General features: G+C 36.3%; 3 protein-coding genes across 4 annotated transcripts; all 3 read right to left on the reverse strand.

Annotated features, from left to right (window-relative positions):
- Positions 1-9,772: 9,772 nt before the first annotated feature.
- Positions 9,773-105,634, reverse strand: efna2a (ephrin-A2a). The gene is made up of 4 exons (XM_073849229.1): positions 104,759-105,634; positions 20,952-21,244; positions 14,166-14,231; positions 9,773-11,168 (listed from the first exon to the last, which is right to left on the reverse strand). The coding sequence occupies exons 1-4, from the start codon at positions 104,866-104,868 to the stop codon at positions 11,047-11,049; spliced, it is 591 nt and encodes a 196-aa protein (XP_073705330.1). The 5' UTR covers positions 104,869-105,634; the 3' UTR covers positions 9,773-11,046.
- Positions 105,635-111,216: 5,582 nt separating this feature from the next.
- Positions 111,217-122,379, reverse strand: ptbp1a (polypyrimidine tract binding protein 1a). Of its 2 annotated transcripts, XM_073848437.1 has the most exons (16): positions 122,307-122,378; positions 121,268-121,321; positions 120,417-120,447; positions 118,585-118,651; positions 117,426-117,598; positions 117,182-117,328; positions 116,912-117,067; positions 116,669-116,779; positions 116,397-116,577; positions 116,234-116,314; positions 115,977-116,137; positions 115,004-115,037; positions 114,341-114,433; positions 114,053-114,269; positions 113,342-113,419; positions 111,217-113,264 (listed from the first exon to the last, which is right to left on the reverse strand). In XM_073848437.1, the coding sequence occupies exons 1-16, from the start codon at positions 122,312-122,314 to the stop codon at positions 113,132-113,134; spliced, it is 1,725 nt and encodes a 574-aa protein (XP_073704538.1). In that variant the 5' UTR covers positions 122,315-122,378; the 3' UTR covers positions 111,217-113,131. The 2 variants fall into 2 exon arrangements, with proteins under 2 accessions (XP_073704538.1, XP_073704537.1); XM_073848436.1 differs by having other exon boundaries at positions 115,977-116,314; positions 122,307-122,379.
- A 2,189-nt stretch (positions 122,380-124,568) lies between these two features.
- Positions 124,569-137,652, reverse strand: palm1b (paralemmin 1b). The gene is made up of 6 exons (XM_073849281.1): positions 137,608-137,652; positions 133,999-134,079; positions 129,084-129,205; positions 128,926-128,983; positions 128,780-128,801; positions 124,569-126,230 (listed from the first exon to the last, which is right to left on the reverse strand). The coding sequence occupies exons 1-6, from the start codon at positions 137,650-137,652 to the stop codon at positions 125,830-125,832; spliced, it is 729 nt and encodes a 242-aa protein (XP_073705382.1). The 3' UTR covers positions 124,569-125,829.
- Positions 137,653-144,179: the final 6,527 nt, after the last annotated feature.

Raw genomic sequence — 144,179 nt, forward strand, 5'->3', positions numbered from 1 at the left:
TTGTTTGTACTAATACACAACCAGTCAAACATTTTTGGGCATGTGCTGGCTGCTTTTCCTTCATTAGCAAGTCCAATTCATTCAAAATGTGTGATTAAAGTTATAGTTCACCCAAAAATGAAAATACTGTCATTAATTACTCACGCTCATGTTGTCCCGAACCCTTAAGATCTTCATTCATCTTCAGAACAGAATTTAAGATACTGTTGTTGAAATCCGAGAGCTTTCTGACTCTGCAAAGACAGCAACGCAGCTACCACTTTCAAGGTCCAGGAAAGTAAGGACATTGATAAAATAATCCATGTGACATCAGTGGTTCAACCGTAACTTTTTGAAGCTACGAGAATACGAGAACAAAAATACTTACTTTATTTCTGTGTCAGTCTCCGATGTACCAAGGAACATCTGCATCTTCCTCTTCTTGTAAACAAGGCACAGCGCATCCAGGTGTACTAACACACTAAGTTAGAATTTTTCATATGTATTTTTTTCCATAGACTGTAAAAAAAAAAACATGGACGTAGTGGCTGTGACGTCACCCGCGGGTTTCTGAAGAGCCTTTTTGAAGCCCAAAGTTATAAAATGAGTTATAAAAAAAATTCACCCCCCTCACAGTTCTCATTAAGGGCAAAATTAGCTATATAGACCAAAACCACTTTTTGTACCTGGTTGTAAAATTGCATTTTAACATGGGGTTGTCTATGGGATTGATCCCTTTTGCAGCCTGTCTCTAGCGGCCAGTCGATGAATTGCAGTTTAAGTCACTTTTAATACCATAAAATTGAACCCAATCCGTTTTTTTATGACAGACGAAAGGTTTGGATGCAGTGTGTAAACGTGATTGACACAACGTTGTCAGTATTTTGTCCTGTTCTGTTTTCCCAGTGTTTTTCCCCCTCTGTTTCTAGTTTATTTGGTTTAATCCTTGTTCTCCCACTTTTGGTTTAGTCTTATTTGGTTTAGTCTATGCCCATATTTGTATTTCCCCCTCGTCATCTTGTTATCTCGTTTGTTACCACGCCTTGTTGTCTGTGTCTCATCACTCCCAGCTGTCCGTCGTTAATGTTACTTATGTTTCATGTGCTCCTTCTTGCTCCCGGTTTTTGTTTGTTTGTATTCATTTGCAGTGTTTTATTTAATAAACTTCTATATATTTATTTACTCCGGTTCTCCTCCTCCATCTCCACTCCTCAATCCAGCCAGATTGTGACAAACGTGAGGTAAGGTCTTTGCACCCTGAGTCCAAAATTATCATCCATTTTAAAAAATAAATACGACCTCACGTTGTGTCAATCACGTTTGCAGATGATCTGGTTCTGCTGTCTCAGAACCTACACTGTAAAAAGTTTTCACCAGATTCAACTTAAAAACCTAAGTTCAGCTGCCAAGTTTTTAAGTTAAATCAGCTTAAAACTACAAGTCATTTTAACTTATTACAATGAAAATGAGTTGATATAACTTGTGAGTTTAAATGACTTAAGCTGATTTAACTTACAATCTTAAGGCAGCTGCTAAACTTAAATCTTTAAGTTGAAACTGGTGAAAACTTTTTACAGTGTAGACATTCTGAACAAGTTTTGTCAGACCTGGGCCCTGACTATTAATCCTAACAAAACTAAAGTACTAACATTCCAGAAAAGACCCACATGTCAGGGAAAGAGACACAATTTCACCCTTGGTATGACCAAAATTGAATATGCCACATACTACACATACCTCGGGCTGAAAATAAGTGCAACTGGTAAGCTTAATTTGGCTGTGAATGAAATGAAGGAGAAAGCAAGAAGGGCCTTTTATGCCATCAAAAAATCTATCCAAATTGAAATACCAGTTAAAATCCGGCTCAAAATATTCCAATCAGTCATAGAACCTATTGCATTGTATGGCAGTGAAGTATGGGGTCCTCTCCTAAATCACGAATTTGAAAAATGGGACAAATACTGAGTTCTGTAAGAGGATTCTCAGAGTACAGAGGAACACACCAAACAACGCATGCAGGGCAGAATTAGGCCAATACCCTCTACTAATGCGCATTGAAAAATGAGCCATCAAATTTTGGAAACACCTAAAAATGAGTGACCCCAACTCTTACCATTTTAAAGCCCATAAAAACCATGAAGTGAACCCTGAAAAAAAGCCCCCTGATTCAGATGCTCCTGAAGCTGCAAAAACAAACTAACATGACTTACAACATCCAGAATCAGGACAATGAAATATCCATTCACAAAATTCAGCCCAACCAAAATATAAAAGCACACAAAGAAAATTATCTATCCTATTGGAATGAAACGACAGAAAAACAAAGTAAACTTGAATGTTATTTGGCCCTACATTGAGATTACACAACTGCAGATTATCAGTGAAAAACTCTCAATTAAGAAGACAAATGACGAGGTACAGACTGAGCAATCATACTCTGACTATAGAGACGGGCAGATATCGACAGCACTGGCTGCCCAAAGAGAGCCGCATCTGCCCATACTGTAATCATGGGGAAGTGGAGACAGAGCAACACTTCCTCACCAGCTGTCCTAACTATCAAGAAATTAGAACAAAATTTTATCCAAAATTTGAAACACTTTGCCCTGACTTTAAAATGTAACTTCAATATTTATTAGGTGAAAAACAAGATTGTATCTTATCTGCAGCAAGATACATTGATGCCTGTCACAAAAAGAGGGAGGAGTCAAAAAATCAGTGATACGCCCACCCACATACACACACGCACACACACACACACACACACACACACACACACACACACACACATGTTGGGTTTACATGTTTTATGGGGACATTCCATAGGCATAATGGTTTTTATACTGTACAAACCGTATTTTCTATCGCCCTACACCTACCCTACACCTAAACCTAGCCCTCACAGGAGATTGTGCATACTTTTACTTCATCAAAAAAACTCATTGTGCATGATTTATAAGCCTGTTTCCTCATGGGGACCTGAGAAATGTCCCCACAAGGTCAAAATCTACTGGTATTCCTATCCTTGTGGGGACATTTGGTCCCCACAACGTGATGAATACCAGGTACACACACACACACACACACACACACACACACACACACACACACACCACATTGAATTCTAAAATGTTAATTATTTGTTCTGCTTTTTAAATGTATATACATGCATGTTTCTGTTGCATATATATCTGTTTTACACTCAATGTAAACACTCTGCTTTGGCAATACACTGTAACAATTGTCATGCCAATAAAGCACATATTGAATTGAATTGACTGCCTCCGAAACTTTTGTGCGTCATAAAAAAAATCAGGTCAGGTTCGATTTTCAGCGTTTTTGCATCCGTAGCAAGGATTTTGATAGGAAAAAAATGAAAAAAGAAAAAAACTCATGCAATGACCTATAGTAATAATTTTTTTAACGTGCAAAAATTTCAGACAAGAATTTCGAACTCTTCGAATTTTCGTGTGCAAGGACCTTGACTGAAATTGTTGAATAAAGTCATTATTTGTTTTCTTTGCACACAAAAAATATTCTCGTAGCTTCATAACATTATGGTTGAACCACTGATGTCACATGGACTATTTTACTATTGCTGCGTTCCAGGCAACCCGTGTTTTTCCAACCTTCTACCCGTGAAAATGCACCGGAAAGGCAGTCAAACCCATCACTTCCCATCCATGAACTCGTACTAGATCGATGTACTCCCAGTTCCGAGTACATAACATAGCCCGCAAAACAACGGCAGCCACTACGGGTGCGGTGTTGATGCAAGTGGGACACGGTGGAAAAATAGAGTTTAGGACAATATAACGTTGCAACCAAATTAATAATAATATAAAACTAATAAATGCGCTCAGGCAGTTTGGCGTGACTTGCCTGGAACGCTACAAAGTCGTGGTTTAAAGTTGTGATTTACGAGCTCAAAAACCTGCCTGGAACGCAGCATATTTCCTACGTTTCTGGGCCTTGAACTTGGTAGTTGCGTTGCTGTCTATGCAGGACCAGAACGCTTTCGGATTTCATCAAAAATATCTTCATTTGTGTTCTGAAGATGAACGAAGGTCTTACAGGTTTGGAACGACATGAGGGTGAGTAATGACAGAATTTTCATTTTTCGGTTAAATATCCCTTTAACATTTTTATTCTGTAGAGAAATTCATGAATAGGTACAATACACATTTGTCTGCAAATAATTTTTTAATCTGTTAGATTAAAGATTTAGAACAGTGGTTCTCAACCAGGGGGCAGGGGCCCACTAGGGGGCCTCAGCAAGCTTTTCTTATTTAAATTTAGTTATATTAACAATATACAACACAAGAATTTTTTTACATCCATAACCTTTCCATTCCAAAAAGGCTATTTATGAACACTGAAAAAAAAAAAAAAACCTTTTGGAGCCTTTATTTTTAAGTGTATAGTGGAATTTTTTTTTTTTTTTTAGGTAAAATTGTTTACTAAAAGGTTCTTCTGGGAACCAAAATGGTTAGTTTAGGACATCACTTAAAAAAATCATACTTTTTTTTGGAACTTTTGTTTTTAAAAGTGTAGGTTAAAAGGCATTTAAATATTGCCTTGGAGAAAGAGTCGAAAAGGTTGAGAATCACTGGCATGTGACAGGGATACAAAGACGTGTTTAAAAATGCATTAGCCGAGATTTCATCTGTTTGGTTTCTCCACTGAGGAAAGTTTGCACTGTACGTAATTCACAGCTAATGTTTACTCACCTGTAAAACGTTTAGCTTGCTTTATATCTATATGAGATTTAATTGGTTATGATAACAAATGAATAAGACATGGTGAAATCAGTACATAAGCTTTGTCTACACTAGATTTATTCTTATCTTCAAACATGCTTTTAAAGCCATTTTGTTAATCCACTGTAGAAACCATTACAAAATCCAAAAGCATCTTGTGTTTAAACGTCCACAACTACAAGTCTTGTGGAAAGACATCCCATTAGCAGCAGCCTCTCTCTGACAGACACCTTGTTTAAGTAGTAAAGCAAGTACATCTTTTCCATAAAGAGTGTCTGTGCTTTTTTTTACAAGCCTGGAAACATTGCAGAATGGTATTGATGCCTCTATTGATGAACTGAATGTAGGGCATTATGTCTAGCCGTGCAAGAACTGTGAATTAGAAAGGAATCGAATCCCTCAGAGGATGATGGGTTTTATAAAAGTATGGAAAGCTTTACAAATCAATTGCTTTTAAAATTCAAGACCCCATAGCCCATGAATCAAGCGATGGATCACTCTAATTTACTTTATCTGACATGTTATGATGTGCTAGTTCTGAAAATCCAAATATTAGATCAAATGCGTGATTATTTAAAGTACAAACAGAAGAACCAAACTATTAAACATCACACGTCACATCTGAACTCCGAAAGTGCTGATACAAAGTTAGACACCTTTTCATTCAAATCCCTCTGCTTGTTGTTATTCAAAACTTCAGCATTTTCAGAGCAATTGTATTCTTTGATGAGCAGCCCAAGGCTGTGTTTAATGGCTGCCTTCGATCTGTGACTTCTGCCATTGTTCATGCTTTCTTTATTTTGCAAGTATCTTGACAACGTCTTGCCGCCTTGGTCTTGCAGCTGTATAGCCATACCCTGCTCACGTATAGGGTTCCTCAGTACAGGAGGCATATGAAGAGCAACTTTTTGTCGTCTTTGATGTGCTTGTTTTGCTCTTCTGTGCAGGGTGAAATGTGTAGGAGGCGAGGAACTGTTCTTCAGATCTGTCTTAGCGATATGTGAAGGGCTCTTCTGAGGACATCCATCACTTTTATCCTCATCTTTTTCATGGCATTCACTTGAGGATAACTCAAAATGAGACAATGAGGCTTTGAAATCATCCTGACTGTTTTTTAAATCCTTGCGTGGTGAAACATAAGTATTAGCACTGCATGTTTTATAGGTTTCTACAGTCGGTATGTGTTGTTTGAGTTCTGACAGATCACTAGAGGTTTCATCAGCCAAACCATCATGCTTCTGGCCAAACATGCGGTTGGACTTCATTGAGTTACCACTTTTAACATTTACATCGATATTACCACATTTCTTTGCTTTCTTGGATTCTTTACAAGTTGAAAAGGCAGTACTCACTGATCTCAGATGAGCAGAGTAGGCTTCATGACAATATCCGCTTATCAGGTTTATGTCTATCAAGGTCTTTTGAAGCTCTTGTATTTCTTTGTTGATCAAAAACATTGATCTCCTGTGATCTCTGCACAGAATTTCCCGCTCTTCCACAAACCTTTTCATTTCATAATAGTTTTTGAAGTGAGCTCTCTGTAGATGTTCGACTCTTGATATGTTCGTTTTTCTCGCTTTCAAAGAGCTCATGTCTCCGACAGATTCAACATGTACTGACTGTTCGGGAGCCTTGAGACGTGTGTGTTTGTGTTGTACCTCAGGTTTACCTCAGGGAAATGTTATGTACCACAGAGATACAGGCGTAAGACAAACTATGGGAGAGAAGATATTGGTAAATGGGAAACGGTTCAGCCTGAATTTAAAATTCTCTCATTTTTTCACCCTTATGTGAATAAATGATGACAGATATTCCTTGAGGAAAGTTGATAACAGTTTCAGTTCCAATTACTTCCAGTGACTACAACTGACGTCAAAGGGAACTGAAACTGCTTGGTAACCAACATTGTTCAGAATATTTTCTTTTGCGTTCAGCAGAAAGAAAAAAATGCATACAGGTTTGGAATGAAATGACGTCGAGTAAATGACTGAATTTTTATTTTTGGGTTAACTGTCTCTTTAAAATATGAATCAAAAGTAAGATTCCATAAAATATTAGCTTTATGTGTGGCATAAATGATCTTTGACAATACAAGTAGTCCTATGGACAAAACACTCAACAGACCAAGGGTGCTAAAAGGTCTCATTCACAAGGGGGCAGCAAACATCTATTGTTCACTGGGAAATCAGCACGTAACACACATACTGTGTTACTTATATTGAGTCTAAAATTCCATTAAAATGATGTAAAATTATAATTGCAAATGGCAGCATAAGGCGCATCATGCTGTGATGCAGACTGAATGTAAGGCATAAATCTTTTACTCACCATACATCCGTTTTTATCATCTTTAATGATCATCCTCATTGCCACTAACATCTGCCTCTAAATGGCTGTTTGGTTTGCATCTGCAGTGCCATCTTCTAGTCTGCAGATCCTGCACTGATGCTTTTCTAGCGCATGTATTTTTTATCATAGTCTACATTGCATAAAATATTCAGATAGGACATTCACTTTTCTGAGCCCAGCCAGGCTACTGATCCCTCACCTAATAGTTGGATGAGCATCCAGGCCAAAGCCCAGAGCCGGTGTCAGCAGACATCAGCCTGAATGTCAAGTCATGTATGACCACAACTCATTCCAGCCGTCTCGCATCCGAAAATCCGATAATCATGTCGTAAATGTCGGTGTAAAAATAATCTGTGTAACTGCTGCTAAAGTATTAAACATGTTAGGTTTCATCACATTTTACGTGGTTTGGGTAGGGGTAAAAAATTCAAGATATGTGGTTGGGGATAAGAGGGCTATGGAAAAGTTTCTCAAAGAGCATGAAAAACAAAAACACTTTGAATACGGACGCAATGACCCTGCTAAAAAAAACAGCTAAAACCAGACTAGGCTGGTTGGCTGGTTTTAGCTGGTCACAGTGGGTCAGCAGGCTGGTTTTAGAGGGGTCTTAGCTGGTCACGGCTGGGAGACCACCAGCTAAAACCAGCCTGACCAGGCTGGGAGACCAGCTTAAACCAGCTAAGACCAGCCAACGAGCCTAGGCTGGTTTTAGCTGTTTTTTTCATCAGGGAAAATCTGTGTAAAAATGCAAAAAGGCACGTAAAATTATTAATGCGTTCTACGGAGCTAAGTTACTAAAGGGACGTGGTTAGCCACTTGCTAGCTGCAGCCTGCTACATTACAGTACATTCAATTCCTACTACATAAACAGAGTAAGGAGAGATGACTGATAGGACAATGGCAAATGATTTGCAGATCCTGAGCACACTGACAAACGTCTAATCTTGTAATGTGTGGTAAGTACTGCCTCTCCATAGTAACAACAGAATATGTGTGTGAGATTGCGAATCTCTAAAGTGAAAGTAAAAAGTGAACGCATTTTAATAGCAGCTCCCTAATGCCCGCGATTTATATACAGTATAATTACCCAACGATATAATTGCAAGAGAAAGGTTTGCACTAATAACCACAGTTTGGTCAGTTACCCGAATGCGCGGCCATAGTCTAGATATAAATGGATGTAAATAACAGCATGGATTGCACGTTAATGTACTACTGAATACGATGTTCTGCTCATGTATGCTGTCAGAGAGGATTGAGAGAATACCTTTTATGCTCACCTCCTTATTAATGAGCTGCAGGATTATCCTGGGTGATTCAAAGTTTACTTCAGAATGTCAGTAAACTTTGATGCTTTGCTAGCATTACTGAAACCACATAAAGAAGACCACTAATTCTGTGAACTCAGTGTACAAGAACCTTTACAGTGCTTTGTGCTGCGAGAAGAAGTGGATGAACTTGTCAGATGCAATTCTGGATTTTGGTCTTCACTTTTACGGTCCCTGTTGAAAAAAACTGCATATGCTGGTTAGGAAGGTTTTGATGCTGGGATGCTGTTTTTAGCTGGTTTATGCTGGTCCTTTGCAGGTGTATGCTGGTCCTTTGCTGATCTATGCTGGTCAAAGACCAGCATAAACAAGAATTTTTTCATCCTTTTTCCATCAAAATGCTGGTTACGGATGCAAAAACAGTAAATAAATAAACCTTGTTTATGCTGGTCTTTTGGAGGCAGTGCGCAAACATGATTGACATAACGTGAGGTCATATCATTGCACACTAAGTACAAATTTTTCGTCCAAAATTTTCGCACATTAAAAAATAAATACGACCTCACATTTTGTCAACTTGAGTTTACACACTGCCTCCAAAACTTTCGTCCATCATGAAAAATTCAGATCAGGATCGATTTTCTGCGTTTTCGCATCCGTAACAAGCATTTTGATAGGAAAGGATGGTGAATATGAAAAAACATACGCATACGGAAATTTCGGACTCAATGATCTTAAGCCATGGAAAAAAATGCATGGAAGCTGCTAAATCATATAGAGAAGGACTTAGTAAGCAGGAAAAGCGCAATAATTTGACAAACTAAATAAGTGGTAAAGATACGTACCAGCAGTTTTAATTAAGATACTAGCCTAATATTTCACCTTCCTGGCTGGAAATGATAAGAACAAACGCGAATGTTGTCAAGATTCTTGGCCAACCACAAACGCCTTTTCCTCCTCAGACAGTTTTTTGCACTTTTCTCCTTGATTTGTTATAACTTTAACTAGTACATGTAATTTCCTTTCCGAACACGGTATTAGGATTCGGGCACATCCCGGTTAATATCAGGTATTCTAATGTCATGACTGCATACTTTTCTAAAATTTTGCAGAATTAAATGAGATAAAATTACCTAAAAATCTACCTTTAGACATTGCACATAATGAACTTAACAGATCAGGAAGATTTAGTATTTTGTGCACAGCAAAATATAAAAAGTGTTCAGAAAAATGCTTAGGTTTTTGTTGCTGTTTAGTTTTTTGGGAAGGGGAAAAAAATAAAAGGGCTCTTCAGCACTGATGTCTGCATCCTATTCTAAATATTTAATATAATGGGTTTACATCTATGCTATACAAAGCTGAGCCTAAATGTCAGTTGTCAGCTTCAGACAATGCATGTTTTCCCACATCAGTGTATCTCGTAGACAAAAACGCTTTATTTTAGATTTTTCATTTCGGCATGTTTCTTCAGTTCGACAGAACATGTTGGCTGTACAAAACGTCACATGAAAAAGAGGACACAATCAAATCAGATGGAAAGAAATGCTTTCTGTCTCTTTAAATACTGAATACAGTTTGACAAGATCACAATAACAACAGTAAGAGTGAGAGAGTGGGCCCTTCTGAATATGTCCGACTGCTGACTCACACACTGTATCGCCACTCAAGACGCTAAAACCGTTCCTCATATCACATGAATAATTAATGTTGCTTTTAAATGCTACAAAAATAACATGAAATAGAATACAAAAAATCCATTTCCTTTTCGTCCATGCCCGCAGTGCGTGCGTCGGTGAATTAAAAGTGGCTAGATCCTCACAGATCTTTTTTTTTCTCCTTTTTAAAACACTCACTGCGTTCCATTGCTTGTTTGTCCCACAGAGCTGGAAAGAAAAACCAATGCAGAGTTTTTATTAAGCGGCATTTGGGTTTGCACCAAAGCGATCTCAGGGATTCCGAGTCCTCGTCCCGCCAGCAGACACACAGTTTTGAGGCGAGGGCCAGCAGTGAGCACTGACATTTGGCTGCGTCTGATCCAAACTCCACAAGCTGAGCCTTACACCAGTGGCTAGAAGGTCTACTTTTGTTTTGCTTTTGCTAATAAAAATATATTGTTACTATTGTAAGAAGATCAGTTTTTCTCTGTTTCACAGTGTTTCACATGCATGTGAATGTCTAACACTAAGTCCCTAGCTGCTGGCTACCACAAAACACATTTCTTCTCTCCCTTCGAACGGAAAACAAAACTAAAACTCTGAAGAGAGTCCTTTGGTGTCGTTTGTTATTAGAAGGATAAAATCCCCTTTATTTCTGGGCTGAGAATGGTGTAAAGACGACGTGGGGAGGGGGCATTATAGCTATCCAAATGAGTGTCTGAAATCTTTTGTAAACCGCGACGCCCTGAAACGTGACTAAATGGCACATGAATACAAGCCTCGATTACATGACAGCATATATAAAAGGTCACATTCCACGACAGACTCCAGGTGTTCAAGCTTTACATCAGCCGCTAAGCAGGGTGAACGTCTCTGTCCTCGGATCAGCCGTCGAGGAGCTCGTTCGGTAAAAAAGAAGATGTGTGAATCCGACTGCGCGTTAGCCTGTGAGCCGGGGGTCTGGATGAGAGGGCTTCCCTGAGGGAGTACGGATGGAGGGAGAGCGGTAGGCAGTCTGGGCAGCGGCGGAGCTTCTTAAACGCGGCCCAGCAGAAAGGCCAACAGCAACATCAGCACAGCTAGGCACGGGCCGTCTGCCCTGCAGCGCTGGCTCTGATCAGTCAGGAATGGCTCTGGAGACTCGTAGCCCGAACCATCTGAAACACACAAACACAGAGAGACAGCACGCGGAGAGGAAGCACTAGGAAATGCATACCTTTACTCAAAGCAGCAGGGGCCCACAGCACTGACCTAATTAGAGTTTAATTACTGAGGCGGAGGATCTGGTTCACATTTCACACACCGTTTTCATAGATTACACGGACCTGACGTATCTGTGCCAGTGAATTTAAAATAAACGCTGGATTTTCATTTGGAGGGTGAGCGCTGTGTTCTAAACAATTTGAAATGACAAAGCGACTAGAATACTATTTAAAAGATTGAGGATTTTTGTTCGTTTTTTTGTACGTTTCTTATGGGAAATATATATATATATTTTCACATTCTTTGAGTTAAAAAAGAACATTTATTTAAAAAATGGATTTTTTTTAAAAACTATTTAAAAGTTTTTACTGCCATTTGTGGTCAGTATAATGTGTCCTTGTCGAATATAAGTAATAATTCTTTTTAAATGAAGAAATAGTTCACCCAAAAATGAAAACCACTGTCATTAATTACTTACCCTCATGATGTTCGTTCATCTTCAGGACACAAATTAAGATATTTTGACCATGCATAGACAGCAACGCAGCTCATACATTATATTGCCAAAAGTATTGGAACACCCCGTTCTAATGAACAGGTTTTACTACTGTAGTATTTCCATTGTTACAAATCCTAATGTTTAAGCATATAATGATATTCTAGGGGATTGTGTTCTTCTAATTTAATAGCAACAGCTTTGCGGGACGCTTTTCTATTCGAACATGACAATGCCTCTGTGTATGAGGCAAGGTTCAAAAAGAAATGATTGATTCAGTCAGTGTGGAAGAACTTGACTGGTCTGCAGAAAGTAAACTCCTAATCCCAGCTGAACATCTCTGGTGTGACTTTAAATGCAGACCTTGAGCCAAAAACCCATCACCAAACACCAATGACTTGTAACTATCGGTACAGGCATTTTTGACACTTCCAAAACGGTTGCAACAGAGATGGAAATACAGTTTATAAATACATAAATTGTTTCCATCTTTGTTGCCACAGTTTTGGAAGTGCCTTGTTCTGTTCTAAAGAAAGGGTGTCCCAATACTGTTGTCCATATAGTGTATGTACAAGTCATTGGTGTTTGGTGATGAGTTTTTGGCTCAAGGTCTGCATTTAAAGATAGACCAGAGGTGTTCAGCTGAGATTAGGAGTTTACTTTCTGCAGACCAGTCAAGTTGTTCAACACTGACTGAATCAATAATTTCTTCTGCCTTACACACAAAGGCATTGTCCCAATAGGGGGTGTCCCAATACTTTTGGCAATACAGTGTATGTTCAAGGCCCAGAAAGGTAGAAAGGACATTAATATAGTTAATATAGTCCATGTGAAATCAGTGGTTCAACCGTAATTTTATGAAACTATTAGAATAGAATTTTCATGGTACTCTCGTGAATGCATGTAAAAGACTGACATGGAAGAAAAGAAATTGTTAAATAAAGTCATTATTTTTTTTATTCTCATAGCTTCATAAAATGAAGGTTGAACCACTGATGTTACATGGACTATTTGAACATGTCAGGCCCAGACATGTCAGGCGTTGCTGTCTATGCAGGGTCAAATGAAGCTTTTACAGGTTTGAAACGGCATGAAGGTGAGTAATTAATAACATAATTTTCATTGTTGGGTGAACTATTTCTTTAAAAAACTACAAACAGTAGTGTATGATTTGTAAATAAGGCAGCATTTCCATATCATGTGTTCAGAAGAAAAGAACATTCATACATGAGGAAATTGACACAACTGGTTTTATTTTCTTCTCTGTGCGAGGATTTTCTTCTCTGAGTGAGTTATTTTTAATATGAGAATGGAAGCAAAATTGTTTCTATTGCAATTTATTCACTTGTATTCACAAGATAAAACATTTATCAACAATACAACTGTACTCTGTACTGTAGGTGGGTAGAAATCCCTGTTAGCAAGCAACAATGCAGCAACTGAACACTAGCGATTACATCATTGGCAGAATAAATAACCTTGTGACAAGTAAAATGTTGTTTGAGCTGTTATTTCTAAAATGTGGAGAACAAGAACAGTTGTAACTATGAATGCAACTTATGATGGCATTATCTGACACTCTTTTCAAATTTGACTTGCATTTACCAACAATTAAAGGGATAGTTCACCCAAAAATAAAAATGCTCCCTTATCTCCCTTACGTTGTTCCAACTCTGTATGACTTTGTGGAACACAAAAGAAGACATTTTCTCTGTTTTGATGACCAAAAAAACAAACAAACCACTATCGACTGTTATTGTTACAGAAATTATATATTTGTGTCTCTGGACCACAAAACCAGTCATAAGGGTCAGTTTTTTGAAATTGAGATTTGATAGTAATAAATGAGCTTTCCATTAATGTATGGTTTGTTAGGACGGGACAATATTTGGCTGAGATACAACAGGAATCTGAGGGTGCAAAAAATTCGAAATATCGAGAAAATCACCTTTAAAGTTGTCCAAATGAAGTTCTTATCAAAGCAATTACTAATCAAAAATTAGGTTTTGATATGGCCGGAAATGTACAAAATATCTTCATGAAACATGATCTTTACTTAATATCCTAATGATTTTTTGGCATAAAAGTACATTTTTGACCCATACAATGTATTGTTGGCTATTGCTTTTGTGGTCCAGGGTCACATTTGGATGAACTATCCCTTTAATATTAGGTTTTTTAGTGGTGAGTGATGCAAGTAAATTTAAATAATCCACAATAGTTCTAATAGCTCCCATTAGACCTCAGCTGCTGTTTTGATGGATATAGACTGCATTTGAACACATTCTCGCAGCTTGAAAATAAATATGACATCTCATTAACAAAATTTTCCTGCGAAATGTGTCAAACACTGCTTATTTGCATTCCTGTTGTGTCTAACAGAAGGTTGGCATGTAGACATGAGGGGATATTACTTTCTACGCCGGCAGGGTGAAACAGTCAGAGCATGACTTACTTGTAGGCTTCACGTACACCTTCAACTTTAAACACGGCTTGCCAGCGTGGTTAGGATGAGGAGAGGCTGTTGAAAAGGAAGTTGAAGAGAAATAATGAGCTAAATGTGCTTGTGACAAACAGAATCATTCAACAAGTCAATAAATCAATCTGATTAAGATCCTCTTGGTGACACTTGAGAACGTCTCTCAAGCCTCTGAGTTAGTTTGACCCCTTGCCAACCAAATCAAGAACAAAGTCTGAGATTTTCTTCATGCAGAGGAAATTGCTCTGACCTTCACCAGCCTAGTGTCGTCACATACAATAGTCTGCGACACAGTGTTCCCGTAGCAAATTACCCCACATAGCACTCAGTGACCTGAGAGCAAAGAGTCACTATTGAGTCAGCCAGCAGTCAACCAACAGATCAGCTCCACCAGAACATCAGCAACACCGTTCATCTCACCTCTCCAGATGCAAGCTTTCTGACAGATTACTTCATTCATCTCTGCTCTACAGACACAACAAATCTACTGCTTGTTTCCTTATAAGGGTATTGAGAGAAAGAGAGGGAAGAGTGAAATCATTCATTTGAACTTGACCGCAGTCAAATGTCCACAAAGAAATCCCAGCCCATGAGGAAAACAGGCTATTTCAATGTCCTTCTCAAGCTTTTGTAGTACGATTCACAATGGGATTGCTCTAGAGCAGAGGGTTTTAAATTTTGATGGCAACAAATTAAACAATAAACCTTTTTTTTTCCACTCCCATCCCCTTCTGTCTTACTCTTTGCTTCCTTTTTCATCTCCATATTATCTTATTTGAATAAGATGGAAATGGTGAAATGGTAAAATTGATAACATTTATTAAACTCATATAAGTTTTATAAAAATATTAAAAATTACATCTGGGTCAGAAGGCCTTTTTCATTTAATACATTTAACAAAAGTGACAATAAAGTATATTGTCAAAAATATATAATAATAAGATAATAAGAAACATTTCTTGAGCACCAAATCAGCATATTAAAATGAATTATGTGACACTGAAAACTGGAGTAATAATGTTGAAAATTCAGCTCTGTCATCACAGGAATAAATTACATTTTAATATAAAATAACAGTTTTTTAAAACTGTATAATAGCATTTAATAGTATTACAGTTTTTGTTTCCTGTATTTTGATCTCATAAATGGAGCCTTGGTGATAGACTTTATTAAAAAATATTTAATAAACATTAAAAAAATCTTACTGACTCCAAACATTTGTTTATGTTTGTAAATTTGCAATTTGTTTATGTATGTATATAAAATAATTAAGCATGATAACTGTAATCCATTACAGTTGAGATTGAGATTCATACATCATCTGAAAGCTGAATAAATGAGCTTTTTTTATTGATGTATGGATATTTGCTAGGATAGGACATTATTTGGCCGAGATACAACTATTTGAAAATCTGGAATCTGAGGGTGCAAAAAAAAAAAAAAAAAAAAAAAAAAAAAAATCTAAATATTGAGAAATGAAGTTCAAAAAGTTTTTATGCATAATACTAATCAAAAATTAAGCTTTGATATATTTACAGTCGGAAATTTACAAAAAATCTTAATGGAACATGATATTTACTCAATATCCTAATGATTTTTGGCATAAAAGACAAATCATTTTTGACCCATATAATGTATTTTTAGCTATTGCTACAAATATACCTATGCTACACTGGTTTTGTGGTCCAGGGTCACAAATGTGACCCTGGACCACAAAACCAGTCTTAAGTCGCTGGGGTATATTTGTAGCAATAGCCAAAAATACATTGTATGGGTCAAAATTATAGATTTTTCTTTTATGCCAAAAATCATTAGGAAATTAAGTAAAGATCATGTTCCATGAAGATTAAATTGTTATGAACTGTCATTGTTATGAACTTAATTTGGACAACTTTAAAGGTGATTTTCTCAGTATTTTGATTTTTTGCACCCTCAGATTCCAGATTTTCAAATAGTTGTATCTCGGCCAAATATTGTCCTATCCTAACAAACCATATATCAATAGAAAGCTTATTTATTGAGCTTTCATATGATGTATACATCTCAGTTTTGTAAAATTTAACCTTATTACTGGTTTTGTGGTCCAGGATCACAAATGTGCAATTAAATTACAGTTACGTATGAAAATGGTAATGATTACAAAGTGTACATGTAACCCCATTTGAATATTTTCTCTCACACACACAGATTTAATTGATTTCTTTTCCAAATTGCATTCACTGCTCTAAAGGACACAGAATAGGACACATGCTTATTTGATAACTGTTTAATTTCTTATTTGGATTTATGTATATGCTTTTTCTGTTTTTTTTCAAGGCACTGTTAGATACCAGTGTTTCCTGTATTGACCATGCGAAGATTCGATTTCAAAAACACTATCATAGCTATTAAAGTATTTTTGTTATGATTTTACATCTGCATTTAAGCTCAAAATGATCTCAAAGTAAAAAGAGGTGCTAAAGTCTGATGTGGTGGCTATGCTTTAAAATTACAATAAAATGACAATTATTAAAATTCGGACAGTAACGAGTGTTGAGTACTAGTCTAACGTTAACCCTGCCTGCTTTGAATGTTTAAAAATGAGTAACAGTTAAAAACATTTATTGGAAATTTAGAAAAGTAATCAAAAAGTAGTCATATGTAATCAGTTACATTACTTTAATAAAGTACTTGAAATAGTGACACTACTTATAACATTTTAAATAGGGTAACTTGTAATCTGTAACCTATTACATTTCTAAAGTAACCCTCCCAACAGGGATTGCATGTTTTTTTCCAAAAATAAATGGTTTTAGCTCCATATTAAATCTAAAACTTCTATATTATTTTGAATTGAAATATTTGTTTTCTCTAACCATGTTTGATGATTTTAGGATTCATACTCAAGTTTTCAATAGATCCCTGGAAAAAATAAAAATCCAACTCTTGTCTAGAGTTTGTCATCTTCAACCTGAACAACCCTCCCCCAGCACCCCAACGCCCATCGCAGGTCATTGTGTATTCTTGTGGCATGTTCACCACACCGGATCCTAGGTTCATTGGAGAGCACCCAACCTCAACCGCCGGCAGCTGTGTAGAAGACGCCTGTCAAGATGTCATCACAGCCGATCAATACGGGCGGAGAGATGGAAGTCCGGGGGTTAAGTCTGAACAGGTCTGATGGACGTGTTCTTTTACCAGCAGACAATCGAGATCAGCCCCCACTTCCCAGTGATAACCTCTCAGATCCATCTCTCATCACTGACCCCGCCGACCCTGCCGCAAAGCATCAATCCCCTTGGGGAGCGTGACGCCCATAGAGCTGCCGGTATCCAAACAATCCTCTCAGGGGAGTGGCTGAATGGAATCGTGAGCGGGGGTGTCCGAAAGCCCTTTCCAGCCCTGAAACAAACACCTTCACAATGCAGGACCAAGGCTGGGAGCTTGCATTAAAAATCAGTTTGGGGGGACAGGGGCAGAAACACAGAGTGGAAGGGTATCTTTGAACTTTTTTGCCTGCTCTTTGTGGCATCTCCCCCGCTCTCTCTCTCTCGTGTGTGGAGACAACACTGCGGCGTGTATGATAAGCAGCGCTACGCCCTGCTGATTTAGGGGGGTTTGGGTGGAGGGGATGTTGACTCAGAACGACGCCCCCTCCGCGCCTGCTCCGCTCCTTTTCAGTCTGAGCTGTCAATCAGGGAATAATCAGCAGTCAAATGAAAAGCATGTAGGATCTGTGGCAATCTCCATGGGAGAGAGGAAGGCCCGTCCGGCCGCTCTGCAGATGGGGGATGGCTGCTGATGGACAGTGCGGCTCTGCGACACAAAGCCGGCGAGAGCTCAAAGTCGCCAGGCTCTCTGTACTGTACACAGATGGCTCCCGGCCCAGCCACATCTGCCCACGCCACAGCCTCCCATGTCAGGAATTGTAATTACCATATAAATTATTGATTTGCTTGCCTCTCCCTGTTTTCTCCCGGCATCTTCCCGATACAAGTCTTTCATGTTATCTTATTAAAACAGCTAGGCGGTTGACATGAAAAAAGATGTTTTTTGTTATCGTCTACGTTTAATTTGGTTTAACCACACCAAATTGTCTTCACCGGAGGACAGTGAGACAAACGGACGAAGGACAAGTTTCCCATTTGAACCCACTGGTTTAAAGCTTTGTGAGGTTAATGGGAAAGCTGCTGGATGTTTCTAATTTAGGAAATGCTAAGCTTTTGAGATTAAACCATCTTTATTTCTCTATTTCTCTCACAAACTATTTAAATGTCCTGTAAGGACACAAGAAAGAATTCAAACGATAGACCAGAAATAACAAAACAAATAGTATGAAACAGGAGCTCGAAGCACTCGTAAGGCACTCATTTTTCTCAGGTTTTCTCAAGTTTCAGAGTGAGGTAGCGTCTCTTTTGCTTCCCTGGAGCTCATTGTGTTCTCAGAGATCCTGAGAAGTCATAGAAAGTCCCTGTGATTGGCTGATTGACCCTGTCAGTGTGATAATGCCTGCCTGTCATGTTCACAGCCGGTCCGCAAATCCACATGAATGGGTCAATCTGGTGGAAATGAACTAATTACAAAGTAAACAATTCATGTGCTAATCAAAGTAAATCTGAAATTATCCATAGCAATCAGTCAGATTGATTTAATTAAAGATGTACCTCTGTTGTCTGTGACTGTCATTAATCCTGTTTACCAAGCATTTGCTGACTAATGGTCCAAAAAAGGTGACTATAAGTAATTAAGCTAGTTGTGGCCTATAATTACTACACAAATATGCTTATGTTTTATTGCAGTAATTGTTTTTCACTCATAAACTTCAATCAATATCAATCAAAAATTATAATGGCATCACACTAAATGTAAAAGGATGTTCCATATGCGTTTAACCTTGAAATTATGTAAACATCAAATGGAAATGGAGTTTGAATTTATTTTGGGCCCAGTAAACCTCCAAGCGCGCCAGAGAATTACGAAATTATTTAAAGCACAACAAAAACAAGCACTAAAATGATTTGATTCACCTTCTCAACAACTGTTTTTTCTTTAAAGAACCAGGGTTCCCACTGTTGTGAAAACCTGGAAATATGCAGGTTTTCATGACAGTTTTTAAACTATTTTTAAAATCAAAAATTGGTAACAGTTTAATGAATAAGGTTCATTAGTAAACTACATTGGTTAACATGAACTAAGAATGAACAATACTTCTACAGCATTTATTAATCTTAGTTAATGTTAATATTAATGCATTATTGAAATCACAAGTTGTGTTTGGTAATATTAGTTAATGCACTGTGAACTAACATGAACAAACAATGAATGACTGTATTTTTATTAACTAACATTAACAAAGATTAATAGTGTAATAAATGTATTCATGTAATGCGTTCATTGTTTATTCATGTTAGTTAATACATTAACTAATGTTAATAAATTACACCGTATTGTAAAGTGTTACCAATAAATTTAAGTTTAAAACTACTAATTGAACTAAAACTAAAACTGAAACAAAGTCAATTAAAAGTATTAAAAACAACTTTTAAAAATAAAAAACAAATAGAAATGACAAAGCTCATAAAAAGGTAACAAAAAAACAATTAAAATGAAAACTGAACATTTAAGACAAAATTGAAAAGTTAAAAATAATAATAAAAAATGGAAAAAATAAAAATGATGACAGTATATAATATTATAAATAAATAATTATATATATATATTAAAAAATATCCTGAATATCCAGAAATCCTGGACAAGTAAATAATAAAATGTTGAAACTCCATTAGCAGTTTCATAATGAATGTAGTTGAGTTAAAGTCAAAAGTTTCCATACACCTTGCAGAATATGCAAAATGTTAATTATTTTACCAAATTAAGAGGGATCATACAAAATGCATGTTATTTTTTATTTAGTACTGACCTGAATAAGATATTTCACATAAAAGACATTTACATATAGTCCACAAGATAAAATAATAGTTGAATTTATAAAAATTACTTCATTCAAAAGTGTTTTTTTAGTGATAACTGTTCATGTTGTTCATTGGTTTTTCATTCTGTTCAAAAGTTTACAACCCCAGCTCTTAATGCATCCTTTGTCCTTCTGGAGCATCAGTGAGCATTTGAACTTTCTGAAATAGCTGCATACGAGTCCCTCAGTTGTCCTTAATGTGAAAAGATGGATCTCAAAATCATACAGGAAAGGGTTCAAATACACAAAAATGCTGAAAAACCACATACATTTGTTTTTGGAGTATTGTAAACGTTTGAACATGGTCGTTTTTATAAAATAAACTACTATTTGTAAATGTCTTTTATGTGAAATATCTTATTCAGGGCAGTACTAATAAAAAAATAGCATGCATTTTGTATGATCCCTTTTATTTTGGCAAAGTAATTACCATTTTGCAGGTTCTGCAAGGTGTATGTAAACTTTTGACTTCTACTGTACATATAGTTATGCTAAGCTAAAAGTTATTTTATTAGATAGTAATTGAAAGTAAAAAAAAAACCTTATCCAGTAAATCACAAATGACCAAAAAAGTCACATATACTCATCTGTTTAAAAAAGTGGTTTACCTGAACAACATTCAGTTCTTCAAATTTCAACAATCCTGAAACTAGAAACTAGAACTAGAACCTGCAAACTAGAAATGTCAGGCCTTTGAATACTGTTGTGGACAATGTGGAGTCATAAAAACTGCGACAGAGTAGACTTTCACTTCTCTTTTTAAAAGCCCAACACATGCAACTGCTGAAACATCACTGAAAAGAAACACTTACATATATAATAGTACTCGTGTCCAGGTCGGAACTCAAAACCAAGCGAGAAGGGGGTGAAGAGCTGAAACTTCTCAGAGAAGCGCAGGGGTCCGTCAGGACTCTGGGGCCGGTTACACTCCCACCGCTTGAAGCCCCTCATGCGGTGCTCACAGGTGAGGTAACCATCATGGTTCACCATGAAAAGGATGTAGCGCTCCATGCGACTGTGAGGCTGGGGCGTCTCATAGTACGGACAGTACACGTCCAGGTAGTCGTTGATGCTCACAGCCACTGTATATTCACCCTGCCAGAACCTGCAAGGGATATTCAGAGCATTAGACCGCTAAAGCCAAACATTAGGATGACTGACATAACTCCTGTACACGGACAATTGAAATATTCTGTAGCTCAGCTTTTTATTTGGCCTCTATTCAAACCGTACAGCAGCAAAGAGCAAAGTTTTACACACAAAGGCTAAATCTGTTAGGCATAAAATCACAGAGAACACAACAGAATAAGCTGGAATGAATAACCACAATGCATATTTTCTATCTAGGTCACCATTATGCAGAGAGAGAATGGCAAACCAGAACACACACAGAAAACTAAACTCTCGCTGTAATACTGTAATGAGAAGGGGGATGTTTGAAAAAAAAAAAACTCTTTGACTAGGGCTTAAAATAGTCCTCTTTAAAAACAACTTAGTTTGCTTTTATTCATTTCTCTGGGTATAGTGCAGTAGCAACATTTATCAATGAAAATGTTGATTATGCTCACAAAAACCTCAAATTTAGTCAGCGACTTGATTCCATATAAATCATAAACTTCATATTAAATCGCACCCTTAATCCAAGCTTTGAACCACAGAGGCACCATAAAAGAATTTTTCATGCTTCGCATTCGATTTTCTCTCTACATAGTATGCGTTTCATGAGAATGCAGCTTTCAGAGCAGAAGAAAAATAAAGGGATAGAGTGAGGGGGAGAGAGAGAGAGGAGAGGCAAAGGATAGCATGAGTGAATCAGTTTGAAAGTCAGTGTGACCTACAGAAGCTGCGAATGTGTGACAGTATGTGATGTCAGGGTCCTGTGAGTATATGCCTTTGACTGCAAAACAAATGGCGGTTGACAAAATGAAAAAATTAAATAAATGCACTGAGGTTTTTACGCTTAACAAATGTGCCAATGAAACAACATGACACTTTTTAAAAAGATATAGTTTTCGTGTCTAACAGCAATTTTGTTTTGGCAAATTTATGGGTCAACCGAAGAAAGCCTGTCAACGATATGTCAAAGCTATCTTTCAATGAAGAAAAAAAAACAAGAAATCACATTTTGTGAAATAAAAATTAAACACCTTTTTGTACTATCAAGAATTATTGCATTATGACATTTTGTATTATTATAAAGCAAACGATCCTATTGTCACTAATGTAATTAAAGTACTATTTATTTTGTAGTGTTTAAATTATACAACATGCATTTTTGTACTGTACTGTACTCTAATGCTACAAATAAAATCATGATGAGACAAGAGCAAAAGTTGCAAACTAACTCAAATGTAAAACATCTAGACATATTACAAAAAAGTAATGCCATCATAATTGTAAAAAGGCTTAATTTTCTTTATTCAATATACAGTTGCAGAATCTGCAAAATGTAAATTATTTTACTAAAATAAGAGGGATCATACAAAATGCATGTTACTTTTTATTTACTACTGACCTGAATAAGACATTTCACATAAAAGAAGTTTAAATATAGTCCACAAATAACAGTTGAATATATAAAAATGACCCCGTTCAAAAGTTTACATACGCTTGATTCTCATGAGTTCATGAGTCCCTTGTTTGTCCTAAACAGTTAAACTGCCTGTTGTTCTTCAGGTCCCACAAATTTTTGTAAATTTGAACCCTTTCCAACAATGACTGTATGATTTTGAGATCCATCTTTTTACACTGAGGACAGCTGAGGGAGTCATATGTAACTATTACAGAAGATTCAAATGCTTACTGATGCTCCAGAAGGACAAAATATGCATTAAGAGCTGGGGTTGTAAACTTTTGAACAGAATGAAAAACCAAAGGATTTGTGGGGCCTGAATTTTATAAAACTATTATTTTATCTTGTGGACTATATGTAAATGTCTTTTATGTGAAAAATCTTATTCAGGTCAGTACTAAATAAAAAACAACATGCATTTTGTATGATCCTTCATAATTTGGTAAAATAAAGAGCTGGGGGGTGAAAACTTTTGAACAAAATGAAGATGTGCACATTTTTCTTATTTTTCATAAATATCTTTTTTTTTTTTCATTGAGTACTACCCATCAGAAGATACAGAAGATACTTACATGTTTCCCAGAAGACAAAATGCATAATTTTTCCTTCTGAAACTTCAGTGAACGTTTGAACCTTTTAATTTTTCTGGATTCGGTTTTCTTCTCCATTTTCATTGCTCTAGTGGTTAATGGTTAAATAAAAATATTTGATATTCATCAAAAAGCATGTCTACTTAATTGAAATCATGAAACTCACACAATTAAACAGCAATTAATTAAAAATTGAACAAAATTACATGTTTAAGGTCTTACAAAATGTTTTTTTCTCATATTCAGTTTTACGTTTTTACAAAATTTTGTTTTCATTAATTTTCTCATAACATTTCATAACATTTTAATAATTAATTGATTTTTTAAAATTATTTATTTATTTTTTAGTTAAAATTCCTTAATAAAATTATTAATAGTCCTAGTAGTAGTACTGTCATTACATTATGTAATATATTTCTGTCACAGTTTTTTCAAGTTAACCCGAACTTTTATTTTGACTGGTTTCTGTTTGTATATAATATGACGACAGTTTTTCTCAAAATAAATGGTAAAATGCTCATGAAGTGACTCTCACAGCAGTTCCAGAGATTAGTTTTTGTGTTTATGTACTCAGAGGCTAAAAACACCATAAGCATCATATGCTTCAGTATGTCTGTAGCAAACAAAACCCCATGTCTGTGCCTTTCATTCACATAGACACATACAGAACATACAGGATTCATATTTAAATAGTATTTTTGCAGCTTAACAGTCATAAACACAAATCCATATTGTTTTGATTTAAGTGTACTGCCAACTTCTGATTTATTCATCCAAAATTTGGCAAATTCCATGACATTATGTGTTAATACAGTAAATTACATTATTATGACCGGATTCCGTGATTCTGTCCGCATTTTCCACATCGGACCCTATATAATGTGTGAGTGTGTGCGTAGATAGACAGATAGCTAGCTAGATAGATACACTTAAAAGTTTTTTGGGGGGGCTTTTAAATGAAACATCAAAACATGCCATCCATTCATCCATTCAATAACTGAAATTTAACGAAGAGAATAATATTTTCTAAAAGTGTCCTTACATGTGAACTCATCATACAACTGAACAAATCTTCCTTTTTTTATAGAGCAGCATGTATCTGAGTGAAAACAGCAGAAAGCAGCACTCACACCCCTGTAAGCGAGGAAGCACCTTCAGGCACTGGTCCATTTGCCTTCAGTGCTCAGTATAAGGTCTTGTCCTCTCATCTAGACAAGCTGCCCTCTCCAGCACCTGCCTGTCTGTCCTTTAACTAGACAAACTATTGGCACGGTGATTTCCTCACAGCGCAACCCACATCAAGTGCTTTCTTAAAGGCTGCTTGTTTTGCCCTCGGTTAATGGCTCTTTCAGATGTTTGCGCTCACATTCGCACACACACAAACACTCGCGTACCATAAAACGTGCCGTAAATTACTTCCATGCGGCGGAACATCTCTGGATATGTTACTGTAATTCAGCTCTCACAGTCTAAATCAGCTCCACCTGTTGTAGATTAGCCACACTCCCAAACTGTTACCTCAGTTCCATCTCTCCACAGCCACGTTTACATTAAGCGGACAAATGTGTTTTAGGTCCTTTCAAACAAGTCCAAGTGACTTGTTTGTCTAATCACTTGTTTATACTATCAAAAGGAATAAATCTCCCGAAAGTTTGGAGCTCCTGACCTTCAACGTAAACGCTGCGGAGATATTTCTTTCTAATCAAGCATGAACAGATTAGCGAGGGGACATATATCAGTTTGAGCCGAACATCCCAGCATATGTTGAGGGATCACAACTGTGTGTGTGCGTGCGTGAAACACATCCTTCACTATCTTTCCAGGAACACATTTCTCCTGTTGCGTCTGACCTTCTCAAACTCTCCCATCGCCCATCAGGAACTTGTTTATGGTTCATGGTGAAATATCGATCTGTGAATTTACAGTGGCTTCCATAACCTCATTAAAAATAACCGCTGATTGGTTCCATCGCCAAACGCAATAAATGGATTTTTTTTGCGCCGCTGGTTCGGGCGGGTGGCGGTGCGAGCGTTAACAGACATGATGAGGAGACAGCTGAATCATAAACAGACTGACGCTCGTGCCCAGAAATATCAAAAAGATCTCGCTCATGTACATACGCGCACACACACACAAACACATATACACCTTCCTGCTTTCCCAAACAGGCGGAGCATCATGGAGAATTCTAAACAAACACACTTCAGTTCCTCACAGCATGCCGCTCCTCATTCACCTGCTGTCGTCTTCCCTTTGTCTCCTAAAACTTTGATATTCAGAAGATCTTGACGTTCAAATATCTGAAGCTGCTTTTAGGCAGAGACCTTGACAGATCTAAACTGGAGAAAATATGCAACAATACCGGAGCTGAACAGTGATATTCTGGTAAACATCATTTGAGAAAATTTGAAACGTTGCTCACACACTGAAGCTTTGTGAAGGACATAAATGCGCTTTTCATCTTTAACCCTCTGATGCATGCATAATTCAGTCCCAAAGGAGAAAACAGCTTCATGTTTCTTCTTTTTTTCAAAACAAGAAAATAATTATTCTCAATTTTCTTCTTCTTTTATCAAAGTAATGTGTTTTGAAAAAGTTCACTGCAGGTTTCAGAAAATATGAAAGCGGTAATTCACTACTTTTGACAATCATGTTGAATTTGTCGTAATGACAAATAACAAAGACAATGGCAATAAAGAAGAGCTGTAGGTAAGGGTCAAAATCACCTTTAAAGTTGTCCAAATTAAGTTCTTAGCAATGCATATTACTAATCAGAAATTAAGTTTTGATATATTTACGGTAGGGAATTTACCAAATATCTTTATGGAACATGATCTTTACTTAATATACTAATGATTTTTGGCATAAAAGAAAAATCGACCATTTTTACCCATGCATTGTATTTTTGGCTATTGCTACAAATATACTTAAGACTGGTTTTGTGGTCCAGGGTCACATATTAACATAAAAAAGGCAAAGAGAAAGAAAGTATATACCATTTCTGATATCAACATCACAAAATGCTTTAAATTACATTAAACCAAGGGTTTCCCAAACTGCAGTGGGTTTGTGAGTTGACAAAAGCGCATAATTAATTAAATCATAAAATGTAAAATAAACACTTGATAGAAATAATTTGTTTACCTGCATGTCAGTGTAACCATTAAGCGACACTGAACTGTAAACATGCAAATGCACTGCTAAAATATTTAAACATTAATTTCCTCAGAAATATTTCGAGTAAATATCTCATGTCAAAGGTATGAAAGCACGTTTCCACCAGTGAATCAAAAATATAAAAGGTTTTTGCGACTTGTTATCTGACAATTCTGACTTACTCAGAATTGTGAGATATAAACTTGCAATTCTGAGAAATGAAGTCAGAATTGTGAGATACAAACTCGCAATTCTGTCAACATATCAGTCTTTTTCTCTCCTAAGAGCTGGATTTTATATCTTAGAATTTTGAGGAAAAAAAGTCTGAATTGTGAGTTTATATCTCGCAATTTTGACTTTATTTCTAGCAATTGTGAGTTTATATCCCACAATTCTGACTTTATAACTCACAATTGCATTTATATCTCTAGCGTTTATATCTTTTGAGAAAAAAAAGACAGAATTGGGAGGTAAAAAAAATTTCTCCAGACTTCCAGAACCAACATTAAATGACGGTCACTCTAAACTGTAATGAAGACAAAGAAGAATTAGGGAGAATCAATAAATTATGAATGATTTACTGGCATTGTTTACATAATACAGTCATGGACAAAATTATTGGCACCCTTGGTAAATATGGGCAAAGAAGGCTGTAAAAGTAAATCTGTGTTGTTTCTCCTGTTGATCTTTAGTCCAAAAAATCTGCAAAATTCAAACATTTCATTAAAAATAAACAATTTTAAGTGGGGGGAATATAATATTATGAAATAAATGGTTTTCTCTAATACACCCTGGCCATAATTATTGGCACCCTTGTATTCAAAACTTTCTGCAACTTCCATTTGCATGAAAAACAGCTCTCATTTTTCCCCCTTCATGCCTGATGAGGTTTGAGAATATATGGCAAGTGTTTTTAGACTATTCCTCCATACAGAATTTCTCCAGATCCTTCAAATGTTGGTGCTCACTCTTCTTCAGTTTATCCCATTCATTTTCCATAGGATTCAGGTCAGGGAATTGGGATGGTTATGGCAGAATCTTGATTTTGTGTTCAGTGACTAGTTTTTGTGTTGATTTTGATGTTTGTTTTGAATCAGTGTGGTGTTGGAAGATCTAACCATGGCCCATTATAATATTTCTAACTGAGCAAGTCAGTTTTACCTTTTTTATCTGTTGGTATTTGATATAAAACATGATGGCATGTATCTGAACAAGATGTCTAGGACCTTTGGTGTAAAATTAGGTCCACAAAAAAGAACATCTGGTGATATATTTAAATGTGGACATGGGGCACTTTTTTTTATCCCTGTGTGCACCAAACCTTTAATGTGTTCTAGCTCAAAAAAAAAAAAAAAAAAAAAAACAATTCTCATTTCATATGGCAATAGAAGCCAGTCCTGTCTGAAGTTCCAGTATGGTAAATTAATATGGTGGAGTTTGTTTTTGCATGAGAGCAGATGATTTGTTTCTTGAACAGTGTCTGAAATTACTTGTTGTGATAGAGGTGCAGTTTTCCTTTATTTTTAATATTTTTTTCTGACACTAAAATTCAACTGATTTCTGCAATTTTCCATCTGTGATCTTTGACGAGTATTTGGCCACTTAAATTGTTCTCTTCGCTGCACATTAAGACATTATTGACACACATCATGTTTCAAGCAGATTTTTAACATCTCCAGTCCATTAAAACTTCTTAATTATTTCCCTGATGTTGGAAATGAGAATATTTAATGTTTTAAGTATTTTCTTAAAGCCACTTTGCATTGTGTAAAGATCAACAATCTTTTGCTGTACATCAGAAGTATATTCTTTGGTTTTACCCATTGTGATGAATGATTAGGTTGGTTTAGGCTTTGTGTTACTAATATTTATTCATCTGTGCAACAAGACGTCATGACTGGACAACATCATGTTTCCAGTCACCTTGGTGTGCTAAGAAGTTGGAAATTTCAATGGAAATATATTTAGGAGATAATTTACTCATAAGAATTTCTAAGGGTGCCAATAATTGTGGCCAGGGTGTATTAGAGAAAAACATTTTTTCATAAAGTTATATTCCACCTCACTTTAAATTGTTTAACTTTAATGAAATGTTTGAATTTTGCAGAATTTTTGACTAAAAGAGCTAAAGGAGAAACAATGCAGATCTATTTTTACAGCCTTCTTTGCCCATATTTACCAAGGGTGCCAATAATTTTGTCCATGACTGTATGTAATCATGTAATCCATAAAAGTAACTGTAATCTGATTATAAACATTACACAATGTAATATACTCTAATTACGAGTACTTAATTGTTTAAAACCAGATTATGTAATTAGTTACTACCCAGGTCTTTCTGCATGTAACTTCAGAACCTCATCCATGCATCAGCGGGTTAAACTAGTATATTTCTGTGTAAACTACTTTTGACGATTCAAAATGACTTGAAAAAAACAAAAAACCCAGAAAGAACGAATTTCTATAAACATTTCATACATGCATACAAACACACACACACACACACACACACACACACACACACACACACACACACACACACACACACACACACACACAAAGGTAAGTACATTTTTCCTGTGGCAGTTCAGTGAATTCGCAGATTTTGCTATTAATAGTCGAGATGGCAGCATGTGAGCATTTCTTTAAGCCTCACAGGAAGTCTTGCATACTTTTTTCCCTGAGTCTTTGTACCAAAGGATCACTTGAGGCACATGTACACACAACACACACACACTGCTGTAAATCCAAAGGTGGTGGATCCGAATCTCTGGCATTGCACACACTTGTGTTACACATTATGGCATTGCGGCTCGGTACGATGTGATTCTGGAGGCTTTCCAGCCCTACTTATTGTGTTCTTGCCACAAGCAGGCCTTTTGCCATCATGCCAGCCCTGCGAGACACTGGGGGCTTTTAATGATATGGAAAAGCAAAGGGCTGCCACAATGTTGTGAATGCAAAGCTCCAAGGCAAAGCTCTTCCATGCGAGATAAAAGAGAGGAGAAAAGCCACTTATCGCTGGGGCTATCTGCTGCCCGCATCTGATGTGGGGGCTTGGGAACCGGACCTTGTTATGTCAAGAGGAGCGAGGATGTACTGACGCTGCCAAAAGAGAAAGAGAAAGGGACAGCGAGAGAGAGAGAGAGAGAGAGAGAGAGAGAGAGAGAGAGAGAGAGAGAGAGAGAGAGAGAGAGAGAGAGAGAGAGAGAGAGAGAGTGCTGCCATTCTAAACAAGTTTCCCAAAATGACAGCCATGCTGGATGAGAGAGCCAAATCTAGCCTTTATGATGTCACTGCTGCTGCTGTTTCAAGGGCACTTCATAAGGATGATACATCGTTTTAAATCCGAAATTCACACATACACTGACTTGAATACACATCTGATATGATTAGAGTTAAAGTTCATTTATTGTATTATTTCTTTAAAAAAATTACAGAATTTTTAAAGATGAAAACCATGTGGTGCAGTCAACACAGAGGAACAAAAAGAAGAAGAAAGGAAGGACAAGGAAATCCTAGAGAGGACCCCTGCAGACCCTTATGACTGTGTGTCAAGGTTGATAACTGTCTTTAAATAGCAAACAATTTGACCTTTTTGAAAAGGCAAGGCTAGTTCAAGTTCAGCGAAAATGTCATGTGGTGCGACTTCCCAAACACTTAATGATGTTCATGAATAAATAATTAATTAAATTTGTATGAATAAATTAATTAATAAATTAAACAATTAATTAAAGGATTAGTTCACTTCCAGAATGATCCCAGCCGAGGAATAAGAGTCTTATCTAGCAAAACGATCTGTCATTTTATAAAAAAAATACAAATTTATATATTTTTTAACCACAAATGCTCATCCTGCACTAGCTCTGCGATGCATGTCCTTGAATTCACGATTTATGTAATTACGGTGGAAAGGTCACACGTGGTTAGTTGTTCATTTGTTTACTTTGTTTCAAAAATGTAGGGTACAGCGAAAAACTCATTTTATTTTCTCCTTAAAAAAATGTCTGAGACAGTTGTTTTCACATTTTTTTTGAAAAGGGTGTTTTTTTTCTTTGCACGTTCACTTTGTAAACACTGGGTCGGTACTTCTGTCTACGTCACGCGTGACCTTTCCAACGTGATTACGTAATTCGTGAAGTCAAGGTAGTGCGAGACAAGCATTTGTGATTAAAATCTATACAATCAAACCACAATTCATTCAGACACCTTTAACATTTCTCACATATTGACAGTTTATTCGCTATAGTTGGTAATTAAAATGGTAATTAAAATATGACAAGAACTCAAGAGTTAAACTGTGTCAGACCAGTGATGGGAATAACGGCGTTATAAATAAACGGCGTAATATAATTTTTTTTTTTACCATTACTGACAATAAAATGCTGCATTACTATAATTTTCGCGTTGCATTCTTCTTCTGAGGTAAATTCTGATTTATTTCTCTCAGCGCGTCTTCTTTTACAAACGAAAAGTAGCAGAGATGAACTTGATGAATATTCACGTTTTTTACAGATGTGATGTGGGCGTTTACCTACATTTCCGTGCATCTCACGTGGATGGACAGCTGCGCAGAATTTAAAAGGAGGTGCTTCATTAGAGATGAGTTTAGACGGGAAAAACTGGAGCTCATGTTGGAAACATACAGATTACTTTATCAGAGAATATTTGTTTTCGACATGACTCAATTTAAAAGTCTCTTTCAAGCTGTCTATACATATATTTCTTATGTCTTTGAGGTATGTATTCACGGAGATTCAGGTTGTTTTCTTTACAAGTCTGTGAAGAGAGGTGACGGTCACCGAGATTGCAGACAGTGCACCCTGTGGATTTTATTTATTTTACAAAAGCACATTGTTTTCTTGTTATTATGACTATACACAAATAATAGTAGACCCTTTCCACTTTCAAAATTGACAGTTTTTTTTTTTCCCGCAGTCATTAAGAATAAACGAGACAGACAGCACTAGTGTGACAAAAGTGTTGGCGTGGGATGTTTTTGTCCGTGGGCTGAAGCAACACCAATAATGTGATATTTAGCCCCTGGAAGGTGTCTTTCATATTGTCCCACAGCAACATTAAAATAGTGTAGATTAGTGTACAATGTTTTATTAATTTACCATATTTAATATTGGGGGGATATTTGACCAAATTATTTGACATATTTGAACATTTTTTTAAAAAGTAACACAAGTTACTTTCCCTGGTAATTAGTTATTTTTTTAATAATGAAACTCAGTTACTAGCTCAGTTACTATTTTTAGGATTTGTAGGAACTACAAGTACCCGTTAGTAAACAGATAAAAAATTATATCTGGTGTCTGAATAATTTTTCGTTTGACTGTACTTTTTTTTTGTTTTTTTTAGAAAGACCAATCGTTTTGCTAAATAAGATGTTTATTCCTTAGCTGGAATCAAGTAGAGTCTAATTAAATTAAAACGTTTCTTGAAAATGGTATAAAAGCTTTTCGAAAGCATAAGAAACCAACATGAATACAAAGAGTCCATTTCTAAGAACTTGGCAAGTGTGTATAAAGATTTTTCATTAAATTTATCGCGGACACTCTTAATATATCATTGACCCAATTACTGAAATCTTCGAGCAGGATTCTCCATGAGTTTGCATCACACATCACAGCGAGTGACTGAATTCAGGCGTGATGCAATCTAATCTATTATGTGGCATTGATGGAGGGCGTAAAAAAGAAAATAAAGCCCTAATATCCAGACTCAATCAGTCCTCCTATAGCAATGCTCAGCCGAGGTGATTAATCAGGCCCATTGACTGCTTTAGCAGGCTGCTGTATGATAGATGGCGTCTGGATCGTAACTCTGCCTCTGGTCACAATGGTAGAGATCTGCAGCCAGGCTCCTGGGCTCTGGAGGGAGCGACCCATCCTGATGATGAAGGCCGTCCACAACCTCCTCGCAGCATACAGCCTGCCTCATTATTCCCCTCTGCTCAGACAGAAACACAGCAGGGATACTGCAGCATCTCCATGGGAAGAAATAATACTTTTGGATACAATTACCGGATCGGGAGTGTGGCATCTTACCACAGGCAGCGGCGGCCCTAATATCTGACTCATTGTTAGGCAGCTCAGTTTGCACGGCCGGCTACTGCACCGAATAGGGAGCGACGTGCCTGCGGGGAGTCTGTGCAGCCTCGCAGGGGCCGTAATCATTTTAAACGTGAAATTATGAGCTTTCACGTACGGAAGTCACAACGAGGAGATTTGTCCGCTCTTTTGCATGATACTGGAGGCAGGACCCGAAGCTTTGGCTCCTGTGTGACTTATTAGAGAGGGCAGCACATGAAAAAGGCATCGTTTTCTTATTCTTTTCACATGGAATGAATCTTAGAGAGTCAAGTCACACAGAAAGTGTCTTATTGTTAGACTACAATATGGATTATGACATGAAGGGTGACAATTATAGTACTTTTTGTCTGTAAATTGTCAAGAGCCATGTGGGTCGCTGATAAATCCCTTAAGAGGGAACAGTGATAATGGATAAGAAAAAGAACAAAGCATAATACTGCTTTGGTAAAAACCTAAAGCTATGTCTGTTATGTACACTACCGTTCAAATGTTTGGGGTCAGAATTATTTTTTTGATTTGCTTTTTTCAGAAAGGATGCATTAAAATGATCAAAAGGGAGAGTAAAGGCATTGTTAACATTACAACAGTTTTCCATTTTTAAATAAATGCTGTTCTTTTAAAGCAGGGGTCACCACACTCGGTCCTGGAGGGCCGGTATCCTACAGAGTTTAGCTCCAACCCTAATCAAACACACCTGAACCAGCTAATCAAGGTCTTAATAGATATACTTAAAACCTCCAGGCAGGTGTGTTGAGGCAAGTTGGAGCTAAACTCTGCAGGACACCGGCCCTCCAGGATCACTATAAACTGACACTGAAAACTACAATAATGACTGATAAAAATGCAGGTTTGTCATCACAGGAAAAAACCATTTTAAAATACATACTAATAGAAATGTGTATCTCAAACTGTAACATTATTTCACAATATTACTGTTTTTAATGTATTTTGATCAAATAAATGCATCTTTGGTGAGCATAAAATACATTTTTCTTTTTAGGGCCATCTCGATTCCTCAATTCAATTCGAGTACTCGATTTAAAAAAAAATCCTTGACTGCAATTTGCACGTGTCAATTAAAAAAATGCATTATTATTCTGTTTTCCAAGGCTACGTGATATATTAAAAAGCATTATAAACCATAACACTATTGTGAATTTACAAACGCTATGATTAAATTAAATAAATATGTATGTGCGTGTCAGAGCGGCTCTGTTCACAGTAAATAAATGCTGCTCCACACAAACTATTATCATTCACATGCGTAGAACATCTCAAACTGCATCTCTGCATATAAAGGGTTTGCACTTGCATCATGATTTGGTCTGTCACCCGGATGCACGGCCATACTGATGACTACCGGACCGGAAATGAATGTTGTCACGATTGTTGTTCTAGAAATCCTGGTTCAGTTTTACCAAGCACAAACGCCTTTTGTTCCTTAGACAGTTCTTCCCGCTCTTCTCGATTTGTTATAACTTTGGCAGTCTATAGTACTCCAAATGGTCTTCTTGGTCCGACCAATTAGTACAGGCCAAAACATGACAATAAATGACCATTTTCAGCAGCGATAATTAGCAAAATATGCCAGTTTCGTTTGGTTTGGTTCAGTGACATTGTTAACGTTCAGTGCCGCCAATATGGCCGACTGCTGACGCTTCATTAAAACACTATTGCTGTGAGTTTGGGTTTGATATAACATTAATCTGGGAACACAATGTGTGCCATTTTATCAGATTTGTAAGGTAAACCAATTATAAACCTACGCAAACACAGGTGAATAGATGCTAATTGTTAATCGCGATTTCAAAATAAAAGTTTAAAACCTCACTGTGAGTGTACACTTTCTGATGTCCACATATTCAAGAAGTTACAGTGGCTATGGCATTTCTGTCATGAAGAAATGGCCAATCAATTACTAATAATTGTTAGTGACAGCCCAAAACTTTTGAACAGTGGTGTAAATTGCAATCTCCTAAAGTTAATGAAGCAATGGTAAAAACATCAAAAGAAAAATCAAGTCTCATTGACTTTGTTCAGATAGGCAGCAATACATTTATCATTCCTAATTTCATTATAACTAATAAAGTCATTCAGACTTTTGTAGTCTGCAATCCCAATTCTAAATCAATGTTTACAAACCTGATCCAATATGTGGTTTGAAATCTGATTTTTTATTTATTTTTTCAGTCTGATTCCAAATATCTCAGTCCCAATGGTCATCTCAAGTGTCAGTTAGTTTTTTCTTGATGTACATGTAACAAAATACAAAGTGCGTACTACTGGACTACTGGGGCTTGAACGCACTCCTTTTTGCTCACTATTTCATCATATATCGACTGTGTGACATTCATTATGCAGTGAATAGTGAATGAGCAATAGAGTCAGCAGTTTTGTCCACACTATATGCATAAAACACTTCTATCGCTTATGTTGTCTGATGTGCCTTGTGAGCTCAGCACCGCAGCGAGATATCATGATGGACATGAGCAGAGGTATAATTTCCAGTTTTATGTCCTCTCCTTTCACACTGACAGTTCCTCCCAGTTGTTTAAATGCTAGCCTCTTCGAATTTGTGCTGACGCTTACATACTGTAGCTACAGATATAGATACAGTGGTCTGAACAAACGGATCAGATTTTATCATACGCACAACGACGGTGCGGACGGATCAGCCCGGATTTGAAAACCAAATCGGATTTGCATTCAATGTGAACAAAGGCTTTCCCCTGAAGGGAACTGAGAGGTTTTGAGTCCTGTCCCACTTCACCTGCAGAGGTGAGACACAGTGGGCACGTGTCTCCCTGATGGAGGAAACCTAATGATGCTGGACAGCTGTCCGCAGAGGAGACACTCAGCCTCTGCGTGAGAGTCCTACAGATGAAGTCACCTAAGAAACAAGGCTCAGAGCTGTCGTGGAGTGGATTTTACACTCGTGTCTAGAACTAGACAAGACTCTTGAATTCCCACAGTGGATGGAAACTGAGTGAAAGGGCCTCTTCTCTCCACTGACAGGACTCCAATGAGGCCGTGCCCCCACACACGGCTCACCCGACAGCCATCATCACCCACTTTACAACACATGATTGTGACTTTGTGCAGAAGGAGAGAGAATGACTATCTTGATTGCCTCTACACTCAGAAGACTAGCACGGTGAAGGTGACTGCTGAGTAGTCTTCACAGGTCCACACAGATGAGCTGAAGCCTGAACATGGCCTATAAACGAGACCTTGTGACTCGACCCAACCGCTGCTGTCAAATTTTAAGATTGAATCTGAAATTGCTACATTTCTGAAGATAAACTCAGATGCAGAGATGCAGGGATGGGAAATGTAAAGGGATAAAAGGTAACACTTTAGTTTAGGCACCAATTCTCACTATTAACTAGTTGTTTTTTAGCATGCATATTACTAGCATATTGGCTGTTTAGTAGTACTTTTAAAGCACATATTAAGGCCTCATTCTGCATAGCCATATTTTAGATCATTTAAAGGGATACTTCATCCAAAAATGAAAATTACCCCATGATTTACTCACACTCAAGCCATCCTAGGTGTATTAGTTTCTTCTTTTAGACAAATCCAATTGGAGTTGTATTAAAAAATGTCCTGGCTCTTCCAAACTTTATAATGCCCGTGAGTGGATAAATTTGGATGGATGAAGTCCAATTAAACTGCATAAATCCATCATAAAAAGTGCAACACATGGCTCCAGGAATGTTAATAAAGGCCTTATGAAGTGAACTGAGGTATCTTTGTAAGAAAAATATCCATATTTACAACTTTAAATGTTTTATTGAAATGAGAATTGTTAAGAATAATAAAATTCAGTCACACTTTAGTTTGGCCAGAAATTCTCACTATTAACTAACTGTTAATTATAACTTTTGCCTCAGTAAACTCCTAGGACCGGTTTCATAGACAGGGCTTAGACTAAGCCAGGACTAGACCATATTAATTTTTATAAACATGCTTGGAAGAAAAACATTACTGGTGTGCATCTTGAGACAAAACAAAGGCACCGATATATCAGTCAGTGCAAGTTTCTTTTAGTTGAAACAGCTCAGACTTACATTTTAGTCTAGGACTAGGCTTAGGCCTTGTCTGTGAAACCGGGGGCTAATCTGTTGCTTTTTTAATAGATAGTAAGGTAGTTAAGTTTAGGTATGGGGTAGGATAGTAGAAGAAATAGTTCACCCAAAAATAAAAACTATGCAGTGTTTTGGATTTACTCTCCCCCTAAGACTTTCTTCTTTCAGATGAACAAAATAGAAAAAAAAAATGTCCTGGCTCTTTTGAGCTTTATAATGGCAGTGAATGGGGTATAAGATAGTTGGATTGAAGAGGTCCAATAAAAGTGTATAAATTTATCATAAAATGTACTCCACACAGCTCCAGGGGGTTAATAAAGCCCTACTGAAGTGAACTGATGTGTTTGTGTGAGAAAAATATTCATGCTTACAACTTTATTTGTTTTACAAACACCTCAAAATTAAAATGAGATTTGTTAAGAATCATTATATTCAGTCACACTTTAGTTTGGCAACCAATTCTCACTATTAACTAACTATTAACCAGGGGCGGACTGGGACAAAATTTCAGGCCGGGAAATCTCACACTCATCCAGGCCATCCCAAAAACCCACAACAAATTCTGAAACCATGGACAATATTTTATTTTTTTTGTAAAGCCATTATTATTATCACATCAAAAGTATAATCCATTGGCTGGTGCTACGCAAAATAATTAAAGATTATCTCTTGAACTTCCATTGACCTTTTTATAAAAATGTAAATATTAAATTAGGACCATGTGCTATTGTTTTATCTTGCCCAAATATCAAAACTGTTGGCCTACAATAATAGCTACATCTTGAATATATCTTTAGTAAAATCCTAATACTGAATTTTTTTTTGCATTATCATGGGTCATGTTTTGTCCTTAGGAAAATTAACCATGGTTTAATTAGGCCTATGGTGAAAGTATAGTAGTAACTGTGTTTTTTTTGTTTTGTTTGTTTGGCATTTTGATTACAATTTGTATAACCAGAGTTTTACTACAAATACCATAAAGTGTAGCAAAACCTTTGTTAATTTGTGGTTACCATAGTTTAACTATAGTAACAATGGTTTTTGGTTTTTAGTGAAAACTACAATAGTCTATTTACAGATGTATCTGACCTGTAAATGAAGTACTGAACAGGACAGTTTCGACTCTCTGCTCTACCTGGGCGCTCCATTCTCGAGTCTTGCATTCTTTTGGCGGATGCGCGGATGGCCGGAGCGTGCGCATGGCGAATTGGTTGTCAGTCAAGACAAACCGGATTACGATTTATTAGAGTATTATTATTGAATGGCGAATTTGGAAATAATCACTTTAGTACATTCGGCAGGCAACAGAAACAACAACAACAACAATATATATATGAAAATAAAATATAGATAAAAAAATGGCAGCCAGGCCACCGGGAATTGTCCCGGTTCTCCCGATGGCCAGTCCGCCCCTGCTATTAACTATGACTTTTAACTCAGTAAACTCCTAATCTGTTGCTTTTTTAGTAGTTTGTAAGGTAGTAGATAAAAGTAGGTATGGGGTAGGATTAAAGAAATAGTTCACCCAAAAATGAAAACTATGCCATGATTTACTCTCCCCCTTAAGCCATCCTAGGTGTATATGACTTTCTTCTTTCAGATGAATACAATCCGAGTTATATTAAAAAATGTCCTGGCTCTTTTGAGCTTTATAATGGGAGTGAATGGGGTTTAAGATAGTTGGATTGATGAAGTCCAATAAAAGTGCATAAATGTATCATAAAATGTACTCCACACAGCTCCAGGGGGTTAATAAAGCCCTACTGAAGTGAACTGATGTGTTTGTGTGAGAACAATATTCATATTTACAACTTTATTTGTTTCACAAACACCTCAAAATTAAAATTAAAATTGTTAAGAATCATTATATTCAGTCACACTTTAGTTTGGCATCCAAATCTCACTAGTAATTATTTTTGCCTCAGTAAACTTCTAATCTGTTGCTTTTTTAATAGATAGTAAGGTAGCAGTTAAGTTTAGGTTTGGGGTAGGATTAAAGAAATAGTTCACCCAAAAATGAAAACTTTGCCATGATTTACTCTCCCCCTTAAGCCATCCTAGGTGTATATGACTTTTCTTCTTTCAGATGAATACAATCCGAGTTATATTAAAAAAATGTCCTGGCTCTTTTGAGCTTTATAATGGGAGTGAATGGGGTTTAAGATAGTTGGATTGATGAAGTCCAATAAAAGTGCATAAATTTATCACAAAATGTACTCCACACAGCTCCAGGGGGTTAATAAAGCCCTTCTGAAGTGAACTGATGCATTTGTGTGAGATAAATATCCATATTTACAACTTTATTTGTTTTACAAACACCTCAAAATTAAAATGAGAATAGTTAAGAATCATTATATTCAGTCACACTTTAGTTTGGCATCCAATTCTCACTATTAACTAACTATTAACTATGACTTTTGCCTCAGTAAACTCCTAATCTGTTGCTTTTTTAGTAGTTTGTAATGTAGCAGTTAAGTTTAGGTATGGGGTAAGATTAAAGAAATAGTTCACCCAAAAATGAAAACTATGAAATGATTTACTCTCCCCCTTAAGCCAGGTGTATATGACTTTCTTCTTTCAGATGAATACAATCGGAGTTATATTAAAAAATGTCCTGGCTCTTTTGAGCTTCATAATGGGAGTGAATGGGGTTTAAGATAGTTGGATTGATGAAGTCCAATGAAAGTGCATACATTTATCATAAAATGTACTCCACACAGCTCCAGGGGGTTAATAAAGCCCTTCTGAAGTGAACTGATGTGTTTGTGTAAGAAAAATATCCATATTTACAACTTTATTTGTTTTACAAACACAAATGAGAATTGTTAAGAATCATTATATTCAGTCACACTTTAGTTAGTGGAAGCTAGAGATTACAGTTTATAAAGTTGTAAATATGGGTATTTTTCTTACACAAACGCATCGGTTCACTACAGAAGGGCTTTATTAACCCCCTGGAGCTGTGTGGAGTACATTTTATGATTGATTTTTGCACTTTGATTGGACTTCAACCATGTAACTTTATCTTAAACCCCATTCACTACCATTATAAAGATTGTAAGAACCAGGACATTTTTTTAATAAAACTGCAATCGTATTCATCTGAAAGAAGAAAGTCATATACACCTAGAATGCCTTAAGGGAGAGAGTAAATTATGTTATAGTTTTCATCTTTGCGTGAACTATTTCTTTAATCCTACCCCATACCTAAACTTAACTACTACCTTACTAACTATTAAAAAAAGCAACAGATTAGGAGTTTACTGAGGCAAAAGTCATAGTTAATAGTTAGTTAATAGTAAGAATTGGTCCCCAAAATAAAGTGTGACTGAATATAATGATTCTAAAGTCTCATTTAAATTCTGAAGTGTTTGTAAAACAATTCTCAAAATTATGAAACAAGTTTTAGACGATTTAAAATATATTTGAATATATTGTATCCAGCATTTCTTCTGGGAAATGAAACACCTGGAAAAAAAAAAAAACATTCTCGATATCCAACCCTGCTTACAGAAGTCTCACATTCTCATTTTCTCTTTAGTTTTGCTTGTACAGAGCCGTGACTGTAATACTTATCGGTTTTAATACCTCACAGTACCTGACTACCTTTGCAGTATTCTTCCATATTAACTAAGCAACCAAAGAAACACAGGTTTGTAAAAGCTTTGAGTGATGTAAAATTCACATGAATTCTGATATGTTGCAAAATAAAATAAAACCTGACCTGTATCTGATTTAATACCACATATGGAAGTGGCCCAAATTAGAATTGAAAAGATAAGATTCTATGTGGTTTGTGCTGTTCACACTGCCAAAAAAAAAACACTTTTGACTGCAGTTGGAAAGTGGCCATGTTGTGAATCAAAGACGAAGTGTGCATGTGCATTCAAATGAAAAGAAAACGAAATAAACACCATACAATGATTAATAACATTTTTTTTTAAATAATTACAAAGCAATACACACAAACTTTAAATTATAAATGAAAAGCTTCCAGAAACTGATCCATGCAGATGTAAGTACTGTGAGTCAGGAAGAAGTTTATGTGCAGGCTGAAAGTGTGATTGTATAAAGCAGCAATATATTCCAGATGATGTAGTAACTGCCTTGCACCCAAACTAGAAAACACCGAAAATTTATATGAACAAAAAAGCCTATTATAGTTGAGATAATATAATGAGATATGAAGTAAACTATGGTTCTATCTGCGACAATAGACCTTTATCACTCTCATGAGGTAAATAAACATACTTCAGTAAATATAACAAATTTTGATATGCAACCCGTATGCCACTGATGATAAATAAATTAGGACTATTTGATGTGAAGGTCGGGGTAGGTTGATTGATTTTGTAATTGCACTGACAGATGCAAAACACTACCATCTGTTGCCTTTTTCAAAGAATTAATCAACAAATACAGCATGTGTTCAGCAGTCCTGCCAGTTAGACGCAATTCACCGCTTTCCCCATTTTTCTTTTGTGTCCCATAAACATAGCTGAAAAATCGGTTTCAGACCAGAGCTCATGGGAGATCCATCTCTTGCGAGGCTAGTGACCCGGCCAGCCCCCCTTCTGCTGCAAATGAGAGTGTGCTGAACACGGGCCGGCGGCTGCACACATAAAAGAGCGACCATACGGCACGGTCCGAACAGCCTCAAAAAAATTCCAGATGAATGTGTGTTCGCTCTAAACAGTACTTTGCTCTGCTTTCACCCTCCATCGACTCTCCTTTGACTGGCTCTAATCAGGAGGGCTCCTGTGGAAAGCTGTCCTCACTACTGAAATGCATGACTGGTCTGAGACAGAACGGTCAATTTAACACAGAGGCACAAGGCTACAAACTTGAGAGGTGGTATAGAAAGTGATCGGAATACTGAGTGCTTTAAGGACCTAAACAGCTAAATTAAATCTATAGAGTCCTTCAATAGCTGCGGCAACAATAGATACAAAGCACACAAAAACATAGTATATATCACTGTTGACATACATAACAAGTTTATAACTTTATATATAATATAATGTACATTTTAGATTTGTTATTTAAATAAATGTTTTAATATATTTTTTATTTATACAACAGTTCTTTCTGGTCCTTGTATCTGATTGACTGAGAGGAGTGCGATATTCTAGTGATATTGTTTGTATCACTCTGCGGATGGTATTTCTCACAGCTAGTCTCATTGTAGATGCCCAAATCAACTAAAATTTTATAAATAATACTGTTTTTGTTTCACAGAATGTAGTTTTATACAAGAATGTACTTGTTTAGACTTCAAATATGTGGATTGTAGGGATGTAACAACATCAAAATCTCACAATACGATAATATCACAATTCACTTGAAAGAAATCATTTGAATTTGGACTGCAGTAACGTTACCCATTTAAACCAGTTGTCAGCAATTCATACTGCACTGTTAAGCTTTTATTTTGACAGAAATGGCAGTAGAGCTTTTATTTTGATGGACAACTCCAGCTTCAGTGAAAACAGGCTTACAAAAACACGTCTCACTACAAAACTAGTGAAATGCTGTAAACATCTGCTCAGAAAATAAAGCATAAGTGGTGGCCGTTGCATTTCCAAATGCGTGCTAAAACTCATAGCACATGCAATAAATGAGTTCACTGCATTCACTATGAACTGAGCCGTTTTGAGGTGCGGAAAACACCGGATCATGAGCTGATTGTCTGAATGAAGTGTGCGCTTTGTTTTGAAACACAAAGTGAAAACACTTGATGAAGGGATTAAGCCATAGTGGTTTTAGTTCATTTGACAGATACTGTGCCAAACCATAATGGCCCAAAACACCATTTTAAAGACCTTTTATGTTAGAATAAGAAGTTTAAATATATTTTTTAAACTACATTTTTTGCCCGGAAGACCTATTGTTTCATATCGTCATGTGACCACGATAATAGAGACAGTTTTACTATTGCAATACCATGATAATGATAATACCATTACATCCTTTTCGGATTGTTAAAAAAGATAATGTCTATTTTAAAATTAGCTTTAACATTTTCGGAGATGTGAGCTCTATAGTGTCAGCAGGTTCTCATGAACCTGTCAAGAGCAGCCTTACCTCAGCCAGATCTTCTGGAATTTGCTGTTGGCTCTAATGACTATATGTGATATAGTGATTTAACGTGAGATATAATTAGTTTTTGCAGCTATAATGCATGACTACTCGTGTGATATCGCTCATATTAGTTTTTTAATATACATTTTAATCACTGTTTCACTGTGGTGTTACACATAAACTCCATGGTGTAAATAAATACTGCACATATTGCCTGCAGTTAATATAAAGCCACAAACCAGCATAACTGGGGGAACAAAAATACTGTTTAAAATAGTTTCAGATGAAGTATAACATAACTGTAGGAATCTGCTGCAACGTGTCATGTCAAGCGCCCTAATAAAGCATGAATAATTTTGCTAGTTATCTCTGTTTATTGTAGATGGGGACTCTGTCTCTAGAGTGTTGGAGCTATAACTACAGCAGTTTGTGGGAGGTTTGGCTAATCTCTAAATTGCAAGTACAGGGCTCTAAAGTGGCAGTTGCTCTTGTTTAAACGAGGACGCTATTTTTCTCCTCCACTGACCAAACCTTGACCCTCGTAGAGCTCTTGAAATAGGTACACACTCCAGGGAAAAATGGCTCCTGCAACAGCCTAATTTTAAAGCAAATGAATAAATCGCTGCCTTGAGACTCTAGATGGCATTTTTTTTCTTTTGTACTCCTTATACAAGCAGAATACAAAAAAATGAACATTTCTGCATAACGTAAGGTAAAATAACAAGCAAAGCATCATTTTCCAAGCTGTTCCTGAACTGAAGTACTGAATTTAGGGTTATTGCTACGAAACACGTCATATACCACAACGTAACATAAAATGTATCAACATAAAATAATCTAAACTGAAAGGTGCTTTTGAGCTGAATTACTGAATTTATTTACATATAAAATAATCAAAAGGTTCAGAGCTGAAGTACTGAAATTAGGGTTATGTTCTGATATGTGTAATGTTATGTTGTCATAATATGTTAATCCGTTACTTAAAAGGAGTCCATTTTACAATATGTAATATAGGTCTCAGATGTCCCTAGAATATACCTGTGAAGTTTCCACTCAAAATACCCCACAGATAATTACATCATTCTGAAAATGCCCATTTTGAGCGTAAGCAAAAACATGCTGTTTTTGTGCTTTAAATGCAAATGAGCTGCTGCTCCCTGCCCCCTTTTCCAAAATAGGCTGTGCCTTTACAGCTCGTTCCTCAGACACTGATTATCAAGTCTATCACACTAAACTCACGCGTTTTCAATCCAAATCAGTTTAAACTTCTGATATATACAGAAACATTCAAAGCATGCGCACAGAAAGCGGCTGTAATGCGGTATGTGAGTACTAAACTAAGTTCTCTTTCAAGTCTTATTGCGCTTGAACTGTCAAAAGCACACAAGTTTATGTAAAAAAACACAGGAGTTACAAAAAAAGTCAGTTATGTCTCTGAAGGTAAATAGCTGGAAAAGAAATAGCATGTTTATATTAGATCTGTGTGACAGCAGTGTAATATACAGTAAATAAATCAAATCCACTGCTCTCTTGTGTCCCCTGAGGCTGGGAACCTAAATAGACAGAACAGTTAGCATGCTTAGCTTGAACTTTTGCCATGGCGTTAGAACTGGTACACCATTGTCGTTTGCGAAAACAAAATGGCGGCACCATGGGTAAAAATGTGCAGATTAAGGGGTGGTTATATTATAATAAAATCCCCTTACCACATCACCAGGGGACCAAAATCTGACGCGCTTGTTTTTTAAAATGCTTGCAGAAAAAAAGCTTACCAAAACAAAGTTACTGGGTTGTCCTTTTTAACAATTTCTGGGTTAACAGATGCACTGGGGAACCAATTATAGCACTTAAAGGAACACTCCACTTTTTTTGGAAATAGGCTCATTCTCCAACTCCCCCCGAGTTAATAAGTTGAGTTTTACTGTTTTGAAATCCATTCAGCCGTTCTCCTGTTCTGGCGATATCACTTTTAGCATAGCTTAGCATAGATCATTGAATTCTATTAGACCAATAGCATGTACAAAAATGACCAACGAGTTTCGATATTTGTCCTATTGAAAACTTGACTCTTCTGTAGTTATATCGTGTACTAATACCGGCGGAAAATGTAAAGCTGCGATTTTCTAGGCTGATAAGATTAAGAACTGCACTCTCATTCCGGCGTAATAGTCAAGGAAGTTTGCTGCCGTAATATGGACGCAGCAGGCGCAGTAATATCACGCTTCGGTCATGTTACGGCAGCAAACTTCCTTGACTATTACGCCGGAATGGGAGTGTAGTTCCTAATCTTATCAGCCTAGAAAATCGCAGCTTTACATTTTCCGCCGGTATTAGTACACGATATAACTACAGAAGAGTCAAGTTTTAAATAGGACAAATATCGAAACTCGTTGGTCATTTTTGTACGCGATGCTATTGGTCTAATAGGATTCAATGATCTATGCTAAGTTATGCTAAAAGCGATATTTCCACAAGTGGAGTGTTCCTTTAAACATGGAAAAAGTCCTTAACAAAATAATTTCAGTCACTTGCTTAGTTTCATTTAATAACTTCACCTCAGTCACCTTAACAGTGGCTCTACTTGCTTCGTCTTGACTTTTATTAAAGGGTCAATGCTTTGTTTCCTTTTGTTTGAATGAGAGGACTGCTTACTGAAATCCAGAAGTACAGAAAGAAGGGCTATGTCTTGGGGCATCAGCTTAAAATAAAAGAGTCCTTTTACAAACATCAATTTTTGATGTTTCCACGCAAGCGCAGGGGAATAGCTGTCAAAGAGGTGACTCAACAACAAAAGAAGCCGCTGACTTTTATATCTAGTTCTATCAAGGTCAACGAAAGACAGTCATTCAAATAAAAGCTTGACAAACATAATTTCATATTAGTTAGCACATAGTAGGTGACTTTCGAGCATTAGCTGGTGTGAATTTCAATTTCTCTCCCAACGGTTTTAGCCATCGGTCAGGGACTGTTGCGTGATGCTAGGCTAACTGTTGAATAGCTCAGCCCCTCGGGCTAAAACTGATGCTAACAACAATGCAGACACAAAGCCTAGTGGTGTTTTTTTTTTTTTTTACCTCTAAATAAAAATGTGGGCACCAGGGTAAGCACTTCTGCTAAATTATTCAATTAATCAAACTGTTGCTCCTGGTCTTACTCACTTTTTAATATTTTCTTTTGAAGTTCATTAATTAGCTCTGCTAGCTCGGCTGTTTTCCTCATCCTATTTTCCTTCCTTTAGCCCCTCGCTCCCTTGTTCTGTGCCATTAGCTAATTAGACTCAAAAAGGGCCGATCCTTCTCCTCTCGTTTAACAGCCCGTAAAGAGAAGCGTAAAAAGACTGGATGTCTGGCATGCGTTGACAGTACCGTCGCAACCGATTTGTGATATCCACATATCTGTGGGAGTAGCCCTGTTAGCCACTTCAGTGGATTAGTTGTAGCAAACATATGTAATGTTTGGCACTTTATGTGCAACTCTAAATGTAAACTGTCAGAGTCTTTGTTGTTTTTTAATTAACTGGTTGACTTGGTTTGTGAATGCGCCATTGTATCTAAAACTGCATATGTAATGGGCCCTCAGTAAACAAAGCGGGAATTATTTTCAAGCAACAAACATTTGACTCTGTCGGGATGAGCCGTGAGGGTGACATGTCAGGAATTATCTTCTTCAATGAAGCATTCAATCAGTTCGCAGCAATTCATGCCTGACTAACACTCTGCGGTACGAACCGAGTCCTTCCAGATCCTTTTCATGATCACAGCGAGGACAGTCAGGTGACAGACAGGCTTGCAAAGATACAGACACGGTTTTTCACTTACCACGAGACTAGATCGTAGGTGTGGAAGCTCTTTGATTGGCCTTTAATGAGTTTGCGGTGTCAGGGGACGGGATGGACCACCAGGGCCTGGCCTATAAATACCCCCGATAAAAGCAGCACTGTCATGTTGCATTGATCACAGCAAGATAACTGTGAGGGGAAACATCTGAATTAAGTGGTGTCCTGCTATCTTCTAACTCACACCTGTGAGGAAGAAGTGCTGCTGTGTGCTATTTGAAAACAGAAAAGTGACAGATAGGCATAAGAGCTCAGCAAAAGGAGAATAGCTAATACTGTATCACTGATACATGCTCAGGACTTCTCTGAGGCCTCTGAAGGATAACTGAATAGCATTAAATAACGCTGATTTAATTACGGCACACTCTGTTAATGCCCGCTGAGCTCGTTTCCTTTTCCTTCACTCTTCATTTCTTCTGTCAGTTAATGGATGGATGACTGAGAGGCACACTGTGGCTTTGGTTTGAAAGAATGACAGAACTTGAAAGTATGTCCCACCACATTAGAGGTGAGGAATGCAGAATAGTAGGGCTTTATTTAAAATACTGTGGCCGTATGATGTGCCATGGTAAAACATTATAATACCACAGTACTCTGCCCAAAATACCATGTTCAAAATACCACACAAATACTAGCCTGAAAAACACTCAAGATCACTGAAGACAAGTAAACAGTCAGAGATTAAATAAGAATAAGAAACTAATCACAAGCAATAGGATAAAAACTACAGTAGAACAAATAAATAAGAAATGCTACATACATTGTATAAAGTAATCAAATGTATACAAGAGAAGATAATAGTTACATTTATAAAATGACCCTGTTCAAAAGTTTACATACACTAGATTCTTAATACTGTGTTGTTACCTGAATGATCAACAGCTGTGTTTTTTTTGTTTAGTGATAGTTGTTCATGAGTCCCTTGTTTGTCCTGAACAGTTGAACTGCCCGCTGTTCTTCAGAAAAATCATTCAGGTCCCACAAATTTGTTGGTTTTCAGCTTTTTTTGTGTGTATTTGAATCCTTTCCAGCAATGACTGTGTGATTTTAAGATCCTTCTTTTCACATTGAAGACAACTGAGGGACTCCTATGCAAGTATTACAGAAGGTTCAAATGCTTACTGTTGCCTCAGAAGGTAAAACAATGCATTAAGAGCAGTGGGGAGAAAAGTTCTTGAATTCGAAGATCAGGGTAAATTTAACTTAATTAAATTTAAAGTAATGTCTTCTGGGAAACATGTGCGTATCTGTAGCTTCTGAAGGGCAGTACTACATAAAAAAATATGATATTTAGGCAAAATAAGAAAAATTTACTCTATACTTATTTATCTTCATTCTGTTCAAATGTTTTAACCCCCTCCCCCCCACTCTTAATGCAATATGTTTCCTTCGGAAGCATCAGTGAGCCTTTGAACCTTCTGTAATAGTTGCATATGAGTCCCTCAGTTGTCCTCAGTGTGAAAAGATGGATCTCAAAATCATACAGTCATTGTTGAAAAGGGGCCAAATACACAAAAATGAAGAGCTGAAAAACTAAAAAATGTGTGGGGTCTGAAGGATTGTACTGAAGAACAGCAGGCAGTTTAAGTTTACACACACCTTGCAAAATGTTAATTATTTTACCAAAATAAGAGGGATCATACAAAATGCATGTTTTTTTTTCTTAAGACTGACCTGAATAAGATAATTACATAAAAGATGTTTACATATAGTATAGAAAATAATAGTTGAATTTATAAAAATGACCCTGTTCAAAAGTGTACATATACTTCATTTTTAATACTGTGTTGTTGTTACCTGAATGATCCACATCTATGTTTTTTATTGCTTATTTGTTTAGTGATAGTTTTTCATGAGTCTCTTGTTTGTCCTGAACAGTTGACTTCAGTTAACTTCAACTTCCCGAATTGTAAGTCACTTTGGATAAAAGCGTCTGCTAAATGAATAAATGTAAATGTAAATGTAACTGTATATATTTCTTCTTAATAAAGTTACAAACGTGATTTAGTCAAGAGCAGAGATTTTTTTATCATGAATGACAGACAGCAGGAATAAGTAACTGCTGTCACTTTAAGAGCTGCCCGGATCCAATATACTGTGACATGTGTTTTCTTTCTCAGCTGTTTGCTTTTACTTCTCTTTCACTGCTGATTGTGTTTTAACGGCTTAAAATCACTTGTTTTTAAACCGAAATGCTAAATAACGCATGCTAATGATAGGTTTTCGTGACTACTCAGCACAGCAACTTCACGTAAGCCTGTAACCACGATAAAGACGATAGTCCAAAATCTCTACAAGTTAATCGTGTCAACCACTGAATCACCCAGCTCAAAAACTATGGTAATGGCATGGTACAGAGTGAATAAAATGGTAAAACTATGACAACATTTCACAATAATACAACAGTACCATATCCAAAATACCATGGTACCACACTTACAGAAAAGTATCAAAAAGACTATGTTTTTGGATAATACTAGAGCTTGGCATAGTTAAAAAATAACGTTAATGATATCTCGCCCAAGTCTCAGAGACCAATGTCTCTCGGCAGGTGGTTTCAAAGGAGGAAGACTCTCCTAAACAGATGGCAAGCAGTTTGTCACATTGATTGATTTTCTGGGTCCCTGGCGCTGTGCTGTGCTGTGTCTGAGGTTTGGTCTGTGTCCAGCAAATGATCGAGGTCTGGGATAAGTATTGCACTTTGAGCCACTTATTTTCATCCCACTACGGCACTTTCCAGAAATACTCGCCTCACTCCAGGATTTCTCTTTGTTTTATGTGATTTAGAAAACAATGAGAGTCACACCTGAGTACGTCAGTCTAATTCAGATCTGATATGTATTAAAAATAAGTGTTTGGCTGCCCACAGTCTAGTCTTTTCTCCACACATCTCTAAATATTTATTTAACTAAACTATTTTGAAAGAACACTTCTGGCTGCAAATAGCCTCCACTCAATAATTTCCTCAAGGTTTTCATAAAAGATGTATGATACAATTTCTACATCTATAAATACAGCCAGCAACTACCATATTAAAAATACAACATAAAATATTATTGCTGAAAACCTTGGTAACCAGCTTATATTGTGTTTGGACACTGTTCTCCAGCATGGGATGCTGGTTTATCCAGCTGGGTCTGTAATACCAAGAGAAAGCTATCTGTTAGCACTCCCATTCATCTTAATGGCAGTTTCTCGGCTGGTATCGTGCCCCCTGGAAGTATGTGATTTAAAATGTGCCGTTTTTGATCCTGCACCATACAAAAAAAACATACTATAAAGTAAAATATTTGTGGTTGGTTAAGGTTTGTTTGGTTAGAATATAGTTAGATCTGAAAACTACACCATCTGCATAAAATAAAATAAAATATAAAGTCAAAGTGCACTACCAATATTATATTTTATTTTATTATTATTTTTTATTATTTTATTTAGTTCTCGGATCTAACTGTGCAATTCTAACCAAACCCTGACCAACCATAAATGTGACCCTGGACCACAAAACCAGTCATAAGGTTAAATTTGACAAAACTGAGATTTATACATCATATGAAAGCTCAATAAATAAGCTTTCTATTGATGTATGGTTTGTTAGGATCGGACAATATTTGGCTGATATACATCTATTTGAAATCAGAAATCTAAGGATGCAAAAAAATCTAAAAGACTGAGAAAATCACCTTTAAAGTTGTCCAAATTAGGTTCTTAACAATGCATATTACAATTCAAAAATTACATTTTGATATATTTACAGTAGGAATTTTACAAAAAATCTTCATGGAACATGAACTTTACTTAATTTCCTATTTTGACCCATGCAATTTATTTTTGGCTATTGCTATAAACATACCCCAGCAACTTAAGACTGGTTTTGTGGTCCAGGGTCACAAATTGTCAAAGGCCTTCAGGAGAGAAAAAGACAAAAAAAGTGCAATAGCAAAAAACCCTAATATAATTTGAAATATTACCAAATAAAATAATACATTTGTAGTGTACTTTTTATTTTATTTTATTGTATTTAAAATAAATAAAATAAAACCCTGACCAACCACAAATTGTCAAAGGCCTTCATGGAGGGAAAAAGAACAAAAAAAGTGCACTGGCAACACACTAATAGAGCAGCAAATATATAATTTAAATGTTGCTATAAATAAAACAAAACAAAAAACAAAATAATGGTAGTGCACTTTTATTTTATTTTATTCAGATGTGTAATGTGTAAGATCTGAGGTGTAATTCTCAGATCTAATTGTTCTGTGCTAACCAAACAAACCCTGACCAACCACAAATCATCAAAGGCCTTCAGGAGAGAAAAAAAATGCACTGGCAAAAAAATTATATAACTAATATTAACAATTTAAATGTGGTTTGAAATAAAATAAAACAAAATAAAATATTGGTGGTGCACTTATATTTTATTTTATTTTTTATGCAGAAGGTGTAGTTCTTGGATCTAATTGTGCTATTCTAATCAAACAAACCCTGACCAACCACAAATTGTCAAAGGGCTTCAGGAGAGAAAAAGAAAAAAAGTCCACTGGCAACAAACTAATAGAACATAAAATATTTAAATGTTGTAAAAAAAAAAAAAAAAAAAAAAAAAAAAAAAAATAGCAATGCTTTTTTTGTCAACTACCAATGTCCACCACAAGTACAAACCAACTTGTAAAACGCTGCTCAGCGCTGGTCTTCCCAGTAGGGTAATCAATGAAGCTCAGGGCTGATTGCGCAAGTATCCGCCCGCACCAGTAATCAGACTATGTGTATGAAATATTTAAATCGAATTAATTAGATGCGGTGCTAAACTTCAATCAGCTGTGCGAGATGAGATTCCTCTCTAACTTTCCAAATCAGCATGCACAACTTGGTGCGCGCTTTAGTATTCCAGTCAGGCAAGAGAAACAAAGAGAATATTTACTAGGGGTTACGTAATGCAGATGGAGGTACTTAAGTGAGTTTGACCTTGAGCGGATAGAAGCTCCTGTTAAGAGTAAATAAATAAAGCAAAAGCAAACTGCGGAATGAGGACAAAAGTACAGTACATTAGCGAGCACTCGGATGGAGCGATTCATACAGTGAGAAAGTGAAAGGCGAAGAGAGAAAGAGAGCGCGAGGTGGTTGGGTGGGCGAATCCGGCCAAACGGTCTGTGGGAATCTTCCCTCTTCCTTCCCATCCCGAAAGCCCCCCTCCCCCATTTATCTCTCGCTCTCTCTTCCATCCTCCACCTTTCTCCCCCTCTTTAAAATTCCCTGAGTGGATAATGTATTCCCGGGTTCTCCCACCGCCTCTCAGTGCCCATGGCTAAGCGGAGATCAGACACTGAGATCTATCGGTCCTCTCCTGGCAGCACTGGCACGCTGCCTCTCATTGGCTCCCAGCGCTCTGCGTTATGTAAACACGCTCTGCGATGGGGAAGAAGGAAAAAAAAAGCAACGACCTCCGCTCATTTCCACATCAAAGCAGCCAGAGATGCTAGTCATCACAAGGAAAGTAGCATGTTAATTGTTGTGTAGGTTAAACTTGCTGATAAAAGAGATAGAAAGGGTTAGTCTCCTCAAAATGAGATGCCTGACTGCTCTGCGCTTTTTCAAGCACGTTAGGCTAACTGAAGCTGATGTTGAACCGAGCTTTGATTTTATTCCCCGGCGAGGCTTGTCAGATGATCTTAGCCAACCTTCAGGAAGTTCCTCCAGCTTGACAATATTGCTCATTTCCTCCTCCTCTCACGGCTTTTAACAACTTTACACTCCACCTCTGGCACATAAATGATGTTAAAAAAAGAAAAAAAGGCAAATTGATTTCGCTGACTATCTCTCCAAAATCGATGCCCAAGCGAGAAGCTCATTCTCTTCTTCTGTTAAAGCCTGTTTCACACCAACACACAAGCAGCGTTTATGCATTTTGGCACCCATATTAACAGGTCGCTGTCTTCACACTGTTCACGTAAGCAGCGCGACTCTGCATTGCTAAAAACCCTGAAGAAAACACACTGAAAATACACTAATCATGAACGCATAACAGACACTAAAATATTTATGAACACAAGCTTTTGCAGTTTTTTTTATGACGTGACATAAAATACCACAAACTGTACATTGTTTGGGTAAGCATTCAATTCAGTTAAATCCTACAACATTATAATGTATACTAAATACATAGGATGCACAAAATCTTAGGGTGTATGAGACTTTTTTAATGTTTTTGAAAATACTACAAACTGCTGATTGTTTGGGTAAGCAGTAGATGGCTTTAAATTAAATTAAATTAAATTAAATTACACAACATTATAATGTATACTAAATACATATAATACACAAAACTTTGGGGTCTGTCTGTAAGACTTTTCGTAATGTTTTTGAATATACCACGAACTCCTAATTTTTTGGGTAAGAATAAAATTTAATTAAATTATAATGTATAATAAATAGATAATGCAAGTTTGCAAGGCTCTGTAAGACTTTTTGTCTCATTGTTTGGGTAAGCAGTAAATGGCTTTAGATTAAATTGAATTCCACAAAATTATAATGTATACTAAATACATAATTTGGGTTATGTTAGACTTTTTTAAATGTTTTTGAAAAAACTCCAAACTACTTATTGTTTGGGTAAGCAGTAAATTGGTTTAAATTACATTACATTACATTACATTACCTTACATAAAATAAAATAATACTTTAAAAATAAAAATAAAATAAAATAAAATTCCACAACATTATAATATACTAAATACATATAATGAACAAATGCTTGGGGTCTGTAAGACTTTTATAAAACAAATGGGTAAACAATAAATAAAATTAAAAACTAAAATTAAATAAAATTAAATAACATTAAATTAAATAATTATAAGGTATACTAAATACATAAAAGTTTGGGGTCTGTAAGATTTTTATATGTTTTTGAAAATACTGCAAACTACTCATTGTTTAGGTAAACATAAAATAAAATAAAATTGTATACTAAATACATATAATACACGAAAGTTTGGGGTCTGTAAGACTTTTTTATTTTTGGAAATATCACAAACTACTCATTGTTTTTGTAAACATTAAATAAAATTAAAAACTAAAATAAAATTAAATTAAATAACATTAAATTAAATAATTATAAGGTATACTAAATAAAAAAAAAGTTTGGGGTCTGTAAGATTTTTATATGTTTTTGAAAATACTACAAACTACTCATTGTTTGGGTAAACATAAAATAAAATAACATTTGATACTAAATACATATAAATAGTTTGGAGTCTTGTTTAGACTTTTTAATGTTTTTGAATAAAGTTTCTCATACTCAGCAAGGCTTCATTTGTTTGACCTAAATTTCATTAAAAAAGTAAAAATGTGTAATATTTATGTAATTGTAAAATGTACTTTATTTCTGTGATTGCAAGGCTGAATTTTCATTTAGCCATTACTTCAGTCTTCAGTGTCACATGATCATAAAGATATTTAAAAAAATGTGGAACAGAACAGAACAGGGACCAGAAACTGTTTAGTCACCCCATTATTTATAAATATTTTCTTTTGTTATTAGCAGAAGAAAAGAAACTCACAAACAACTTGAGGGTGAACAAATGATAATACATTTTGAGGTGAACTAACCCTTTAAATTATGAAAGGTTTTGGATATTACCTGTAAGTGAACAATATCAACACTTAAAGGGATGGTTCACACCAAAAAATAAAAATTCTGTCATTAATTACTCACCTTCATGTCATTCCAAACCCATAAGACCTTTGTTTATCTTCAGAACACAAATTAAAATATTTTTGATGAAATCCGAGAGCTTTCTGACCCTGCATAGACAGCAACACAATATATCTATGTATCCTTACATTTCCATAATTTATGCCTGTTGTTTAAGGAATCTCTTTTCAGAAATCCTTTTCTTTTCTGCATAAACCCACAGCTCTGGCATGCCGCAGAGACGTTGTTAGTCAGGCTGCAGCTATGCTTATGCACTTGCGAAACAGGCCTCATTTGTGACAGCGCATGCTATTCATAACTCATACTCATCCCATCAAGTGGCATCATGATGAACTATGGCCAGTGACATCTCAAACTAATCAGCATAGCAAACAAAACTGGCTGTAGCCAAAAACTGCTCCACCTACGATCCGCCTCTCAGCCATCATAATAACATCACACACACACACACACACACACAGTCATTAACAAGCACTTGGGATATGAGTGAATCTGTAATCGTGATCGATCTTTCTCTCTCAATCTCACTGATCAGCACACAACTCTTCCATAAGGCCCTCTTCAGCTCCCACGCTCCTCCACTGCTGACACAACTATTCACCTGGGGCCAATTAGAGTTACCCAGGGTGTCTGCAATGTCCCTCAAGAGTTACCACCCTCCCACACCTGACCAGCCTGTCAACAACACAGAGGAGCACAACACAACCGCAGCATTTTTCTACCCAAAATTCAGCAAGTAACTGAACTCAGTTGTTACTGAGGCAGCGGAGAAAGGTGAAGTCGTCAGAGATAGCCTGTGGCTGAGTGAGCCAAGTCAGTTTGTGTTGAGGATATCAATGCCTGTCGGCCTTCCACCCTTTCCAGATGCTTTTTCTCTCCTATTGTTTGGGAAAAACAAAAGCTTGTTCTTGTGTTAATGGAGAATGAATGGATTCATTGTAGTAATTAGCCCTTGGGGTAGCGGCACATCAAATGGTGCTTGAAAATGAATGAACCAATATGAAATCAATATGCATCATGAACTTCACTGAATGAATTCTAATTTAAAAGGGAAGGCACATTTTCTATTCAATACATATATATCCAATAGACATGCATGTGTAATGTCAGAATGTCAGAATGTGTTTAGTGTGAGTTTCTTATGAAAATTTCAAAACAGGTTTGACCAGCAGAAAGCTGCTTGGTTTGACAGTGAAACTATGTGAGCTGTGCTTCAAACATCACTATATGATGAAAAATAGCACCTTTTTGTATGTAATATTTAGCCAAAAATTCACTACTGTGACAGCCCCTTTAATACAATATTTGAAGAGATTTGAATCTGGGATTCAAAATCTAATTTAAAGGAATAGTTCACCCAAAAATGAAAATTAGCCTATGATTTACTCACCCTCAAGCCATCCTAGGTGTAAATGACTTTCTTCATTTGGACGAATACAATTGAAGTTATATTAAAAAATGTCCTGGCTCTTCCAAGCTTTATAATGCCAGTGAAAAAAAAAGTGCATTCATTCATCCATCATAAAAAAGTACTTCACACAGGGATAATAAAGGCTTTCGGAAGCTAATCAATGCATTTGTACAAGAATAATATTCATATTTAAAACTTCATAAGACACAGTCTCTAGCTTCTGATAAAATTCGGAAGAGGCAGGACTTTTTTAATATAACGGCAAGTGTATTTGTCTGAAAGAAGATAATGCAGTTTGAGTGTTGCTGTCATTAAAGAAAAAAGTTACAATACTACATTATACCATACAAATTTTCAACTCAACTTTCCACTCAAATTATGCTGATAATATTTATATATATATTTAAAAAAAGATAATATATATAATAGATAATATTATGACAGCGTTTTAGTTCCATGTAAAAAAACTAAGATTACGAGATTAAAGTGTTTGAAGAATAAAGTTGAAATAGTTTGAGAATAAAGTTAAAATTATGAGATAAAGTTGAAACATTTTGAGAATAAAAGTCGAAGTGTTTCAAGAATAAAGTTGAATTGTTGGTAGAATAAAGTCAAAATTATGATCAAAATATTTCGAGAATAAAGTCAAAACATTCGCAAAACATTCTGACTTTATTCTCGTCATTTTAACTTTATTCTCAAAATATTTTGACTTTATTCTCGAAAAATTTTGACTTTATTCTTGAAACATTCAAAATTTTTTAAACATTCTGACTTTATTCTCAAAATATTTCGACTTTATTCTCAGAATTTCGACTTCATTCTCGAAACATTTCAACTTTTTTCTCGTAATTTCGACTTTATTCTCAAAACATTTCTACTTTATTCTCGAAACATTTCAATTTTTTCCCGTAATTTTGACTTTATTCTCGAAAAATGTTGACTTTATTCTTGAAACATTCAAAATTTTTTAAACATTCTGACATTATTCTCAAAATATTTCGACTTCATTCTCAAAACATTTCAACTTTTTTCTCGTAATTTCGACTTTATTCTCAAAACATTTCTACTTTATTCTCGAAACATTTCAATTTTTTCCCGTAATTTTGACTTTATTCTCGAAACATTTTTACTTTATTCTTGAAACAATTAAACTTTATTCTCAAAACATTCTGCCTTTATTCTCGTAATTTTGACTTTATTCTTGTAATTTCAACTTTAATCTCGAAACATTTAAACTTTTTTCTCGTAATTTCAACTTTATTTTCAAAACATTTTGACTTTATACTCATGATTTTGACTTTATTCTTGAAAAAATGTTGACTATTCTTGAAACATTTCAACTTTATTTTTGAAAAATTTTGACTTAATTCTCGAAATTTCAACTTTATTCTCATAACATTTTGACTTTATTCTTGCAATTCCGACTTTATTCTTGAAAATTTTTTACTTTATTCTTGAAACATTTCAACTTTATTCTCAAAACATTTTGACTTTATTCTCGTAATTTTGACTTTATTCTCAAAATTTCGACTTTAATGTAATTTTTCTTTTCTTGTAATTTTTTATAATTTTTTTTAATGTGGCACTAAAACGCCATTGTATGATATAGATACTAGATATTAAAATAAAATAAAAAATAGGATAAAATTGGAAAAATGTACAACAGCTGCATTTTTACTGGTTGTTTCTCACATTTATACCCCACTGCACTGCGTTGCTGTTTCTGCTTTATTGTGCTGTTCATCTACAACTGTAAATGATCATCATGGTTAGGCATAATCTGTCGAAATTAAGAAAATGAATCTTGTTTATTACCCTGCTGACAGTGTGAAGAATAACATTAATGTCAACTAATGATCATGGTATTTTCACGCAGTGCGTCGAGCACACATATCTGTAGTTGTTGGCATATGTGTCAAAGTTTCTCATGAGTGTGTCGCATAGCTCGGGGATCAGATGATGAAACTAATTGTTATTGAAAGTCCCTTTGGAGCTTATTAGCATTGATGAGACTTACTGTAATATATCTCTACCCCTACAGACCATTATGCTTGGGGGATCTGTCCCGTTACTGTTGTGTGAGTGTAGTGTTATTACTGGCAACAGCTGTCAAGAGTTCACATTCATGAAGCTAAGTGCTAGGGGCAAAGAGCTCCACATTAGCACATAGCACAAAATCTGTCATCCTGATCCAAGACACCATTTTGTGCCTCACCCTATAATGGTCTAATGGTTCTGCTGGGCAAAAGGTACATTGGCCCACCAGAATTTAAATTATAGACAAAATGTTAAACTATGCACGACTCAGTGCCCTTAAACTTTTACTTTTAAGAATGCAAATGAACACACTAATCCACAAGAGGCTATGCATTATAGTGATTTTACATTATAGGTAAGGTGAGAACATGAAAGCAACAGCATATGAGACCCCTGCTAATTTTGAGCTACAGGCAAAAGTAGCAAAAAAAATATCAGTTTTGGTTGAATTTGAGGTTTTCACAAAAATGAGTTCATAAAGCCCTCTTCTAGCAATCCCAATACTCCAAAAAGTAATTGAACATCTCAAATTATCTTTATTTGTACGTTTTCTAAGAGTTTTCACTTCTAGACAGCTGCTGCTGCTTCTCACCACAAGTTGTAGGTCTGTTGTTGCAAAGCACTGCATTCCAGCATTCTCGATGACATGAGTCCAAACCAATGAAATATGATTTTAAACCCATGCTGATGAATACAATATGATCGCGCTGACCGACATTTGCAAACACGTGCATTAGGCTCACCTCTCTTAGAGCTTGCAATCTCCCTATGTAAAATATGTCTTGGTTTCATAATAACGGAGATGGAATGTAAATGCACAATATACACGATTGAAAAAGCATGAAAATCTGACTAAATCTCTTATGACTTCCAGTCATATCATCAAGGCTGAATAAAGATCACAATGTTGCAGACAACCGGTATCTAAATGCCATTATCGCTGTTTTCGTAGAGTAAATAGTTTTACATGGCTTTTTAAAAATGCGGGGTAGCCGGTGTTTCAAATGCGTTTGGCCAATCAGCGGACACTTATGTCACTGGTAGAACTGTTTCTAAAGAACTGTTTTAGACCCTACTTTAAAGTAAAAAAAATAATACATTTACATGTTTACATCACAGAATCAGTTCCATATGTATAGCTTTTCTGATGGCGTAAACTTGCTTAGTAGCTCACCTGGTACACCTAGTACTTGCAGTGCAAAGCACTTGTGTATGAGTTCCATGAAACATGAGCCATGATAAGAGCTAAAAGAAATCTAAAATGTCATGTCTGCTTTAGCGAGTTTAGTTCAGGTCCAAATGCAATTAACATTAACCTTTTAGAACCAATCACTCGACATTTCACTACTGAACTGCTGCAATACATGCAACAACAACCAATGTAATAAAACTTTGCCAAATTAATGTTAATCTGTTTTGAATATACTGTAACCACTTATTAGACATTTCACTTTATTTCGTGAAATACATAAGAAGCAATGTAATATCACTTTGCATAAATGTGACCCTGGGCAACAAAACCAGTCAAAAGGATACTTTTTTTTGAAATTGAGGTTTATACATCATCTGCTAAATAAATAATCTTTCCATTGATGTATGGTTTGTTAGGATAGGACAATATTTGGCCAAAATACAACTAAACTGAAAACTGAAAATCTGGAATCTGAGGGTGCAAAAAAATCTAAATATTGAGAAATTCGCCTTTAAAGTTTTCCAAATGAAGTTCTTAGCAATGCATATTGCTAATCAAAAATTAAGTTTTGATACATTTACGATAGGAATTTTACAAAATATCTTCATGGAACATGATTTGTTCTTAATATCCTAATAATTTTTGGCATAAAAGAAAAATATAATAATTTTCACCCATACAATGTATTTTTGGCTATTGCTACAAATATACCTGTGCTACGTATGACTGGTTTTGTGGTCCAGAATCACAAATGTTGCCAAAGCCTAAGTTTGATGTCAAATAACCTATCAGCATAAAAGAGAGAAAAAAGCTAATCTTAACATAGCATTTGAATTTAAAGATGAAGAGTGTAATTTTTGCATTTCAAATTCTCCCCCAGTCCTTTACTGTTTTAACAAACAGGTAGTACAAACTTAAGCCATTAGTTGAGCCTATTAGTTGAAGGTGACATATCATGAAAATCTGATATTTTCCGTGTTTAAATGCTATAATCGTGTCCCAATTGCATCTACCAACCCAAAAAACTAGAAAAAGGAAAACCCAGTGAATTTTTTTGGAAGGCCTTTTTTCTGCAACCTTGTGAAAAAACAAGCTGCTTAGAATTTGCTCCTTCTTTGACGAAGAAAGGGGATATTATAATAATATTACCGCCCCTTAATCAGCACGTTTCCACCCAGCAAAGCATGCTAACTGTTCTGCCACTGGCTGCACAGACGAGCACAGAACACAATTTAGAGTCCAGAACTTAGTTTAGTACTCACATGCCATGTGGGTACTAAACTGTAAAGCATGATTTCAGTGCAATAGACATGATAATCAAAACCAAACAGATGTTTTTTTGGCAGAATATCTGAGGTACGAGCTGTAGAAACAGCCCTATTCTGGAAAAGGGGGTGAAGAGCAGCAGCTCATTTGCATTTAAAGACACATGCACTTTCTGCTTTCACTCAAAATAGGCATTTTAAAAATGATATAATAAATGATCTGTGGGATATTTTAAGGTGAAACTTCACAGACACATTCTGAGGATACCTGAGACTTACATTACATATTGTAAAAAGGGGCATAATAGGTCTCCTTTAAGTTATTATGTCTTGGCAAGTCAGGCCAGTGAAACAAATAAATTGCAATTCCATTTGTTGCCTCTAGTGCTGAAGAAATTTCACTTCACATTTCACCACTGAATAAATGCCTAGAGCAGGTGAAAACTTGAAGGAAATAGCTTTTAAATACGAAGTTAACTTTGCAGGCACTAATGCATGCTAGTACAAAATCTCCACCTGCGATTTCAGACTCATTTCACCTGCATGTGTCGTTGTGGCCTTAAACAAACATTTACCCACACAATGTAATGTGCAGTGACTCAGTGATTCTTACTGAGTCATTAGGGACTCAACTGTCTTACATAACCGCTGTAGGGCACCTTTAGTTACTCTGCTCGACTTTGTGTTAGCATTTATAGGATTCTTGCAAATGAAATTCTAGCTTTTTAAATGTCACTTGTAATAAACTGCATGAGAGAAGTCGCACTGAATTCCCCATTTGATCAAGTCAAACAGATGGACAATTACATTCCAGAACACAAGAGAGCATATGAGATGCACAGAAACAGGAAGAGAGTGAACAATTCAGAGGAAATGGCCAGGTGGGAAACACTCCCGTAAATGTCTCTCCCCCTTTTTCTTCTTTTTTTCAAAGAAGCTAGGGGCACACTGAGTTTGTCTACCTGGTAGATAAATGTCAACATAAAATTCATCCTCAATCTCTCTTCAGATCCTATAAAGATTAAATACGCTATGCGTGCAGTATTTGTGTTGTTTGCACATACAGTACTCACACTTGAAACACTGGTACAAATACCGCAGATATCAGATTTGTATTTTCACATCGATTCTATGCAAGAACCAGATGCATCAAAGCAGTCATTTGATGAAACTGGGATTGCGTAATGACGTTAACATAACCAGCTTTCCCATGAGCTCTCGCCTCTTCTTCATACGGAATTATCTCGGCCCTTTTATGTTTTTAGACCTTTACACTCTTAATGATGTCTAACAAGTTGCCTTTATGTCGAGGGAATTTGCCGGACGGTTTTCTCTCTTCTGCCTTTGTAGAGTAGTTTTATGCTCTTCCTAAGCGCTCTGCAAATGTAGTAGTTCTCAGCTCTCAAAAAGTAATCCACCGTGTTAAATGTGTGACGGCAGATTCTGAGTATTTTAGGTAATAAATGTTGTACTATGTCATATCACAAGACATGAATTTATGTTTAGCACAGTCTACGTCTTTGTGCATTCATGCTGCTCCCCTCTATTCGTCTCTATGCTGGCATCCACCTCCACCAGCTCTGTAATCCTGTGAGCTTCAGACTTAACTCACCTAGTCTGGTTGAAACACATAAACCGGTTCTTTTTATTAGGCCCCTATTATGCAAAACTCACTTTTACATGTTGTTTGAAGATAAATGTGTGTTGGCAGTGTGTGTACATAACCACCCTAAAATGATAAAAATCCACCACTTTTTTTTTGAATCCCCATAAATCATAAACCGTGTCTCAGAACAAACCGTTAGCAGAATCTATCAAATGTGACGTCACATTTTACAGGCCTCTCCTACAACTGTTGAAGGACACTGCCATATTAGCAAAGACACCGCCCTGAAATGTCTTCCTAAAATGCCATATTAAAAGCAAAGGCCGCAGTATAGATACTATATATTTCGCTACTGTCACTTAATACAACAATCTAATATAACATGCAATTTCTGTTTACCTTCACAGACTTAACCGACTATTTTTGTAACTCATGTGTGTTTTTAACAAAAACTTGTGCGTATTTGACAGTTTAAGTGCAATAAGACATGAAAGAGAATGTAGTTTAGTACTCACATGCCATGTGACAGCCGCTTTCTGTGCGTATGCTTCAGATGTGTGTGCTCAGAAAACCCTATATCAGAAGTTTAAACTGATATGGCTTTAAAAATACATGATTTCAGTGCGATAGACATGATAATCAAAACCAAACAGATTTTTGTTGGTAGAGTATCTGAGGTAGGAGCTATAAAGACACAGCCCTATTCTGGAAAAGGGGGCGGAGAGCATTAGCTCATTTTCATTTAAAGAGAAACGCACGAAAACAGCGTGTCTCTGCTTCCACTCAAAATAGGCATTTTTAAAATTATATTTTACAATCAAATCACTCTTTTGAATTGGTGTATTTAGAGTATCATTCAAAAGACTTACAAACCAAATTAATGAAACTGAACTAATTTAAAGTGTCAGTTATTGCATTATTATTTAAAGGGGTCATCAGATGCCCATTTTCCACAAGTTCATATGATTCTTTAGGGTCTTAATGAAAAGTCTGTAATATACTTTAGTTAAAAATTTTCAATGTAATAAAGTGTAATAAAACACCCTTTTACCTTGTCAAAATCAGCTCTGCAAAGCATCAACTCATTTTATTGCACGGTCCCTTTAAATGCAAATAAGCTCTGCTCGCCCCGCCCCTTTCTGATGTGGGATTATGAGCCGTAATGTTTACTTTAGCCGCATTTTGCCGCGTTTAGCTGCAATACTTGCCAACAAGCACATTATTAAGAAAGGCTGTTTGCAAAGATGCATAAAAAACTCTTATACTCACTTCTGCTGCGGGTGAAGCTGCATCAGGAACGATTCGCACAAACTAGACATACATGTAGAACGGGATCGGCGCTGTCCTTTTTAAAAATGAAAGTCACGTTATCCTCTGCATCTTCAGCAGCTCAGATGTCGGGAGTAAATGACTGCTATGTTCATTATTACATCCAACAACAGAACACCTCAATCTAGGGCTGTGCAATATATCGAACGATATTGTGAGGCGCGTTTAGTCAATGAAGCCGGTGCTTTGATTAGTAGTAAATCTCCATCACGTGCGTTCCGCTCAGGTTCCGCTGGAGCGGCAATTGATACACAGAGACGTAAATCTCTGACAAGCTACGCCATATCGAGCTTAATATCGCATTTCGATATTTAGCGCGATATGGCGTAGCTTGTCAGAGATTTACGTCTCTGTGTATCAATTGCCGCTCCAGCGGAACCTGAGCGGAACGCACGTGATGGAGATTTACTACTAATCAAAGCACCGGCTTCATTGACTAAACGCGCCTCACAATATCGTTCGATATATTGCACAGCCCTACCTCAATCGCTCAATCGGAGACATTCTTGTCTTCTCCTGCACCTGAGTCACACAATGGCGATCGGAGTCGGACTATTTCAGCTCTGTGAGGGCGGGTCTAAGGTAAGGCTCATGTCAATCAACTATCATGAGAGTGGCCTCTGACGGTGTGTTGTCACACTGACAAGAATGACCTGATTATAAAAAGGGGATATTGCTTTTAAAGATTAAAAAAATGCAACTGGGTGGATTTTTATAATTGTAGGGTGGTTGTATACACAAACTGCCAACACACATTAATGTTCAAACAACATGTAAAAGTGAGTTTTGCATCCGATGACCCCTTTAAGTCAATCCTATAAAACCCCCAAACTAAATATAAAAGCCTGATCAGTGGCATAAAAGTAATCAGAATGCAGCTACTTTTTCCTTTGTTACTTATTGATGCATGAACTTCCCCTTAAATAACGCAATGCTCTGCCCTCTATGTGTATGACGCTGCACCCTTTAAGCGAAGTGAATGAATCTGATCTAATGGCATACAGGCATCGTCAGATTGACAGTACTCTACCCAATGATACTGGGGGATCCAGTGGGGCGGCAATCATATTTCAGGGTGACAACAATCTTTCAGCTCTTTCATTGTGAGTCATGTTTTTCACAAGACTCAAGAACTCCACAACCTAAGTCCAATTCTGTGCCGGCTGAGTTACCGAGCAATCTTGTTACGCCTGGTGTTCTGACAATTTGTGCTACCCTGTTGTGGACACCTACCTCAACCCTAAACCTACCCTTACAGTAATAAAAATACAGTGTTGGTAGCATAATTTGATAGGTAGCATTATTTGTCAGAACACCAGAAAGCGAAACATATGGAGCAATCATAAATGTACACGAAAATGATTACAAGTACTTGCTGTTTTACCGCCTCCAGTGTTCATTTATGTTGGAAACTGCAGTGATATGTACTTATTGGTATGTATTTTGTGTCTTATGAAAAAGTTCCCACATGTATGTTATACTCATGAGATCAGGTTGCTTATTTACATTTAATGAAAGTGAATGAGAACTGCTCAGTAAGACTTCAAAGTAAAAACAAACACTGAAAGTATTACAAAACTTCAGATGAAAGATTAAAAAAGTCAGACTACTTTTTAAGGTGTATTTTGGAGTTTGACAGCCACAATCGCTATTTACTTTCATTATTTGAAAAGCAGCGTTAACATTTTTTATTCCATACTGGTTTGTACTATACTAAACTTGATGATTAAATGACTAGGAAAAAAATCATTTGTGGGTGATGCATTCCTTTAACAGTCATCATGAGAAAGCAGAACAAATCCATCACCTGCACAAACAATGATTTCCCACATGCACATGCACGGATCACACATTTACACATTAAAACTAAAGCACTGACAGCAGGATGCTACCGGTAACTGATGATTTACAAGCAGAGCTGTTTTGCGGTCTGGAGGGGTCCTGAAGAGCTCTTTGGGCAGCCTTCTGTATGCCTGTTCATTAATCATCTCTCAGATGAGAGACTCTCACCAGCTGGGGCTCCGAACACTCAAGGGAACACAACCACGCAGAGAGAGAAAGAGAGAAAGAGAGAGAGAGAGAGAGAGAGAGAGAAAAAAACTCCAAACAGGTGTCACTGTACCAACTGCACCTCATAAGTAGGATGCTGTCAACAGCAGAAGCTGAACGGGGGCTCTGATTGCTGCGCTACGGCATGCTGGAATAACATATTGAGCAATGACCTCTTTTCCATTACCAGATCAGTGTATGAGTTCCTGTGCTGTTTGTCTTTACACTTGGATGGATGAAATAATGGAATAGCAATAAAGTGACACCCCGCTCATTTAATGCACTAATGGTATTGGAATAAGTGTGACAAAACAGCATTGAGAGGGAGCTTGTGTTATTGACAGAAGTGTACAAATCCTACTGGCATTTTGTTCTTTATGTTTGAAAGGCCTCAGGAAAAGATTGCTGTTTGCTCCCGCCGAGCTTTACGGGGCTACTGCCAACTCCCTAACCTTCACAACAAAATGGATGAGAGTGTAATAGGGCTGCAACGATTCGTCGACGTTGTCGACAAAAATCGATAATAGAAATAGTCGACAATGAATTTCATTGTCGATGTTGTCGCCAGACAACCGAGTGAGGCATCTTTCTGCCGAGAGTCGCACATACGCAGCTTCTATGCTGAGCGATAACATACAGAAATGGCGGCGTCCAACGCAGCAGCTGCGCGTACCAAAACACGCCTGTTTCACACATACTCCGTCTGCAGTGCGTTTTTTTTTTCCACACCCATGTTAACGGATTAGAACGTTCACAATGTACGGACTGCAAACGCGTTCTGTGTGAAAGCAAAACGAGTCTGTGCTTCTTCTGCACCGCATACGTAACGCACACGGACTGTAGACGCACTGCAGACTGAGTATGTATGAAACAGGAGTAAAGTTTGGGAGCATTTTAGCCTGCTACGGCGAATTAAAATATTACCTGCATGGTTTGTAAAGCAGTCCTTGCGCATCACGGCAGCACCTCTGTGATGCACGAACATTTAAAGAGAAAGCACGTCGGACAGTTGAATGAAACGGAGTTTGGCTGGCCTCGGTAAGATTTAAATAACATGGAAGCCAATACGTTTTGTTTTGGATATACATTTTTGTTTACTGTTTTATTGCTGCTGATGGTTTACAGGAAGAAAATGTTTACTTGATTTTAATTTATTTTTTCTTATAAAACAAATGTGCCTGTCCATTAAAAAAATTATAGAGTTTCTTAATTTATGCATTTATGTCTGTACTGACCGAGCACTGTGCCTAATTGGTTTTAGACAGGGCATTTTTATTTACTTTTAGTATGAATTGGCCTATCAGCAGCAAAATATGCATTTTTTATTGAAGTACCCCCTTCTTTCTTGTGTTTACTATAATTTTCCACATAATTAAAGCAATCTCATGCTAAATTTGAGAAAAATTGAATAATTATCCGATTAGTCGACTAATCGTTTCAATAGTCGGTGACTAGTCGACTATTAAAATAGTCGTTAGTTGCAGCCCTAGAGTGTAATGGCGAGATAAAATCAGCGAGAGACACGGTAACTCATGTGAGGTATTCAGCAATCTGTCAGACTTCATGTCCTGATACAGAAGACCATCGCGCCAATGCCCTCGACAGAAACGTGAAATATTTGGTAGGAAGATTCTGACAGTCCCTCAAATAAATGCAGATGGAATCACACAAGAACTGATGTGCTGCACAGAACGGGCGCTGAATGCAAAAAAATCAATATGTCATTTCGGTTATCTGGTCAAACTTGTATTTTTTGGCAACCTTGACACCATTTTTTAAAGTGTAAAAGTCAAAAGATGATTGCAATAAAAAAAAAAAAGTCAAAAGATGATTGCAATAAAAAAAACACAAATCTTTGGTCGATAAACACATTGTAGCTGTAGCTCAACTGATGGGAACACTGTGTAAGAGACATGTCTTTGCCTGCAGGCTCACTGCAATATGAATTGAATATTTCTGCAACAGTCTTAAGGTTTGGGCTTGGCAAAATGTGTCAAAATGTTTACAAAAAACAGGCGGTGTCTATTTGCACCATGTTTACAGTCACTGACCTTGCTGCCAAAGACGATTTTGACCAACTTGCCTGACATCGCCCCTTAGTCAAAAGTATTATTTCTGTTTATTTATGTTCTGTTTAAACATATCGATTTTCAGACTTTTCAAAAAGGATATTCACCATCTCCATAAATAACTATATTTTCAAGTCTTGCTCCCCGAGGTTTTCCTTTTGATGCTTATATTTTGATGTTGAGTTTCTCCATAGTTTTATTTAATGCTGGAAGACATGTCATTTGATCGCTGAACAAATAGCTGTTATGTAAGGGATAATGTATAGCGAGCCGGTCATTATCGCGAAAACAAACCCTGACAGGGTGATCATGACCCTGACACAAAGCGGAGAATCTTGTATCATCCTGAAGTGGTTTATTTTGAGATCATGACAAGCTGAATGTACATTATCGCACTTATTACATGTCTGCTTACCAAATAAATAAATAAATGGACATATCGATTTGAGTTTCAATTACTTCATCATATGAGAAGAGGCAGTGGAGTGATACGAGAGACATGAAACTAGCACAGCGTAGGAGGTTTCATGGTCGCCAGTGAAAATGGTCAAATGTAAAATTCACCGGTCGTTATTTAATAACATTTGACCGCAGAATGCCATAAGTGACCAGAATAAAATATTCCATTATCATCATACTTTTAAAGTTGCATGTGAAATACTGTACATCTGTCAATATAATTAAGCCTGGCTCTCTAAAAAGTTTTTCCCACTTTGTTTCTCCATCTAATTTCATTTCATGCTAGACAATGTGCCATAAATAGCATCTTTTAATATTTATAGTGTCCAAACATCATTTTGATAATGGTATTCACAAAACAAAACAAACCTTATGGCTCAAAGAGTGCTGCACGTCAATGCCAAGGTCATTGGTTTGACTCCCAGGGAATGCATGAACTAAAATTTATACCTTTACCCTTATTTATGTCACTTTGGATAAAAGCATCTGCTAACTGCATTAAAAAAAATGAAAAAATATATATATATATATATATATATATATATATATATATATATATATATATTTTTGGTTACACTGCAAGATCAAGGCAACTGTAGGTCTTTCCAAACGTGTAAGACCTTTGTTCATCTTCAGAACACAAATTAAGATATTTTTGATATTTAAAGCTTTATGACCCTACATAGACAGAAAAGCAACTGACACTTTTAAGGCCTAGAAAGGTAGTAAGGACATTGATAAAATGCATCAGTGGTTTAACTGTAATTTTAAATGGGTCATGACATGGATTTTAAAATGATTTTAAAATGTTCCTTAAGGTTTACTTATAATATTAATAGGGCTGTCAAAATTAACGCGTTAATAACGCGTTAACGCAAATTCATTTTAACGGCACTAATTTTATTAACGCGCGATTAACGCAGCGCGCATTTTCTGTTTGACCCACTACCTAGCCCATAGTTAAAGAAATGAATGCACAGTGCTGCCAACCTAGCGAAAAGTGTCTAGCAACAATACATAAACACATAATTGGACAAACCTAATATAGTTTCTGAGGCTCTTCGGTTTTGCTGAACGTGCGTGAGGTCTCCCAATGCGCGCGCACCTCCCTCTCTTTATATCTGCGTCTGCTCTGTTCAGTGAGCGGCAGTGGAGCAGCGCTTTCAGTTAAAACTGATGTTATGTTCATTCCAGTGCTTGAAGTGGGCCGGTACGCAGGTACTTCTGTATTTTATCCTTTTGCGTACACCGGCACTTCTGGCATATTTAAATAAATGCAAGCGGAGTCGGGCTACGTTAGGATTGGTGCTGTGGTGTTGATGCGTAAAGCCACATACGAGTATGCACGCGAAAACGGCGTATTAAATGCACGTCAAACACATGCATAATTGCATATCATATGCACGCCAAAGTTAATTTCAGCTTATTAATAGCACGCCAAATAGAAACAGAAAGTCGTGCTAGTGCGCATTTTCATGAGACCAGGCTCTCCAATCAGTACATTATAACCAAAACAATACATTAAAACATAAAAGAAGCAGGTTTTTGGGATCAAATAACTTTAAATGGCTAAACTCCTAAAAAGTCAAAGGATCCTGAAGGCATTCAAACAGGAAGTTAAAAACAACGATAATAATGCAGGGAATAGTGACTTATGTCCAGATGCCGGTAAATGATTCTTTTCAGTGATTGAATCATGATCATAATTCAGGATTTTTTTCAGTTATTATTTCATATTACTTTGGTTGTCTGATAACAGACATATTAAATCAAAACATTGGAAACAGTTTGTTGAGAACTTGGCTGCATCAAATGACAGTATGTGGGCACAGAGAGGCAAACAAATGTAATAATAAATTTAGATTTTGCATGTTCAGAAGAAGTGAGCTGCCCTGTCCTGCAAATAATGTAAACAGGCTTGTGTAAGTAAATTGCTCAGTGCAAAGAAAGAGCAGTAATGGGAACCTGGTGTTTCTATGTTCTTTTTTTTCATGTGTCTAATAGACATGAACAAGTTATTTGAAAAACATCTATGACATTTGAAACAAGTTAGTCTAGTCAAGTATGGTTTCACTGATAATAAACACATATTTGCTTAAAGCAACCATATTTGTCCATGCCAATGTTGATTAGAGTATTAAAAACGTTAAAAGGTGTTAATTTAAGGTACATTTAGAACAGATAAACATGTGCGATTAATCGCGAGTTAACTCAAGACAACCATGCGATTAATCGCGATTAAAATTTTTAATCGATTGACAGCCCTAAATATTAATAAATTTTTTTGTCACCAAAAACACCAAAATATATTTTCAGCCCTCATTCTGACCTTCTGTCTAAAAAGACCTGTTTTTAAGGCTTCTTAGTAATCGGCCACTGTTATGATTTGCTAACGTCATTGAATAGGAAACAGTATCAATGTTTTGACTACATGATCAAAATAAACTTTCATTTCCAGAAAAAGCATTATGAAACCATTTACTTATAGTGTTGTGATGCAGCTGCAGTCAGATCTAATACCGCTTCATCTTTTAACAAATGTTTCTTTGTAAAATCTTCATGACACTGTCCCTTGTTTACAAAACAAAATTACTAAAAAACAACAAAAACCAAATGCGTCAAAACAAACTTTTACTTAATTTGTCTTATTCACGACAGACTCAAGGGCGTGGACTGTGTCAGAAAGTGAATACACAACTGTATATTGTATCCAGTGTAGATGGCAGTGATCATAAGTAGGGGTTCAAATGCGTAGTGCGTAGTAAGTTGTTAGAATGGTCATGGTCATCTCTACATAAAACTGATTGTGCAGACAAAACCGTAAGTCGTAGAGACTTGAAACTTGGAGAGAACGTGAACAAGGCTCACCCTAATCGGCCAATGGGGGAACTACAGTGAACAAAAGTACATGGTGGAAAAAATGAAAATCGATGTGAACGGTCTTGGTCCAAAGTGCCACAAGTGTCTAAAAGGACATTTGCTTATGTCAAAAAATACCACTGGTCGACTACGTTTGAGCACCTGTTAGACAAGGTTTACGGAGGGCGAACAGAAAGAAACTTGGCGGGCCTGTTCAACTCATGGCCCAAAAGGTCTGAGAGAAATTTTAAAAGAAATCGGCCATTGGGGGATGATATTGCATTTTTACGAAAGAACTCCTCATTCTGGACAACTTTGCTTCTAGAACCACTACTGTCAGTCAAACTGTTTGTTAAATGATTGAGAAGATGTCAAAAACCTACTTTTGCAAACTAGCCCTAGATTTTTTGCTCAATCTGAAAAAAAAAAAAAAAAAAAAAACACTGGAGTACAATTCTCTGGACTCTGTAGGTCAATAATTGAAATTTACCCTTTGGGAAGCTTTGACGTAGTTTAGAAAAAGGGTTAGTCCAAATGTACCCAAAATCAAAGCCTAAAGGAAAACTCAAAACTTCATGAAACCTGGTGAGAACATGGGACAGGTGATTCTAAACAAGCGTGCAAGGGGGAGGTTTTAAGGAGATCAGACCACAACTGGCACGATAACAGTTAAAAAGGATTTAAAAACACTATTTCTATAGTAAATGACCTGGATTTGCCAAACATGCCTTTTAAATCATTTATTTAGGTGGGTACAGCCTTGTTAAATAATATGTAATGTCTTTTTCCTTATATGCTTAAATGCCTTAATCGCTGTTTGCAGCCATATTTTCAATTTGTGTTTGACACGCCACGACACTCAGCGTATGCATTCAGCGTAATCAAGTGTCAGCCGTTAAGCAACTGAATGCCAGTGGGCGGGGCCTATGGTGAGAAGAAGACTATTGCTCTGGAGACAGTTTATGCAAATAAGTGCGCCCATAAGTGTTGGGCGATATGCACAATTTTCATATCGTCCTATCATCAGCCTGTGAGATCGCCGATACACGATACTATCGTGCTAATTTATTTAATGATATGTAAATATGTCAATATGTAATAAATTCCTTATTCGTTTTGTAAGGGTAGTGCATGTGACTAAGTAGTGCGTGTACAGAGCGCTGACGGTAGTTCTGTTGGATAGGTTTAAGTTTACTTTCGGTTTCATTCTCTGCTATCTTCAGGGAGCGGTAAATGTACGTGCGTGAATGTAAATGAATGTATCTTTCTTTATCCGTCATATTGTAATAATGTTACCGCTGTATATCTGATCTTTGTCATCAGTTCATGTTGTAGTTCAGTTCATACTGATTGTGGAGAAGCGATGTGCGTGTAATTCACGTGCATATGTTTAGCGCCATTTTATCGCATTGTAATTCTAGTTAACGCATTCAGATGTTACTGAGGTGAATGTTTCTGTTTACTATATACAGACGGATTCTCATATATCGTATTTAATTCAGCCTAAACCACATTTTACTACCTCTGTTATCGTAATGACTGTCTACACTTAATCAATGTACACTGTATGATGAATAAATCTCTTACCCATTTTCACTGCACGTTTATACCGCGGCAAGTTTCTGAGGCATCCTAGAACCGACTCTCCGCGCCGCATCGCTAAAGTTAGGTGCCTTTTTGACGCATAATAATAATAATAATAATAATAATAATAATAATCATCTTACTATCGTCAAAGGCATCAGCAACAGGCGATATCTTTGACTATCGTCGATACACGATACTATCGTCTATCGGCACCTCACACCTCGGATCCAAACGAACCATTTTCAGAGGGTTATTACATAAATACTTTGTTATTGATGAGGAGGAAATTTTAAGTTATAAAACTTGCAGAATGTATCAAGCATACGAAGACTTCTTCTATGTTAAAAGGCCATGGGAAATTTGGACTATCAAGGGAAAATGTTACATGGACTATTTTAACGATGTCCTTACTACCTTTCTGTGGTCCTGTCTATGCAGGGTCAGAAAGCTCTTGGATTTCATCAAAAATATCTTAATTTGTGTTTGGAAAATGAACGAAGGTTTTGGAAAGACATGAGGGTGAATAATTAAGGACAGAATTTTCATTTTTGGGTAAACAAACCTCACAAAGCTTCACAAAATATATCCATTGCATCATTTTGCACAAAGATTCATCACATTTGAAGCACCGTGTAAATGGTCACTGTTTTTGATGTGTGTTTGTGTGTGTGTTTAAAGCAGCACTGCATCGCTCTATCCAGGTTGAGCTCTCTGATCTATGGTTCAATAAGCAAAGAATGTCTACAGAGACAGCGTCTACAGAGAGAAGCTGGTGGGAAATCTACAAAAGCAGCTCATTTAACCCAAAGCAAGGACAATTATGGCCCAAACTTCTAGTAGTTTCTCCCCGCAGGCGTCACGCTTAATTTTTAAACCTCCTGGAGACATCAGCAGAACAATGAGATGAAATCTCCTAAATCATTTTCCCTGCTTTAACACAGACACCCACCATTTCTAGTTCGACAATCATCATTATTACTAGTATTGTTATTCACTGAGAATGATAGTTAAATAGTGTGGGAGGCCTGAAGGGACGCCGTTGTCATCTTTAGAGCAGAGTATGTCACTAAGCTGACAGTACAAGAAAACATCAACCAATTATTTTATTTTATTTTACACAGAATGACATGCAAAGGTCTCTAAAAGCTCATCATGTAAATTGAGTACACACCTCACGGGAGAGAAGTTCAGCGAAATGTTATCAGAGATTTACAAGCTCAACCCTCCCCCGGGAGGTCAAACAAAATGACAAAACAAACGCTCTTACAATAAATGTAAGTGATTCCAATAAGCAAACTGACATGCATTTTGCATTCATGTTTGTTTCTCATTCTCCAGAGAAACAAGTATAAACAGCAACACAAAATGGTGACTTTACGCCTCATGAATTATTCATGGTCACCTTCTATTGCTATTTTTTTCAATCTTTAGCATTAGCTTCTGTATTTCATCGCCTCGACGAAAGCAGAGACGGAGATTTGAGAGGATTTCATTTATTTGCACTTAATGAACACCCCTGCATGCTGCCGAATTCAAACGGAAAGGGCTCAAAGGGTGGATCATTTGTTATATCTGTTGTTTTGTTCTCAGACTGCATTAGCTCACGCTCACTTAACTTCAAAGTTTTCAAAGGAACTTTATATTGGAGCTCTGCAGTCTGCCATCGTTTCTCCATCACTCCTGTCTCGACTAATGCAAACTCCTCTAATAGCCAATAAAATCTTGTTCTGTGCCTATTTGTTTCTGTGTTAGCGAACGAGAGGCCTGAAATGAGTGAGAAGAGAACCGTCTCTCGCCCGCTTTCCTCACTACGGCTCTGAGAATTGGTGGAGGTCCATGCTCAGCGGGGAGCGAGAAGGCGGAAACAAAAAGCACAAATCGTGTACGTTTTCTCTCAGTGCTGCTCTAACGCACATTACAAGAGGAAGGAGCGAGAGAGGGAGGAATTGTCCAGTGTAATCCTAGATCCCCGTCTCATTCAGCATCTGACAGACAAGGGGAGAAATAAGCATCAGAACTGAACTCTAAAGCCTCTTTCCCCCAGCCCTTTGTGACCTCCTGGATTGTGATGTTGCCAGGGGAAACAAGGCCCACTCAAAGAGGAACACAGTCTCTGTTAGGATCTGACCCAACATTCGCCAGGAGGGGCCCTCGTTCCAGCTTTGGAGCCGTGAATATACTCTCCACACAATGCACCAATGGGCCATCAGCATGCTCTCTGATCCCCTACACGTGCCTGCGTCGAGGAGGTGTGTTTACTTATTGCCGCCCCCTGCTTTAAAAGGAAAAACATCTTTCTGCCCAAAAATAATGATATTTGTCTATCCACGGCTTAACTTTGGAAAACTCAAGTGGCAAGCAGGTCTTTATAGTCTCTAGGGCCACACTTGTCATTTTTATAGCAGTTCTTTTTTATTAATGAGGAGTGTAGACTATGTGTGGTATGCTACACCATTGTATGTCATTATATATTTTTGCTGCACAAAAATGTTGTTGTTATTTAACCATGAATTAATGGCTGTTTTCTGATTATCCAGTGAATTAAATAGTGTACAAAATGAAGGGCACTTAATCTCATTGGCTTTTTTTTTTACTTGATGGATGCAAACGAAGTCTAGCATCAAGGCAAAAACAGCTGCGCATTATGTAACACTTAAAATACTCCAAACCGTAATACATTACAAATTTGATTAAATGAGCCATGTTTGAAACTCTTTTAAAAAGCGTATATAAACACACCATTAAATACTTTAAGTTCTAACAATGCAAAAACACATTTGACACTACCAGTCAAAAGTTTTTGAACAGTAAGATTATTTACATTTTTGTTTTAGTCTCTTCTGGTTACCAAGTCTGCATTTATTTGATCCAAAATACAGCAAAATATGTATTTAAAAAAATATATTTTTACTATCTAAAATAACTTTTTTCTATTTAAATATATTATAAAACGTAATTTATTCCTGTGATTTCAAAGCTGAATTTTTAGTATCATTACTCCAGTCATTCTAATATTCTGATTTGCTGCTCAAAAAACATTTATTATTATTATGTTGAAAACAGTTGAGTAGAGTTTTAGACATTGTTAATGTCTTTATCATCGCTTTTGATCAATTTGAAGGATCTTTGCTAAATATATATATATATTTTTTTATTACACTGACTCCAAACTTTTGAATGGTATAGTGTACGTTACAAAAGCTTTTTATGTCAGACAAATGCTGAACTTTGAATCTTTCTATCCATCAAATAATCCTGAAAAATGTACTCAACTGTTTTAAATATTAATAATAATAAAAAATGCTTGTTGAACAGCAAATCAGCATATGAGTTGACTTCTGAAGGATCATGTGACTGGAGTAATAATGCTGAAAATGTAGCTTTGATCACAGGAATAAATTACATTTTAAAATATATTCAAATAGAAAGCTATTGTTTTAAATAGTACAAATATTATATATGACTGATTTTACTGTATTTTGGATCAAATATATGCAGGCTTGATGGGCAGAAGAGACTTCTTTAAAAAGTCAAAAGTTCATTAAAATTCTTACTGTTCAAAAACTATTGACTGGTAGTGTAGGATTTTCAATTTTGCAAACATAATGTTTGTGAAAAATAATATTTTGGCTTTTACACTGTTACTGTATTGAAAGCAAAACAAATTACTGTATTAAAATATTACCTGGAAAATACTGACTTTTTAATAAGCTAATAAGGGAGAGCGGCGTGATTTGAGTCTGTGGGGAAGTTGAGCCACCCCTTTTTTCTAGGCAACCTTTAACAAAATTGGTGATGTGACTGCACATATTTGGAGAGTTATCTATTTTACTAACCCTGCGCCCATGGAATAATTGGTAACTGAAATAAAGTTAATTAAAAAAAGTTCTTTGCTGTTCAAAGTGATTTTTTATGTTCAATGACTCATGCTAATTGTGTCTGAACAATTACAGACAAATCTGAAAAAATATCACAGTTTGTGCTTTAGGGAGTATAATATTAGCCTGTACTGTTAGCTATAAACTGCTGAAAGATACAAGTTTGTTAAAATGGTAGGAGTGGGGTCATTTGAGCCAAAGTCCTACATGATATATCATTCATTTTAAACAAAACATTTTTGGTTTTGTTCGTAACATTTCAAATAGGCCTTGTTTATGAAAATTGGCCACTGGCATTTTTGTTTTGTTATAAAATTGTATTTCCCTGAAACATGTATAAGTGGGATGTTTAGTACAATATTTTTAAATTATTATTTTTTTCTTATAAGTTTTTTAATTCTTCAATTTGAAGTGTTTTTGTTTTTAAATATTTTTTTAAAAATGCCTTTTGAAATATTCCTCTTCCTTTGATATAGCATGAGGTTTTATATCAGTATAATCAATGGCACAGTTTAACTCCATGTGGCTCAATTTACCCCACACCGGGGGCAAGTTGAGCCAAGAGAACTTTTTTTTTTTTTAAACTAAAAGCAGTTTATTTTAGATAATTATTTTAGAATTGATTATTCCCAAGGATGTACAACATCCTGAAATGTATGTACCGGTACATATTAAGTTGGAGCCATTACTGTCATGTGCTCAACACACGTAAGTAAAAACTGTCTCTACTCACCCTGCGCTTCCTATATACACTATACATATTATCATTCAAAATTTTGGGGTTGGCTGACTTTAAATTTGGCTAAATGCGAGTTCGCCAAGGCCACAGTGGTGTACTTGGGGAAGAAGGTGGGTCAGGGTCATGTTTGCCCAGTTGAGGCAAAGATTGCCGCTATCTTGGAATTTCCGGTACCGAAGAATAAAAGGGAACTACGTAGATTTTTAGGTATGACAGGATACTATAGAGGATTCTGTCGTAACTTTGCCAGTGTTGTGTCGCCACTAACCGACCTTCTCAGCACAGTAAGGGTTTTTGTGTGGTCTTCAGCTTGTGAGAAAGCTTTTCGAGCAGCTAAGGATTTATTGTGTAATGCCCCTATCCTTTTAGCGCCGGATTTTGGACGTTCCTTCAAGTTGGAAGTGGATGCTTCTGCTACTGGGGCTGGTGCCATTCTCATTCAAGAAAGTGAGTTGGGAATTGAACACCCAGTTTGTTATTTTTCAAAGAAGTTTACACCGAGTCAGCGCAGATATAGTACGATTGAAAAAGAGGCCCTTGCGTTACTTTTAGCGTTGCAACATTTTGAGGTGTATTTAGGTGGAAGTTCCTTTCCAATTGTCGTGTATACTGATCACAACCCCCTTGTTTTCTTGGCCCGGATGCGTAACTCGAATACTCGTTTAATGCGTTGGTCGCTAATAATTCAAGAGTTTATTTTGGATATCCGGCATAAGAAAGGCTCGCAGAATGTTGTTGCAGATGCCCTGTCCAGGGTCTATGGTGCTGAAGCTTAAGTTGTGGTTAGACTATACAAACTTCTTGTTTGTATCTTTTTGGTGTGGAGGTGTTACGAGTGGCCATAGGTTGTTGCTTGGATACGGTGTAACTTGGGTGTAGTGCTTTTTCTTTCTCTAATTGTTTACAGGTGGAGTGGATCACGAGGACGGATTCATTGGCGACTGGTGTGATGGCCGCAGTATTTAAACCGCTGAGATGAAGGATTCTGCGGCTCCCCCGCTCTCCTGGTTCCCCCTTTTCGTCTTTAATGTATTCTTTCGATTCTGTTGAGTGTTTGTGAAAGGATCGCTATGCAAGACATTTGTTGTTATTTAGTGAATTAAGTATAATTGAGCTGTGTTTGATAGCTGTTGCGTTTGTCACCTTACTTCCTGATCCTTGTTAAGTGGACTACGGCTGGGAGGTGGGTGCCTGTTTGTTTTGTTAGTTTTCTCCTGTTTTTGTTAGTAGGGAGGGAAGATTTTTGTATTCTTTTATTTATAATCTACTTTCTAGGTTAGTTTGCGATTTAGTAGTTAGTTCTGTTTATTGTATTTTCTTTTGGCGTTTCCCCTCCCGACGTTTATGCTGTTTTTGTCCATTTCTAATTTAATAAATGTATTTTCTTGCATTCTAATTGTGTTTTGTGGTTATGAAGTTTTGGGGAGTGAGAGCGGGGACCCCAGGGATCTTTTAAAGAGGATCCCTGTTTACTTGTTACGGTTAATTTATTTCTCTTTGAATAGGGATTTAATTTCATTCGTAACAATATAATTTTTTTTTAAAGAAATACTTATTATCATTGTTGAAAACACTTGTGTTGCTAAATACTTAAAACTGTGATAACTTTATAAAAATTATTTATTTGATAAAAATTCTGTAAATCATAATATTATGAAAAATTATTATATTTTTGAAGAAACACTTATTATTATCAATGTTGAAAACAGTTGTGTTGCTTAATATTTATGTGAAAATTGCAATAAACTTGTCTCAGGATTCTCTGAATTAAGGAAGCTTGCTTCCTCCACTGAATAAAAACATTCAAAAAGGTAATTGCAACTTCTCTTAATTCTGACTTTTTTCTCAAAATTATGATACAAACTCGCAATTGTGAATTAAAAAGTCAGAATTGCGATATATAAACTCACAATTCTGACTTTTTTTCCTTAGAATTGTGTGGTATAAACTCCAAATTGTGAGAAAAAATATAAAAAATGCAAGATTTAAACTCAATTCTGACTCTTTTTTCCCATCAGAATTGGACATTATGACTTGCAATTGCAACCTTTTTTAAAAAGTCAGAATTGTGAAATACAAATTCACAATTGCGAGAAAAAAAAAACTAAATTGCAAGATACAAGCTCGCAATTCTGAGAAAAAAAATCAGACTTAATTTCTCAGAATTATGACTATATATCACGCATTTCTAACTTTATAATATGCAATTGCGCAAGTCTATATAGTTTATCAACCCAGAGCAGGTTAGCTTTAACAGTCCTACAAAAATACATTTTGTAAAATGTTTTTCTTTTCTCCTAAATTTTCTATGTAGAAAACGGCCCCAGACCTAAGTATAAAACCCTCCCACTACATTTTCTTCATGTTTTATACTGAACACGGCTGAAAGGGAAAACTAAATCACTCCCATTTTAATCAACAAAGCTGTCTACATTTGAAGCGTTCACTCGACAGTTGGCAGAACACAATACGCTACATGGTTCAACACAATCTTTCCAACCTGACACATTTCTACCATTCCTTATAATGTCATCCACCCTGCCCTGCTGCTCATTACCTTGCTAAGACAACATGTTTGTGATTGCTGCTGTTGAGGATGCCACATTGACGACATCAAGCGAGCACCAAAGCAAAGGCTGGAGGGCCACGTGTTAGGTTGCGCTGTCTTGCCCCACGCAGCATGTTGCTGTAAAGCTATATTCTTAAGGACATCAACAACTAAAATAAACCTCCAGAAATGTGTATAATATGGGACCTTTAACCATGGTTTGAGCATTGCTGCACAGTTGCTTGCTGAATTCCTGGGTTGTTTTAGTAAATGTCTATGGCGTCATTTTTTAGTCAAAAGTTATGAGCGTGTAAGACATGCTCACGAGCACATTACGTTATTTCACACGCTCAAAAATGAACCTTCAGCTGGCATGATAAAAGTACTCGCGACAAATTCAACACCCGAGAGGTGTAAGGCAGCTGCGCGAGAGCAGGATTCCACTGTACAAGCAGAGTTAACCTATAAGAGTATGCCAGGCGCTCGCGCGCAGCTGCCTGTACACCTCTCGGGTGTTGAATTTGTGCGCGAGTACTTTTATCATGCCAGCTGAAGGTTCATTTTTGCGCGTGTGAAATAACGTAATGTGCTCGTGAGCATGTCTAACACGCTCATAACTTTTGACTAAAAAATGACGCCATAAATGTCAGACTGACTATTTGCAGTATAAGTGCCAAAATCCATCTCAATATATTTTTACAGCTCCTTTTTTAGGAGCTCTGTCAAAAACAGGTTGATTTTTAATATTCATGAGCCTCTCTTCTGATTGGCCTGTTGTTTTCTGAGTGACGCACAGCCAGGCCAACCACAGTTAACTACGGTCATGTATGCTTTAGCCGAGCCCAGAGCCATAGAGAGAGCCTAGCCTGCTGATACTCAACAGGACATTTCAGAATGATCATTAATGTTTTTTCTTTTTCAAACACCGAATGCAGTAAGCTACATAACTGTTGCTTTAGTAAAGCCCCTTTCACAATTCTGGAAAATTACGGGAACGAGCGCTGTGTGAACAAAAGCCAGTACCATAAAGGCAGTGTTGTAGTGATGATGCACGTTATCATGCGACTCTTCACGACAAAAAAATACGTGCAAAGTGGAATGAAGCAGCGATCAGACAGAGCCAGCTCCTCACTATCAGCGCTGAAGCACAGTTTGTTCAGGTCAGTTTCAGTTTAGTGAATCGTACGTGTCGCATTACATCTCACATCCAAACGTCACATGTCTTTATGGGTTGTGTGTAAAGCACACACAGATTCCGGAAAACAACTGTGAATGAACCAAATTAAACAATTCCGGAACAAATCATGGGACACATTATCCGTGTATTTACCGGAATCGCTGTGTGAAAGAGGCTGAAGTTGACGTACCAGTGGTCTCTTATATTCACGTTGTTCTGAAGCCTGTGCAATGATGTAGTTTCGACATCTATCGTCTGAACAGGGTTTTCTCAGCTTGTTTTCGTTGTTGTTGCTTAGCAATGTTATGGACATGATACTGTCTGGGTTTGACAAAAGGAGGGTGGGACGTGATTGGTGCTCGGGGTGGTGACTGAAGGCGTTGACTGAGTAGATCGGACGTCACATCGTTACGGAAGTCACAGCGGCTCGTGAAAAGAAACCACTACTTTAAGCAGGCTGTGTGCAGTTTACTGTAGATTGACTGTTTTGAAACTCATATGGTAGTTACATAGCCCCTAGACCTCAGTTATCATGAAAAAAGCCAGAAAATTTCGATTTTTGACAATATGGGACCTTTAAAATAACTCATCTTCAAGGCCATGTCAGAAAAGCAATATTGGGAGGCGTTCGCCAATTATTCCAGCCCAACCCTTTAATCAATACATTTACAGTTCTATTAATAATACAGACGTGCCACTGGTCAGCATTTTGCTAGACAGCCCAGAGAAATGAACAGAGATATTTGTCAGTTTTTTCCCACAAATCAGCTCTGCTATATTCTTGGTATTTAATCTATATTCCAGCGAAGAGAGATATCTTTGTTAAGAAAACACGCCTGCTTTATATGTATGAAAATGCTGGGAGATTAAATGAGGCTGAAGAGCGCTCAATCGTGTTTACTTTATCTGAGAAAAGATGCGTGAGTCCGTTAAGGCTGGTGTCAGTGATACACTAAGCCTTGATGGACAGATGATTCCAATCCAATACAATAAACGGAGGAGTGAGAGCGATGAGAAGGCAGAAGGCAGTGTTAAATCGGCCTTTCTCGTCCTCATCACATTTCTCATCCTCCGCTTATTGATATTGATTCAAGAAGCTCATTACAGTGGCTGACTGATGAATGCCATGAATCAGCACAAACACTGTGGTCTGAAATCTTCTCAGATCATTTTGACAAACTCGGAGAACGTGCTCGGTTTGCAAAAGGCGCTCGGAGGATTTAATAAGGTTCATGACAAACAGTCTTTCTGTCAAAAGACATCCAAAACGCTATATAAACACAAATCCTGATTGGCTGAAATGACAGATGTTGTGAGCCCTCTCATGTTTAATCAGTCTGGCTGAATGCATGGCAAATAGAGAGTGATTGCTTTTTCTTTCATCAAAAAAAACTATCAGTGGAAGAGCAGGAAGACAACTTATCAAGCTCATCCTCTACTCAAATACACACTCCTTAAAGAGCCTCTTCAACTCTTCTTGACCATACTTGACACTTGTAATCTGCTGACTAGAGGGTTTTCTCCAGTTCAGAATAGTCAATACTTATTTTCAGAAGAAATGGCAATGGATTGATTTTGTTAAGGTGCTGAAAAAAACTTTAAATCCTTCAAGACAAGATTGTTAGTCCACAAGCACTTTGTTAGCTCGAATGCCCAGAGGTGCCATCAATCACTGTCTATCTACAGAAAATGTAGAAAATGCTTCTGCTCCATAGTGCCACATAGAAAAATAAATAAATCCGTTATCAAAATAAGAATGCAAATAAATCACCATTAAAACTGCTAATTAGATTAATGTAAAAATGTAAGTAAAAAATTATAATTATATTTTTCCATATAAAGTTTAAAAAGTCTAAAATTTAAAGGCTTTTCAATGTTTTTAAGCAAAGTCTCTTAAGCTCAACAAGGCCACGCTTATTTACTCAAAAATACAGTAAAACAGTAATTTTGTGGAATGTTACAATTTAAAATGTAATAACATTATAACGACTGTTTTATATTTGATTAAGTATATTAAGTCTATTTTAAGTCTAAAATGTAATTTCGTCACCTTAGAATTATTAGGTCCTATCTGCATTCTGAGCACTTTTGAGATATCGAGCTTCAAACTTTTTGCATTCCATAGACTTCTGTAGATAGAACCATTTTTGTTTTCTAAAAAAGGCCCAAAATGTACACAGCTTACAAAAGAAACATCAAATAATGTAAATAAGTTGTCACAGAATGTGAATATGTGAATAACTCAATTTTGACAAAAATGTCAGATAGAACCTTATAATTCTAAGGTGACGATTTGTCATTTGCAAAACTGATTTAATTTGTTACATTTTAAAAAGTTTAAAATTTCTGTTTATTTGTCTGTTTAAAAACTGATTATTATTATTTTTTTATCATTTACATTTTAAGTTTAAAATGTCTATAATTTAAACGTTTTTTTAACAAGCCTCTCATGCTTAACAAGGCTGCATTTATTTACTGAAAAATACAGTGAAACCATAATTTAAATGCTATATTTAAAATGTAAAAACATTATAACAAATGTTTTATATTTTAAAATGTAATTAAATAAGTCTAATATTTTAAGTCTAAAATGTAATTTGTCATTTGCAAACTGATTTATTTTTGTTATATTTGAAAAAAGCTTCAAATGTCTGTTTATTTGTCTAATAAAAAACTGATCATTTAATTTGTTATTTAATAATTTACATTTTACCACAAAGTTTAAAATGTCTACAATTGAAAGGTTTTTAAATGTTTTTGAACGAAGTCTCTCATGCTTAACAAGGCCACATTTATTTACTGAAAAATGCAGTGAAACCATAATTTTGTGGAATATTACAATTAAAAATTAATTATAATGACTGTATTACATTTTAAAATGTAATTTTAAAATATTCAAGTCAAATATTTTAAGTCTGTATTTTTAATTCTAAAATGTTATTTGTCGTTTGCAAAACTGATTTAATCATTTGTAACATTAAAAAAAGTTGATTATTTGTCTATTTGAAAACTGATTTATTAATACGTTTTTTCATTAAATTACATTTTACCATACAAAGTTTAAAATGGCTTTCAATGTTTTTGAGCAAATTCTCTTAAGCTTTTTACTTTATTTAATACAGTAAAACTGTAATTTTGTGGTATATTACAATTTAAGATGTTAAAATTCTAATGACTGTTATTATTTTTATTTAATTTTAAAATATTTTAAGTCTAACATTTTAAGTCTAAAATGTAATTTGTCATTTGCAAAACTGATTTATTAATTTGTTACATATAAAAAAAGTTTAAAATGTTTGTTTTTTATAAAAAAAAATTTATTAATGTTTTAATAAAGTTTAAAATGTCTACAATTTAAAGGCTTTCAATGATTTTTGAGCAAAGTCACTTATGCTCAACAAGACCAAATTTATTTACTCGAAAAAACAGTAAAAACTGACTGTACTATATTCTAATATTTAAAAAATAATTTTAATCATAAAATGTAATTTGTTATTTGCAAAACTAATTCATAAATATGTTATCTGCATTTATTTACTCAATAAATACAGTAAAATTAATTTTGTGAAATATTACAATTTAAGACTGTTTCTTCTTATATTATATTTCAAAATGTATTATATTCCTGTGGTGGCAAAGTTTCAATTTCAGCAGCCATTACTGCAGTCTCCAGTATCACACTGCTTAATATTTTTGTGAAACCTGTGATACATTTTTGAAGATTCCTTTGAAATAGCATTTATTTGAAATAGAAATATTTGGTAACAAACTAAATGTCTTTACCGTCACTCCTGATCAAATTGACGTGTCCTTGCTGAATAAAACTATTCATTTCTTACAAAAAAAACCTGAATGGTAGTGTATTTGTCAGTTTAAAAATTAAATTAAAATGAAGGGATCCATTAAAGTGGCACTTCTAGTCTTCTGCACACTCTCAGACTGGAACATCAAAAGAAGCACATAGTATAACACAGAAAACACAATAAAATCAGTCAGTGCCAGTCAGTAATCAAGATGAATGTTTGAGCTCTGTAAAACTTCAAGGTGACCAACAGAACAGCCACGCTCGTACAATAACCTCAGTATATAAGACGTCCCCACGCATGCCGAGACCACCAGCAGCACCGCTTGAGAAAACACTGCCATGTCATGTAGCAGCTTCCAAATCTGAATTGTGAAATGTGAGCTTGAGCAGTCATGGAAACTATATCCTGTGGCCCAGCGGTCCACCCACACTCCCTGCCAGACTCTTGAATGTCAACGCTGAGCGAAGAACCTGAGAAAAAGTACGCACGTCGTGTTCCCACTCAGGCCCTGTTTACCGGCAGAAGTTTTTGCAAGTCACCTCTAAGCCTGCATAATAACCCATATCATAAATGGGGCTGAAATCACAGGCCCGAGCATTGTGTGCATGAGAAAGGCTTGTATAATTGTATGGAGCGACATTAAACTGGGGGAGAGTGGAAGGGAAATAGCCCTCTAAGGAGACGAGGTGCTGCAGGATTGGGCCTGGACATAATGCATCGCTATCACTGTGCTGCATCAATGTCCTCTGTGGCAGAGATTAGCGCTGAGGAAATCTATCCAACACAAATAGACCATAACGAGACAGTAATTTTGTGGGTTCAAGGGGAAAAAAACGCTTTTCTTCCAGCCTCACAGTCTGCAGGGTCTGTTAGGGGGGTATCCAGGGAAGATGTTTGCTTATAAAGTCACAAGCTGTAAACCGCGCACTGTTCCCTTCACACAATGCACTGCATTTGTCAAGGCAATTTTTGGGAAAAAGTGGCTTCTCAATGACACTTATCGTTTAAAAGCAATCACAGCTAATGTGCATCACGTCATAGCAGGAGCCATCTGTACGCGTTCAGCGAAATGTCCCACTTACAGTTTTGTATTGCGACGTTTTCACATGGTGAACATACAGACTCGATTTCATATGACTCTAAATCGTTCTTCATAGCGTAGGTATAATGTAGTCTGGGTCAACACTGATTATCTTCATAGCAGTGGCTCTAAATTGGTTACTTCAGGACCCAGATGTTACTTTGAACATCAAGTGACAAGCCAACATAACATCATACACAGTACATTTATATGTTCTTGGTTCTTAAAACAGTAATACTGTCAAATATTACAGTTTAAATATATATTAAAATGTAATTTAATCCTGTGACAACAAGACTATATTTTCAGCAGCCGTTACTCCAGTCTTCAGTGTCACATGACCCTTCAGAAATTATTCTAATATGCTGATTTGCTATATAAAAATATAAAACGCTATATATTTCTTTAAATTAACAGAATGTTTAAAATAACAGCATTTATTTTAAACAGAAATCCACTGTAACATTATAAGTGTCTTTACTGCTTGCTTGCAAAAATAATTCATTAATAATTCATTTCTTTTTTTTCTATCTTTCTTTCAAAAATCTTAACCTCAAACTTGTGAACAGTAGCATTACAATGCTGAAAACATTAAAACAACTAAAATTATTTCTATAACACTTCTTACAATATATGTACATCAATCCGGTGCAGATTTACAATCCTAAAAAAAAAAAAAAAAAAAACATTTTGTAAAATGTTTTTATCTTTTCTATTTAATTTCATATGTACCCCCTATAGGCCCTGGCCCCTAGTATAAAAACTTGTCCTACATTTGCTTAATATTTTTGTGGGAAACTACTTTTTTCAGTTCAAAAGAACAGCATTTGTTTAAAAAGTGAATCTTGTAACATTATACAACTTATTAATGTCACTTTTGATTAATGTAATGCACCCATGCTGAATAATAGTATTAATTTATTTCAGAAACATTAACTGAACCCAAACCTTTAAATGGTAGTGTAGTTTATCACACAGAAGTGTACAAAAAATCATAATCATACACTGAAATGCATTAATAGAGTTGAAGTCCATTTTTACTTTTTATTTAGTACTGACCTGAATAAGATATTTCACATAAAAGACATTTACATATAGTCCACAAGAGAAAATAATAGTTGAATTGATAAAAATGACTCAAAAGTTTGGTTCTTAATACTGTGTTCTTACCTGAATGATCCACAGTTTCTTTTTTTTTTTTTTTGTGATAGTTGTTCATGAGTCCCTTGTTTGCCTTGAATAGTTAAACTGCCCGCTGTTCTTCAGAAAAATCCTTCAGGTCTCATAAATTCTGTGGTTTTTCAGCCTTTGTGTGTATTTGAACCATTTCCAACAATGACTGTATGATTTTGAGATTCATCTTTTCACACTGAGGACAACTGAGGGACTCAGATGCAACTATTACAGAAGGTTCAAATGCTCAATGATGCTCCAGAAGGAAAAATTATGCATTAAGAGCCAGGGTTGTAAACTTTTGAACAGAATTTTAAAAAAAAGTGTACATTTTTCTTATTTAGCCTAAATATCTTTTTTTTTTCATTTAGTACTGCCCTTCAGAAGTTACAGACGATACCTACATGTTTCCCAAAACAAGTGAAATTTACCCTGATCTTCAAATTCAAAAAGGGGGCTCTTAATGCATTCAAATATGAAAAGATGGATCTTATAATCATACAGTCATCATTGGAAAGGGTTCAAATAAGCAAAAATGCTGAAAAACCACAGACTTCGTGGGACCTGAAGGATTTTTCTGAAGAACAGTGGGCAGTTTAATTGTTCAGACAAACAAGGGACTGAACAACTATTACTAAAAAAAAAAAAAAAAAAAAAAAAACACAGCTGTGGATCATTCAGGTAACAACACAGTATTAAGTATCAAGTGTATGTAAACTTTTGAACGGGGTCGTTTTTATAAATTCAACTAGTATTTTCTCTTGTGGGCTAATTGTAAATGTCGTTTATGTGAAATATTTTGTTCAGGTCAGCACTAAATAAAAAAAAAATAAGAGTATTATTCCTCTTATTTTGGTATAACAAAATAACATTCAGATTCTGCAAGGTGTATGTAAACTTTCGACTTCAACTGTATCATCATAAACTAATACAAAGCTGCAAATACATCCACACCAACAAATACTGAATAGCATTGGTGGAATTTTCCTGTGAACTTGTATTTAATGTAGTATAAGTCAAATGTTTTATTTACATTAGTTATTTTTTTGCCCTTAGATCATTTTCTTGATGGTTTTTGAGGATGAATACATGTTAAGCAGTCTCTTCATGTTGGCATTCATCTACTTTGCCAGCTATCAAATACATTTGCACCAGAATAATGATGAGTTTGAATTAGATGCATAATGTTAACAGCAAACAATATAGAAAGCCATTTCTCCTTTTCAAAAGCTAATAAGTCTATTTCTATCATGACAACTCTCTAAAGCTTTTAGGATGGTAATCTATATGCCAATGTTAATCTTTTTGGTCTCGGTGAAATATATCTGCTACCCTGCTGAATTGCTGCTGCTGTTAGTTATTGCCGTTGTTGATTATTGCAGCTACTGCATAGCAGATACAATAACCTGTAGCAGATCTATACAGGTGGAGCTGGGGAGGTGTAGGGTTAACCAGATAACAAGATATTTAAATCTCAATCTGTAAGCTCATTGGCTGCGACATGAACATGAACCAATCAGCTTGTGCTAAGTAGTTTCATGACAGAACTTTTATTTATTTTGCCTTACTAACTATTATAAGGTTAGCTGCATTTTTTTTTATTTGCATTTAGTATAGTTCTTTTCCCTGACAAGAACAGAACAGAACAGAACAGATCTGGAACTCATTTTAACATTGTGACCCACCAGCTGAGAAGCACTGCTTTAAACAGTCAGCATGGACTTAGAAAAAAGAGAATACAGACACTATTACATATCGCTGCAAGCAGATTTCAAGGGAACACAATTTCTAAAAGAGGACTTTTGCAATTCCCAAAGAGGGAATGGAAGTATTGAGCAGTTCTTCTGCAGGTAGGGTACTAACTGAGCTCTCTGTGGGAGAGATTTCAGGTTTAGGTGGAATAGAGGTGGACTAAACCTTACAAGCAAGTATGGGATGACATATATAGACTGGGGCGACACTAGTGTCAGCTTCATTCTATAGAGAAAAAGCATGCCAGCATTCCTTCACTTGGCAGATGCTTTTATCCAAACTGACTTACAGTGCATTCAAGGCACACGTTTTATCAGTATGTAGGTTTCCTGGGAACCAAACCCTTGACCTTGCTGTTTCCAGTTACATCTTGAGGGACAGGAACACCTACAGAACAGCTCAAAATATTAAAATAGCATTCGAACAATAAGAGCTAACCTAATATAGTAGGACTGTAACTGTGTCTGAAAAAAAAAAAAAACACGTCTGCCTAAAGCAGTTTGACATTTCTGTCAAATACACTTAAAATTCAACTATTGAACTTTTTCTCTTAAATAAATACAGCTTACAATTGTTTTCTTAAAGAAATGTCTCAACTAAAAATTTTAAGTTTGTTATCAATTACTCATCCTCTCATGTGTTTCCAAGCCTGCGTTCTATCTTCTGTGGACCACAAAAGACATTTTGAAGAATTAAACCGTAGAGTGAAAGTCAGTGGAGTCTAAAACCAATAATACAGGCTGGGAAAGACAAATGATTTTCATTTTTGGCTGAATTATCAATGCAAGTAAATTATGCAGTGAAGTTATTCATGAAACTGAAAGTTGTCCTCACCTTTTTAACCAAAGTTCAGAGCAGAGCTATTTCTGACAACATTAACTTGATGGCTCCTTAAAGGTCAACACAGCATTTCAGATTCTTCAAAGACGAGGTTTCTAAAATGTTCACTAGCGACCTGCGCGTAAATGTTGTAAGGCTCTGATGATTTCATGCGTCAAAGTATTTGAGTGTTTGATCGCTCTTGGCTCCGGAAAAAACAATCTGCATGCTGGTGATATGTGGAACAAAGACAATGTGTAAACAAAAAGAAAACACATGCGGAGTGCGAGAAAGCGGGAAAAGGAGTGGAGGGAAAGTGACTGCCAACCCCTGTTTTTACTTTCTTTGCAGCCTTCTTGCATTTCCCCAAAAACCCTCCCCTGCGGACTGGCAGTAACACTTGTACCACATGCAGAAATAAGGCTAGCAAAGGGGAAATGAATTATTTATACAGCCCTGCCTTTCAGAATTAAAGTGAGCACCATGAGACTCCCCCAACGTGAGCTGAAAGGGACAGGGGAGCTCAGAGCAAACACACTGTGAGCGACAAACACAGGTACACACAACTAAACACGCACAAAATTGATGCAAAACACAAGGGGAGATGCATTTTTGATAGCCGACATGATTCAGGCCACTGAAGATGGAAAGAAATTACGGGAACTGTTTGTTTACCCAATGCTGTTGACTAACTACCTACCCTCTGAGACCGGTAAGGCTAGTTAATATGTTTTCTCTGCACTTAACTACTGGTAATGTAATACACTCTAGTAAAACAACACAATTTGCATCCTACAATTACATTGTACAACGGGAAACACTGGGTGGATGATGCTTTGGCTTAAAGGGATAGTTCACCCAAAAATGAAAGTTTTGTCATTAATCATGTTGTTCCAAACTTGTATGACCTTCGTTTATCTTCAGAACACAAATTAAGAGTAATCAATGACAGAATTTTCATTTTTGGGTGACTATTCCTTTAAGGTTCGTATGCCATTTGTCTGCAAAATCTGTCCGTTAACATTGATCCAAAGCTAACAATTCCCATTTAATATCTCACAGAAATATTTTACTCAAAAGCCAGCAATTCTGGAAATACTCAAGTTGTGTTTCGCACCCAGTGCATTTCCAAAAGCATATCCTTTTTCCTACAACAAACTTATGCCTACATCCCATCTTATTAGAAAACAGAAATGAGATAAGTACGATTTCAGAAAATTAATTAGTTCTCTAGGGGGTGTAGACACATGCTTAGTGAAGGGAAACTTCCAAAAAAAAAATGTCTGCAGAGTTGTTGCCATGTATTGCTAGAGAAATGCTCAAATGTTTAAAAGAGTCTGGCAAAAGGTGAATAAATTATTACTTGGTCACTGAGTGCATTGCAGGAACCAGCTCTTATGGTCCATTAGAGAACATCGCTGCCATTAATCTGAGCAGGCAAAGATGTCCCATGGGTAAGAATATGTCTGGCACCTTGTGTGGCATTGGGGCACTCGCCTACGGGCGAAAGAACCTTCTAGTCCACTCAGTTTACAGCAAAATGCAGCATTTCTGACCACAGACTACCATTGGAGGTCTATCTGCTTTTTTAACCCCTGAGACTTAGACAAATTAGAATGTTATTTCTTTATAAACATTGACTCAATCTCCTAAACAGACTCATGAACATACATACGACTTGCATGTTTGTGTGAAACCTCCGCAGCGTCGTGTTTAATGTGCATCCAATCAATCAAAAACTACGCAGCTCTTTCTGATATGATGCATAAAATATTCCTCAGGGCGTTAAAAATTAGAGATGCCATCCCTCTCTCTCTGCCATCCACTTCATTGATATTCTTAGCAGTACATTTGGCATTAATACCAAAAAGAGCATGACATAGTAAAGAGATGGAAAAGGGGCCAAGAACTGTCCCTCTCTAATCTCTAATGCATGAAACCTCACTGGAGTGCTATAGTTTCAACTACCACACACAGGCAAAGTTTATGAGGTTTACTTGGCTGTTGTCTTTTTAAACAAATCTTACCATAAATTCAACATTTTATGCTTTTGAGGACTTTTATTTTAACATAAAACCTCACGTTGTTCCAAACCCGTAAGACCTTGGTTTATCTTCAGAACACACATTAAGATAGTTTTGATGAAATCCGAGAGATTTCTGACCCTGCATAGACAGCAACGTAACTGACATGTTCAAGGCCCAGAAAGGTAGTAAGGACATTGTTAAAATAGTCCATGTGACATCAGTGGTTCAACTTTAATGTTATGAAGCTACGAGAATACTGTTTGTGTGCAAAGAAAACAAAAATAATGACTTTCTGTTTTTTGACCCTTGCTGTCTATTCAATGTCAGAAAACTATTGGATTTCATCAAAAATATTTTCATTTGTGTTTTGAAGATGAATGAAGGTCCTATGGGATAGGAATGACATGAGGATGAGTAATCAATGACAGAATTTTTATTTTGGGGTGAACTATCCCTTTAATATGGAATATATCAAAGGTTAGAGAAAAGATAATATCTGAGGAATTCATTATATGGGGGCATTTTTAAATCTTTAATTTCAAATATATATGGCACCTTTGTTCCCCCAATTTCTGGCCCTGTTAAAAATGTATGATTTACATTAATTTGTGTAACAAAAAACATTAATTTTTAAAGAATATTCTTGCTCCTCTGTACCATATAATGAAAGTGGACTAAAATGGAAAAAAGCAACAGACTAAAACGTAAATTATTACTCACCAAAAAGAACATTAATAATCATAAATGAGTTATCATATGGCTTCAGAAGGCATACAAAAATTAACATAATAATTACGCATAAGCGAATAAACAGTGCACAAGGTACAGTGGAAGTCAACAGTTTACATACACCTTTCAGAATTTACAAAATGTTAATTATTTTACCAAAATAAGAAGGATCATACAAAATGCATGTTATTTTTTATTTAGTTGAAAACTTTTTACTTGAATAAGATGTTTTACATAAGACATTTATAGCCCGCAAGAGAAAATAACAGTTGAATTTATAAAAATGACCCTGTTCAAAAGATTACGCTTGATTCTTAATACTGTTTTTACCTGAATGATCCACAGCTGTGTTTTTTTGTTCAGTGATAGTTGTTTATGAGTCTCTTGTTTGTCCTGAACAGTTAAACTGCCCGCTGCTCTATAGAAAAACCCTTCAGGTCCCACTAATTCTTTGGTTTTTTAGCATTTTTGTGTATTTGTACCCTTTCCAACAATGACTGTATGATTTTAAGATCCATCTTTTCACACTGAGGACAACTGAGGGACTCATATTCAACTATTACAGAAGGTTCAAACACTCACTGATGCTCCAGAAGAAAAAAACGATGCACTAAGAGTCTTTGAATTTGAAGATAAGGGTAAATTTAACTTCTTTTGTCTTCTGAGGAACATGTTAGTATCTTCTGTAGTTTCTGGGGGGCAGTACTTAATAAAAAAAAATGATATGGTAAAAAGAAGAAAAATGTACACATCTTCAGTCTAGTCAAAAGTTTGCAGAACCCCTGGCTCTTAAAGCATTTTTTTTTCCTTCTGGAGCATCAGTGAGCGTTTGAACCTTCTGAGGTTCCTCAGTTGTCTTCAGTGTGAAAAGATGGGTCTCAAAATCATACATTCATTGTTGGAAAGGGTTCAAATACACAAAAATGCTGAAAAAACAAAGGATTTGTGGGACCTAAAGGACTTTTCTGAAGAATAGCAGGCAGTTTAACTGTTCAGGACAAACAGAGGACTCTATTATTTTCTCTTGTAGATTGTATGTAAATGAATATCTTATTCAGGTCAGTACTAAATAAAAAATAACAGGCATTTTGTATGATCTGTCTTATTTTGGTAAAATAACATTTAGCAGATTCTGCAAGATGTATGTAAACTTTTGACTTCAGCTGTATATGTGCTCCTTTTATGATACTTTTTTTGCAAATTTGCTCAAAAGTGTTTCAAGGCGCTAATCAATAACGTGATCTGGGATCAGCTGAGGTCTAAAACACAAATGTTAAATGATATCTTATCTCACACTAGCGTAATATCCTAATCATATGTGAGACCAAGCCTCGGGGAAGGATTTTATGCCACATCTTGGAATCTAGGCCTAAGGACTGCAAACAGGTTTACTATCTGGCTTTTACCTCAGTTAATATCTTAAACTGCCTTTAAACGCACAGACCGAAGCGGAGCTGTGTGTAATGTATTTAGGAATTATGCTACAACCCGTTTTAATCCTCAGTCAGACGACACTGATAAATAGCCTAACATATCCGAAATATAGCACACGAAATGGCTTTGGAGAATAATGGTGGAGTTAAACATGCAGTACCTACTGCTCATGTGTAATAGCTGCCGCTGGCAAAAAGTCATGGGGGATTTGGAGACTGTTGCCAAGAAAGGAGGTTCAATCAATAACCAATCTGTTGAAGTTTTATTCTGTGACAACATTCTTAATTAAGAGCCACTGTGGGCATGTCTGTGAGGGGCTGAGAAACACAGACAGCGATGGGCTTGATATAGGACAACCGCTTTCCGGTGCGGAGCACAATGGAGAGTTATAGCTTGGTTTAAGGCAACAGAAATGAGAACTTCACGCTACCTAACTCACAGAGGATCATCTGTGTCAGGAAACTCTAAATCACAAATGTTATTCAGCGAGAGCGACACTGTAACCTTGTTTTTTTGTGCCATAATACATGTAAAGTAGCACACTGGCTGGCTGGCTGGCTGGAAGAACACATCCCGCATGGTGCGCAGAAGTGCCTGAGAGTTATATAGACTCTTCATTATATGATGCCGATAACGCAAAGTGCCGCTGAGATGTTATTAATCAGCGAAGGCTGATGAGCTGCAAACACTCAGTCCTTGATTCAGTGATTGGATCCCTTATCATGAATCCCGCTCTTCACCTAAAACGAGGTGAAGGACATTATCACAATTTATTGAGTGCACTTAATTAGCTAGAAATGCAAAGAGACAGATACTATTCAGCTTTAAGCTAAAATGCTTGTCCAAAGGTGTCTTTAAACACTTTTATGCCATTCTTCCAAACCTGCACGACTTTCACTTTTCTGTGGAACAAAAAAAAGTGCATTTCTGAGGAAAATCTTTGCTGTTTTTTTATATGATGAAGGGGACTGGAGCTGTCAAGCTTTAAAATGACAAAAAAATCACCATAAGAGTCATAAAAGTAGTTCATCCGACGTCAAACCTGATGGAGTGTATCTAATGGTTTGATGAGATGAGATTTTTTACGGTTTTTGAAACTGCTCACCAAGGCTGCATTAATTTGAAAAATACTGTAAAACAGTATTGCGAAATATTACAATTTAAAGTAGCTTTTCATTTGAATATATTTTCTAATGTAATGTATGAATTTTCAGCAGTCGTACCAAGCTTCAGTGGCACATGATCTTTCAGAAATCATTCTAATATGCTGATTTGGAGCTCAAGAAACATACTCTTTTAAGATTATTTGACATTTATTTGAAATCTTTATAAATGTAACATTATAAAAGCCTTTACTGTCACTTTTGATCAATTAATGCATCCTCGCTAAATGAAAGTAATAATCTTACTGACACCACTGAGCTTCTTTGATCATTTTTGAGTTTGACAACCTCACTTTTACTTTCATAACATGGAAAAACTCTTGAAAAATTCACCATTGTGCTCAGTAGAAAAAGGAAAATGATACAGCTTTGGAACAACCTAAGAGTAAATGATGACAGAATTTCATTTTTAAGTGAACTATACCACAAAAAGCCATACTATATGCCATAAAATAATATTTACTTTATCATTTTTTATTGTTTTATAATTACAGTAAAACTAAATTTTATTCAGACACCTTCAACATTTCTTATTCGCTATAGTTTAGGAAATGGTAATAAAATTTGACAAGAACTCAGAGTTAAACTGTGCCAGAACAAGTTCATCTTGATAATGTCAGATAACTTTGATAGAAAGGTATGCAATGGATTACAATCGACCAAAATTTATGTTAGTATGACAATCTTTACACAACTATCAATACTTTGTTGAACAATTACCAATCAATGCTTAATTTTGTTCAGTCTGTGGTGTAAAAAGTTTGCATTAGCAATTAAAGAAAAAACACTTGACCCCATTGAAATAAATGAAAATTTCAAAATATTTTATGAAAAGCTCTATAGCTCGGAAATGGGTCCAAACACATCTGAAATGAATATTTTTCTGGACAAGATCCAAATTCCCCAAATATCAGAAGAAATTAAGGAAGAACTAGAGAAAGATATAACATTAATGGAACTATCTATGGCTATTGACAGTATCAAAGCAGGGAAAACCCCTGGGCCAGATGGAATACCCATTGAGGTATATAAAATGTTCAAGCATAGACTGATGCCTGCATTACTGGAAATGTTTAAGGAATCCTTTCACAACGGAACCCTTCCAACATCGCTAAGGGGAGCATTAATCACTTTTTTACCAAAACCGGGTAAACCGAATAACAAATGTGAAAACTTTAGGCCAATCAGTCTTTTAAATGTGGATCTAAAAATTTTGAGTAAAATAATAGCCAGGAGACTGGAGAAATTAATTCCGAATATTATTGACAAAGACCAAAATGGCTTTGTACAAGGTAGGCAAGGCTTCCATAATGTTAGGAGAATTCTAAATATATTATTTGAGGAGAAGGGAGCAACAGATACAGCATTACTGTCATTGGACGCTGAAAAAGCCTTTGACAGAGTAGAATGGCTTTATTTATTTGAAATCCTCAGACGTTTTGGCTTTGGAGAAAACTTTAATAAATGGATAAAACTACTATATACAGAACCATATGCAGAAATCATAACTAACCGTAATACTTCCAAAACCATTAGGATACAAAGAGGTTGTAGACAAGGAGATCCCCTATCCCCTCTCCTTTTTATTATGGCTATAGAACCACTAGCAATAGCAGTAAGAACACACCAAAATATAACAGGCATATCAATTGGACGACAGGAACACCGTCTGGCTTTATTTGCAGATGACGTAATCATATTCCTTAAAGAGATGGAAAAATCCATTCCTGAACTATTAGAACTCCTTAAAGTATTTGGAAAAATCTCAGGATATAAATTAAACAAATCAAAATCATCAATAATGTTCTTAAATCAGCTAGAAAATAAAAGTCCTCCTAAAGCAGCCACTCAATTTAAAATTGTGGATTGTTTTACATATCTAGGCATTCAAATTGTCCCACAACTTAAATATATTGTAGCCAGTAATTATGAACCATTACTACAAGAAATCTCAAAATTACTGGAAAGGTGGACACCCATACCCATGTCACTAATAGGAAAAATTAATGTCCTCAAAATGAATATAATGCCCAAATTGTTGTATTTGTTTCAAAACCTTCCCCTTCCTCCTCCAAGTAACCTGTTCACTCAGCTTAAAAGACTATTCATTAGATTCTTGTGGAACAAGAGACGTCCCCGGACACGACTAACATTACTTTACTTACCTTATGATAGAGGGGGACTCAAATGTCCCTGTCCTCTCTGGTACTATTGGGCAGCTCAATTAAGAACAATGTTGTTTTACTTCACAGAAAGAGATGATCCTCTCTGGAAAGGAATGGAAGAGTTACAGCTAGATCTGCCCCTCCCAGTCTACCTGTACTCAGCAAGCACTAAAATGCTCAAAAAGAACACAAAAAACCCTATTGTGAAAAATATGATTGTAGTATGGCATCAAGCTAAAAAATATCTGAGAGAAAGACCCCACCTCTCTATCTTCAGTCCAATATGGGGTAATTACTCCTTCCCTCCAGGTAAAATGGATGGGGGCTTTAAAACCTGGGCTACTAAAGGACTAGGAAAAATAGGAGACCTTTATAACTCACAAAAAGTGCTGATGTCATTTGAAGAAATAGTAGATCAATTTAATATACCCCGTAATCACTTTTTTAAATACCTGCAGTTGAAGAACTTCATTAGAACACACCAAAATCAAACATTATGCATCCCTGAAAAGTCTACAGTAGAAAAAATAATGAATATGGATTGCTCAAGCAGGGGTTTAATATCCAAAATTTATAAATGTTTAGTAGATGGAAGTATAGAATCATCAGCAGGGCGGCTGGAGGCATGGAGAGAAGATCTACAGGAGGACATCCCAATAGAAAAATGGGGGGAGGCATGCTCTCGAGCACAATCAAGAACTACTAACACTCGTCTGAAAGTATTACAATACAACTGGTTAATGCGTACATATATCACTCCAGAAAAACTTCACAAATATAACAGCGCTATACCGGATATTTGTGTTAAATGTGAAAAAGAAAAAGGTACATTTTTCCACTGTATCTGGCAATGTACAAAAATACAAAAATTCTGGCAAGGAATAAAACAATGTATTCAAAATATTTTGCAGATTCAAATTCCCCTAATCCCACATTTGTTTATATTTGGTCTATATTCAGATAATGTGAAGTTTAAAAAACATCAGCGAATATTTGTAGACTTAAGTGCACTAATTGCAAAGAGAGTAATAGCCCTCTCATGGAGAAACACCAGTAGTCCAAGTGTAAAGAGGTGGCTGTCTGAACTGTCTTCAACTCTCCCTTTGGAGAAAATTACATATACAATGAAACACCAACAACATAATTTCCACCAGATCTGGGACCCCTTTATTTGCTATGTATCCAGGACAGATTTGTCACATGTAATGGAGGAACCTGGGGACATATAAATAGTAGCTCTCTGCAGTAGTTAATATTACAGAAATATGTTTGTTGTAAGATTATGTACTTTTTCTTATAAACCCATTAACCTGAATCCCAACCAAGAATTTGAAATCCTGTAAGGGACGGGGTGGGGGTTGACATGTTCGTTCAAAACATGTAATTGTATTGTTTTAATTTTTTTGTTGTATTATGAAAACAATAAAAAAAAGAATGTTGGCAAAAAAAGAAAAAACACTTAAGCAAAACATGGTCAGGTTAAAGGGTCTGAATAATTTTTGGTCCCAAATTAAAATAAATTTAACTGGCAGTCCACTGTATGAAGAATTTTTGGGTATAATATGCCACAGTTTACTTTATTTTGCTATCCTCACCTACATAAATCAACTGCTGTGTCCTGAACCCACCAGTGAAAAAAAATCATCAAAAATGATATCTGGTGTCTGAATACTTTTTGGTTTGACTTTATATTTTTTATTAAATATTTCAATCATTATTTTGATGTTTCAACATTGAATAACTGATTGGATACCTGAAAAACATTAGTTTCAAAATATTAAAGGGATGGTTTACCCAAAAATGAAAATTAGGTCATTATAAGACGTTTATTTATCTTCTGAACACAAATTAAGATTTTTTTTAAATTCAGGAGTTAACTGACCTTCCATAGACAGCAACACAACTGACACACTCTAGGCCCAGAAAGGTAGTAAGGACATCGATAAAATAGTCCATGTGACATCAGTCGTTCATTCACAATGTTATGAAGCTATTAGAATACTGTTTGTGCGCAAAAAAAAACTTTATTCAACAATTTCTTCTCTTCCGTGGCAGTCTTTACCACGCGTTCAAGGAATTGAACTGCTGATGGTGCTGCTGATGCTGACGCCGGTTTTCTAACATCCGCGCCTTGTTTACAAGCACAAGATGACGCACGCTGTACATAAAACAGTCTTCGTAAACATGTATCAAGATTTTGACAGAAAGGATGTATTTAGAGAGGACATATTTGAACCAGAATATACAGACGATGAAAAAAGATGGATTTTCTACGTCATGCACATGTTGTGGTACTCTAATGAACGGGCGTCAAAGACTGGCACGGAAGAGAAGAAATTGCTGAATAAAGTCATTATTTTAGTTTTCTTTGCACACAAAAAGTATTCTTGTAGCTTCATAAAATTAAGGCTGAACCACTAATGTCACGTTTATTATTTTAACAATGTCCTTGCTACCTTTCTGGGGCTTGAACGTGGTAGTTGTGTTGCTATCTATGCAGGATCACAAAGCTCTTGGATTTCAACAAAAATATCTTCATTTGTGTTCTAAAGATGAACAAAGGTCCTCCAGGTTTGGAACGACTTTAGGGTGAGTAATTAAAGACAGAACTATCTCTTTAATATATCTGCTATTGCAAATTCCTTTGCAATTGCATTCATGCATCCTTTGTGCAGAATGGACTGTCAATGCACCTTTTTGTTGTGTACATTGCCTCTTCAGCTATTGTGCTCTGCAGTGTGAAGACAACATAACAGAAGTGATAATTAACAGCAATAAATCACAAAAGAAGAAATCTCTCTCCATCAGCACAAGAATCCTGATTTCCACATTTCATCATTTCACATCCATTTGGTCTATTCAATGACTGCTGAACAAGCATGTGTCACGTCTGAAACCGCACACCCTAAAACAATGCCGAGCTTCTGTTCCACAGTGCCGCAAGTGTTCCGACAGCTTGAAAAATTCCTTGAGTTGTATCCCCAAGACAGACACAGCTTACTCTGCAAGCAGCGAAAGCAAGATATACAGCAAAAGCAACATCCACAACATCCACAACCCTCGCTATGTATTTAAAGAGTAAGATTTATGAAAGTTCAGTGAAAAAGAACAGTCTTTTTCCCCTCAGATTGCTTGTGGAAAGTGGAAAAACATGCATTAATGTAGCGGTTTGCCACAGGTCTTATTGCAGCCCCAGGGTTAAAGCTGCACCTTGTGCTATTTTTAAACGTTTAAGAGCATCACTTTTATGTAATAGCTACATTTAGACCATGTCTATCTCAAAGTACATGTTTTATTCTGTTCTCCTCGGATAAACATCCACTGTTGCTTCACATGCTGAAATGTTTAAGCCTTGGGAAAACCATGAAACTGCATTAATACACAACAGACACTAAGATGCAATTAGGGTCTAATAGGGCTTAAAAACTTAAACAATGAAATACCATGCAAAAATAAATACCTGCCACTAATATGACACAGAACAATCAGGGCTAAAACTAAAAACAGATCAGAGTGCTCTGACGCATTGATAAAACCAAAGGGGATGAATCTTTAACCAGCGAACCTACATATTTCAAGACGCAATCCCATGTGACAATGAGTCACCGGTGAAGCACCTGGAGAGTGCAGTAAAATCAAAAAGAGACGTTCAAACAGAAAGAGAAAGGCTGAAACTTAACTAACAACCATTGCAGTTTACAAAAGCCTCCCGTTTCCTGACAGGATTGTGCTGTGTTTTGAAAACGTAATTCATCTGGTGAAAGATTTCAGCCTCATACCGGGACCGCCTCTGCAGAGACAGCTGGGCAAAACATCTTGAAAATACATTTTTTCATCCACAGAGGTTGAGAACTTGAAATAGACAGGAATGACAAATCAGAACACGAGTACCAAACCTCTTTACTCTGCAAACGGCTACTTGAGCTTCTACCTGCTTTGTCTGACAAGAGGAAATTTGATAGCGCTCGCATACTCCGAAGCGTATCTCAGCAGAAGGACAAGCGAGCATAAAGAGATAAATGAGTTTCAATTCAAAAATTAAATTCCACTTGAAAACGACTGAGGTAAATGACTAGACCAAGTCAAGAGTATCGTATAAATCGGAGTCGCAGTGCTTGAGATTCTGCCCGTTGTAAAGAGAGCTGAAAGTCTGTGTTTCAAAGTCATTACATCACCAAACACAGCTGTGGATAGTCAAAATCATTAGACATGGTTGTGCAACTCCATCTAACAGCAAACAATCAGAAGAGAGGTTATGTTTAATTAAATTCAATCACGAATAACAATAAGCCGATATAATGACTTGCAAACTGCCCGTCGACGCATTGTGTCGCGCAGGCAATTTGCTTTAAGATATTCATAGCCTTTCTCAGAAGCCGCGCTATTCGTGGCTTGCATCTAGACCTTTTCAAGTATTCATTGTTTCCATAACGGTAACAATTTAGAGATGAACCTGCATGCAAATAACCCTGGGTTGCTTTGCTGTGCCAGGACTTGAACAGAAAGCACTACCGCAGGCCCCAAAAGGCAGCCGCAGAGTGTCTCAGAAAAAAAGCAGTGTGAGCTGTCAAGGGAATAATGACAGCAGCCATCTATGAATCACTGTGAGCACTGGATTCCTCAGCTCCACTTGTTTTTTTTTCTTCTTCTTTCCTTTGCGAAGGCAGAGACAACATCCAGCGCTGAGCTGTCCCCAGCCAACCGCAGCACAACTTGAGCGAGGGGCTATGAGCCGGGACTGCTGTTAAGAACCTCAAAGCCTTCAAGAAGAGAGGGCCTTTTGAAGGATAAACCACAGGATTAGATTAGTCCATCCTCTTGGGTTACAGAGCTGGGCATCTTCCTTTTTTTTTTAATCTGGACCCCCAAGAGGCCGGCCATATTGGCATTGAGGGGATGTCCATCTTCTTTTCAGTGTGGGCTTCAATAGAAAACCCCTGACAGGGAGCTTAAGAGAGAGAAAATATGATTCATGGCAAGCTTTTAATGCTCAAGGTGAATTGCCCTGCAAAAAGCTCACCTCGATTGTGACTACAATACTGCAAGAGGACTAGAAGGGAGGTCAGGACGGGCTGAAAACTAAAGCTGACCCCTGGGCGCTCTTTTTGGATTGTTTCTGACACAATCCCTTGGTGGGGCGCAAATGCGGCTCTTTTTGATAGCGTTGCTGGGAAATAATAGAAATACATGTTCTTTGTGAACAGGTTGCAGGGTAAGAAATGCATTTGGCCAAGCTTCTATGCGGTGTATAAATATATTAAAAACCTAAAGTAAGCAAAACCCACCAATTTAAAAGAAATCGTAAATAGGGGAAATGGATTTGGAGCACATTTATCAGCCTAAAACGGTGAAGTATTCTGCTAAATAAGGATTAATGCAGATTCAATGCATCCGGGTGGCTTATTCAATGCGAAAAATTCAAATCCAGCCCTACATTTTATTGAGGTGGAAGAGCGTGCACCCAGCTCGAGAAGAAATCTTCCTCTGAGCCTCTTTAATATTTTAAACCTCGGCAGACTACTGATGTACTGCAAGACAGCCACTCTTAACTTTGTTAATTCAGCCGTGAGAGCACCTTCGCCGTGTTTATTTATCTAGCCAAGCTCTACCTGAGGAGCTGCATGTCAAAAGCCATTAGGCTGACATCCCCTGAGCAAACCCTCCAAGCCAGCGAGAGAACCCTGCTCACAGTTACCCTTGAAATAAGGAGGAATGAGCAATGTCAAGGAACTTCACAGAGAACTTATGAAACCTGTCAGCCTGTGAAAGTGTCTGGGGTCACTGCTCATCATCGTCAATCAATCTCTTGATTGACAATAATGCATTAAGATAATAAGGTGCGATTCGTGATTCACTTCATGGAAAGCTTCTGAAAAAAAAAAAAAAACATTATATTCAGCTCCAGCCGCATACGTGCAGCATTATTATGTATTTTTTTGGCATCTCCATATTGAAAGGATTAAACTGGTGTGTCGCTATTGTTATTATTAATTTAGAAAATGTTACAGTGCCAAACTCTGACAGCATCAGCAAGAGTGAACAAATCCGGGCAAATATGAACTATAAATATCTACTTGCTTTTCCTCAATCCTGAGTAATTTCTAAGAGGATAAGAAGTGCTAAACCACACAAATCTTTGACGAACAATGCAAATTCTACAATCCACAAGAAAAAGTTTAACTTACGCCTTGTCATTTTTAAATGTAATACTTGGCAAACACAAGAAAAGCCCATCTCAATCATCTGTGCCTTATAACAGTGATAATACCTGGCCTGGGTTTTGAGCAGAGTATGGCAAGCCAAATTAACATGTATTCCTTAAAACTAACTAGTATTTATTTGTACTTTATTAGTAATTATTTTGATTACTAGTAATTCATTAGCAACAAATACCTTTTCAATTAGTCGCTAGAATTCATTATATGCTAGTGGTCAACTGCTTTAAGTCAGCATCCCAGTAGTACTAGAAATTGCCACTAGAGTACTAGAAAGTTTTGCCACTGAATTGTAAAAAATTAACTATTCCCATTCAACTATTGTGTATTAAAATTGTTGCTGGCACTCCAGTTTTACTAGTAATTATCAAACATGTTTAGTTAGCTACTAACTATTTCAATTTTTAGTATCTACTCCACTTTTCCTACTAGCATGTATTCCATTACTAATAAAATTTTTACTAGTGTTGGCGCCGATAGCCTAATGGGCAAGTTTGTTAACATATAACGTCATTGCGCTACGGGAGTCCTGAGTTTAAATCCCAGCTTGAGGACCTGTCCCCCTCTCTCTCCAACTTTGCTTCCTATCTGCTCTCCACTGTCATATCATGATAAAGGCAACACCCCCCCCCCCCCCCCAATAAAAAAAAAACAAAAACAAAAAAAACAATACTGATAGTAAGAATTAAAGTCTGTGTAAAGGCAATTCAGAGAATTGTTTCTAAAAACATTAGAAATGCATTGCTAAAAACATGTTACAAAGACGAGTTAGACCGTTACACAGTTTTTCACCATTTTTGTGTTCAGGATATTTTGGGTGGGTCTAAAATCGTGTTTGGATAATTTACTGGAGCCACTAAGCATAGCCCCTCCCCTAAGACTATAACTAGAGCGCATTTCTAGCATCAGTGGTTCGCACTCTTAATCGCGAGTTACTGTCATTACCATCAGTTACTACAGCCTACAGTTTGCTGGCTAGCAATGCCTTTGTCACATAATTGCATATAACCTGGTTGCGATAATTTGCAAAACAGCTCAGCGTCCTTATTTAAAGTTCTTAAAAATTATGATATTAAGAACAGGTGGATTCATTTTGTAAAGAGACACTTTGATGGAGAGCTAAGGTTCATCACCAACACCCACCTCTGCAGTGAACATTTGAATAGTTTTATAAATTTTATCGGAGGCAACTGGGATTCGGTGCTTTCCCACGAGTGGGCGCGGTTTCAGCACCGAAAGTGGACACAATGACAGCGTTTTAGAGCAAAGAATACTGCTTATATTTTCAAGATTTTGTTAACTTATTTTATCATTCAAATTTGGCTGAGTGGTTAATAACATTTTTCTGTGGTGTGACAAACTCAAACACATCTTTAAAGGTCCACTGAAGTGCTTTGAAACAAAGCAGAATTCTGTGTTGACGTAATTTCAACTAAAATTTTGTATTCTTGAGAGCATTTGATTGGACAAAAGTTTGATGAGAAGCTGAAGTGTAAGTAGATGTCATCAAAATTGTTGATCCATATTGGCTATAAGTTTTGAATGCTTATATCATTGTTTTGAGCACACTAGCTTATAGATAGCCTTAAGGCTAACATGTTCATACTAACAGCCAAAAACAGCTTACATTTTTATTTCATACAGACATACTAGCCATTCTGACTAGTCCTTACATATGACAAATAAAAGAGACACTCAAGCATACTTAAGACTGATCTACTTATTTAACTGGTAAAAACCCAGTATCAGCAACAACTTGACTAGACTGAAATTAACATATGAAACATAAATACAGATTCACTGGTTTAAAAACTAAGCAAATAAATAACACTATGCAAACGAAATTGCAACAATATATATCAGTCAGCTTTAAGCACTAAATATTAAAAGAGCCTGCCATATTGTACACTCACCTGGAGTTTGAACTGTTCCAGTAGACCGCGTGTCTATCTGAGATGATCCTGTCGTCCGCCAATACGGAGACCCAACACACTACCGTAAAAATCACCAGCGGCAACTCCATTTGAGTTGTTATACTAGTCCTCACCTCCAAACAAAAATTCACGGTCGCTTATTTCAGTGACAACTTTTCAAATACCTGCTTGCTTGAGCGAATGTATATACGCAGTTTTGAACATCATAACAAGGCTTGTAATCCAGAGCGATTTTCATTCCCTCCGAGCGAACGAGCAGCATTAGCCTACTTTCTGTAGCTCACTTCATAAAACTGCATACATTTATGTTCTTTTTAAGGAAAAAAATCCATTACAATTGTTTCTCATGCAGCAAAAGGTCTCCAATGTGGTCCACGGTAATTTTCTAGCGCTCTGTCAGAATTCCGTCCATCACCTAAACGCGGGACAGTGTGATGCGCGTCTCCAGTCTCCTACAGTGATGCTCCCCGTTTGCAGCGCTGCAACTTCCAGATACCTCTACCCCATGTGGTCTGCACGAGAAGCACACATGAAACACATCCCCGTCTTTAACGCACGCCTTTCTGATTCGCGTTTCCTCAGCGCTCCATCTTATTTGCACAAGTTCTGTGTTAGTTGTTGGCGGAATCGTGTTGTTCCTGACTCGCTCCAGTTGAAAAGCAGATATCCTACGCACATCTCAAGCCGTTTGCACGAGTCCTCTCTGTCCTGGAGGAACAAAGGCAATTTTGCCCCATTCTGCCTTAGAAACCTCTGCCTTTGCTTACTCTTTGGATCAGCTTTTCGGATCTGCTATATGTTCAGCGTCGATCGACTTAACCGTGTAAGCTTTCTAAAAGGCATCTGACTCGCGCACTTCTTCATAATTCATCGGTTCATCCTGAATCTGATTCGTGCGCGACAGTTATCATCCGCGGCGTACCTTCAGAAGGGGGCGGGGCCTGGACGAGCTCTCTTCAAACTCACCTCTGCAATTTACTTTGTCATCTCAAGATTACTCATAGACGTCTTTATATTGCTTTCTTGAGTATTTTAGTCCCTTCTTTCTTTTTACAGCAGTTATCTGTTGACCAGAATAACATTTACAAGCTCTCTCTTTATGCAGACTTTTCTGCTTACTTCAGCTTTGAAGCTGCTTGTTTTCAAACTTTTTTTAATTAACAAAAGCTAGATTTGTCAATAGATAAAATTAAAACTACATTTCTGTGAACCATTGGTTCTTCAATAAATACAACATAAGAAATTTAAGAATTTATTGTACATTTCTCATTTTTAAGTAACAGTTTAGCCAAAAAAAAAAAAAACAAACAAACGACAAATGGCTGAAAATTGACCCACCCTCAGGCCATTGAGGATGTAGATGAGTTTAGATAGATCAGATAGATTTGGAGAAATTTAGCATTACATCACTTGCTCACCAATGGATCATCTGCAGTGAATGGGTGCCGATAGAATGAGTCCAGACAGCATCAAGTAATGTATTGTGATGCAGAAAAACTGTAACAAATTAATCACTATAATCTAGTGCTGTCAAACGATTAATCACATCCAAAATAAAGGTTTTTGTTTACATAATATGCGTGCACACTGTGTGTGTGTGTATAAAAACATATTATATTTTGAAAAAATGTACATGTATATTTATATTCATATAATTGGTATTATAAATATTTTTTACACAAGAAAAATGTTATTTAAAAAGTTATTTTAAAGTATATACATGCATGTGTGTGTATTTATATTAGTGGTGGGCCGTTATCGGCGTTAACGTGCTGCTTTAACGTGAGACTCTTATCGGGCGATTAAAAAAAATATCGCCGTTAATCTATTCTCAAAGTTGGGTTGGGAGCTGGGTCTAAACTACGCAAGATATGATGACTTTCACCTTGATATTTTAGCGCGGATGATGTATACCTAGTCGAATTGCACTGTAGGAGGCGAGAACGAGTCTTCAATTTCTGTGAAATTACCACATCAAATGAGACGTGCAAACATGGATGCAGTTATGAAGCCGCTTCAGGGCAGGTGCGTGCGTTGCTACTAGACCCTTTTTACTGGGGCACGTGCCCCAGTGAAAATCTGCTGTGCCCCAGTAAAATCTCAAGTTTGAGTTATAATTTACTTTGATAATCCCGAAATAAAGACATTAAACTATATGCAACAACTGAATTGAATCAACGCAGTTTATTGGAAGACTATGCACGCAGATAGGCTATCCATACCCGCGCGCCTGTGCATTTTACGGGAACGCGCACGTCGTACAGCCTTTTGCGCAGAAGTACTTGGTTACACAAGTTTGTATAGTTAATTGTGTTGTAAATGCAATTGTCAAGCAGTTTGTAATGCATTTTGGAAACAGGAGATGAGCGCCTGGTCTAATGCGCCACCTGGCTTGAGAAACCCGTTCTCAAAGACTTACTTTTAGTCATTATTTGGGTAGCACACATATTCTGAATGCCTTCAGCAGAATTCAAATTAGCCATTTTAATCTAGATTAATCTAGATTAATTCCAAGATTTAATCTAGATTAATCTAGATTAAAAAAAATAATCTATGCCCACCCCTAATTTATATATAAATATACACTGAACATGGTATGGAAACAAAAAAATTGTTTAATACTGTTTTGGACTAATTTTTCTTGTAAATGTAGTTTGTTCTGTGCATACGGTGGTGAGAAAAAGTGTCGGTAATGATTTTTTATTTTTTTGCATGTTTGTCACACTTTAATGTTTCAGATTATCAAACAAATTTAAATATTCATCAAAGATAACACAAGTAAACACAACATGCAGTTTTTAAATGAAGGGTTTTTTTTATGAAGGGGAAAAAAAAAATACAAACCCACATGGCCCTGTGTGAAAAAGTGTGTGTCCCATTACATCTGGCGTAAAAGTAACACAGCATTTCAGAAAAAGAACATCATACCAACAATAAAATATGGTGGTGGTAGTGTGATGGTCTGGGGATGTTTTGCTGCTTCTGGACCTAGAAGACTTGCTGTGATAAATGGAACCATGAATTCTGCTGTCTACCAAAAAATCCTGAAGGACAATATCCGGCCATCTGTTTGTGACCTCAAGCTGAAGCGAACTTGGGTTCTGCAGCAGGACAATGATCCAAAACACACCAGCAAATGAATGGCTCTGAATGGCTAAAGAAAAACAAAATGAAAACTTTGGAGTGGCCTAGTCAAAGTCCTGACCTGAATCCTATTGAGATGACCTTAAAAAGGTGGTTCATGCTCGAAAAACCCTCCAGTGTGGCTGAATTACAACAATTCTGCCAAGATGAGTGGGACAAAATTCCTGCACAGCGCTGTAACAGACTCATCGCAAGTTATCGCAAACGTTTGATTGCAGTTGTTGTTGATAAGGGTGGCCCAAACAGTTAAGTTTAGGGGGCAAACACTTTTTCACACAGGGCCATGTGGGTTTGGATTTAGTTTTCCCTTCATAAAAAACTTCATTCAAAAACTGCATGTTGTGTTTACTTTTATCTTTGATTAATATTTAAATTTGTTTGATGATCTGAAACATTAAAGTGTGACAAACAAGGCAAAAAAAAAAAAAAAAAAAAAAAATCAGGAAGGGGGCCAACACTTTTTCACACCACTGTATTTCCCTCTTGATTTAAACAAGACCGCCATTTTAAATGGGAAAAAATAATATATTTTTGACAGAAGCAGAAGTTTGAATTGACAATTGAATTTACAAGGCTTAAACTGACGGACTGGATCGTTTTGAGATTTTCATCAGATGCGTAAACCCTCATTTTGACGGGATCCATTCACTGCAGAGGACCTGCTGTTGAGTAAGTGATGTAATCCAAAGAAACAAATTTACCTTGGATGGCCTGAGAGTGAGTACATTTTTAGCAAGTTTTAATTTTTGCGTGATCCTTTGAGTTAGATCATTTCTTTATATATTTTTTTAAACGCTTAAGTAATCCTCCAGTGCCCCTTGAACGTTTGCTTGGAGAGCTACTGCTCTATTCATATTTAAATGCCTTGAAAGATTCAATGAACTACATTTTTCCCTTTACTTAATTACCTTACCAATTTACTGAAATGTCAAGCCGCCAAAAGTATGGGAGGCAAATTATTTAAATATCTGAAAAACCGAGACTGGTATAGGGCTATTAGATAATTCCCTCAATAATATGGATTGGCGCCTCTTTAAACGAGCTGCTTTACCTGATCCATTAAAGAAATTCTTTCAACCGTGAAAAATGGTTGGCTGAATGCTTCTCAATTCTATGAACGCACCTAAACTACTGGGTATATATGGGCCATTCTACAGAATAGGTCAAAAATTGGATCTTGGAAAAGTAGTCTCTTTTTCAAAAAAAAAAAAAATATTGTATGCATGCAAATTATATACTATCCGAGGTACACGTTTCTAGTAATTGTGCAGTTAATTCTCATGTTGTATTTTCAGAAAGTTTTGGAAAATTCCTCTCCCCAAATGTGTCACAACTGAAACACAGTAATACAGAATTTAATTAGAAGGAATACATTGACCTATTCAAATTTTCCTTACATATATTTCATGCTATTTTATTAACATTTTTAGGTAAATCAATAACACTGTTTTCATTTTCCAAGTTTGATTTATGAGATGTGTTGCATTTCAAATGCAATTTTTTATTTTTTTTGTAAAATGCAATAAGTTGATTATACTGATTTCAAAGTTAAGGATTCATAAAAAAAAAAAAGCACAACTGTACTAACATTGTTTATTTTACCCAAATAAAGGATTGTGATCTCTTTTGTCACTACTGAAACAATGATAACATGTTTCGGTTGTGACTGCTACGGTAGTGACAGTGGATAAGACCCAAAAAAGATGTTACTAGCAAAACTTCAAATGCTTTTGGTAGACAATTTTAGATACTTTGAAGCCTTCCTCAAAAATATGAAGCACATGGTTAGCTAGCACAGTTCTGAACAGTTTTACACCTATAGAAACTAAATGTTATGGAATAACTTCCAAAAAAGGGTTTAAATATAGAAAAATGAGGTCTGTAGTCAAATTCTTTACAGATTTTTAAAAGTGTTGCCTCAAAGATGCCTCAGTGATCCTAACTGGATGGACATCTGAATTTTGGATCTGAATGTATTTATTTGGTTTTGAAATACATGTGCATATTTTATGTATATCACTTTGATTGCAGGGATGTGCAGCAGAGCCACACCAAGGATTCTGACCCTGGGAAAAGCAGGCAATACTCATAGAAAATGAGAAAGAGATGGAGGAAGAGATAGGCAGATTGGCAAGAAAAAGTGATTTATAAAAGAAATAAGCAAAAACGCTGTAAGAAAAAATAAATAAAGCCAAAGCCAGACTATTTTATCAGCACACAACCCGTACGAGTAAGTCCAGTCCAGTGACCTCAAGGGGAGTAGATTTATGCTAGGGTTTTATTTAAACATAGATTTATGCATTGCATGTTGGCTAAACTTAACTCAACATATTCCAAGCCTTAACTTACGATTGGCCCTTTCCTACAACAAAACCAAACCTCAACTCCAAAAAAACTTACACTTGCCACCTGAACTAGGTATATCAATTACTTTCTATTATTTAAAATAGTTCTTATTAATTGAACAACTTTGTTCTAAATTATCCAACATGCTGTACCTTGATATAGCTCTGACAAAAGATATACGGCTTTGAGTGGATTTTTTTTTTTTTTTTTTAAATGCCACAATGTTGTGAATGTAAATGTGAACGTAAGTGTATTTCATAACCGGTGCTTGACTTATGACTTTAAACATTTGATAAGCTCCTCTACAATAGAACAAAGACACTTAGAACCTCATTTACCATAAGTATCAAAGCCAAAAAGGCCTTGAAATGTAGGAATGACCCAGTTTTGAAGCTTAAGCTAGTGCGCCATCTGCTGTTCGAAAATCACCATATAACATGAAATTAAAAGACAATTATATTTCATATAAAATATAGATCTAGTTATTAGTTCCCCTTTATACTTTTCACTTTAAAAGTGCTTATGGCTCCTGCTTAATGCATCCAAATATGAAAAGTACATTTAAATATGGTAATAAAGTTAAAAAGGAACACTTAAGCATTTTAGTCTAGACTGCAGATTGTGTATGGAATTTATGAAGATACAATCTCCTTTTGAATATCACAATCGTAAAACATTTTATTTAAGCAATGGATGTGAAGCTGCTCCTCGGTTTAATCAGTTTCACATTTAAAGCAAACTCCTACAGCAATTTCTCATTCTATATCCTGTAACAGCAAACAGATGGCGAGAAACAAGTTAGTGAAACCAATGAGTCATTAGAGGCCTCTCCCAAATGTAGGAAGGTTGAAAAGAAAGATTGTTAACCACATGACTGATAGAGCATACAGATGTAGAATATGAAAAGGTCAAGATGTTTAATAACTTCAGAAATTGAGACAAAAAGGTGAAAGCAAGAAACAGATAGATTTATTGAAGACAGAAAAAGTATGAGCATCTATATCAAAAGAAAGTTAAGCTTTCAGAAGGGCAACTACATGTACAGACACAATGTGTTGGAATCTCTTTTAATATCGTGTAATAAAAAAGGAAGGCTCTACAATGAGCTGAATGTCTATTACTTTATCAAAATATACATGTTTGACACAAATGTTGATTTTTTTCAAATTACTTGTACAAAACAAAAATTATATACAGTAGCCCTCACCCACTCCGTTTCTCAATATTACATCCATACTGGGAAAAACAAGAAAGTAGAACTAACGCAATAGAAAGGAGCTCTAGCTACTTTAAGACTTCTGTTTGGTTCTGTTCTCTGATAACAGAAATAATCATTTGATAGGCCAAAAATGGCTTTCCTAATTTGTCATTTTTTTTAAGATCTTATGTTGCTTCTTGTAAACAAAGGCAATAATATACACACAAGCCCCCAATTTCTTTTGCCTTCTGCCCACTGAAATCAAAGCAGTTGATAAAACAGAATGTCGCGGCACAGTATACACCTCAATAAGATATCAAAAACTGGCTGGCAGAACAGGGAAGATGCTTTGGTCCATCATGCTACTGTTCAGAAAAAAAACAAAAACAAAGAAATACCCACCCAAACAAGCTCAACACCTGTCAGTAACGCCAATATTCTGCTAAATCACAAAGAATAAAAGAAACTGAGAATTTCCCCCGAAGTACAAGCCGAAAAGTAAAAGGGAATGTCTGTGCATCAAGACTCACGCCACAATCCACCTGAAATGGATGCATCGGAAAGACCATGGCCTTAATATTTCCAAGTGCTAAAAACAGTCTAAAGTCTCGTCACAGCGGTCTCAGTTCACACAAACATCACACAAGAGCTTAAGACTTTGTAATGCTAATATTCTTTAACACAAAAGGCAAGTGACAGAAAGAGAGCTCTATAAGGTCCAAATGAACTATTTACAAGTTCATTGAAACACTTACTTTGCCACATGAAACAACCAAAAATGGTGGCAAACTCTGGTTTGGTTTCAAACTGTTTCATAATCGGCAAAACACTCCCAACTAAATGAAGAATACAATAGTCTAGGCACAGAGAGCGCAGTGGGCCAATGCCCAAATAGATGATACAGTATACAAATATGTGTGTGCGATTTAAAACATGGAATGAAACTATAGAATATCTTACAAACGGTGCATAAGGAGTAGAACCACATATATAGAATAACTATATGCAAAATAAGCTGTGACAATCAGGTACAAAACCAAAGCCTGAACTAGTTGCTGCCTTTCACAGGAAGATATTCCTGGGCATTCACTAGTCAAAATTTAAACAGGGACCACCTGAGAATATCAAGCAGTTTTTGTTGTATGTTTGAGGTTCAAGGTTCCTGCAAAGAAGCCAAAAACATCATGACATTACTAAGGCCATTAAGAAGATATACTTAAAGCACCATGTAAGGCACAGTTGCTTCTTTTGGAAAGGCAAATAGGGAATAGCTTTGAAAACATTAATTATAGGTTCAACAAACAAAACAAGGCTTTGCGTGTGCAACCTGAAAGGGTGCGGCTTTCCGCAGAGGCACAAGTGTAAACTATGCAGCATCTATGATCCAAAAACCGATGTGTGCCGATGATTAACTAAATCATGAGACAAACCGTCTGAGAAAAGGTACTATTGAAACCCAAGTCACGTTGGGTTCAGTTCCTCTGGTCTACTGGTTCAAAGTGGAATTACAAATAGACATATATGTGTGATATAGATATAATAAAAGGAATGATGAAGTGTGTGTTGTGGAAAACTTATGTCCACAGTGATATAAATTGTGGAAGGCTTAAAGTTTGGTCTAAAGTGACAGTCCTTTCACCTTCTCTAAAACAAAACAGCCTCCATCAGATGGTGGACTTGGAGAAAGACACTCTGAGGTGATGGTTCTCTCCCAGGTCGTGATTGTGAAATTTGATCAGAGACTCGATGGCTTCGTCCACAGAGCCCAACTGGATGAGAGCCATTTTTCGGTCTTTCCTGAAAGAATTAACATTGTTGTTAGATAGACATCCAGGAAATACCTGGAAATAACTCAAAATTGTAGAAAGTCTTACTGGAAAAACTTGAAGGCCTTAACCACAGCTCCTGGACTTAGAAACAAGCCTCTGAGATGTTCCTCAGTGACAGAAGGTCTGCGAAGAAAAGACACGAGTGTCAAATGTTTTGAAACACGCAGCATTATTCTACGTGTTGACGTAGCTTCAATTGCAACAGGACAGTGAAACGCATATCAAAATTCCACCCCCTTTCTTAAACAGCCAACGGGGTTTTGTTTAGATATCAGCTTGGGCCAGAGCAGTTGAGCTCTGCAAATTCTCATTTGACAGCCACAATCTCATCTATATCGCTATAAAACACAGCATTCCGTGTACAATTCAAATAAGAACAATTCACTGTCTGAATCGTCCCCCTATATAGTGCACTATGTGCCATTCACCATACAGAAAATACTAATTCTGTGAACAAGTGACCGATTTCAGCCACAGCTTCAGTGTCTATTTATAATTTAGGGGACGGGATGCTTCGGATTCTACAGAGTACAGACAGAAGGTCTGATGGGAAGTTGAAGTACAGGATGATGTCATCAAAATCGTTGATCCATAATTTTAAGTTCTGAACACTTATCTTGGAGCACACTAGCTTAGAAATGACCTTAAAGCTAACATATTCATACTGAAAAACAAAACCTAAACTTTGAGTTCATGGGGACTTAAGACAATGCTGAAGGTTCTTGAACAGATTGGTCTAAGTCTTAGTGCACTCACGGTATATTGGAAAGATGGAGAGTAGAGGAAGGAGGGAAGATGTTGGAGTAGTTCTTGGAGCCTGGCTTTTTGAAGCGGTGAAGAGGAGAGTTGCTGTAGTCCTTGGTGAGCCCCTGATCCTCATGGCCTTCACGTGGCAGCTGCACAGTGGTGTGTTTGGAAAGAGTGACCCGCAAAGCCTTACCATACAGCTTCTGCCCATTTAAATGGCTCATGGCTAAAAAGAACAAGATAGGTTAGAACTGCAGAATCAAGCTTCTTAGAAAAATTGAAGACCATTATAAATACCTAGCTGGGCTTGGGTTCCATCAGACATCTGTACCAAAGCATTCTCTTTCTTGTTGAATAAGATCTTCACCCTCATGACATCACCATACACACCTACCAATAGATGACGATAGCTATGTGAGGACATGATTACTTTATCTAGACAATTAAGTAATTTAACAGCCAAGCATTACTGTTGGTAAGAGACTACATCTATTCTACTTTGGCCCATCTCTACTGGACCTGGCATTTCGAGAATCTATTAAAACAGAGATTGTCCTTTTTGGAAAGACATACTCCAATTGTAATCTTGTATGGTTTTAATACACTTTTGGGACTGGGGAAGTTTGTACTTTAACTTTGATGATTAACAAAACATCAGAAGAATCAAACATACAGTTTCCTATATACAGAGGGAATGACATTTACAATAGGCAAAAAGCTGCAACAAAAGTCCATTTCAGGCTTTAAAATTGGACTCTGGAGTCATAACAGCAAGGATTAGTCCAAACTAAGCAACTAACAATGAATGACGAATAAATGAGCCTAAAATGCTGCAGCTGATATGCCATATCCTCTAAAACCCCACATATTTCACACGTACAAACCAAGTACACATCTTAGATGAAGTTAAAATATGAAACAAAAAAGGTAATAAAAAAGGAGATGCCAATGATAACATACCGAAAAGAATAAAGAGGCATTGGGGCGTAACGCTCTTAAGACAGCAGAGGAAGGCAGCGTAGGGAGGAAGGGACAGGAAAAGATCGGAGGCAGGACAGTGGAGGTTGAACATGTCCACAGCGAGGCAGTTCCACAGGAATGGCAAAAAACGGTGGTAGGATCATGAAGGTGGGTGATATTGTTCATGATGGAAAGGTGGGGGAAGGGTAGAGGTAAAGGAGGATATCCGACAATGTAGTGGTGGTGGGTTGGGGAAATTGTTGTGTTGGTTGTACAGCAAAAAACAAAGTGTATGTATCCATGTAAATTTGGAACCACATTGTTCGAGTAGGTAGGGAGTAAAATTACACACACAAAAAAAAAAAAATTTGTGCAGTCAGTTGGCAAAAGATTCCAGGTCAAAGTATTAAAATAATAAAAGGGGGGGGAAGGGGAATGGGGAGGGAGAGAAACAAGAAAAAGGAAGTAAAAAACAAGGTCAGTATACACAAAGAAAAAATGTAGTGTTCCACTCAGCAGAACTTGCTAAATTAAATGCATTTCACTATAGGAACACTAAGGAAATAAAAAAAGAAAAGGAGAGAAGATTAACAATGAAATACAGGAAAGATAGAGACTATATATACTCATAGCTCTAAAGAAATACTAGAAATGAAATGTTTAGATGGCTTCAGACAAGAGTCAACAAATATTAAGAAACAGTTGACATGCATGTTTGTATAATAGCAAATGAGCCTCCACAGTCATAAACACAGTACATGATTTGAAGAGCTATAGAAATAAGTAGCTTGTTAAATCACTTGATGCCATCTAATTATTTTACTTCCCACCAACACCAACAACCCCCCCGCCCCCTTCATTTTTATCTATCAACTACTTTTACAGTTCTACTAACCAAAAACTGAATCTGGCTTGCTGAAACAAGAACAAAAGACTAACAAACTAACAGCCAAGTCAAAAAAAAGGGACTAACCTCAGGGTTAAGGTTGCTGACCAGCAAGACACTGTTTCCTCCAGCAGCAAGACCAGAAAAGCCCAGGCGTCCTGCAGCAGCCGCTGCAGCGGCGGCTGCCGCAGCACCGGGTATGCCAAGTGAAGCGAGAGCCCCAGCAGGCATACCCTGCAGAGACAGACCTGTGGGAGAGACGGCCGTCACTATACGGCATGGATAATATGCTGAGAAACTGCCATCGCAATCCACAGAGAACCCATCTAAGGGCTGTAACTGACCGGCTGCCTGCTGAATGGCAAATGTTGGTGGGAAACCATGAGCCCCAGCATATGGTGATGCAGAGATGATACCAGGAGCACCTGAGAGAGGAAAATGCAGTTTGTGATTTTATGCATGTTAAAAAACACCATTTATTCAATAAAGTAGTAAATTAAGTTTTACTCAGGGAAGCTGCAGCCATTGTCTGTGCATTGAGGGAGGGCTGACTGTCTCCTGTAGGCAAGTCAGGGCGAGTGTAGTCTCTGCTCTTATCGTTGTTGTACTTAACATTCAGGCTGGTGAGCTTAGAGAAACTGATGCGAAGGGTACAGCAGGCATTGTAGATGTTCTGTCCGTCTAAAGACTGTTAAACGTTAAGCCAAATAATTAGAGGGTTCAGAAGGGATTTAGCTGCCCATTCATCCATTAAGATATTGATCTGCTGTGCCACTCACCAGTTTTGCATGCTGAGCAGTCATTCCGTCTGAGTACTGGACCAGTGCTTGAAACTGGTTGTTTTTGGTAAAGGTTATGATCTTCAAAACTGTGCCAAACTTTGAGAAGATCTAAGTAGGGGGATTAAAAATATATTAATAATGATTACAACAATAATAATAATAATAATTATTATTATTTCAAAGGACTTTTAAAGTAAATCTAGCATTTTGCAGTGCATTTGTTTCAAGGACAGTTAGTACCTGGTGAAGAACATCAAGAGTAACCGGATAGAACAGATTTTCAACAATGACTCTCAGCACAGGGCTCTGGCTCCCCATGCCTGCTCCATCAACAGTGCTCAAAGACATGCTTCCTGTCTGGACCGCATTCACCGCCTGCAGTGCTGCCTGTGCTCTCTATGGGAATGGAGGGGGCAGAGAACAAGTATACATTATCAGTCTTGAAACTGAGTCTTTATACCGAGTAATTGCCCTTGATTGAATGCCTAATGCGATGTAATTTGTACTCACAACTTGGTTGGGTGAGTTGTCAGTCTTCAGCTCCTTGTGATTGGAATACTGCATGTAGATTGGGTGGTTGCGGATGACAGGGGTGACAGAGGAGTAGTAGCTGACCATGGTCTGTGCTGACTCCTCAGTGTTCATCTCCAGGAAGGCCTGCAAGGAGATAACACAATAAGACCGGGCACAATGATGTTTGTCAAAGCAGGGTAATCATATTTTGTGGGAAATGAAAGGAAGCAGTGATTTTTACCTGGTTCTTTCCTTTCAGCATCAGAAGGTTGGTCACTTTGCCAAAGGGAAGCCCCAAAGAAATGACTTCTGCTTCGTTTATGTCATTTGGCAGTTTGCGGACATGAATGACTCGTGAAGGAATGCCTGGGCTCCTGATGTCTCCTTTGAATTTCTTGCTGTCATTACCATTTGCTGACAGACAGAGTAATAGTTTAAATTATGCAACAATAATCCTGTGATGGCAAAGCTGAATTTTCTGCAGCCATTATTCCAGTCTTCAGCGTCACATGCTTCAGAAATTAAAATATGCTGATGTGAATAATTTCTTTTTGACTTTATAATGTTTTCCAGGATTTTCCTCCATAGTGGACTTCAATGGGACAGAACGGGTTGAACGTCCAAATTGGACTTTCAATGCAGCTTCAAAGGAATCCCAGCCGAGGAATAAGGGTCTGATATCTAGCTAAATGACGATTCTTTTTCTAAAAATAAATTATACTTTTTAACGACAAATGCTCATCTTGCACTAGCTCTTTGACTTCATGCATTACGCAACCACTTTGGAAAAGTCACGCAAGGTTAGTTCTTTTGTGTATTCAGTTCAAAAAGTTAAGTTAGGATGAAAAACATCTAATTTTCTCCTCCAACTTTAAAATCATCCAGTGCACAAATCATTGTCGTTTCCCCTTTTTTTGTGAAGGGTGTTTGACTTTCTTTGGACGCTAACTTCGTAAACACTACGTCACGCGTGACCTTTCAGTGCAACTACGTAATGCGCAAAAAAGGTTGGGGGGAAAAAAGAAAATGACAGATCATTTCGCTTGATACAAGAATCTGATTCCTTGGCTGGGATCGTGTTGAATCCTTGAAGCTGCACTGAAACTGCAATTTGGACCTTCAACCCACTGATCCCCATTGAAGTCCACTATATGGACAAATTTTTCCTCAAACTTTTTCCTTTCAACTAAAGACAGACATGGACAGCTTTGATCACATGGGGTGAGTAAAATATCAGGTAACTTTTATTCTGAAAGTGAACTAATCCTTTAATATTAATGTTAACCGTTGAGCTACTTCATATTTTTGTGGAAACTGATACGTTCTTTGATGAACAAAGTTCAAAAGAATGGCATTTAAAATCAGTTTGATTTAATTGAGAAAAAGTCATAAATGCCTACCTGCTCCAGAGCTCATTATATAAGGCCCGTTAGATATGCAAGAGGAAAAGAGTTCGTCAGATCCCCTCTGAGAAGACAAGAAAAGTGGTTCTTTAAGCAGGGCACATTTACAAGATTTGCAAAATAGGACACTCAAACCTTAAAACACTGCAATACCAAGTAAACATCTACAGTAGTGCATGAACAAAAATAAGTCCACATAAAGAAACATGCCTGCAAGGGTTAAATTGTCATACGATACAGAATTATAGAAAGTCATGTGACAAAGATTAGCATCTGCCTAACCGTCATCTGATTACACAATCATTAAGATGACGCAATTGGAATAGATTTCCAAAATAACAAAACCCAAACAAATTTCATTGCCTAATGGTTACAACTATTGTAGACAAGAGCACTACACAGTTTACTGCTGGTAAAAGCAGAACAAAGAAAAAGAGAAATGCAAACAGAGGCAGCTGTGTCCTGCCATAACACTAACACAAAGTCCCTCACTCAAGGCCAAGCTGGAGCCACTTGGCTGGCCAATGGAGCAATGAGCAAATCATTCAGCATCACTCTCTTAATAAACCACTTCAAATGGCAAGTCTCTGCTGAAGTGGTCACATGCGCTGGATAAGCCAAAGCCTTTACACTCTATTACCACAATGCACGTTCTGTTCCAGCCCAAAGGAAAGTATTGTTACCAAAGCTGAACGCCTGGTCCTCGGGCTGATTTTCCCCTCCACAGTCGACTACAAACAGCCTCAAGGGCACTTAACCACACCCTGGATAAAGTTTACCTTAAACACAGCCCCGAAGGCTGAATAAGCAGTCTACAGCACAAACAGTCAATAATATTGGGTGGAAAGGAAAAAAAAAAAAAAAAAAAAAAAAACTGAATAGAGATTACGTGGCACGGCATTTCCTCAACAACAACAACAAAAGACAACACAACATTCCTCCAAGCTAAAACCTGCAGGAGTCAGGTTTCAACACATCACTTTCACAGAGCAGTTTTGACAGGAAAGCCTTCTCTGGTTAAACCATCCATTGTTTTCGAGTGAAACATCCACCCAACTCCAGCATTTCCTTCCTCTATTTTTAACTGCGGGGCACTGCAGTTTAGGACAGGGAAGAAAGAAAAAAAAAAATAGAGCCGAGAACCATGACTCCCACATTCGTCTCTAGGAGCTCAAGACTTGCAGGTGCCAACATGTTTACATCCATTGACAAAGTGCAAGCCTCCTGGGTGAGAGCGCAGTCTGTGTTAAATAAGGGGGTCAGGGAGACAGGAATGCAACCACAGCATTCCAGCCACAGTAATTAGTGCTCAGACTCCGACAGGGCTGCGACTCAATCTACTACATCTCTACTCCTCCTCGCGTGTGTGAAAGACATCAGGGGAAACAACAACAGGCGGTCTCCATGCACAAACACATGCAAATAAGTGTGAAAAAAGCAATATTGTAAACATAACACAACTTCATAAGAGCAAAATATAACAAGTAGAAAGTAAATTCCCCACAGAACAATTACAAGATTTTAGTTCAGGCTACTTCTTTCACCTTTGGGTCACTTATCACAGTGATTGTTTAAACAGCAGGCGACCTTTGACTAGAACAATTACAGTCGGAGGATCAAATGCAGATGGGACAAGAATTTCAGGATCAGCAATTTAGAGCAGTTCTCTTTGTCTCAGCAATTTAGAATAAGAGGAAGGATGAACATACAACCCCTAAAACCAGATATACAACCAAAACTAGTTTTGTTACTGAACACTGCCAACAAACAAACTGGGAAACCAACAATTACTTAATAAAAAAATTAAAGGAAAAAATAAAATGACATACCTTTGTGCCGACCGTTATATCATGGACACTGCTACAAAAGGAAAAAAAATTGAGAATATTAGAAAATACACAAGTCTACATGCTCAATCACATTTGATAACACATAGCAAAAGACAAGACTATGCAATATTTAAAATTGGGATGCAATAGAACTATGGACAATTTTTTTCTTCTCTTTTGTGGTGTAAATCTGAGTAAAATTGTTGAAAAAAAAAAACAAAAAATTGGATCTACCCATCAGTCATGATTGGATGGAAGCAGATCTGAATGAGACACTGACTTATGATTTGAATAAACTGAGGGAAAATCAAATTTTAATTTTAGACGGACTTCGCATGACCAAATCACTGGAGCTCACCAAGTTCAGTAACTTCCGTTGCAAACAAAATTGGCAACTCGTACTGAAAACTGCAAATGATATCTGTAAAGAGTTCAACTTTATGCTGATAACTACCAGTGTGAGTGCGGACAGCACTGTCTGATAGAGTTTAATACAGAGACTTGGCATCCTACAATGATTTAGTCAGTGTAAATAGGTTTTTAGACCAATAGGTGTACTTATTGCAACAAAAATGTAGATTTTGCAAACAGAATACAGGCTCAGGAGGAACATCCGACAGCTGTTGTACAAAACAAGCATTGCATTTGTATGGCTGCACCTTCTAGGAGGCAACCTGATACACAAAGCAAACAGTGAAACAAAGCAGGCCTGTTATGCCACTCTTTCTGCCAAACGACAGTATGAATTCGTTTTACACTTTTTTTTTTTGGAAATATTTTGAATTCTTCAGTTTAGGTCAATTCAGGTGATAATGAAGTCCAGTGCATATTTATAGAAATGCAAAACTTACTCTATTTCAGTGACGTAACTGGATCCCAGAGGATACAGATCAGTCTCTAAACGGCTGCAAAAGACAGATTTTTTTAGTCATGTTTTAAACTTTTTTTTCTACGTTTTTCCAACATCAACTGAATGCAGAATATGTTAGACTCAATGACAGATCTTGGTCACCATTAACTTTCATTATAGGCTAAAAGCTGGCATTCTGTCTAACATCTTTGATTCTATTATAGTAAACCAAAAAACAAAGGTCTGAAACAAGATGAGCAACATTTCCTGAGCCTGAAATGTACATTTTAATGTTCATTTTAGGCGAAATATGCTCTGTGGATATAACGTGTACCTTTTATAATCAGCATAAGCAAGTACATGCTTAGAAATAAAGTTTCCGGTTATACTTACCTACTTACACGTAAATAAAACGTTACTATTAAAACCTTTAAATCGAGATTATTTCTGAACCACGAGTGACATCTTCACCGCGTCATTATGTAAAACAGTTAACGTACTGCAATCGTACTTTCGTACGTTTATCAAATTTATTTCGCAATGATTGAAACATATTTAACGTGCGTCGACAATACAAACGACTAAAGCTGGAATAAAGTTGAACTGGCATCGGTTTAGCAGGCTAGCAGGTAATTAGCTAGCCACCCAACAACAATGCGGAAACTGAGACACGTTGGTTGCCAAATAGTGGCTGTTCTATCGCTTCTACACGTTGCAAGCCTCGTTTGATCTTTTCCGATTGTAAGTGAGCTTAAAAAAATCCTGTAACTCTAGTTCGCTTGTGTTTCATGAAGCTGTCTCGACTAGACTACTTGCAACAGGTTGCTGCTCAGTTTGGTCCAACTTTTGGGCTCTTCCGGCACGGGAGACATTAAGAGCGGCAGAGACGAGTCAAAAATCACCATTTCCACTTCGCTTGACGTCATTTAACACACTTTAAACGCGCATACTGTATTAAGGCATAACTACGCATAAAATATCCAAAGACAAAACCGTGTTTAAGTGGTATCAGACTTGGAATGACGGTGTTTTCAACTTACCCGTCCATGGCACTACACAAAACTACAGGTTGTCGTAGACGGGAGGTAGACCTGCTAGTATTTCTTATATCCTTACAAAATGGCGGAGGGGGGATTGGCGCTTTCTGATTAGTCAGTCGACCCTGGAGCAGCGAGGGTGGGCGGGACCTTAAATGTTCTTGGACAACGGGATTGGACAGAAGGGCTGTCAATCTGGAAAGGCGGTCGAAAAAAGTTTGCGAAAACTTTTCCTGGTTGCCGCCATAAGAAAAGAAGTGGAGGAGTGAACTGAGCTTGAACCCATTATCAGCAACGACAAGGACGAGGCTGTTCAGTCAAAGAGGAAAATAGTTTTACATTTTACACATTGCTAAGATATTTACTTAGCTAATAACAATAAGATTATACTGATATCGGAAGAAAAATGAGCAAATTAATGTATTAATTTCAGTATTAATCACTTCTAGCGCATTTAATTGTTTTACAATATGGCTTAGTGTTAATCTTTCACTCAAAAATGACAATTCTCTCTTTCTTCTGACTTTTTCAGTCCTCTGAGTAACACAAAAAGAGATACTTTAAGAAACTTATATGTGTTTTGTCCATTTGAAAGTCAATGTTTGCTTTAGTTGCCAACATTCTTCAGAAAAAAATATTTTTCACATAAGAAATAAAGCTTAAAAAGTGTATGACACTTGAATTGGAACAACACAGGATGAGTAAATGATGACAAGAATTTTCATTTTTGGGTGAACTGTTATGGCATACGCCATTTGTGACCCTGGACCACAAAACCAGTCATAGGGGTCTTTTTTTTTTTAATTGAGATTTATACATAATCTGAGAGCTGAATAAATAAGCTTTTCATTGATATATGGTTTGTTAGGATAGGATATTTGGATAGGATATATGGTTTGTTATATGTCTGGTTAGGATCTACGGTTTGTGAAATCGTTAAATTGTTAAATCTGCAATGTGAGGGTGCAGAAAAATCTAAATATTGAGAAAATCACCTTTAAAGTTGTCCAAATGAAGTTCTTAGCAATGCATGCTACTAATCAAAAATGACGCTTTGATATGTTTACGGTAAGAAATGTACAAAATATCTTCATGGGACATGATCTTTGCTTAATATCCTAATGGTTTTTGGCATAAAAATCGATAATTTTGACCCATACAATGTATTTTTGGCTATTGCTACCAATATACCCATGCTACTTAAAACTGGTTTTGTGGTCCAGGGTCACATTTTGTCATTGAGATTCATTTACCTAAATTTACCATATCGCTACTGCCTATGTACTCAGTTCATTTATCCACCATCTTTGTGGAATGCTAATATAATCAGCATTGTCACCAAAATTTATGTGCCTGGGAAAAGGTTTAATGGGTGGGCCTCCTCTTCTTTGGGCCCAATGTGTAGAGTATAGCACAATGTGGCCCCCATTGTGCCCCACACATCACAGGGCCCAGGACAACATGACGGTTGTTCCCCCCTGACGCCAGTTCTGAATATAACATGGCAGGAGTACAGGCAGCATCACTTTAACCTACCAACTGGCACTGCTGCTTCACAAGGTAAACAAATTAGATTTCAGCCTGCAGATGGCAACCTTTACACACTACATGTTTTTGAGGCTTACCCTATCCCTTTAAAATGTGTTTTTGATAGATATCTGATTGTTGACTACTTTGCAATCATAAATTGAATTCATATCGATTTTGAAGTTATTGCACCCGAAACAATAACAGTAATGGCAGAGTAAATATTTGAACTCAGAAACTCTTCACAGAAACTCTTTCTCATATGTGACCCTGAACCACAAAACCAGTCATAAGGGTCAATTTTTTGAAATTGTGTTATACATCATCTGAAAGCTGAATGAAAAAGCTTTCTATTGATGTATGAGGATATTTCTCAATCAAACATTGAAAAAAATATTTTGTCCAAAAGAAGTTCTTAGCAATGCATATTACTAATCAAAAATTAAGTTTTGATATATTTACAGTAGGAAATGTAAAAAATATCTTCATGAAACATGATCTTTACTTAATATCCTAATGATTTTTTTGCATAAAAGAAAAAGCGATAATTTTGACCCATACTATGTATACAAATATACCCGTGCTATTAAGAGTGGTTTTGTGGTCCAGGGTCATCATCAAACATTCACTATGCTAACATTTTGTCCCTAGGAAAGTCATTTTCCAAACAACTGCCATTGTCAGAACTTGTTGACTGCAGGTGAGTAACAAGGTAATAACCAAAGAATTACCAATACATAACTGTAAACAAACATTTTTTTGTTTATTGTCATTGTTCCTGATTTAAACACTTGGACCATAACAGGCATTGGCCATACCAATAAAGCACCTATAACTCATGACATTATTTGATATCCACAACACATACTGTCTTACACAAAACTGAAATAATTCATTAAATTGAAATATCAGAAAGACAGCAAAACTACATTTACAAAGCTGTGGTCTCAGAATGAGAAACATGTTTTAGACCCCAGACTGTTTACCTTGAACACTTATGAACAATTCATCATTGTGAATGAACTGCCTGAACATTGAAACAAGAATGTTGGACTTTTGTTTAATTCATTTAATTTTTTTTTCCAAATGATATAAAGATATATTTTGCATACTGTAAGAATGCTTTTCAATAATATGGGCTACATGTAATATGAGGCATTGCAATGTTACTACATCTTCAAAAAAATTAATATTGATTACAGTTATATCTAACAATGTTATCCTTCATGTAGAAAAGAGATTTAAAATGGGTTATCTAAAAGTAAAAAGTGATTTACTGTTAAAAGATATCTGCTGTGGTTATAATTGAGATCTGGGGTAATTCCAGCAGCCTATTTGAATAAAACATGATTACATGAATTCTACCATAGCTTGAACAGTCATAAATAATTGCATCATATTTACAAACATATTGGCCTACTATGAGATGCAGAATGTATGATTGCGGACAAAGACGACACTCCATGTACCAGTGTTCACAGTGGTCTGAGATGATTTGGCAAAAAAGAAATTAAACCAAAACCAAAGGCTCAAAATATATATTAAAAGCATAACATTGTAATATCAATATAGTCATTTCTTCTCAGTAATAAAGTAATATCTTAGAAACACAAATGTATGCGGGAGATCAATACCTAGATCATATATAGATGTTCATCTTATTTTTCTTAAAACAAAATAAGGATGAGGGCCACAAAAATGTTCTTTTAACCATGTTGTTGTTGTCTAAACTGGAGTCTGTTGTGGTCCTCGTTTTCTGTTCTTCAACAAGCAAAATACTGGACTTCATAAGATTACATAATGAAAATATATGTATATATAGATATATAAATGTCAAGACAGAAATATAGAAAAATATTAATAGAAATAAAAAAAGAAATACATACTAGACAACAAAAGTTAATTATAAGTATACGGGGTATACTTATTCATTGTTGTGTTATGGTCGGGGGGGGTCAGTTTTCCGTCAGAGTCTAAACTTCAGGGCGTCCGGTCGCACTCACATGACTGCGCAGCACTTGCATGGCTGCTTTTCTTTCGAGTTGCCATCTTCTTTTGATTCCTCCTTCTTAGCCTCGCCCTGAGCTTTGTCAGGACTGGAGGCGCTGCCGTTAGGTGGTGCCTGGTCCTCTTTGGCCCCTTCGTTTCCAGCTTTGCTCTCGCCGTCCTCAATGACCACAAATTCAGCTTTGACTGTCTCCTCTATGCCCAGTGCCTTCTTGGTCTCAGCCTCATCCTCGACATTCTTGTAACCCATGAACACCATGGTGACGGGATGCTCTGCGCTGGCATTCTCAATGGCTGCATCAGGGTTGGTGCACTGCAGTTTGGCCTCAATGCCTGTGATCTGTTTCTTGCTATTTTGATCTGGGCTGGGCTGCTGGATGCCATTCTCAACTTCTAGGGACAGAGAAAGGGACTCATTAAGCTTGCGCTACTGTTTACGCCGAATGGAATAATCGGTTATTGATTGTAAATTAACTTTTAAATGAAATATCCTTTCAGAAGCTGTGTTTACTGAACTCTGTTAGCCCTGTTGGCTCTTTCACATGATAACAGTGTAACTACACAGTGACCATAACTGCAAACAAACTCATAACAAGTCAATCCTTTTTGTTATATTTACATTCGGTGCTCTTCAATAATATTGGCACCCTTGGTAAATATGAAGTAAAACAATAGAAAGTGATGGGAGAATCTCATTATGAAATAAATGTTTTTCTCCAATTCACGTTGGCCACAATTATTGGCACCCATTTATTGCAAGGTCCTTTTCCCAAGCTACCAGTTCTGAGTTTTCTCCTATAATGCCTGATGAGTTTGGAAACATCTGACAAGATATCACATCCAGAATTTCTCCAGTTTCTTCAGATTCACAGCTCCATGTTGGTGCTTCGTCTCTGTAGTTCACCCTACTCATTTTCTATAGGGTTCAGGTCAGGGAACTGGGACAGCCATGGCAAAAGCTTCATTTTGAGCTCAGTGACACATTTTTGTGTTGATTTTGATGTTTGTTTTTGGCTCATTGTTCTAATGGAAAATCCAACCATGGCTCATTACACTTTTAAAAATAAAGGTTCTTTATTGGCACTGATGGTTCCACGAAGAACCTTCCATGGACCCTTTCAAATGCAGAAAAGGTTCTTTATAGTGTAAAAAGGTTAAATGTTCTTCAAAATGGTTATTTTAAGAGGTGTTTACTGAAAGGTTCTTTGGGGAACCAAAAATGGTTCTTCTATGCCATCACTGCAAAAACAACCCTTTGAGCTTTTATTTGAATCTATCTAAACAAGATGTCCAGGACCTCCGGCAGAAAAAAGATCCAGCAGTATATTTAACCATGGGCATGGGGCACTTTTTTATCCCTGTCTGGACCAAACCCATCTGGTGGTTTTCTCCCTAAAAGCTCTTTTTTAGTTTCATCTGACCATAGAAGCCAATCCCGTTTGAAGTTTCAGTCATGTCTGACAACTGAATATGCTGGAGTTTTTGGATTTTTCTTGAAACCCTCCTGAACAACTTGTGGTAATGTAGGGGTTCTCCAATACTTCATCCTTGGAGAGTTTTTGGCCACTCAAACTTTCCCCCTCACTGTGTGCATTAGGATGATTTAGACACACATCCTCTTCCAGGCAGATTTGTAACATCTTTCGTTTTACTGGAACTTCTTGATTATGGTCCTAATGGTGAAATTTTAATGCTTTAGCAATTTAGCAATTTTCTTACAGCCACTTTCTATTTTGTGAAGCTCAGCAATCTTGTTCATACTGCACATCAGACCAAACCAAATTTTATTCAGACACCTTTAACATTTCTCACATTATCACAGTTTTTTCGCTTTAGTTTAGAAAATGGTAATAAAATATGACAAGAACTCAGAGTTAAACTGTGTCAGAGCAAATTTATCTTGATTATGTCAGATCACTTTGATAGAAAGGTATGTAAATGATTACAATCAACCAAAATCGTTTCATATGCGTTTTTTTTTTTCATAATCGTCATCCTTTCCTATCGGAATGTTTGCTACAGATGCGAAAATGCAGAAAATCCGATTTTTTTTTATGATGGGCAAAAGTTTCGGAGGCAGTTTGTAAACTCGATTCACACAACGTGAGGCCGTATTTATTTTTTAATGTGCGAAAATTTCGGACTCAATGTGCAATGTCCTTAAGTATGACAATATTTACACAACTATCAATACTTTGTTGACCAATTACCAAGCAATGATTAATTTTGTTCAGTCTGTGGTGTAAAAAGGTCGCATTAGCAATTAAAGAAAAAACACAAGCAAAACATGGTCAGGTCAAAGTGTCTGAATTGTTGGTCCCACATTTTTATCAATTTTCTGGTAGTCCACTGTATGAAGAATTTTTGGATATAATATGTCAAAGTTTACTTAATTTTGCTATCCTCTTTTACATAAATGAACTATAGTGTCCTGCACTCACTAGTAAAAATATCAAAAATTATATCTGGTGTCTGAATAATTTTTGATTTGACTGTATATTCTGTGGTTTTACTCCTTGTGATGGATGATTAAGGGAATTTGGCCTTTGTGCTCCTCATATTTATAATCCTATAGAAGCATGACATTTTCATGTTTCTAGTCACCCTGGTGTGCAAAAAAAAAATTAAACAGGAATAGGAATATACTTCAGAGATATTTTACTCATAAGAATTTCTAGGGGTGCCAATAATTGTGGCCGACATGCATTGGAGAAAAACAATTATTTCATAATGAGATCCCCCCCTACTATCAATTGTTTTACTTCAGTAAAACATTACAATTTAGTGAATTTTTTGAATGAAAGATCAAAAAGATAAACAACACAGATTAATTTTCACAACCGCCTTTGCTCATATTTACCAAGGGTGCCAATATTAGTGTTGTAACTTGTAAAAATAAACATGATGGAGAACTCAAAATATTAAAATATTCTCACACTCACCCTTCACTGGACCATCAAGTGCCTAGTAGTGAAGACATGAAAAAAAGTCATTAATATTATTGGAAGTAATTAAAACTTTCATTAAACTAAACAGACTTACATGCAAATATACTTAAAAATGACACTGAGCAAAATGAATAGCTTACATTTTCTCCTTTATTCAAAGGCACGCCACTCTCAAGCTCATCGATCTCCTCTTCTAGTCTGTTAATGAAAAAGAAAATGAACATGAGCAATGTATGCTAGAATTTTTTCCAACAGTTGGTATTAAAAGGTATTAAATGACTAAATGACTGGTCTTAACCTGAGGATGGTCTGCTCCAGTAGTTTGGTCTTGGCTTCATCCTCTTGTAGTTGTTTCTGTGCCTCGTCCTCTCCACTGGATGGCGCTCCGTCCATCAGCCATCGCTCTCTCAATGCCTTTGACTGTCAAAACAGACCATATGACTTAGAGATTTCTTTTTAGAGGAGTTAACATCAGTCTTCAGTGTCACATGATCCTTCAGGAATTTAATAGTGTTGCTCATTTTTGTAGAAAGCGTGATACATTTTTTCAAGATTTTATTGATGAATAGAAAGTTTAAAAAACAGCATTTACATTATACATGTCTTTACTGTAACTTTTGATCAATGTAATGTGTTCTTGATGAGTCAAAGTATATATTTAAACTGCTATATCATGGTTCCTAATTGCATAATATTGACAAAATGAATGCATGAAAAATGAGAATCTGATGTCAGTCTGATTCATTGTGCTGACATAAACAAGTCTGCACCATTACGGTTAGTGTAGCACATGACCATTAGCTGTCCATTAGTTTTTTACTTTAGGGCATTCTCCATGGCTGCTAATGCACACCATGCACATTTCTGGATAGCGAAAGATTTTGACAGGCGCCTGCTCAAACAAGGCTTCCTGCCAGAGCAGGGTTAGACTGGCAGGGCCAGAATCAACCACTGCTGTCTGAACAGAATTCTGACATCTGTGTCTGGCACAGAGATGGAAGATATTTCGGGTACAAGCATAGGTGGCACTAGAGATGCCACTGGACTTAATTAGCAATGCTAAGCATCCTGGCACACTGGATAACTATAGAGTCCTTTGGAATTTCAAGCCACTGTATCCAGTCACCTGTTATATGATAAAAAACCAAGACCGCCCTGCATTTTTTGTCACTAAATATTGTGTTTAATTCAATTGTTACATTATAAGACAAATGCAAAATGTAAAAAAAGCATAAGCTTTTTCATGAAAAAACTAGTTTAGCATCACAAACTGCTGCTGCCAACAGTTTATAGTCTAGCAGAGCAAAGAAGAAACTGTTAAACCTGCAGCAGATAAAAACAAACATCTGCTGAACATCAAACACTGAACCGAAGACCCATGATAAGACAAAACATAAGAGAAACATAAAAGAGCTCTTGATAACACCTGTTGTTTCATAAAGAGCTGAAAACTTGCACAAAAAAGGAAGCCAAGATGTAGGTGATGGCATTATTTGGGAATAAAATAAATAATGAATAGATACACTACGAGTCGAAAGTTTTTGAACAGTAAGATTTTTAATGTTTTTTAAAGAAATCTCTTCTGTTCACCAAACCTGCATTTATTTGACCTGAAGTGCAGAAAAAACAGTAATATTTTCATATATTTTTACTATTTAAAATAACAGTTTAGTATTTAATTATATTTTAAAATGTAATTTATTCCTGTGATTTCTAAGCTGAATTTTTAGCATCATTACTTCAATATCTAATAGTCTGATTTGCTGCTCAAAAACTTTATTTTTTAGAAAATATTATTATTATCATCAATATTTAAAACATTTTTTCAGGATTCCTTGATGAATAAAAAGATCCAAAGATCAGCATCAATCTAAAATAAAAAGCTTTGTAACATTATACACTATACCATTCAAAAGCTTGAAGAAATTAATACTTTTATTTAGCAAGGATGATTTAAATTGATCAAAAGTGGTAATACAGATATTTATGTTACAAAAGATTTATATTTCAGATCAATGCTGTTCTTCTGAACTTTATATTCATCAAAGAAACCTGACAAAAATCTACTCAGCTGTTTTCAACAACATAATAATAATTATAAATGTTTTTTGTTGCACAGCTAATCAGAATTTTAGAATGATTTCTGAAGGACAATATGACTGGTGAATTTAGTGAATGATGCTAAAACTTTAAAACGGCTTTGAAATCACAGTAATAAATTACATTTTAAAATATATTCAAGAAAACAATTATTTTGAATAGTACAAATATTTCAAAATTGTACTGTTTTTGTTGTACTTTAGATCACATAAACGCAGGCTTGGTGTGCAGAAGAGACTTTAAAAAAACATAAAAAAAATCTTAGTGTTCAAATACTTTTGACTGGTAGTGTATATACAGCTGCCTTCAGGTTTGATGTCTTTTTTTCTTCCCATCTTTCATTCTTACAGTTTCTACTGTACAGACAGTGGTGTCTGAGCTCTGCAAGACTGACATCTGAAAGATTCATTCAGACAGGTCTCTAGAGAAGAAAATGAAAAGACAGAAAAAACAAAGAGTGGGATGAAAGGAGAAGAGGTGAGGTGAGGTGAGGTGAGACCACAAAAATAACAAAAGCATAAAGAAGAAGGTCAATGGACAAACAAGAGACCTCATCTGCTAGACGAGAAAGAAGAGTATGGTAAAAAAAATACACCCAGCCCACTGACAAAAGACCACACTTAATAGTTTTATCACCACTATACTGTCTTTCCTAGTTGCTTTTTAGTTAAGTGTGTGTGCAATTAGTATGGACAAAAAATCTCTTCATTACAAGAAAAGAAAAAAGAGGCATTCATGGAAAAGCACAGTCACATGAACTAAAAAAGACTGAGGCAACTACTGACATTTTTGTGTGCTGAAAATGACCAAATGGAAAAACAATCTTCAACATGAGATCTTAACATTTTGCCTTCTTGAAGTATCTTACCTACTCCCTATTCTTACGAAACTGGGTCAGTATCAGACGTAATCCCTTACACAGAATTAGCAACAAGTTACTCCATTTAGTATCTTGTGACTTAACTGTCCACATTTGAAACAGTCCAAAATGACCCTCTCCCACTCTCTTTCTCGTTCCTCAGCCCCCTCCCTCTTCTTTGGCTTTGTGACCGCAAATTCTGGCATGGTGACAGATATGCTGACATCACCAAATGTTCACACCCATCCACATGCACACGCAATACAATCCCAGCAAAGAGGGAGGACAAAGGATCTGAGTCTCGCTCGGTAGGAAACTAAGGCCCGCTCCATTGTTCCCCACTGAGCAAAATCCCTTATGCACAAAAAAACAATGGCAGGTATAAAACTAACAAACAAAAAATATCACGTTGTGACAGATAACAAAAGGGAAACAATCGCCTTGCCGGATACTTGGGAGATGAGGATAGGCACGCAGACAAGTTATTTTTGACCACGGATCCTCTGCAGCAGACTTGGGATTTTTAGGATTTGCATAAATGTAGCCGTTTTCATATTTTGGCTTGAATTATGAAAATAACTCTGGTGATAATGTATGCAGGCATTCGGAGATCATACAAATCATAAAGAGAATGACATATGTCATGTATACGGTTCACTATTGATTGTTTGGCTGCTCTCAAATAATAAAATTACATAATTTATTATTGCACACGTTTAAAATATTTATGATCATGATTAAATATGCATAAGCGTGAATGTGAAAAGTAAGATTCTGATCTGTTAAGAAAAGTCAGAACAGTTACAGATGAGGTCAAAAGTTTACATCCCCCTTTCAGAATCTGCAAAATGTTAATTATTTTACCAAAATAAGAGGGATCATACAAAATGAATATTCTTATTTAGAACTAACCTGAATAAGACCTGAATAAAAAATGCTTACATATAGAACACAAGAAAAAATAATAGTTCAATGTATAAAAATGACCCCGTTCAAAAATGTACATCCCCTTGTTTCTTAATACTGTGTTGTTACTGAATGATCCACAGCTGTGTTTTTTTGTTTAGAGATAGAACAGTTAAACTGCCAGCTGTTCTTCAGAAAAATCCTTCAGCTCCCACAAATTCTTTGGTTTTCCAGCATTTTTGTGTATTTGAACCCTTTCCAAAAATGATTTTGAGATCCATCTTTTCACACTGAGGACAACTGAGGGACTCATATGCAACTATTACAGAAGGTTCAAACGCTCACTGATGCTCCAGAAGGAAAAACAATGCATTAAGATCCAAGGGGTGAAAACTTTTGAACAGAATGGAGATGTGTACATTTTTCCTATTTTGCCTAAATATCATATTTTTTCATTTAGTACTGCCCTTCAGAGGTGACAAAAAATTACATGTTACATTGTTTCCCAGAAGACAAAATAAGTTACATATTCCCTAATCTTTAAATTGAAAAAGTTTTCACCCCCAGCTCTTAATGCATGGTTTTTCCTTCTGGAGCATCAGTGAGCGTTTGAACCTTCTGTAATAGTTGCATATGAGTCCCTCAGTTGTCCTCAGTGTGAAAAAATAGATCTCAAAATCATACAGTCATTGTTGGAAAGGGTTCAAATACTCAAAAATGCTGAAAAAGCAAAGAATTTGTGACATGGGATTATTATTTGTTAAAGCATTTTCTTTTATCCAGGCTTAATTTGTAGAGACAACTAAAACTTTGTTGTTTTCTCTATACAGAGAAACAACAGAAGGCAAGATGCTTCAAAAACCTGTTAAAAACATTCATTATTTTTGCTTTTCCATTAAGTTAATTTAAAAACAAAGTAAAACTGGTAATAAAAATGAAAAAGATCTCATGATGTCTACAGAATGTAGATGAGCTCTTCAAAACCAAAAAATTTGTGAGACAGCCTGACTTATCATAACAAGGCAGAACTTAAAGGGAGGATACAGATTTTTTTCCCTTGTCCCCTCAAACAGGAAACTGCTGTTAAAACTTCCCTCTCTCCTTCAGCAACTTCAAAATCCTGAAAAAATATTCTCACATTATACATTTCAACACTAGGGTTTTAAATAGAAGTTTGAAGTGTGGGACCAGACAGACAGTAAATTACATAAAGAAGACACGCCATGTCACTCTGACTTTTGACCTCTGGGTAAAAACCTCTGACAGCCGTCTGAATGATGACAATGGCAAACACCTGCTCAGCTTTTTAAAACATTTCCGCAACCTATTAGCGGTTATGTGTTCAGACCTTGAGATGCTGGAGTTGTCTGCGGTCATCCTCAAGTTGTCTTCTTTTGTTCTCAATCTCAGCCTCCCTCTTTCTCTTCTCCTGGAAGACAGATGAAATAGTAAACTCAGTTGAAAGATATTGAACCTCCCACTTAACAAAATCAAAAAATCTCTGTGCAAATCTCAGTTAAGAAAACAGAATTCATTGTTATTGCATACTATTCACAATCTGTGTTTATATATAAAGTAAGGCTGGGTATTGACACAAATTTTACAATTTGATTAATTTCAAGTCGATTTCTATTCACAAGGTTGCAATTTGATTTGATTCAATATAGATTTTTTTGGATATATATCAGGTGCATTCCATGGCAAATTTTCTCAAGGAAAAAATCTATCAGCTAATGCTGTAAAATATACATGGGAGTCAACTGATACTACATTATAATACTGGGGGTTAAAATAAACTGATTTGTATACAAACATTTAAATTACACTCAATTAAGTTTTTATAAAAATAGTTATAAAAGTTATATTACTAACTTTACAATTACATAATTGACTGTCATAAAAACTTTAAGTATTTATTCAAACATACATTGAATATTAAAGAATAGTAAAAAATTATAATGAGTAATGTTCTATGGTGCATATATTCATCAAAATGCTTCTCTCTAGAGTTTATTTTTGTAGCCGAATAAACAAGGATATAGTCACCGAATATCTTATTTCTGAGGTAAATGTGACGTTTACTAAAATAAAAACAGGCTAGACTAATTAATTCTTGAGATTTAAGAATCAATATCTTTCTGTAAAAAAATACTATAGTTGTATTAATAATATTAATATTTTTATTTTTTATATTTTCAGTTTAAACTTGCTTTTATTTTAATTTTAGTCAGTTTTGGTCATTTTGTTCTGTGTTTGAAATAAAAAATATAGGCAAAAATTACAAACACAAAATTACTAAAACTGACTTAAATTAAAATAAAATCAAGTTTAAACTAAAAATTCTAAAAAATTTAAATATTTCTCATTTTCATTTAGGTTAACTTGATGTATTAAAATAACTAAAACTAAAACTGAAAAAAAAAATTTATATATATAAATTATAGACAAAAAAATACAGTTATAGTTTATTTTAGTACATCAGCAACTAGCTGAAATAAAATGTTTTTTTTATATTTGATTTAATTTCAGTTAAAGTTTATTTTACTAACAAAATCTTTATGATTTTAGTTTCAGTAAACTACTATAACCCTGTTACAAACCTAATGTAAATGTATACATTTGACTACATGTTTATTAAAATATAAATATGTGACCCTGGACCACAAAGCCAAAGTAGCATGGGTATATTTGTAGTAATAGCCAAAAATGCATTGTTTCGGTCATATTTTTCGATTTTTCTTTTATGACAAAAATCATTGGGATATTAAGTAAAGATCATGTTTTTTTGTAAATGTATAAAAATGTATAAATGTATAATTTTTTTTGGTTTTGTGGTCATAAAGCAGCTTACAGGAGAGGACTGAATAACTCAAGTAAAGCTCCTTTTCTATTCGTACAGTAGGCTAGCTGTCCAATCAAGTAAGTCTAATCAAGGCACTAGTTTGTCTATTAAATCTTAATTAACCAACAGTGGCGCTAAAATTAAATTAAACAAAACATATAATTGGGTGACACCCAGAGAAGCTTGGATAAAAGACAGGACCTAAAACCTTACAATGACTTAAAGCTGTATTTAGCACTTCAATCGGACTGACATCTATATTCTCCACCTGTGTGAACACATTAAACTGAATGTTTCCTATAAAACTCCTGACCCTGTACATTCATCCAGGAAGTCTCTACTTCTCAGCAGAAACGGTTAAAAGTAACATTAGACTGGTTGTTCACAAAACAATGCTAAGTCCCATCAATAATTAAAGTCACAGAAGTGCTTTAGTGCTGTTGACTGGACATACATTAGCCGTTATAGATGATCATTGACATACTGTAGGAGCATAATGCCTCATGAGACTAACATCACTTAGGTCTTATGTACATCTGATCTGTATCCTGACATCTGCCTCATGCTGATTCTGCATGATCAATGCAAAAACCAAGTTGTGTAACGAGGAATTTTGTTCACAAAAATTAAGTTCTGAAAGTGCTAGTCATATATGCTAGGGCTTATTTATTTATTTCATGATTATTTATATAATTGGCACTACTGTTCAAATGTTTTGGGTCTCATATATTTATTTGATCAAGAATATAATAAAACAGCAATACTGTGAAATGTTATTACAATTTAAAATAACTGTGTTCAATATAAATATATGTTAGAAAATGTGATGGCAATACTGAATCTCACATTTCTTTGATGATTCGAAACCCTTACACTACCAGTCAAAAGTTTTTTAACAGTAAGATTTTTAATTTTTTAAAGAAGTCTCTTCTGCTCACCATGCCTGAATTTATTTGATCCAAAATACAGCAGAAAGAATACAATTTTGAAATATTTTTGCTATTAAAAATACTGTTTTCTATTCAAATAACTTTCTATTATTATTCAGATATATTTTAAAATTTAATTTATTCCTGTGATTTCAAAGCTGAAATTTAGCATCATTACTCCAGTCATATGATCCTTTTGAAATCTTATTAAAATTCAAATTTTCTGCTCTAAAAAAACATTTACTATAAATATTATTATGTTGAAAACAGCTGAGTAGAATTTGTTTCAGGTTTCTTAGATGAAGAGTAAGTTCAGAGGAACAGCATTTGTCTGAAATAAATATATTTTGTAACATTATAAATGTCTTTATTATCACTTTTGATCAATTTAAAGCATCCTTGCTAAATAAAAGTATTATTTTTTAAAATTTCTTTCCCCCTCCTCTTTGGATCTTTCTATTCATCGAAGAATATTGAAAACAACAACAATCTTGCTCAACTGTGTTAAATATTGCTAATAATAATAATAAATGTTTCATGAACAGCAAATCAGCATATTAGAATGATTTCTGAAGGATCATGTGACAGAAGACTGATGATTCTGAAAATTTTGCTTAGATCACAGAAATAAATTACATTTTAAAATATATTAAAAAAGAAAACAGTTATTTTAAAGTGTAAAAAATATTTCAAAATTGCCTTATAATTGATCAAATAAATGCAAGCTTGGTGAGCAGAAGATATTTAAAAACATTAAAAACCTTACTGTTCAAAAACTTTTGACTGGTAGTGTATTTGAAACAGAAATCTTCTGTAATGTTAAAAGTTTACTAAATATTGCGTCCTTGTTGATTAAAAGTATTAATTTCTTTCTAAAGATAAAACATTAATTAAAAAAACGTTAGGATCCCAAACTTTTGAATGGTAGTGTATATTTGCAAAACATCTTATTCCAAGCTTACTACAACCGGGGTTGTGCACTTTTCCTACAGCAGGTCTGCAAATTTTAAATGCATTTTTTTAGAGAGAAATGTATGTTTTGCTACTGTACAGTTATGTCACTGATAAAGATTCTCTTTACATGGCACACAAACCCAAATTAATTAATTGATTTATTATCAATTACTTGATTAGTTGTGGCAACCCTAACACAAATAAATTTGAATTAGTGTAATTATTTACTTACAGCAATGGCCCGAAGTCTCTCTTCCTGTGACAAAGCTTCCGACATCCTGCAAAAAAAGCAGTGAAATTACATTTTTGCTTAAACAGCTGACACATCACGAGTAATGGAGCAATAAGGATCACTTTACATTCACCTAAAAGCAGTGTAGCATTTTTTCTTTCATAATGCATGGTCAGATCCCTGCCTGATCTTTAGACAAACACATCATTTCCTCTTAAAGACCTTGTATGCTGCTCTAGCTGCAAATTTGAACTAATGTCTTGTACACTTTTACAATGCATTATAGATGGACCCTGTTTTATGTCTCCACATGCTTCACTCCTGTAAAATATGAGCCCAGCCTGTCAAGTGAGTTTTGCACTTCTCCCCTTCGAGGGAAAACAGGTCGATGTGAATCGATAAAAGAAGTGGGCAGCTCTTTTTCTCTTCTCAGAAATCAAACTCCAGACATGAACCGATACATATCGCAAATCTTTTCACAGCAACGGAAAACACCAGGCCAACAGCGATGAAGGGAGAAGTTATGAATGGCATGCAAATTTCAAGACTGTTAACAGTCCTTTGCATTCCAACCTAAATTGATTCCAGAGCTCCAACATAAAGCTCAGTCCAAAGGAAGACCAACGTTGCTGGTTCCAATATTTCTGTAAGACTTTGATACGAGTATGGATGCTGTAAAAGAGAAACCAAAACTCCTTTTTGCATGTATAATGTGGTGGAAAAGTCAAGCCAGGGTTAATATCAACACAAGCAGTTCAAACATTTGTGGTTACATACTTGTTGGCAACGTTGATGAGCATCCTGTGAGGAGGCAGCAAAACATACAATGAATGGATTGAGGAAACTTACAAAAAATATCAAAGGAAAAGGGACACACAGATAAAAAAGAGGTCAACCATGGAATGGGAACATGGCCAATGGAAAGCTATGTTGAACCTGGCACAATGACGTCTTTTGTCAAAGCCAGTTTTACTTCAGGCTTCTGTGCTGGTCCACAGAAAAAGAGCTTCTCTCCTGAAAATGGCTTCAGGGGAGAGTCATCCAGCTGATTGGTGATCTCAGTGGCCCACAAGAGCACAGTCAGTCACATGTTCACTCCCTCACAGGGAATGTTTGTCGATATGTTATCTGATTTCAGACCTAAAGAATCACTCTCAACAAACTGGATCATGCAAGATGAAATCTATGCAATCGCTTAATTGATTTACTTCTGTACATTCAGACCTACGTATTAACTGTTGACCGATGAAATAACTGTTATTCTCAAACTCACCCCAGAACCTCTCCTTGGTGTAAAAACACTCAATGTTGCATTAACACCTGCATTTTAAACCACTAGTGTAGATAGTCACAAATGCAGCACTTGAGATCACGCCGAGGATGATTCATGAAGCAAGCCCACTCATGAAAAGTGGAGCAACATGAACGGTAACAAAAGCAGTAAGCAAATGATTCAGGGATAGCAGTTTACAAAACACGCACTAACCATTTGCTCAAGGTCTAACAGGGTTTCCACAATGGTTGACCAATGAATTTCCATGATTTTTCATATATATATATATGAGACCCTGGACTACAAAGGAAATTTAGATTTAAAAATCTGAATATATACAGCTGCTGAATAAATATGCTTTCCATTGGTGTACTGTTTGTTAGGATAGCACAATATTTGAAAATACAACTTTGAAAATCTGTTATCTGAGGGTGCAAAAAAATCCTTTAAAGTTGTCCAAACGAAGTTCTACGCAATGCATATTACTAATCAAAAATTATTTTTTGATATATTCAAGGTAGGAAATTTACAAAATATTTTTATGGAACATGATTTCTACCTAGTGTATTTTTTGCTATTGCTACAAATATACCCATGCTACTCAGGACTGGTTTTGTGGTCCAGGGTCACACACACACACACACACACACACACACACACACACACACACACATATATATATATATATATATATATATATATATATATATCATGACAACTCTCAGACAATATTAGCATGGTAATTGACGCTAAAATTTATTTGGTCTTGGTGGAATAGATCTGCTACATTCCTGCTGAAGTGTGAAGTACGAAAGTACGAAAAAGGATTCATGCAAATAATGGGTGATAGAAACACACTTACCAAATAAATTCCTCCATGCCCATCGAAAAAGTCATGTAACTTTGCACTATGGGACAGCTTCACCTGACTAACCAGCAGACTGTTATTATTAAATTAAATTAAATTAATAATACTCTTATACTCTAATACTTATACTTTGTTCTCAAATTGTTCCTTAGATCTGTTTCTCTTTAAAATACAAATCTTGTGTAACCCCACGTAGGCTATCTGTAATCAGATGCACATTTAAAACTGGAATATACTTTAATTTCAGTCACATGTGTTTCATAAACATTTAATCCTTTCTGGATTACACTCTGCCATCAAAATGCTATTGCTTCAAATATACCCATGCTACTTAGGACTGGTGTTGTGGTCCAGGGTCTCTCTCTCACACACACACACACACACACACACACACACATATATTTATATATATATATATATATATATATATATATATATATATATATATATATATATATATATATATATATATATCATGACAACTCTCAGACAATTTTAGCATGGTAATTGATATGACACTGTTAATGTATTTGGTCTTGGTGGAATAGATCTGCTACGTTCCTGCTGAATTGCTGCTGCGGTTGGTTATTCCTGTTGTTGTAGATTATTGCTGCAGCTGCTGCAAATCAAGCACAGGAACTTGCTACTTTCAATACATACACCAATGTGGTGCTGTGAGTATTTAAGACATACTGCTACTACAAAAATAGATAATATAATAACCCTTAGTAGATCTACACAGGTGGAGCTGGGGAAGGTGAAGGATTGCAGAGCAACTCTGAAAGCAAACTGTGGTATGCAAATGGTAGTGAATGCTAACCAGCCATTTAAATGTAAAGCAGCAAGCTCACTGGCTGCATATAAAACATGAACCAATCAGCTAGCGCCAAGTAGCTTAACAATGTGAATATCATCAGTTTGCATTAAGGACATACTATATTTATACTGTATAATAAAAATACATTAAATAAAAAAAAATACATTTGTAACGCTAAAATAGAAAAACTTTATTTAACTATGTAAATTCAAGATATGAACAGTTTTTTATTTATTTCCATTAACTCCCAGTCCTGAAAATCACTTTAATCAAAAATCAATGAAAAAATTAATTGACATTTCCAGATTTTCCCGAAACCTATAGTCTGATACCAAACATTCATATTGTTTTATGGAATGGAAATGCCAAATTTCGAAGTACGAAAGTACGAAAAAGGGTTCATGCAAATAATGGGTGATAGAAACACATTTACAGAATAAATTCCTCCATTTGCATCGAAAAAGTCATGTGTGTTTCATCTGCTTACTCAAAAGCTAATGAGGCTAATAAGGTAATTTATTACATATAAGAATTATTATTTTTAGTGGTTTCTCCTACTTTTCTTAGTGATATTTAGTACAAGTTTATCAGAGAGTGACGATTATGTTCACTTTGACTCGATGGAAACAGTGCTTACTTGCAAATGTTTTATGCAATATTTCAATTTTGCACACAAGTTAAAGCTGCAGTTCGTAATTTTTGCCTCTTTGTCACCTTCTCTGTTTTAAAGCCTGCAATTGCAGAAATTTGCAGAATTATCTTTATTACCTGTGCTGTGTAATCTAATGTTTTGAAGTGTATGTGTCATTCACCACTGGTGTGGATGTACTTCGGAATCACAGATTCTAGCCTACGTCTTGAAATATATGACCCAAATAAGAATTTTTCACTCATCTGAACAAGTAAGTAACATGTCTGCCAATTTTGTTCTGACCAAGTGAGGAAAAAAACATTACAATAAATCACGCTACCAATGGTGATACAACAATAAAACAATCACTTAGCTCATATTACATTAAATTATGCAAATTATTAGGGCCCGAGCACCGATGGTGTGAGGACCCTATTGAATCTGCTCCGTTTATTATTATTATTATTATTAGGGCCCGAGCCCAAAAGGGCGAAGGCCCTATTGTTCTTCTAAGGATTCTTATTTGTTTTTTTTTTTTTTTTTTTTTATTTTTTTTTCAACCGTTGGGGCACTTTTGGGGGCCTTAACATACTCAAAAACTCTTGAAAATTTGCACACACGTTGGAATCTGCCGTCGTCCGGACGCCACAGAGGCTGGGACCCGGGCGTGGTTCAGGGCCTCTACAGCGCCCCCTGGAACACAGTTTGAAAACTTGATGTACTGCGCACACATACTTGCACGTATTGATATGAAACTCGGTACACATATAGAACTCATCGAGCTGAACAACTTTTGTACTCTATGTCATAGGCTCCACGCAACAGGAAGTGAGATATTTAGGGCTGTTTAAAAAGCGCATGCTCTGGAATTTAACGTACTCCTCCCAGGATTTCCATAGGATTGTCACCAAACTCGGCCAGCATGATCTCAAGACATTGGGGACGCTAAATTGCGAGGGGATTTTTGATATCTCGAACGGTTTGGCCGTGGCAAGGCGACAAAGTTATGGCGAGAAATGAGAAACAGGAAGTGTCTAATAACTGTTGCACACATTGCCTGATTCTGATGAAACTTCACCAGATTGTTCGTTGTATGATGCCAATTCCATAAATGTGACTATTATGAGTCAAAGTTATAGCGCCACCAACTGGCAGCAGGAAGCGTGTCATTTTCAAAATGCTTTGAAATCAGCCTCTTAATTTTACTTGATTTTCTTTAAACTTCATCAAAATCATGTCAAAACAAGGCCGATAAGAATATGTAAAGGGGTCGATGATAAATCAAATGCTGTTGCCATGGCAACGTGTCAAACTTTAAAATTAGATTCCTGTCTTTTCGAGGCAGATAACATGCTTAGAATTTCATGAAACTCAACACACACATCAATATTAATGATAGTTAGACACTGGCAAAAGGTCATAAATGGGCGTGGAGCAGGCACTCTATAGCGCCATCTTTTGACAAAAGTTGGGGGGTTAGTTTTTCCTACAGTCACCAAACTCTGTACATATACTGATCTCATCAATCTGGACAACTTTCTAAATTAAACTCATTAGCTAAGACCAACAGGAAGCCGGCTATTTTGATTTGAATGTGGATTTTTTGAAAAATCAGGCTGTAAACAAATTCACACTACTCCTAAGAACAACCAGCTTTTCACACCAAACTTTTTTAACATGAAGAGAAGATTCTGAAGATGTTAAATTGCGAGCGGATTTGGGATATCTTGAACGGTGTTGACGTGGTGTTTTTTTAAAGATGTAGTAAAAAACATAACCCTAATTTTTTATATCTTTAAAGTGCAGCATCCAAACTCTTTAAAACTTTTTTCACACAGAGATCTAATCATTATGAGCAAGTGCTGGTAATATCATAATTATTCAAGCTTCTATGAATTAAATAAAATTAAAAAATGTAATCAGTAACCTGCTGTCACTGGGCTGACTGTCTGTGTTGACACTAAGAGTGTCTGAAGGGGGGAGGGGTGAAAGGGAGAGAGACCAGTGGAACATGCTGTTTTGCTTAAGACCATCTTTGAGGAAGATGCACATTGCTGTGTAGTGTAATCTACTGTCTACTGTCTAATCTAACTGTGTTCATGTTCATGTTAATTCACAGTACATAAACTAATGTTAAAATATACTATTTTACAATTAAACAATATATGAATACTTTTTTTAGCTTAATATTAATTAACATTAATAAATACTATTTAATTATTGTTCATGTTAACTAATATAGTTAATGTTAACAAATGAAACTGGTTGGCAATTTCATATATTGTGTGTATGTGTCCGTGTGTTGATTTTAAAGTTTAACCCTTTCAATTCAGTAAACTTTAAATCCAAACTGGCTGAGGGTTACTGTGAATGCATGTGCCAACTGGGCACCATTTTCCAAATTGATTCTTTCTTAGTTATGTAGCGCTTAAAAGTTATGTCTTATAACAGGAGTCACCTGCAAAGCAATATCCACACACAAATTGAACAGATAGGTAACGATGACATTTAAGCAGAAGTGGTGGACGTAAAGCAAGCAATAATAACATTTTGTTATCATCATGAATTACATGTTCTTATCATCATCATCAGAATATAGGGAAAATGTTCCATATATTGTAAACGGCTTTGGGATATCTTGAACGGTGTTGATGTGGTGATTTTATGAAAGTAACAGTAAAAAAGATGAAGAGTTATTTTCATATATCTTTAAATTGTATTATTCTAACTCATCAAAACTTTTTACATATAAAGAACAAGAAATTCTTAGGAAATACGTGTAGTTTCAAAATGTTATCATGCTCAGAGGCCCCAAAAACATTAAAAGTGTCAAATAAATTTGTCAGATTAAAGCTCTAATACCAGGGATGAACACTAGAGGTCCTCATAAGATAAGAAATCGTTTGACCTCTAATGCTATTTAGCTCATTGTCAGTGCATAAGAATGACAATAATCCATAGAATCAGTTGATATGTACTGTAA

This window comes from Garra rufa, chromosome 10 (assembly GCF_049309525.1).
Source record: "Garra rufa chromosome 10, GarRuf1.0, whole genome shotgun sequence".
In the NCBI taxonomy this organism is placed as follows: Eukaryota; Metazoa; Chordata; class Actinopteri; order Cypriniformes; family Cyprinidae; genus Garra; species Garra rufa.

What these genes read in the sequence shown, in the direction of transcription:
- ptbp1a (XM_073848436.1), bottom strand. An exon ending in TATAATGAGCTCTGGAGCAG is followed by an intron (nt 117,599 to 118,584) that starts GTAGGCATTTAT and finishes TCTGTCTGTCAG; the next exon opens with CAAATGGTAATGACAGCAAG. An exon ending in TCAGCAACCTTAACCCTGAG is followed by an intron (nt 115,038 to 115,976) that starts GTTAGTCCCTTT and finishes TGCTGTCTTAAG; the next exon opens with AGCGTTACGCCCCAATGCCT.
- palm1b (XM_073849281.1), bottom strand. Translation starts at nt 137,652, where the DNA reads ATGTCGGAAGCTTTGTCACAGGAAGAGAGACTTCGGGCCATTGCT. An exon ending in GACAACTCCAGCATCTCAAG is followed by an intron (nt 129,206 to 133,998) that starts GTCTGAACACAT and finishes CTGTTTTGACAG; the next exon opens with TCAAAGGCATTGAGAGAGCG. An exon ending in CTTTGAATAAAGGAGAAAAT is followed by an intron (nt 128,802 to 128,925) that starts GTAAGCTATTCA and finishes CTTCACTACTAG; the next exon opens with GCACTTGATGGTCCAGTGAA.
- efna2a (XM_073849229.1), bottom strand. Translation starts at nt 104,868, where the DNA reads ATGGAGTTGCCGCTGGTGATTTTTACGGTAGTGTGTTGGGTCTCCGTA. An exon ending in ACACGAGTACTATTATATAT is followed by an intron (nt 14,232 to 20,951) that starts GTAAGTGTTTCT and finishes CCTTTTCAACAG; the next exon opens with CCTCTCCTCATCCTAACCAC. An exon ending in GGTGTACGTGAAGCCTACAA is followed by an intron (nt 11,169 to 14,165) that starts GTAAGTCATGCT and finishes TGTGTGTTTCAG; the next exon opens with ATGGTTCGGGCTACGAGTCT.